This window comes from Carassius carassius, chromosome 25 (assembly GCF_963082965.1).
Source record: "Carassius carassius chromosome 25, fCarCar2.1, whole genome shotgun sequence".
NCBI classification, from domain to species: domain Eukaryota; kingdom Metazoa; phylum Chordata; class Actinopteri; order Cypriniformes; family Cyprinidae; genus Carassius; species Carassius carassius.
The window spans coordinates 3,606,502-3,750,680 of NC_081779.1; the positions used below are offsets into that span (position 1 = coordinate 3,606,502).

At 35.5% G+C, this 144,179-nt stretch overlaps 8 protein-coding genes and 2 long non-coding RNA genes across 13 annotated transcripts in view; 5 read left to right on the forward strand and 5 right to left on the reverse strand.

Moving 5' to 3' along the window:
• The window catches only part of LOC132104622 (uncharacterized), a 3,716-nt gene extending 1,022 nt beyond the window's left edge, over positions 1-2,694 (forward strand). Inside the window, exons 3-5 of the long non-coding RNA XR_009423560.1 lie at positions 1,320-1,486; positions 1,571-1,665; positions 2,152-2,694. This is a non-coding gene — a long non-coding RNA (uncharacterized LOC132104622). The remainder of the gene's footprint in view (positions 1-1,319; positions 1,487-1,570; positions 1,666-2,151) is intronic.
• Positions 2,695-6,546: 3,852 nt separating this feature from the next.
• Positions 6,547-8,527, forward strand: LOC132104623 (popy class I histocompatibility antigen, alpha chain E-like). Of its 3 annotated transcripts, XM_059510182.1 has the most exons (5): positions 6,547-6,685; positions 6,944-7,204; positions 7,621-7,881; positions 7,993-8,301; positions 8,384-8,527. In XM_059510182.1, the coding sequence occupies exons 1-4, from the start codon at positions 6,631-6,633 to the stop codon at positions 8,271-8,273; spliced, it is 858 nt and encodes a 285-aa protein (XP_059366165.1). In that variant the 5' UTR covers positions 6,547-6,630; the 3' UTR covers positions 8,274-8,301; positions 8,384-8,527. The 3 variants fall into 3 exon arrangements, with proteins under 3 accessions (XP_059366165.1, XP_059366164.1, XP_059366166.1); XM_059510181.1 differs by having other exon boundaries at positions 7,993-8,527; XM_059510183.1 differs by having other exon boundaries at positions 7,696-7,881; positions 7,993-8,527.
• A 12,648-nt stretch (positions 8,528-21,175) lies between these two features.
• On the forward strand, positions 21,176-28,502 carry LOC132104624 (E3 ubiquitin-protein ligase RNF5-like). Its single transcript, XM_059510184.1, has 6 exons — positions 21,176-21,457; positions 24,479-24,497; positions 25,144-25,256; positions 27,868-27,922; positions 28,019-28,130; positions 28,256-28,502. Exons 1-6 carry the CDS (start codon positions 21,258-21,260, stop codon positions 28,363-28,365), a joined length of 609 nt encoding a protein of 202 aa, XP_059366167.1. The 5' UTR covers positions 21,176-21,257; the 3' UTR covers positions 28,366-28,502.
• A 3,190-nt stretch (positions 28,503-31,692) lies between these two features.
• On the reverse strand, positions 31,693-56,598 carry LOC132103920 (choline transporter-like protein 4). The gene is made up of 22 exons (XM_059508997.1): positions 56,346-56,598; positions 49,353-49,401; positions 48,172-48,245; positions 46,898-46,976; positions 46,713-46,812; positions 45,898-46,029; positions 45,612-45,672; positions 45,391-45,514; positions 44,276-44,359; positions 43,472-43,584; positions 42,857-42,979; positions 41,869-41,968; positions 41,112-41,204; positions 40,839-40,941; positions 38,911-39,170; positions 36,403-36,497; positions 35,462-35,565; positions 35,304-35,377; positions 33,484-33,554; positions 33,303-33,397; positions 32,283-32,367; positions 31,693-32,210 (listed from the first exon to the last, which is right to left on the reverse strand). The coding sequence occupies exons 1-22, from the start codon at positions 56,389-56,391 to the stop codon at positions 32,104-32,106; spliced, it is 2,172 nt and encodes a 723-aa protein (XP_059364980.1). The 5' UTR covers positions 56,392-56,598; the 3' UTR covers positions 31,693-32,103.
• A 1,436-nt stretch (positions 56,599-58,034) lies between these two features.
• Positions 58,035-85,593, reverse strand: LOC132103921 (histone-lysine N-methyltransferase EHMT2-like). Its single transcript, XM_059508998.1, has 22 exons — positions 85,427-85,593; positions 85,299-85,349; positions 75,678-75,813; positions 75,521-75,625; positions 74,570-74,703; positions 72,996-73,139; positions 68,567-68,874; positions 67,538-67,777; positions 66,519-66,601; positions 65,715-65,821; positions 64,651-64,773; positions 63,707-63,808; positions 62,742-62,846; positions 62,518-62,672; positions 62,274-62,441; positions 61,277-61,421; positions 60,638-60,715; positions 60,441-60,556; positions 60,226-60,312; positions 60,078-60,156; positions 58,401-58,576; positions 58,035-58,215 (listed from the first exon to the last, which is right to left on the reverse strand). Exons 1-22 carry the CDS (start codon positions 85,583-85,585, stop codon positions 58,035-58,037), a joined length of 2,982 nt encoding a protein of 993 aa, XP_059364981.1. The 5' UTR covers positions 85,586-85,593.
• A 1,475-nt stretch (positions 85,594-87,068) lies between these two features.
• Positions 87,069-90,509, reverse strand: LOC132103922 (uncharacterized). The gene is made up of 4 exons (XR_009423491.1): positions 90,463-90,509; positions 90,013-90,052; positions 89,239-89,311; positions 87,069-87,145 (listed from the first exon to the last, which is right to left on the reverse strand). It is a non-coding gene; the product is annotated as an uncharacterized LOC132103922 (long non-coding RNA).
• Positions 90,510-91,251: 742 nt separating this feature from the next.
• LOC132103923 (palmitoyltransferase ZDHHC3-like) lies at positions 91,252-97,188 on the forward strand. Its single transcript, XM_059509000.1, has 7 exons — positions 91,252-91,497; positions 93,920-94,257; positions 95,482-95,606; positions 95,734-95,830; positions 95,994-96,075; positions 96,199-96,329; positions 96,949-97,188. Exons 2-7 carry the CDS (start codon positions 93,949-93,951, stop codon positions 97,105-97,107), a joined length of 903 nt encoding a protein of 300 aa, XP_059364983.1. The 5' UTR covers positions 91,252-91,497; positions 93,920-93,948; the 3' UTR covers positions 97,108-97,188.
• Positions 97,189-101,882: 4,694 nt separating this feature from the next.
• Positions 101,883-104,567, reverse strand: LOC132103924 (transmembrane protein 42-like). Its single transcript, XM_059509001.1, has 3 exons — positions 104,254-104,567; positions 103,797-103,943; positions 101,883-102,371 (listed from the first exon to the last, which is right to left on the reverse strand). The coding sequence occupies exons 1-3, from the start codon at positions 104,428-104,430 to the stop codon at positions 102,231-102,233; spliced, it is 465 nt and encodes a 154-aa protein (XP_059364984.1). The 5' UTR covers positions 104,431-104,567; the 3' UTR covers positions 101,883-102,230.
• Positions 104,568-109,837: 5,270 nt separating this feature from the next.
• On the forward strand, positions 109,838-135,646 carry LOC132103925 (oxysterol-binding protein-related protein 10-like). The gene is made up of 13 exons (XM_059509002.1): positions 109,838-110,234; positions 116,328-116,503; positions 117,991-118,070; positions 119,576-119,644; positions 121,922-122,113; positions 125,566-125,761; positions 127,827-127,957; positions 128,529-128,672; positions 128,753-129,224; positions 131,771-131,957; positions 134,158-134,340; positions 134,461-134,614; positions 134,825-135,646. The coding sequence occupies exons 1-13, from the start codon at positions 110,053-110,055 to the stop codon at positions 134,894-134,896; spliced, it is 2,238 nt and encodes a 745-aa protein (XP_059364985.1). The 5' UTR covers positions 109,838-110,052; the 3' UTR covers positions 134,897-135,646.
• A 659-nt stretch (positions 135,647-136,305) lies between these two features.
• The window catches only part of LOC132103926 (dolichyl-diphosphooligosaccharide--protein glycosyltransferase subunit STT3B-like), a 23,519-nt gene continuing 15,645 nt past the window's right edge, over positions 136,306-144,179 (reverse strand). For both annotated transcript variants that reach the window (XM_059509003.1, XM_059509004.1), the window contains exons 12-17: positions 143,222-143,397; positions 142,957-143,128; positions 142,708-142,881; positions 137,936-138,049; positions 137,656-137,859; positions 136,306-137,582 (exon numbers count right to left, since the gene is read on the reverse strand). In XM_059509003.1, the coding sequence (XP_059364986.1) occupies positions 137,487-137,582; positions 137,656-137,859; positions 137,936-138,049; positions 142,708-142,881; positions 142,957-143,128; positions 143,222-143,397 (936 nt within the window). In that variant the 3' untranslated portion in view covers positions 136,306-137,486. The remainder of the gene's footprint in view (positions 137,583-137,655; positions 137,860-137,935; positions 138,050-142,707; positions 142,882-142,956; positions 143,129-143,221; positions 143,398-144,179) is intronic.

The window sequence follows — 144,179 nt, forward strand, 5'->3', positions numbered from 1 at the left end:
CACAACAAATTTACTAAAAAAGAAAATACAACAATAAAAAGTAATTCAAAATAATAATAATTTTATTTTTATTTGTGAGTAGATCAGGGTTCAGTGGCTGTGTGAACTCTCATTCTTCATTTTCTTTCCCAAACAATAATGAATGGATGAAGTTCCTATTGAAAAATTAAGTTTTTATAAAAAATCTAAAGTGTTTTGTCTTTGTTTTATCACATGTTAAGCTATAAGTATAATATTTCCTTTAATAATGAACAATTGTGATCATGTTTTGTTTTTGTTTTGTTTTTTTAATGATATCATCCTCCTCAGATTTTGAAGGGGTGGAGGGGAACATGACCATGACCTCGACCACATGATAAACATGACCATGATGCTGAAGAGCAGCAGCAGAAACAGCCACAGTCATGGGGATGCTCATCGGACCATCAGTAGCTGGGACACGGTAAATATAAATAAAAATAAAATATACAAATAAAAAGAATATAATAAACAATATTTTTAATAATATGTTGTGTGAAGTAGCATTGTATGTATGCATAAGCGTTATTTTAGTATAATTGAGATGCTATTATAGTTTTATTAATAGTTTGAATTTGTTTATATTTGAATTTTAAAAAAAATGTAATTAAAATTTTTGTTTTTAAATGTCTATGAAGTTATTCATTTTTATTCCAGTTTTAGTTTTTTGTTTCTTTATTTCCTCATCTTTAAACAAATTAAAATTAATTTAAATTGAAATTTCAGCTAGCTGAAATTGAACAATTGTAATTTTTTTTAATACTTTATTTCAGTCAATGATAAGTAATGATATCATAATGAAATCATAATTGCATCTTTTTATTAGTACAATCCCTCCCAAATCATGAGAGGCACTGCCAAAACGCAGGTTCATCTATAACTGTGAATAACTCTGAAAGGGCATATATTTTATATTGCTGATATGTTGAATTTTGTATGCAGTGACCTAGCTGTGTTTTAGTGTTATCTTTCTGAATTTCCCTCTGATAACTCTTCGTTTTCGGCCGGGCATCTTCTCAAGCTCAGTTTTCTGGTTTAATGGGGCAGAATGGGTCTCGGCGGCAGGCCTGGCACCCGTTATTTCCCCCGAGCGCTCACAGTGCCCACGTTCCCTCATCCGTTTAGATCCGTGTCAACATAACTACAGCCCTGTCACACCATGTCATCGCCCTGAGTGGAAAATAACCAAATTGCTGAGTGAAACAGTCCTCGCTTATTGAGTGCAGACAGGAATCACTGCACAGCGCTGGTGGGAAATCAGAGTTTCTGATCGGCGTTAATGTGGTTTATTCTCTGTGCAGTTCTTAAGCCTCCACGTTCACGAGGACGGACACGATCACAACCATGCAGAGGAAAACTTGGACTATACAAACTGCTGGTGCTTATTGCAGGCATCTATTTCTACTACCTGATGGAAGGCATCTTCTCCATCATTACCAGCAGAGAATATCACCATAATCATGATGAAGTGAGTCTTTCGTGCTGTTTGAGAGGTCCGAGATGATTATAAATCCATTCCCAAACCACTAACATGATGCTGTGTTCGCAGGAGAAGTCTGACATTCATCACTGTGATCAGGGAAGATGTTCCTGCAGATGTTCCAGCGAGAGAAACAGAACAAACACTCCAACTCACAGGTCGATCTGGTGAGAAAATCACATAGAAATAGACTTAAATAGCGAGAAAAGCAGAAAACAGTCTTTGCTGGTGAAAAACTAATAATAATGGGGTCTAAATAAAAAGATTTGTGTTTATTTTATTTTTGGCATCATTGATATTTTGTTATTTTAAATAAATTGTTTAGTCATTTAGGTCAATTTTATATCTTGTTTTAATTTTTTAATTTTAGTAAAAAAAAATTGTACTTTTGTTCTGTTTCATTTGGGATTTTGTGATTTTTATTAATTATATATATATATCAATTGTGATTTTTTTTTCATTATTAATATTTACTCACATTTTTTCAATCACTTTTATGTTCAGGTGATTTTGCGATCCTGTTGCATTGTGGTTTGTCGATCAAGAGGGCTCTGCTGCTAAACGTGGTTGCTATCGAGTTTTTGACAGCTCTATGTGTTTTGACTCTCAGCGGAAGTTAAATTTCCCTTTTTTCCTCTGTTTTTCTCCTCTAGCTTCATTCTCTTGTTCACGTGGACAGTAAAAGACCGTGGCTGATATTTCTACTGCAGAATCTGACTTTTGAGCGGTTGGGGCATTTTGTTGCTCTTGTCCTTACACTATATGAAGACCAAATAGGGCTGTAAATAGGGAGCATTTGTTTTTATTTGTGCCTTGTTCCTATATATCTGCCGGTGTAACTACTAGAACATACTAGATGAAATATGTGCAATTAGTGCAGCCCTAGGCATTTTCATAAGGAATAATTTTATTGTTTTAAAATTACACTTGGATGAAAAAGCCTGCAGTTTAGGAATCAACTCTGTGCAAAATAAAACTTTTGTAAATTTTCCTAGATTTATCCTTTCTCATTCATCAATAATTCGGTTCACTCAAGATGAGCTGCAAGGCTTTCAAAGTAGCTATTGTCTTTTAATTGAAATGTTGTATTTGATGAGTAAATACATACAGGATATTTCTGTTCTGTATATTTGAAAAAAATATATATATATTTTAAGATAGCTCAAAACATAATATATAATGTTACACTTGATGTGAGGTAGTGATTAAATTCAGCTTTTTCACACAAAAAAAATATATCATTTTTGGCTAAACTATCCTTTTATGAACTTCTTATATTTTTTATCGAAATGAAATCTATAAATAAATATCATATATGTTTCCTAGAAGCCATCCACTTCTAGATATCACATATACAGCGTTCATACTGCACGAAGACTGTGATTTCATAAACGTTATGCAAACCGTAAAGAGTCTTAATATCAGGATTATGAGTGTGTGTGTAGAGAGTACCATTTAACTGTCTAGTACTCTGTTGCATGTCAACAGGAAAGAGGGAAAATTTATTTTGACTATTTCTAATTTGTTTATACTATTAATCAGTTCATTTACACCCACTAGTGTCTTTCAGAAGTGATTTTCTGAAAAAGCAAGCATAACCAGGTAATTAATATGTCAATCAAATGAAGGAAAAAGGAAGGATTATACAATGAAAATATAAAAATATATGCACAGATATATAGTTAAAACAGCATCCTTGTTATCTGTCAGTTATCTATCAGGTCATACTACTTTCACAGTCTTGGCACAATAATGTATGTAGACTAATTTATCTGATGGTTTTGCATTTGGTTTGTTGAAGTCTAATTAAGTCCTGACACATGAGAGGCCTGAGCAAATGCCCAAACTAAACCACAGTCACATGAAACATCTAATCAGATTAGACTGGCAGCAGTTAACTGCAGTAACTTCACATGACCAACTCGAATCTGGATTGAAGTGTTTGGGAATGTTTTAACTCAGAATGCATGTGGAAATTATGGTGGATAACACAATGCTGCCCTTTAGTGAGCAGGCAGTGTAAGTACACATGCTGTCTACACTCACACTTACTTAGATCTCGAGTCTTTTATATTCTGCGAATATCCAGGTATATTTATTTATTTTACACACACTGCAAAGGTGGCACAGAAGTGCTTCTGAAGTGGAATTTATGTGTCTTTCTTTACATGCTGCTGCTCAGATGTGCATAAATGCATTTACTCAGTAGTTCCAGCAGTTGGGTTCAGGTAGGTCCAAGAAGGCATAATCGGTCTTTGTCAATCACGTGTGTTTTTTATGTGTGACGTCACTGAAGTAACATTTTGAAAGTGTCATCGTACTGAGCAGTAGTGAAACTGAACTGAAAGTATACAGAGTGGTACAGTAAAGACCAATTTAATCATCATACTAGAGAAACAGAAGCAAACCAAGCAGTTAAGACAGCGAGATAATTTCAACAAAGATTTAAGGAACTGTAACCTATATAAACTGTCAATGATTAACACTGATCCATACTACCTGACCGCAAATAGAGTGCTGCTGGAATTGCTGCCTCCAACCTCGTACTTCAATAATACTATACTGTTTAGAGTATTTAGATATTTGAGTATATAATGTTTTTGTTTACCACTAATTTGCAAGTCATGTACCATCTCTACCATTCAACATTTGGCTTCCGTAGGCCTACTTCATTTGACTGTAACAAGTACTGATTACAAGGAGACAATCAAAAACACATTTATGAAAATACCATTGTACTTTATAATTAATGCAACACTGGGTTAAAAATTTGTTTTAAAATGCATAACATAAGTTGTGACGAGCATAAACCATCAACATATTGTTTTCTTAAGTGGACACAGTGTAAGTATGAAGAAAGTTGAAGATTTTATGATTCTGCTAAACATTAAAATTTATGCATTTAGCAGACGCTTTTATCCAAAGCAACTTACAGTGCATTCAGGCTATCAGTTTTTACTGATCATGTGTTCCCGGGGAATCGAACCCCCAACCTTGCACTTGATAGTGCAGTGCTCTACCAGTTGAGCTACAGGAACACTGTTGTTAGCCATTTCTACATGTATTCTTGGAAGTGCTAGAAGTGATCTGCCATATACTAAATACAGTAGGTAGACAGCCTAAATGGGCATTACCGCCGCCGCATTCAGTCGCGTGTTAAAATCATTCGTGAAACTACTGCCAGGTGGCGCAAAGGGACAGATTGCGAAATGAATGTAAGTGTAAAATGAGATAAAAGGAAGTAAAACAACAATAACATTATGATATAACATTGTAATGTCTTTAAAAAATATTAAAACATTTACAGTGAGTTAATTTCAAAATGTAAGATAGTCTTAGGCTACAGTCTACTCATCAAAAATTAAAAGAAGACATTTACACAAAGGATCATATGCATGCTATTGTTATTAAACAGTAAATAAATATAAGGGCTATTGTATATATATATATATATATATATATAAATTCATTCTTGGTTAAAAAAAAAATCTTCAGGTTCCATATGCAGTTATTTATTTCTAAATGTAAAAAAAATGCAATTTATACATGAATTATTTAATATATTAAAAATTTGGACGATTTAAAAATGTTTGAGAAAAAGGTTGCTGTCCCATTTTATACAGGAGTTGTTCATGTAAAAAATCTAATTATATTGTTAGTTCTAATTATATTGTTAACACAAGTTCATTTAGGCTATTTAACATGTACTGTGACATTTTATCCTCTTTAATTTATAAACTCCATGAGATTTTAAAGTTAGTTTAATAGTATTTAAATTCAAGTTCAAAAATAAGTTTTAACTGCTTAAATTATTTCTATGAATTAGTAATATGTTATCATGTTTATTTTTGTAGAAAATAAGTGTTTATTCTTTAAGAAAATAAGGGAAAAAATAAGGGATGATCCGAATATTTGTTTTGCTTCACCTATTTATGTAGGCGGTAAAAAGGGCCTTTAGGCTGTCTACGTACTGTAGTGCAATGATGCTTGTAGACATGAAACATGTGGGCACACACTTACACTAGTTTCTCTGTGAGAATCTCTAAACAGTAGATCACTGCTACAATGTGTCCAAATGACTCCACAAACTAGTGAGGCATAATATTGTGCCTGTGAGATGTTGTCTAAAACAGTGGTTGTGCAGGCGGATCTGAGATGTGCAAGGTTAACAGAAGTATTTTAAATGAAGTGAGAATTTTCACGAGGTCTGACATGAGAAGCAGCATGAGACCATAAAAACCTCAATGGCAGGAGGTATCAGTAAGGGCCAGAGTTGAGAACTTGCAATAAACATTCCCAGGTTTGGCATACCTGCACTTTACTTTATGATAACTGTCTCCAAAAAACTTTCAGACACCCTGAACTCATTCAGTTTACACCACAGCAGTCCGTTTACTTCTGTACTTCTGTGCACGCATAAGTTACTTTCAGTTTGTGGCACTCTTAGCGTCATCATCTTAGCTGACTTAATGTGTAGTCATACCTACCTACAGTATATGAAATGAAAATGTGCAAGTGTAGCCAGTACTTTTCAAAAGTGTAAGAATTAAAATTAATTTTGTGATAGAAACATTTATTTTAGTTTAAGTATTCAGTTTAAATTGCACATGAGTAAAGTACAAACTCAAAATCAAAATGTTATTTCAGTAGTGAAGTAAAATAACTGAAAAAAAGCTAAAAGAATGAAGGATTGTTGTTATAACAATTTTATTATCATAATTATTTAATAAATATTGAGACATTAATCTTATTTATTCAGTTATTCTTCAACGTGGCACAAAATTCTGCCTTATAGGCTAAGACGTTTATCCACATGTACATTTTCCAGATGCAAAGTAAAAAAATAAAAATAAATCCTCTCTTTGCTATGTCGTTGCAATGTTGTTGCGATTGACCGTGACATTTAACGTCTCATATCTTACGTCTGATGCCTGAATACTGTGGGATTTTGGCCAGACGGCTGGCAAGCGTATACACGTCAGTTCTCCTCTGTTTGCTTGGCAATCAGCAAAAAGTGCATAAATCACACCACATACACAGCAAAGTTTAAAGCATAACACTGAATAGCGCTTCACACGTGAGAGGCGAGCGGACATTGTGGTTTTATAGTTTCCTTCTGAAACATAAAAACAATGGCTTCAGACACAATTCTCTTACTGATTTCGTTTATTTTCACCTCTCAGAGTGGTAAGAAAACAGTTTTTTTAATCTGCTTGTTTCATATTCTAACTGTACATTCATTGTTTTCCCATATAGTGTGTAAGGATAGCATTCCTATGTGCAAAATGATCCAGGTTGAAAAAAATGCTGAGAAGTTTAGTAATGTTTCATGCTTTTACCTTTGAATTGCTCAGGTTTAGGTTTAAACTTTGGCCATATATTGGTTACACTGCTGCATTGTGATTTTTCTGCATGTTGAAACATGATTCTTTTTCCTCATTTCAGAAATATGTTCTCTGTACTACACCTATAGTACCGTATCGAAATCTCTGATTTCAGAATTTCACCGCTCAGTTGAAATCAATGACATAGAGATGAGCTTCTGTAAGAGTGTGAATAAAGCAGATTTCTTGACTCAGTTGTGTGAGGAATCTAAGAGACTCTTTAGAAATGAAACTGATTATTTGAATTATAAAAGAGACTGGCTTCAGATCAACTTAAACGCACTGATGGAAGTAGGAAATGAAAACGTGACGAACGATGCAGGTAATTATGTTTAGGTTACAGTGGGGTAAGCTGTGTCATGCCAAGTAATTTCAATGTCAATGACCTGATCTAAAAAAAGAAAAGGAAAAAAATGGAAAATGGACATAGGTACATCTTCTGACATGGTTGGTTAAGAAATGAAAAGCTACGCACTGCATCAGTTATAGTTAAAAGAATTGTTGGCAAACCTATAAAATGCCAGGAACATATTAATCAATTCAATAATGATCCAATCCTAGCCTCTTCAGAATTTGCTCATTTATATCCAAATGGCTGCTGTAAATCATTGTACCATCAGTATAATTTTGAAATTGATATTTCAAGTAAAAAACCAATGTACAGTACATACACTTGCTTTAAATGAATAATATCAGTCACATTTAGTGAATTTTATTTTCTGATGTGTATTTTTTCAGATCTTCATGTTCTTCAGTGGAGACACGGCTGTGCAGGTGAACGTCACTCTAATGGTTCAATAATATTTCTTCAAGGAAGTGATGAATACGCCTATGATGGAGAGACTTTGACCTTTAACCTCTCTGTGCACTGGAAACCTTTGTTCCTTGAGCATGGCATCATCTGGAACAGAGAATCAGTTTCCAGTCTTGAGAGGAAATGTGTGGAAACATTAACCAGCTTTACTGACCTTCAACGAGAGGGAAAGTTCATCACAGCATGTGAGTTTATCTCACTTATAGTTCACATAAGAATCTGTAGGATTATCATTTGAATGAGTTATTTTCAAGCTGGTTTATTATTTGAATGAATCATGTCTGTGTGTCGTGCAGCTCGTCCTGAGGTTTACTCTTCTGTAAAAGCATCTGGATCATCAGAGCAGCAGATTCTGGTGTGTTTGGCCACAGGCTTCTACCCTAAACATGTGCAGATGGAGATCAGGCGTGATCAGACGCTGGTACCTGAGGACCAGCTAAACTCACATGGACTCAGACCAAACGCAGACGGATCCTTTCAGCTAATGAAGACTCTGCAGATCCTGCCGTCTGAAAGATCTCACTATCAGTGTGTGGTGAAGCACCAGACTCTGACTGAACCACTCATTAGCAGCTGAGGTAACGATAATGAGGAGGATAATAAAGGTCTCTATTTCATAAGATCACTTCATAATTACTGTTACATTTGATTTTGCACCCTTATCAAACTCTTTGTTTTCTGTGTCAGATGAATCGAATGTCCTGCTGCCGGTGATCATTGGAGTTGAAGTTGCTTTAGTTGTTCTTGCTATCATTGTTCTTGTTTTGTATCTGTTGAGAAAATGTGTTAAATATCGAAGTGAGTATTATTCCTTTAAGTGTTTTAAAGTCCCAGTAGAATGATAGAAGAGAAGAATGACTGTTAATGTTTGTCATTTCAGAATCTCTGAAGACACAATCAAAGGATGATTTGCGATTGGGTGAGTCTGACTCTTCTCAAAATCATAACACAGTATAAACACACATCTGCAATCATCTCATGTAATCAGACATGCTGTCAGTCTGAGGACAGACTTGTAATCATTTAACATTAAACTGCATTATTTAGTCACGTCGCTGAGTTTATCCCAACCGAGTCTTTCAGGTGACTCCATTTCTATAAGATTTTGATCAAAGTGGAGAGATTTTTACAGATAACATTTGGTAATTATTAGTCATGTTGACAGATTTTCAGATCAACAACATTTGTTGGTTTTTCACTAAGATTCAGAACAATCAGAACATTTTTGAGTAATTGTTGCAAGTAAATGGTTTTTCAGCTGGAGTATACAGTATCTGATCATCTGCTCTGAAGTCCTGTTGCAGTAGTTTTTTATGAATCAAGACATTTATACTTTAGTACAGCTAACAGTGTAGTTAGCTGGGATATGGTTAGGATACCGCCAAGATTTTGATAACTTATTTGATTTACTTAGCAGATTTTTAATATTCAAATTTGGCTGAGTGGTTAAAAATAATTTTTTCTGTGGTGTGACACACTCAGAACGCATTTAATATTTCCTTTACAGGGACTTTAAATCTTTACACAGGTCCTTGTTTAAGTATTCAATTCAAGTTTATTTGTATAGTGCTTTTTACGATACTAATCATTACAAAGCAACTTTACAGAAAATTACATTTCTTCAATATTTAGTGGTAGCTTATAAGTGGTGACTGTCAGTTTGTGCACGTATGACAGGATTTTTCAGAAACAGCCAGACGATGAACATTATTAACAGCAGTTCCCTTTCGAGGGAATTTCAGACTGCGTCCTCTAGGGGTCGCTTTGGGGAACACCTCGTCGTGACCCGTGTCTGAAGCATACATTGAAAAAACACCAACTTGTTGGACGGCATCAGCCTCCGACGTCATTACCGGCGCGACTTCAAATAAGCACCTGGAGAGCACGTCATTATCGTCTTCATCTTCACTGACTGTTTTGTTTGAAGCGTGCATCTGAAAGAACCGGTAAGGGCAATCTTTCTCTGTTTATCATGGCGACAACTAGCAAGCGTTTAAACAATGTGTGCATCCGTGTCGGCGTTATTTGACACCCGATGACACACAAAATCTTTGCGTCATTTGTTTGGGAGAAGAACACGCACGCGATGTCTTTGAGGAGGCAATCTGAGTGCATTGTGAGCGTTTTTTCAATGGAAAAAGCTCTGCTCTCGTTCGTCTCTCTTCTGAAAGAAAAGGGAAAAAAAGACAGCCATCTGCTTCCCACGGTTCAGGGCCTGTCCGTGCTGAGACATGGAAGAGAATGAGCTCATGAGAATACAGGTGCATCTGTCTGAATGGTTTATAGAGGGACTTTCCCTTTCACGCTCGTAAAAAAAAAGGCGCCGGACGAGAGAGAGCATCGGGAGGATGATGATATATCTTTAACACTTTCTGATACTGAGGTTAGTGCTCTGCTGGGTTTTTACCCAGGAAAAGCAGGAGATATTTGAGGATGGTGAAGAAGCTGAGGCTGAGCCTTCTCAATTCTCCTGCCCTGCGTATGTAGAGCTGTTGGAGGTTATTGAGCGAAAATTACCTTTTTACCAGAGCCCTCCAGCTCAGGTGAGCCTTTCATTTCTGCATGATCTCCATACAGAGATTAAAAAGAAATGAAAAATGCCGTTTTATTCTCGCATCCATCGGTTTCGGCATCAAAGTAATCTGCCGACATCGAGGTGATGCGCGAAAGCGGCTATGAGGGAATGCCCCCTGTAGAAAGAGCTAACATTTTTATAAATAATTTATAAAAAAAATTTTATCTGTGGAAATGTTTTCTTTCTGCAGGGGAAACTTCCTCTCTTAATCTCCCTCCTTGCCATCTAGGCCCCTTCAGAAAATCATCTCGCTTAAATGGCAAGGCATACGCAGTAGCAGGTCAGGCTGTGGCTTTATTACACACAATGCTGGTGCTTCAAGCATATCAGGCTGATCTGCTAAGAGACCTAGATAGAGGCAGGGGCATTTTTCTGATCAGGTAGCTGAGCTGCGCCACACCACGGATCTCTCTCTGTGCTACCAAGCAGGCCGCTTCCACCATGGGCAGGACTATGGTGGCCATGGTGGCAGCGGAGAGACATCTGTGGATGAACCTGGCAGACATCGGGAGGAAAGAAAAGGCTTTCTTCTCGATGCTCAGGTTTCGCCTTCTGAACTTTTCGGTATTTCCATTGAGACGAATTTGAGAAGTTCAGGGAGACGAAGGCGCGCTCTGCTGTTCCACAAAGGTCCAGGCCTGAGCCCGAACAACATAGTGGTCCTGGCCTGTCTCGATCTAAGGATCAAAGATGGGCACAGAAGGCTAGAGTCGCAACTCGCACTCCTCCCCCACCTGCGGGCAGGGGTTAGAGGAATCGTGGGTCACAAGGAGGTAAGCAGAACCTAAGGGGTGTGATCTAGACAAGGCAGAGTTCTCGTCTGAATCGGAGTGATACCGAGGTATCTACTCGTTCCCTTTGGGGATTTTTAACCCTCTAGAGTCTAAGAGGTTATCAGGAGAAAATAGCCTCATAATGCATATATGCGTTAATCGACTTCAGAGGGTTAACTCCTGCTTTTATCCTCCCCTTTCTAATTCCCCTGTAACCACCAGCTCTCCACCTGATCGAGGTTAGGTGGAAACCTCTCGCATAACAGTCTCCTATGCTGGACCTATAATGTTTTTATGGTTCTATGTTCATAGCAACCACCTGACTGATGGTCCAGACTAAAAGGAGGCGCCCCTTGAGCGGGGCTCCAGGGCAGGAGGGTGGGTGAGTAAATGTAACCCTCTCTGTATATACTTATGTGTGTTAAATTGCTGGTGGTTACGTGTCTACTAATAAACTCTGTGAGTTTCCTTTGCAGTGCTCAGTTACAGTGTTTACTAAACATTCGCCAGCACCAGCCATCTGGCTTCATGTTCCGGTATTAGGCAGCTGAGATCACAGGTTTATGAGGAAGCCTCCTTGATCATCAGGCCTGGCACAGCACTGCAGGGAATTTCATGGATGTCCTGCCAGGTCACCCCGAGGGGTCTTCTTGCCCCTTAGTGGTGCTGTCGCATCTAGCAGGAAGTGGAGGTGGCAGTTACTTGGGCTCCATTCAGCCAGTGTGTATTTGTTTATACACCTCAAGCATCGCTTCCCTCAACATGAGGGGCTATTTGGGTGATATTCGTGGTAATTTAGCAGCGCTCCCCTTTTTCCAAAAAAGGGTTGCTTATGAGCGCGCTACTCTGAGCTCGGAGTTCTCCTGTCATATGAGACTGAGTTCTCTGTTTTTTGTATTGTTTCCATAGATTGAATTGATGACTCTCAATCATACTGTTTTGAGATGCAACATTCCATCTATGAGCAGCTCTATCAGAGTGCCATGAGAGCCCCTCCTTAGAACAGTATTTGAAAATCCATGCTGTGGTAATTGTGCACGTGAAGTCTTTGCACACTTTCTGAAATCCACACTGTGGAAAACCCTATATGGTGAGGGCTTTGCGCGGTTGCTTCATGCCCTTCCTTGAGTTGGTAAAAGCACCGTTCATCTTGGGCGCCACTCCACCTATGTATCCTCGGATACCTATCTAAACAGGGTGTTGCTACTAGAGAACTGTCGAGAGAGCTCTTTATGCAAGCTTATGCGTAAGCTAGCGATAGCCCCTGTGTGACAGGCAAGACTTGGTAGAAATGCTAGGTTCTTAGCCGTATCCCTTTAAAGTAATCTTTTCTGATTCCAAGCCTTCAGCTCTAGGTTTCGCCTTCTGAACTGTTTGGCCGAGGCCCTAACAATTAAGTTGGGTATGTAGCTTAGGCCTTTTGGCCGTAAGGGGTACTATCACAGACAGCCGTCTAAACGTCCCAGGGGCAACTCCGATGGAAATGGTAGAGTCGGTACTTAGTGCTCGCCATGATTCTGGCCTGCACTCCCCTCAGCATGGCGGTGTGGGTTTACTGTTCCCCAAAGCGACCCCTAGAGGACGCAGTTCGAAGTTCCATCAAAAGGGAACTGTCTCAGGTTACGAATGTAACCATAGTTCCCTGAGTAGGGAACGAGACACTGCGTCCTCTAGCTCCCTGCCATGCTTCGGACGCAAGCTTCAGACGAAGAAGTGAATGACGTGCTCTCCCGGTGCTTATTTATAGTCGTGCTGGTAGTGACGTCGGAGGCAGTCGCCGGCCAACAAGTTGGTGTTTTTTCAATGTATGCTTCAGACACGGGTCACGACGAGGTGTTCCCCAAAACGACCCCTAGAGTACGCAGTGTATCGTTCCCTACTCAGGGAACTATGGTTACATTCGTAACCTGAGAGAGTTATTATACAATATTTGTTAGTTCTGTTTGATGATCCAGACTGGAACTAGTGTAAATCCTAGTTACCACGAGATGTAAATCCCATGGCACAACAGAGAAACAAATAGAGACATCATTAGCATAGCTGCTGTTCCAACAAAGTAAAATTAATTAGTTTAACCCAAGCTAAAGAATGAAAATGCGCATTTGATCAGATGCAACTACAGTCACAATTTTAGAGATACATTATTCAAATGCTTGGCGAAAGAGATGCGTTTTTAATCTAGATTTAAACAGAGAGAGAGTGTCTGAACCCCCGAACATTATCAGGAAGGCTATTCCAGAGTTTGGGAGCCAAAAAAGCTCTACCTCCTTTAGTGGACTTTGCTATCCTAGGAACTACCAAAAGTCCAGAGATTTGTGACCTTAGGGAGCGTGATGGATTGTAAAATAGGTATAAGGCTAGTTAGGTACGCAGGAGCTAAACCATTTAGGGCCTTATAGTTAAGTAATGATAATTTTTTAACTGATACTTAATAGGTAGCCAGTGCAGAGACTGTAAAATTGAGGCAATATGATCATATTTTCTTGACCTGGTAAGGACTCTAGCTGCTGCATTTTGGACTACCTGTAGCTTGTTTATTGAAGATGCAGGACAACCACCTAGAAGTGCATTACAATAGTCCAGTCTAGAGGTCATAAATGCATGAACTAGCGTTTCTGCATCAGAAACAGGTACCATTTTTCACAGATTGGCAATGTTTCTAAGATGGAAGAATGCTGTTTTTGTAACATGGGAAATATGGTTTTCGAAAGACAAGTTGCTGTCTAATATAACACCCAGATTTTTGACTGTAGAGGAAGTAACAGTACATCCGTCTAGTTGCAAATTGTAATCTACTAGATTCTGCATACTGTTTTTTTGGTCCAATAATTAATATCTCTGTCTTATCCTAATTTAAAAGGATAGAATTATTGGTCATCCAATCTTTTAAATTTTTAACACATTCTGTTAGCTTAGATAATTTAGAAGTTTCATCTGGTCTTGTTGAGAGTATTATCATCAGCATAACAGTGGAAACTAATCCCATATTTTACCAAGGGGCAACATGTATATTGAAAATAGATGGGGACCTAGGACGGATCCTTGTGGCACTCCATATTTTACTGGTTATAAATGAGATGACCCCCCATTTAAATAAACAAAATTGTAGCGATCAGGCAGGTAGGATCTAAACCATCTAAGAGCCAGCCTTTGAATACCTGTATAGTTTTGTAATCTATCTAGGAGTATGTCATGATCTATGGTGTCGAACGCAGAACTAAGATCAAGTAAAACTAGCAATGAGATGCAGCCTTGATCTGACGCAAGAAGCAGGTCATTTGTAATTTTAACAAGTGCAGTTTCTGTGCTATGGTGGGGCCTGAAACCTGAAACCTGAAATTCATACAGATCATTTTTTTGCAGGAAAGAACTCAATTGAGCAGACACAACTTTTTCTAAAATTTTAGACATAAATGGAAGATTTGAAATAGGCCTTTATTTTGCAAGTTCACTAGGATCTAGTTTTGGTTTCTTAATAAGAGACTTAAAAACCGCCAGCTTGAATGGTTTTGGGACGTGACCTAAAGATAACGACGAGTTAATAATATTGAGAAGTGGTTCTTTTGCTACAGGTAACAACTCTTTCAGTAATTTAGTGGGTACAGGATCTAATAAACATGTTGTTGGTTTAGATACAGTGATAAGATTATTTAGCTCTTCCTGTCCTATATTTGTAAAGCACTGCAGTTTATCTTTTGGGTGCGCTGGATGAAACTGAAGTGTTAGACGCTGTAGAATCTACATTCGCTATTGTATTTCTAATGTTATCTATTTTATCAGTGAAGAAATTCATAAAGTCATTACTATTAAACGTTGATGGAATAATTGAATCGGGTGGCATCTGGTTTTTTGTTAATTTATCCACTGTGCTAAATAAAAAACCTTGGATTGTTTTGGTTATTTTTTATGACTTTGTGGATATGCTCTTCCCCGGGCAATTTTACTAAAGATTATTGTTAGTCTAACTCTTTCAAAATGTAACAGTTTGTTTTATTTTTCAAATTAACTTTAGTTTTTGGTTAAATTAGGTACATGAATGAGTGACATTATGATTTATAGCACTATTTAAGATTATCTAATGTAATAAATTATTATTTTCTATACTTTTACCCGGAGTGCTGACATGTTTTTATTTTAGAAAAATGCTAATCATTCAAAAGCAACAACAATGTCATTAAAGCCAAACATTGAAATGTATTAATACATTTATTAATACTTCAATGAACAACTTTTTAAAAAGCTCATCAGGTGTTTGTCTATGAGTAGAGGAGCCCAAAGTGAGGAGGAAAGCCCACTAGAATAGCCAGAACGCACAAGTTCTGAATAAAAATTAATATAAAAATTATTTTATAATAAAAATAACCTGCATTTAAAACCGTTTGATTTGATGTCACTGCACAGCCTCACTGTAAATGACTAAATGTATTAGCATGATTTATTACGTATGTTGCACAAGCTGTTTATGAGTCAAGATGTTTCATTAAATCTTTACAAAGATCATTCTGATTATAAACTGACATGAGATGTTTGTCACTGTTAATATTTATCATTTATGGTTGTTTGTGGGAGTAAATTTGAATCAACAAATTCATTGATCTCATTTACATTTATTCAGATGCTTTTATCCAAAGTGACTCTTTCAAAAGTTTCCAAAATTAAAGTACAAATCATGATAAATTAAGTGCATGAATTATGATTTGTAGTACCATAAAAAATAATTTGTTGTCTTTCATGATTTTTCTTTTAGGTAATCTCACATTTAATCAACCACAAAGTGAGTTTTATATGTACACTTATACATACATTTTCGCTGTTTAATTGATTTAGCTGGACAAAGCAAGGCATCAGTAATCAGCTGAGTAAATCCAAATGTTCAGTTCACACACAGCAGCGGTTCTGAGCTGCTTCTGTTTCAGGAATCAACAGCAAACTCAGACTAAATCATACTAATGTAACAAAAATTTATTTAAATGAAAATATTGAAAATTGTTAATTTATTTACTGTGCTCTGAAAACTCTGTAATGTATTTGACATCTACATTAAATTGATAATTCATTCTCTTCTGGACTTTCATCCACTGCTGACATGTTTTCTTCTTCTGCTTCTTTTAGGTCTATATCTCGGCTGCCTCCCCAGTAAGTTTAGCACATTCACTAATACATGCACTGTCTTTAATTGTAACTGTGTGTAATTGCAAATAGTTTTATGATGGACATGAAGTTGCTGCCCAACACAATGAAAATTATTTATTGTATAAATGTAACTAAAGAGTCCATAAAAAAACTCATCAGATGTGTATTTATTTTTTGGATGTTTGGTTTTATATACCTGTTGAATTTAGATGTTTTCTTACTCTTGACAGTTAGTAATTCACCACTTGAAACACACTGTGGTCATTTCCTGACATTAATACTAACATAAGTTAGAGATTGTCTCGATCTCTACACGGATCATCCTGATGATGAACTGATGTGAGATCAGACTGACTCTGTGTTAATATTTATTATTTCAGGTAGGCCTTTTGTTACAACACAAACAGAACTGGAATTTTTGGAAGGAATAAGTGAGTCTGAATTGCTTAGAAGTCCAATAATAATTGAAATTAAAAGCCTCTGCATTCACTGTACAACTTCACTATGTCCATGATGAAATGCATTAAAATGTTCAATAACCATCTGCACTAATCAACCACTTTATTTCTTCTGAACTCTCAATCTTCAGGACCAGAAACAGATGCAGATTTGGCTGCTGTTTTCAATGATTCTTCACATGATGAAAACTCCATAGATGACAGTCTGGAGGAGGTTCAGAGTAGGTCCTGAACAGACACTAATACACACACTAACAGTGTTTCTTCAGAAATGGACGTTGCTTCAAACACTTGTTCAGATGTTTTTCAGCTCTGTTTCATTAATGGTTCTTCTGTGTGTCTTTCAGCTGAGGAGCTTCAGGAAACTCAAAGTCTTTGTGATGCTAAAGAGACTCCAGCAGGAGCTCCTACAGCAGCTCGAGGTCAGAACTTCTGAATTCATTCATCTGTATCCATCTTCACTCACTCAGAGTCTTAAACGTGTGCTGTGATGATTTTTCTAGGTGCAATGGGTTCTAAAAACATCTCTATGCCTAATTTTGGTGAGTTCAGATACAGTTTCCTGAGTTTTAAAAAATAAAGTCATGCAGACAGTGTGAATGTAACATTTGTTGTTGCTTTTTTCAGCCATGGAGAGAGAAGACCCCGATCAGAACACTGTTACCCAGAATACACTGCTGTTACCACTGCCAAGTAACATTAATAGTTTCTCCTCAAATGACAACAACTTCATTGTTTCTTGAAACTTTATTTTCAAAGTATTTGTGTTGATTTTAAAGACATTATAATGCTGTTATTCTGTGTTTCAGGACGCTGCAGATCCAAGAACATTTCAATGCCAAACCTCAGTAATGTTTCCGTTTATTATAAATCATACTTTTCTTTTTCATTTACACAGTGTTTTGCTACTTGATTTTGGTCTTTTTTAGGAAAAGAAACTAATCAGTTTTAGATGGCTGTTAATTAAAATTAAATCCTTTTTTTTTTTCAGCTCTACAACGAAAGGACTCCAGCTAGAAGATCAAGCGATCAGTTACAAGTCTTGCAGGATTTTATGAAGAATCAGATCTAGAGCTTTACTTTCATCATCAGTGGCAAAAGAATGTGAAAACCTGAAAATCACATTCATACATGACTAATAATAGGGTGGTTTTTCACAACATCCAAAAAGCATTAGGTCAGACACTGAATCAATCTTCTGGACATTTGGACATGAAGCACAATCCGGCATCTTGTATCACAGTAAATTCACATTGCATTTATTCACATTATTTACATTTATTATATTTTACTTGCACGGAAAGCCCGGTGAAAACCAGATACCTTTGAAGTGTTTTGAAATGCATTGTTTGTTTTAAAGATGTATTACTGAAGTACTGATGTTACAACACAAAAAATATTGACATTTTTTATTTTATGCATTAATTTATTGTTTCAAATAGTTTTAAAATTATACAAATCTTCATTGCATTTTGAATAAGTTTAAACCGACTTTTGATAAAGTGACATCCCTTTTGGAAACTCAAGAAAATTAAATTTCAACCTGTGAAATTATGAGAAAATGACAAAACTAAAGAACAGAAATTCATTTTATCAGCAAATCCAGTAATTCAGATTGAAAATGTTTGTGTGTGTGTGTGTGTGTGTGTGTGTGTGTGTGTGTGTGTGTGTGTGTGTGTGTGTGTGTGTGTGTGTGTGTGTGTGTGTGTGTGTGTGTGTTGTTTCTTGGTCATCTGTTATTTGAGATCTTTAATCAAAGGCATGTCTTGATTCTGAATAGAGTTGTGATTGTAACCAGCAGAGGGCAGCATGAATCTGTGTGAGAGTCCAGAACCTTTACAAAACCCCTGAAACACATTTAGTCCGTGTCTGTAGTCTGTAGGTCATCTACACGACTGTGTGAACCATTGCTGTATGTATGCAGTGTTCGAATTGAGTCAAAGCTCTTGGGGGGTCCCCCAACCCCCCCCCCCCCCCCCCAAAAAAAAAACAACAACTAATAATATACATATTTGTATTTATTTATTTCATATAATAATATAATTTACTTTACTTTACTTGTGAATCTAATTTACTTTGTGTGTTTCATAACATGTTTTTGCAGCTGAGCATTTACTATGTAAAATTAAATAAAAATCTATGAAATAACAAGATGGCTCTTCTCTTCTTTCCCTTGTCCATATCTGAGAAAATAATGTAAGATGTAAGTTGTAATATTATATTTGTTGTCGTTACTGTGAATATATTTAAGAAAGCACTCCATGTTATTCATGCTACTTATTAAGGTTATTAATGGTGATATACTTTGAACAGTGCACATGTAGGCATTTTATTTCATTAAAAAAACTAATTTATCTTGAATGTAGTTACATAACCCTTTCATATTTTCAAGCAGAAGTTGTCATAGTTGGGTAAACTTCTATAGTGGTGAATGAGAGTATATGTTTAAATATATGTTTTGTCACAATAGTGTTTCTACAAGAGGGAAAAATAGAAATAATTTGATACGATTACGATGCTGATGACCATTAATCAATTTTGATCTCTTGATTCACTATCAATTCACATGAATAGGCCTACTGTACTTACTTTTCTTGGGTTAAACTCAGTATTTTCTTGCATTAATTAATATTCACTTGTGTGTGCTTATACGAGTATCTTTTTAAAATGTATAATCTAGTGTTTGATCATGTCTAAATATTTATTTAAATGCAAAACCTAAAAATAAGTAAGCAGTTATGACCTGCAATACTCTTTTGAGCAACTAGAGTATGTATATTTATTAGAGTGGGTAAACAATGGCATTGCAAATGGAAATTATTATTTTTCTGGCCACAAAATGACTTTAATTTGCCTCTTTGCATTGAATTTAAAATCCTTTTCTCCACTTAACCTTAAATACTACACTAATTGTATTAGGCTATACATAATAATGGAAAATAGGATACAATTCATAACAAAAACGGTTGATCTGCATGTTTGTCTTCGGCGTAATAATCAATGCATGTGTGTCTCACGCACAATTCGTGAGAGTTAGCAACCCTGCTTTATCATCGTTGACACAAAAAAAGCCTTCACCTGATGAACATTTTCATCAGTAATAATGTCCTTAATTAAATTAACACTGTTTTTGAGCAGTTAAGGTTACTAGATTTAAAATGATTTGTTTAATTCAGAATGGGTGCAATGCTAGCTCCAAACAAGATTCTATTTTTCTCAGAATTACGTTAGATGGCTAATTACAACTAACAAGCCGATAGTGAGCTAGCATCATAAGATAAAAAAAAACAACTATTGACAGACCAAGATTATAAGTGACTCTCTGATTCTAAGATAAACACTTATTCAGTAGCAATAAATTAGGTGTACCAAACAATCATAAAACAAAGAAATATTATCTTACCGTTATCGTGAGGTAAAATAATGACGAAGGATCACTCTGTCAGCCAATCACACAGCGACGTCGCGCCCGCATTCTGTAAATTCCTTCAGAAAACAGCGTGTGGCGCACTTGAGCGTATTTTCAGATGCACATCTAATTTGAAGTAGCTTTTTATGGGAGCGGCACTTTTTACAGTCTATGGAGCGGCAGCGCAATACTTTGGTAAAAAATAGATAGATAGGGCTATGTCAAATATTGTTTCTATTTTAGTTTTAATGAAAAACCAGGGGACCCCCCAAGGTCATTTTTTTGGGCCTTATGGGGGGTCCCTTGATGCTTATGGGGGGTCCCGGACCCCCCCAGCCCCCCCTCAATTCGAACACTGTATGTATGTGCCTCACTTTACGCACAGCTGTGTCATACTGGAAAAAAAGATTGAAGCACACTAGATAAAAACATCTGCTAAATGTAAATGTTTGATAATTCATAATACATTCCATACTCTCCTGTCAGCCAAGTGTACAGAGGAGAATGAACATTTTGAGGGTGTACTAGAATGCATTATTTTACTCATAATTTACATTATAACAACACCGCTCAAATAGTTCCAGTATCAAATGAAGGCCCGCCTCCTGAAATACGAAATGTGCTGTGATTGGTTAGCTGTGTTGGGATTGGCAGAAATGTCACTCCCCTTACCATAGCCGCCTGCCAGCTTCAGTTTAAATATTGAGTTAAAATCAAAGCAATTTGAGTGTGATTTAAACCGGGATGATTGTAAACACTCTAAGTTCGTCTGCCTTGGGAAAGCTTACATGTCTTTGACATAGTGATAACACTCGTTGCCTTCTCTAGTGCAGCTCAACCGGGTATCGTCCCATTGGTCGGTATTTGTGATATCACAAATCCAGGAAAAAATTTGTTTTAGTCCAAATGAGTCATTCGTTGTAGTTTTTGAAAAGTGATTTCTGCTAAAAAAAAATATCTCCTTTTGAATTGGACTTTGAGCTTTGTAACTTTGCAGATCTTAACAGCAACATTCCAGACTAAGTAACGTTGAAAAAAAGTGAAAAAGCATAATAGTACCCCTTTAAATCACGAATTCAGTCAACAACGTTCGCTCAAGACCCGCCCACTCGACTCAAAAGCGGAAGTGCGCTTTCGGAGTGGGAGGGACTGGCGTCACGTCCGCGCGAGAGCGATACGCAGGAAAGGCTACGCGCAGTGCGAGCGTGAGAGGATGGAGGCCGCAGAGCAGCAGCGGAGCTCGAGTGACGGCGCGCCCGCCAGAGGAGCGGGAGTCCCGGGCAGTGGGGGCGGAGCAGGTCCGGGAGGAAGCGCGGAAGGCGAGCGGGACAGAGATCGAGCTACTTTTGAGTGCAACATCTGCCTGGACACCGCCCGGGACGCGGTCATCAGCCTCTGTGGACATCTGTTCTGGTACAACCTATCAATAATCCTGTATCATAACAGTATGAGTGAGTGCAGACTGAGCGTTAAAACCATAAGACACACACAGCAGGACAGTGAGAAAACGACTGACCCTTTACCACACTAACCGAGGCTGGTTTCGCCTGTTAATAGTTATTTACTCGCGTCAAACTGCAGCAACACAAGCGCAACATCTCAGACAAAAACAGTGACTGATTGACAGCTTGACAGGGAAGAATGGGTCTCATTTTACAACCTTTATTCCACCATGATAACATAATAATACCATAGTTACTGTTTCGAGAGTCAAAATTAGACTCTTACGTCCAAGTAACGTTACTAAAAAATTATGTTCTTGCTTGTGTGACCATGGTATTACTGTGCTGCTGTGGTTATACAACGGTGCTTTTTGCAAATAAATTTATTTACTTCATTTACAGGTACTATAGTAAAACTGGTAAACGTGGACTCGTGGATTAGGGGTCAGAATGAGCATCAATTTACTGTAATTTTATAGTAGTAACATGTTGTGTTACCCTGCACTATCACAGTATTTGTTTCTACGGTTATAGTGTGGTATTTCCTGAAAATGCTGGTTAATATAAAAGTGATTTTTATGTTTTATTGTGCTGTTTATTTAACCTTTAGTCAAAATAATTTAAAATATTTACATGTTGTTGTTTCTATACTGTATATGATACATTCGACTTTTATCACTCATATATTATAACATGGTGAGAATATGCAAGAAAAAATCAGTTCAGTTTTATTCAGAGGCTCTGATTTGCTCTACTTTGGGCACAAAAAGTGAAGACATCCTTATAGCTTGTAATGTAAATCAGTGAGATCTTTATAGCAGATACTTACAGTACATAAAATTATGTAAATATCACTCGTCAGTCACTCTATATCTCTACCAGTATTTCTTTTAAGATGCGATTTAAATGCTTCGTTGTATAACCAAAGCATATAATGCAATGCAAAACAATGAGAGCTCGAGAGATGAACAAATAAACATTCCTCAAAAGCCTGATACTCACATTTGAACATGATTTTTCTAAAAATGATGTCTGGATAATCAGGTAAACTGATGTTGCTTTAGTCTAGTATGTGTTCTTCTTGAAATATCACTAACGATATATGTTATTCTTCTGTTTTCTTCATAAAAATCAGTAAAGTTTTCAAAGCGAAAACTAAGACACGTGAATGTCAGCCTTATGTGGATGTTTGTAAATTGATTCTAAAAGCCTTTTACTTTAAGTCAGAGGCAGAAGGCATGTAGTATATCGTCTGCAACAGGTTTGTCAGGAATGTTTTGATCATGTTGATCATTTAAAGGCTTTAGAAATGCACATATCAAATATGATACAGTAACAGTTAACTAAACTTGAAGGAAAATAAACTGATGTTTGTGTTGTGAAGTTTATCTGCTGTCTTGCAGGTTTACGCCTGAAATAATTACTACAAGGACAGACAGAAATCAGGCCGATCTGGTCAGATGAATGTGAAACTCACTGTATGTGCGTCTGAGCGATGTCTTGTTTGGGTTGTGATCTGCAGAGCTCTTACAGCATGTGTGACTGGAGTCGAGTGTGTGTTTCGTGCCATTAGTGTGTGATTATAGGGTTATAGAGAGATACGACTGCTGGAGGATCGAGGCTGTAGTGGAGCAGTAAGAACAGAAGCACACGTAATGCTGACCCTCTGTGTTTGTGATCGCAGCCTTCATTCATGTCAAACTTTTGGAGTGTGTTTGTGATTGTGTGCATGACAAACGTCTGATAGTTATTCAGTATTTGGGCAACAATCCCGTCATGATCTGCCTGGACAACTGCTTTCTGTCTTGGCTTATAAAATATTAGGTTAGAATGAGTTATGTGTTCTACGCTTTTATAGATCGCACTGTACACTTAGCATGAAAGTTCATGAGTTATTGAGTGAATCTCACTAAAACATGGCATATTTCACCTCGGAAACAACAACATAATATGTAAATAATAATCAATAGTAATATGTATTAGTACATTGATATGTAACCCTGGACCACAAAACCAGTCATAAGGGGTCAATTTTTTTTTTCATATGATGTATAAATTGAGATTTATACATCATATGAAATCTGAATAAATAAGCATTCCATTGATGTCTGGGTTGCTATGATAGGAATATATTGGCCGAGATACAACTATTTGAAAATCTGAAGTCCGAGGGTGCAAAAAAATCAAAATATGGAGAAAATTGCCTCCAAATGAATTCTTAGCAATGCATACTACTCATCAAAAATTAAGTTTTAATATATTTACGGTATGGAATTGACAAAGTATCTTCATGGATCTTCACTTAATATCCTAATGATTTTTGTCATAAAAGATCTATTTTATCCACATATACCCCAGAGACTTAAGACTGGTTTTGTGCTCCACGGTCACATTAATTTTAGTTTAAAAACATATAATGCAATGCTACACAATGACAATTGAGAGATGAAAAAATAAACGTTCCTCATAATTCTGATGATCATATTGTAGACTCACATTCTTATCATGATTTTCAAAAAAAATGTATTCTGTTTTATTACTGTAATAATATATCAAAATATTTTCGTTACAGTAATAAGAATTGGGTGGGTGTTTAATTAATGTACTAAATAAAAAATATCACAGAGCCTAAAATCTTAATATTTCTAAAAATAGGCATATTTTTCTTAATGCAACTTCTTTAGTGGTGAAATAGTTGTATTACGAATATATTTATATTATGTTGTCCTCAGGATTCACGACATTCCCCATATTTTATGTTCACACCTTTATGTATCATTTGATTTTCATGTCTGAGAAATATGCAGACAGATGTGATTTATGCTGATGGAATGGATTGGATGCATTTCTTTAGACAGGTTTAGACTCATGAAAGAGTTTTCTTGCTTTCCATAAATTCTGTTGGCTTTAAATAAATAATAAAGAAAGTAATTAACCTCATATTTCTCTCTCTCTCTCTGTGTTTTTCCTGGATCGCCTGCTCCTCGTGCAGTTGGCCGTGTCTTCATCAGGTCAGTTTCTCGGTGTCTAATATCATGACTGGCATTATGAATTATTTTATATCTGTTCATAATCATTTCATTTTACATGTAAAAAGCATGTCATTCCATTATTATGAGATTGTAATGTACAGTAGAAAGCTGGAGAACACTTAAATTATTTTAGAATCTGTGAAAGCAAGAAGAGATGAAGAAATATGTATTCAACAAACATACATTAAAATAATAAAAAGTAAAGACATTAATAATATTTCAAGGATTTCTGTTTCAAATAAACATGTGTTTTAACCCTTTAATTCATCAAAGATTCCTGAAAAATTTAATGTATGACCATTTCCTCAAAAATATGAAGCAGCACGACTGTTTTCAGCATTGATAATAATAAATGTTTCTCGAGCATTAAATCGTATTTGAATGATTTCTGAAGATCATATGAAGCTGAAGACTGGAGTAATGATGCTGAAAATACAGCTGCGCATCACAGAAATAGATTACTTTTTAATATATATATACAGTATATTCACATAGAAAACAGTTTCAGAAATTGTACTATTATTTCACAATATTCCAGTTTTTACTGTATTTTTGATTAAATAAATGCATCCTCAGTGAGCATGAGAGCCTTTTCTCATATTTGATGTTGTCCCGTGTGTTCCAGTGGCTGGAGACGCGTCCCAGCAGACAGCAGTGTCCCGTGTGTAAAGCAGGAATCAGTCGAGATAAAGTCATCCCTCTGTACGGCCGGGGCAGCACCAGTCAGGAAGACCCCAGGTACTGCTCAATGTACAGTATTACACATTAGGATAACATATTGAGAGTGAGGAGTCACGTGCCGATTTGGGTTGATTTGGGAGGGGTCTGAGCCGGTGGGCCTTGATGGTTGGACACTATCGGTTGCCAGGGGCAACGCCTTCAGAACTTCACAGAGGCGCGACTAGACATTCTAGAGCTCTTTAATTTGTGCGCATTTATTATGTCGGTGGAACAGAGACGGATCTATGAATATGAGAAAGAAATGAAGAAAGTAAAGCAATGCAGAAAGATAAGGCGAAAGAAAGGGGACCTTACAGGAACAAGCTCACACCAAGCGCAAAACAGCGGTATTTTGAGAAGCTCTCAGTCTCAGGCATCCAAAATATCGGCCCATACAAGCTTGAACATCTCGTTACAATCTAGTCTTTACGAAATAGTCGCAGTTATTGAAGTTACTTTGTCATTTTGGTCAAGAAGTGTGCTAAATGCAATGTGTAATTACAACACGCTAAATCGCATGTGAATAAACTTACTTTGGCCAGTACAACGCAGTTTTCACCACCTGGAGGCTTGTAGATGGACCCAGCCACAGCAGAAAGCCTCGTAACTTTCCAAAGACTTGTGGCTTTTAAACTCCTGCATTGTGTAGTAACTTACACCAAAACCAAGATAATTCACAATGACCATATGTGTGCATGGAGGTAAATGGTCCAGGTCTCTGTGCCATTCCGCTGCAGGGAGCTCGTATGGGTCGATATTTTGGATGCCTGAGAGCTTCTCCAAATACCGCTGTTTTGCGCTTGGTGTGACCTAGAAAAACTGTATTCCATTGTTCCTATGTTTTCCATATGTATCGTGTGAGGTACTGGAGTAGTTTTTAACGCAGCAGTAACTTCCAGACATGGTAAAACAGTCCAGAATTGTGAGAACCTCCTCTACTACCGAGTTAAAGGTGCACTAAGCGATGCCGGGAGTCGTAACTTCTTTGACGTTCAAATTGTTGTCAAACAAAACGCAGGCTAGCTAGACCCTCCCTCCTCCTCATCCGTGCACTAACCCCCCAAACCCCACCCCCAAATCTTTCTAGTCGGTTATTGGCTGGAGCAGTTTGTTATGTTTTGTGGTGCGGGTGAGCCCAGTTTGTTTTTCTTGTTGTTTGTGGAGCCTGTGGTGTCTAGAGAGACCCCGTTTTTTTACAGTGTGTTCAGGGGAAAAGCAGCTAGCGGATAGTGAGGAGATGTTTGCTGGATGTGACAAAAATTTTTGGCCTAAATAACATGTGACATCACTTAGAGCACCTTTAACAACACACGTAAACAATCCTGTTTCGCCGCCAGTGTCCTGCCAACATGGCGGAGACTGTGATATCGAGAGGAGGGGCTCTGTGCTATGTCGTCAACTCCTCACTCTCAATAGATTTAGTTAGTTACTTATTTACTAGCTAGCAAGCATGTTCAATTCAAATTTGTGAAAAATGATTTGGGGCCAATCAAATAACAAGGCAAGTAATAGATTTGTATAATTTGTCACTCTGTAAACAGGAGGTCAGGTCAAGTGCATTGCATTGTGGGTCACTCACAGGGTGTGTCATTATTTTCCTGGTAGAGTAGGTCGTCCATGTATTCCATGGAAACAGAAATTTTGCATACTGCAAAAATGACATCATTTTGAACCTGATCTGGAGTTTGAGTGTGGTTTGGGTAACATGTTCATGCTGGAGGCACAGAGAAATGACTGATATTAGTTACTAAACAACCATCAACGCCAAATATGTGCGAGTTAAACTGTGGCACATGAGATGAGGGCTGCACCATATTTGGGATTTTTATCAAATTTTGACATTTTAAAAAGCACCAAAACTGCACCAGGGTTATTATAGCTAACTAAAACTACTAAAAACTGTTTGTAATATTTGAAATAAAGCTGCTATAAAATAAAGTATTAGTATTAAATATAAAAACAAATCTGTAAATAAACAAAAATATTTAAAAGGTAAGCTAAATTTAAAATATTAAAATATTAAAATAGAATGTGATTTATAATACTGCTTAAAAACTAAAATAGTAAATAAATAATATCATAAAATAACACTGGGCTGCACAATTTGGCCAAAATGTAGAGATTATATATCAATATACATGAAATACATAATACATTTGTTGTTGTTGTTCTTATAATTTTTCAATATAAAATATAGGTAAAAAAAATGTAACAATGAATATAACTTGTAACATTTTACTGTAAAATAAAACAATAGTAATTATTCAATAAAATATAAAAGATATTAAATCAAAAATAAATAAATATAAATATATTGTGATGTTTCACCAAATCAAAATAGTAAGAAAAATATATTGTTAATAATAGTAGTAGTAATAATAATAATTATTATTATTTTATGTTACATTATTTTACATTTGTATTTCACACTTTACATTGTAAAATTCTAATACTAATATTTATAATTATAATTTTTCATTTTCAAATGTTCAAAACTATCAAAGCTTTATTTTAACAGGAAGCTGCAAGGAACATTAAAGACTTAAAATTGTATATTCAGCCTGATGATATTCATTTCATTATTATGAGAAATGTCTAATGTGTGTGTGTGTGTGTGTGTGTGTTACAGATTGAAAACACCACCACGACCTCAGGGTCAAAGGACCGAACCAGAGAGCAGAGGAGTGAGTGTGTGTTCTTCTGAATAACACATCGTCTGCTGCGGTGTTATGCTGTGATTATGAGTGTGTGTGTGTGTGTGTGTGTGTGTGTCTCTGCAGCCGTTTCAGGGGTTTGGTGACGCAGGGTTTCACATGTCTTTTGGAGTCGGGGCTTTTCCGTTTGGTTTTTTCACCACAGTCTTTAACACCAACGACAACTTTCACAGACGAGGTCAGTGCCGCTGTCTATCTTTGAGATGCTCACTATTAATATTTCACTATTCAGATGCTCCAGCGTTAAGATCATGCCAGGTCTTATGAATGTTTATTTTGAAAGCCGTGACTTGATCTCATCAGATCCTCATTACGGAGGCGATCATCAAGCCGACGGTAACGGCAACAACTGGCAGGACTCGCTCTTCCTCTTCCTGGCCGTCATCTTCTTCTTCTGGCTGCTGAGCGTGTGATGCCTTCTCGCTTCAGCCCGTCTGCGATGGAAGCGACAGAAACACATGCTTTCAGAAGATCAGCTGTCTGTGTCTCACTCACACACACATCCACACACACGCACATCAGTGTTGAGAGACAGTATTAACAAACACTACAGGAGTTGACAAATGCAATCAGAAATTACATTGTGCATAAAGAAAATTATGATTAAACACATTTAATTCCCAAATTCTCATCACTTTAATGTCTTAAGTAGTTAATTGTCATGAAAAGAATGTCACAGTGTATTTTATTAGTTATATAAAATAGCTATAGAAATAAGAAATGCAAACCAGAAATGGGTTTTTTTTTTTACTTCATTCTGAAAATATTTCCTGAAATTATTGCCTAAATTCTTATTTCTGTAAGTTGAGGTGTTCTAGTCTCTTTTATTACTCTAATAATATTTAAATCTTTTTTGCTGTTATAGTAAAATTAATTGGGTGGGGGCAAATGTTTTATTAATTAAGTAAATATCACAATGGATAAAATCTTAGTTAAAAAGTATTTCCTTTCTTGTGATTTTTGGGATGAAATATTACCCAGATACTTTTGCCACAGGTTTTGTGAGATTCACCGTATTTATATTCCCAACTTTCTGTAGCATTTCATTGTCATGCCAAAGAATTTGTGTAATGAAATGATATCCATCATGTATCACTGTTGCGCTAAGGGCTTTTCGACTTTGAATCCCGGCTTGTGGACCGATCCCGATCCCAGCCACCTCTTTCTCTCTCACTTCACTTTCTGTTTGCTCTACACTGTCCTATGAAAAGGTGTGATGTATGTAGGATTTATTTCATTACCCGTGAAAGAGGTTGGGGACGTCTCACTGTGTTTGGACTGAAGGACATTTCACTTATTGAGATCCTTAAATCTGACCGATGAACAAAAACTAGTCACTATCATACTTCTGTTATAAAAGGGTGAATCTCATGAGGCCTTTATGACCTGGACATTTCTTAATTTCATCCCAAAACCAAAAAAAAAAAAGTATATTGTGCAAAAAGACAAAAAACAAAAGGACATTTTTTGATTTTTAAGCCCAATTTCAACTAAGCACATTGATGCAAAAATTATCACATATATACAGGTATATGCAAAACCCATTGCTAAGATTTTAAAACCTCATAATTATAAGGCATATGTATATATCTCATTGCTATGATGCCAGTGTGTGTCTGTGTGTGTGTGTATATATATATATTACATCATAGCAATGATGTTTAATTGTTATTAAAATAATTGTTTTAAAAAGGTTGGAAAATGGGCTTACATTCATTCATTTATAATTTGTGTGTATAAATGTTGTTGTTTTATATATATATATATATATATATATATATATATATATATATAAAATAACAATTGTCACATTCATAAATTTCATAAATATTACAGAAATAAGAATTTAAGATTTTAATGTTAATTGTCCTAAAAATATCACAATTAGTTTTTTTTTTCCTTTTTGGTTTAGAGTGAACTATGAGCTGAATATGCTTTTGTGAGATCCACCCTTTATTTTCAATGTGAGATTTAATTTAAATCAATGTCCCAGAGATGCACACTAGTCATAAGCTAAAGGTGACCAGATGCTGACTACAGAGACGTTCAGACCAGGATGAGCTTCAGGTGTGTTCAGGAAGTGTTTCCACAACAGATTTATCTGCTGTGTGTTTGTTGTGTAAAGCATACGTCACAACTGTTAGTAATCAGCCGATTGGGTGTTCACACACATCGTTAACGAGTGAAGATTCATTCAAAATTCATTATGCATTCAGTAAATATATTATTTTCATGTCTGAAAGATTATAGATTATCGGAAACTTAGAACAATTTTACAAAAAGTGAGTTTAATTTTCATACACCCTTCAAAGTCCTCACAGTCGTGAGTGTTGGCAGTGTGAGCTGCTGGTGTGTATGTGGGTGTGTATATATGTGTGTGTATATATGGATATTGTACATGATGTTTTTAAGCGTCTCTCTGTCATTGGCTGTGACGTTTGATTGACAGCTGGGAGGTGATGGTTTGTAAGCCCGTCGGTTTTAACTCTTTGTCAATGTAACAAACTTCCTGTGAACAAGAACATTTCTGTTAACTTCCACTCTCTGCAAAGTGATTGGCCGGCTTTGGACCACGCCCACTTGTTTCATGTCACAGTGCTGGTTGTATTGATTGATATCTGCTGGGCATAAAGTGGGCAGGTTTATGATTTTGGGTGACTTTAGTTGAAAAAGCTCGTTTGTCTTTTTCCTTTTAGCATTATGCCGGTTAATTATGTTTGTAATATGTTTGTAATAATGTTTGTTTTTGTCATAAAAAGTCTTTTGGTAGCTAAATTGCATATAATTATTGTGCATATGGGGCAGAAACTAAAGTGGGTGTGGCCTGTTCTCTGGCACTTGAGAAATAAACATTTAATACAGTCGGTGGGATGTTTTTATTTGTATGAAATGTATATATTTATATAGTAAAATAGATTGAGACATTGTACCGTTTTGTGTAATTTGCTCAAAATAGTACTAATACATCATCTGAAACGCTATTGTACTGAAGCTGAAGTCAGAATCAGGTCATGTGATATATGTTAAAACTGCAGCGTTGAGCGATTATGAACCAGTTTTAACAGCTGGGTGACTTTAATGACCTCTCAAACCGGTTCTGCTGGTCTGGGTTCAGGACAAAACCACACTACATGATGCATTTTTAAGGCATTTAATTTTATTACACACTCACGGTCTTTGTTTTGAAATAAAACGACAAAATAAAAATGTTGAGACATTTTATTTGATTTAATGATGTCGTTGTCAGACCTGGTTATAATATTAGTACTATGTTTTTAGTTTTCATTTGACAGTCCATTTTATGTCAATACTTTTTAGTCCTTCTTTTTCTTTTCATTTGCCACTGCATGAGTACATGAACTTAAAAAATAAAGTACATTTGCATTTCCTGAAGGGTGAGTTTTAAGAAAAATGTTTGCAGTAAGTCTCATTTTCAGACATTTTAGCTAGTTAGAAAGGCAAAGTCCTCTGTTTCAGTTTTATTTCATTTGCTTATTTTAAGTTCCAATTTTTTTTTTTTTTAATGATGCTTTGCTTTAGTTTAGTCTATAAATTCAGCTTTTATTGTCCATCAGTTTTAGGATTGTCAATGTACTGAAAATAAGCACTCAATAATATGCAACATTTTTATTAAAGATATATATCTTTAAATAAATATTCTCGGTTTAGTCCCAGGTTACACTAAATCACACAGAACCAAATACAAATCATATAAAAAACTAAGGCTTTCATTCATGCTTATGGAGGATCAGATATTCTGTCATGTATTTTATTCTCTATTACAAAGTTTAAAAAGTGGCTTAAAAAATGTTCAGCAGTTTTGGAAGAACAGAACGTTAGTTATTAATCTGCACCAAAAGCAGTCAATTGAATCTTATATTAAAATCATAAACTGAATATATTAATATGTAAAGATAAAAATGGCTAATAATAAATGCTTTGGCTCACAGACATGTCAAGTTTGCCTTGAATAAAACACAACGAAAAAAATGCACTGGCACATTTTCAGTAAAACAGTTCCAGGATTGAATCTCAGGAACATGTCTAAGACAAAACGACTATCAATGTTTCAAAGGGTCTGTACATGGATTCACTTCGACTGAAAGTGACAGTGCTTGAGATTATGAAGTCAGAAACCCTCATCATCTTCATCAGCCCGTCTTGGCCGTTTTGTTCTTCTTGTTGAGGATCTTCATCAGGTTCTTGGACATGAAGTAAGGTTTCTGTGGACTGCCATCATTACGCTCCAGATCCTCCACTGCATGACAAACCACACGGTTAGACACATTACAACACCTCAAACATTAGATCTGTTGTGTGTGATACTCACAGAAACACAGGAAGAGTGTGTCCACACCCATGTTATACACACTGAAGAAGCCGTGGGCGATCAGATACGCACCGAACACCACCGTCTGTCACACACACACACACACACACTTAACAAAGCTAAACATGATCATTTGCAACTGGCTGATTCAACTTTACATCTCATTCCTTGCATGAAACCAAAATCTATGCAACTATATTGCTAATTATGGAATGAAAGTATAATAACTTATTTAAACAAGACAATACAGGAAACAGAAGTGAAAGAAGTTTTAAGAGAAAAATGTATGGTATTTTTATATTTTGAAAAAACTTCCATTTCACCCTAAAAATCAAAAATGATAAAAATAGAAATATATATGTTTCCATAAAAAAAGACAGACAAATATTAACTGTAATGCAAATATGTAAATAAAAAATCTTTTTAATGCAAAATATTTTTTTATATTTATAAAATATATTTATAAAAATATATTTTTATTTTATTAAGTCTATTTTGCATCTAGATGTTTTACTTTTAAGAACACTTAAGGAAAACGTTTGAGGCATATTTAGATTTTGATTGAACCATTTCACCTCAAAATTTATTAAATAATAATAAATATAAAATTATGCATATTCTACATTTGCATTAAAATATTTACTGTATTTACTTTTTGGGAAAATCTATTTTTTTATTTTATTAAGTGTAATAAAAAGTCTTAAGGACTTTTAAGCAAAGAGATTAAGGTATATTTAAATATTGACTAAAAAATGAAAACTCATAACAAATGAAATAATAATATATAAAATTGCATACAATTGTTGCATTAAAACTTATTTACTGTAATGCAAAAAAACTTTTATATATATATATATATATATATATATATATATATTTATATATATATATATATATATATAATTTTTGCATTGTAACATTGTTAATAAATTTTTTTTTTATACATTTTTCACATGATGTAATGCATTTAACTGGGCTTATTTAAGCAAACTATTTGCATTACAGTAACGTGAGTCTCACTATGATGGGCATCCAGTAGTAGTTGAGCGGCGCTGTTTCAAACGTGGTTCCTGGAGTCGGAATCCTGCCGGAGAAGAAGAAGAAGGCCAGCACACCTGAAAACAGAGCAGACGTCATCAGCTTCAGCTCACACATGAAGCTCCAGAGATCTGAGATGTGTCTGAACATCAGCATCTCTCACCCACTCCACCGACCACCAGCAGCTTCCCGAAGAACAGCAGCAGATCCGTCACTTTATCCAGCACCACCACCCTGACAACAACAACACACATCACATCTCTTCATGAGGAAGCACTTTTCTCTCTCGGGATCTTCAGGTGCTCTTCTTTGTAGCTTCATAACACTGATCCTATCCAGACGTGACTCGACAACACACAGTCAATCCACCTCTTGTCCAAACTATGAAAGCTTATATCCTTTTTCCCCTAATTGCAACCTTTATCTCACAATTCAGCCTTTTCATTTTTTTTTACATCGTGATGACTAAATGAAAGTACATGAAATTATTTAAATAATAAAAATAGGTGAGAGGATTTTAAGGAAAAGGTTTCAATTTAGAATTTGATTGAACTTCATGAAAACACCCATTTCATCTCAAAGTCAGATTAATAGATGCACATAAAAAATTGCAAATAAATTAAATTAAAAACGTTTCACATAAAAATTTGCATTAAGTTTAGATTTTGATTGATCTTCATGAAAACACTTAATTTCAACAAAAAAAATTATAAAAAATTAAATAAATATTTTTAACATAAATTTTTTTTTATTAAATGTATAATTTAGATTTTATTTGAACTTTTGAAAAACACCCATTTCACCTCAGTCAGATGAATAAATGCACATTTAAAAAAATGCAAATAAATTAAAATTAAAAACGTTTCACATAAAGTTTAGATTTTGATTGATCTTCATGAAAAAAATAATTTCACCTCAAAATTAAAAAATGCATTTTAAAAATAAATAGACATTTTTTGACATAAAAAACTGTATTAAATGTATAATTTATATTTTGTTTGAACTTTTTGAAAACAACCATTTCACCTCAAAGTCAGATGAATTAATGCACATAAAAAAATGCAAATAAATTAAAATTAAAAATGTTTCACATAAAATTTAGATTTTGATTGATCTTCGTGAAAACACTAAATTCACCTCTAAATCTAAATAAATAAAAAAGAAATACAGTTTAAAAATAATGCAAATATTTTTCAAATAATTATTTTTAAATGTATGTTTTGTTTGAAATTTTGGAAAACACCAATTTCACCTCAAATATCAAAGAAAATATATTTTTGCATAAAAATGTAATTATTTTGTAAACTTGTGAATATGAGTTTATAACTTGCGATCACAAGATATAAGCTTGAAAAAGTAAAGTGCAAATTCTGAGATTTAAACTCTCAATTATGTGGAAAAAAATTCAGAATTGTGAGATTAGAAGTCACTTTTACCTTTTTATTTTTTGATTCTGTAGCAGAAACAACAGAGCCGTGAGAGCGAATCTATAAGCGTTTCTATTTCTGTGACGTTTCAGATGGAACAACATACATGACATTGATAATCTCAGGTGCTGATTATCTTATTTATTTAATGTTAAAAGTATCAAATGTGAATCTGAATATCATTCTGCTTGACATTTGTAGCCACACTTTATCACACTGTATCAGTCACTCACTATGTATTGTTAATAATGTTAAGATGGTTTATATATTTTTTACTTTAGCGAGAGACTCCGCCCACCTGCTCTTCTGATTGGCTGTGAATTCTGACTGATTGGTCGTTTCTAGATTGTACATATAAATTGCTTGTGGCTGGAATCTTATTGCAATGCATCTCTTTAGTTCTTGATGTTTTTATATGATTTATAGTTTCTTCAGATCAGTGTTTTGGTTTCTAGCTTCTTTAGAGCACATGCAGATACTTGAATAAATCAACACCAATTTATTTTTTTATAACAACAGTTTATGTAAGCAATAAACACGCAGACTGTGGTCTCACCGTATGATGTTCCTCATGAGCAGAGAGAAAGCATTCTTAGCAGACACACAGAAATTCTTCCCGTATATGGCGATCTACAAATCAGAGAAAAGTTGATATTTATTCATTTCTTTATTGAGCTGATGACTTTATGTGGAAGTGTCAGAGAGTTTATGTACCATGATGTAAGCGTTCCTGTTGATGAACTTGATGAATTTCTCCAGACACCAGAAGCAGCATTTGAGGCAACACATGATGAAGCGCGTGCACGGGTTCTGAGCCTCTGAACACACACACACACACACACACACAGTACACTTGAATTAAACTTCAGATTAGGGTACATGGTATATCAGCTCATATTATAATAGACTGATTACAAATATTGCTGCTTTTAAGAACAAATAAATGGCAAGCCAAACTAGAGAAACACATTTTTGTTCAGTGTTTGAGAAACTAATTTATGTGTAGAGCAGGGCTATCTTTAACTAAAACTATTTCTTAAATATAAATGCATTTTTGTTACTTGAAATATAGCTGAAATAAAATTAAATGGAAATATTAGATGAAAAATAGAAATATTAGACTGGAAATAAATTATATTTATTACAATTAAAACTAAAACATTATAAATTAAACCTAAATAGTAATATAAAAAAATAATAAATAAAAAATAAAACTAAATAAATGATATAAGCACATAACAAAAATCACAATACAAATAAAACATAAAAATAAAAGCTGATTCATATTATTAATAAAAGCTACATTACTATATAAACAAATAGTAAACAGTGGTGCAGAATCGGAATAAAATTAATCAAATATCTGTTTTTACACTGATGTTTGATGACAGATGTCATTCAATACAAATCCACATCAAATTAATAAAATACATAACTACATAAACCTACAAAAAGTGTTGTTCCTCAGTATTTTTGTCTTGTTCTCCAGTACAAATATCTAAACATCCTTAAACCAAGATGCATTTACTTGACATTTTATCATGTTAAATACCTTTTATATTTTAATCATTTATCTTGATATAAGAAAATTACTTTTTCTTTTAACCAAATCTTGTAAAAGATGAAGACAAAAAGAGTGCAGAATGTTGTCTGACCTTTGAACTTGTGGTCCAGATACTCCAGAATGATCCGGACGAGCTGCACCAGCGTGAGAATCAGCGCGCCAAACGCCAGCGAGCCCACGTGATACCTGACACAAATCAAGAGCGTCATCACAGCCTCATTCATCACACAGCTGTAAGCATGAGCGCCATCTAGAGTCATAAAACACATCTATACTCTTATTATTGTGATAAATGCATCAATGCACTTTTTATTTTGTTTTTCTATTATAAGCTCATCAAAATTCAAAATCCACTTCTGAAATGTATTTTCTTACATCATCAAAAATTATAATATAATATTATGAATATATTATAATATAATTAAATAATATAAATCAGTAATATCACAGGCTAACAACCACAAATAAAAATATGGTAATATTTTAGTCATATAAACAAAATATTTTAAACATATTTTAGGACTCTTAAGTCATTGTATTTATTTTTTATATCAATATACTGTATAAGATCATATTAAATATTAAAAATGATTATATTAAATTATTATTATTATTATCTTCTCCAGGTTAAATAGATAAATTGATTTTTAAAAAATGGATAAAAAAAAATCGTTGAATATGATTACATTTATTTTATGAATTTTAAGTCATTTTATAGAATTTTTATCATAAGCAATTCATAAAAATATATTAAATATAAAATGTATTATTATTAATATTATTATCATTATCTTCATCTGCAGGTTAGATCCTGATGGATGAATATGAATAAATATTTGATGAATTATAAGTAGATTTTTTTATAAACAATGAAAAAAAATATATTAAATATCATATTTATTATTATAATTATTCCTAATACTACTATTATTATTATCATCATCATCATTATCGTCACCTGCAGGTTAGATCCTGATGGATAAATATTAATAAATATTTTATGAGTCTTAAGTCATTTTATTGCATTTGTTTATAAACGATGAATACAAATATAGTAAATATCATATTTATTATTATTATTATTATAACTACTACTACTATCATCATCATCATCATCATCATCATCTGCAGGTTAGATCCTGATGGATAAATACGAGTAAATTTTTTATGAATCTTAAAGGTCCCATGACATGGATTATTTCCTTTTCTTTAAATGCTTTTTAATGTTTCCTTAGGTGTACTTATATTGTTAGTATAATTTTTACATTTAAAATTTAGAAATAAAAAGCATTTTTTATATCCTGACATTAGCCCTCTGGCTTGAATGCTCTGTTTGAAGGGGCGTGTCTGCTGTGAGACTCCGAGGAAACGACAACTGATGTGATTGGCTGACATCTTTACATTTGAAATGCGTATTACATGTGGACCCCTCTAAAATATATATATATACTACAGCTGTCGAGATGAACGAATCGTGGATTTGTTGATTATATAATTATTTTTTCGATCTTGTCCCATCACATGAAAGGCTGCAGTGATGAGCAGCATTGAGTAGACAGAGTCTGTTTATCGCGTGAATGCAGTGATCTCGTCATTATTGCAACACGTTTTCTCTCACAAAATGCTTTCACCACAACTAACAGCAAACACATGAATACAGTAAGAGCTTTGTTGTGCAGCATAACAGCGTCATTCGTTGTAACGGCAGTTTAGGCAAGAGTGCAGATATACTCGCGATGTGTGACAGCTCCGAAAAAAAGAGAGTGTTCTTTGATCGCTCTCTGTAGTTAAATCACAATTTAAATAACAGATTTGTTTCATGCTACTAAGAGAAACAACGTGAAGTTGATCGTTTAGTCACTGGCTTGATTCACTGATGCATAAACAGTATTAAACGATTTAGAAAGAAAGTCTGTGTGAACTTGAATGATTAACTACACATCAGAAATCACTGATCACAGATCAGGCATTAATGAACACTGTTACTCACTGTGCCGGTGCTGTCGAATCCATATCATAAAAGTCTGTTTGTAACGCCTGTGCTGACATTGCGACTGAATTATATGTAAATATTTGGGCGGGCAAAGCAGAGAAAGGGGTGGTAACATTTCTCTTTACAGCGTCACAAAGAGGAGATTCCAGATCAGACCGTTTGAGCTTCCATTTTTTCAAAGGCAGAGAAAGATAGTAAAATCTCGATTTACACCGATTAAAATTTTTAGAAACTTGGGGACCACATACAAGTCATATTAATGTTAAAAAACCTCAGAAAGTGAAATTTTCATATCATGGGACCTTTAAGTCATTTTACATATATATTTTTTATTATAAACAATGAATAGAAATATATTACATATCATATTTATTATTATGATGATTATTATTATTACTACTATCATCATCATCATCTGCAGGTTGGATCCTGATGGATAAATATGAATAATTATTGTATGAATCTTAAGTAATTTTAAAGATTTTTTTTTATATAAAGTCATTTCATGTGAAAAAGTGACAGATGACAGACTCGTATGCTTGGAGGTTTCCACCACTACTCTACACTTTTCCAGCGGATGAGTTTGGTCAGTTTCATGGTTCTTACCGCAGCGCTCTCATGAAGGACTGGATCAGAGGGAATGTTGGGATATCTGCCGGTTTGCTGAAGGCCCAGTAATATGAGGCGAAGGTGCCGGCGAGCGTACAGTGACCCAGAGCGATGACAAAGTTCACACACCACAGGAACGCAATCACGTTATAGATCTGCAGGTTAAAGAGGTTCCTCTGGAACAAACCCTCCGTGTTATAGTTAATGAAGATGCAGCGTGCTGAAGGACACGTGGGATACTGCGTAGTGTTGAACGTCTGTGGAGAGAAACAGACACGAGATCCCGCTCAGATCTCAATGATCCCTCACAGATGAGATGAAATGAAGACTGAAGTCTCCTGCTCCTCAGACGAGAAAAGACTCCAGACTCCAGTAAGATCTCACTATCTCACTGTGAACACTCTCACTCGTACACCAGAGATAACCAAACCAGGGCTAAAGTGGCTTGATATGCCATTTAACAAGAAAAGTGAAAAATTGAAAAAAAAACATGCCATTGAAGCATATTTGTAGTTCTTATTTATATTTTGTTTTATTTTTGTAGAAAACAATAAAAGTGGATTTAAAAAAAAAAAAGTTAAATGTCACAAAATAATAAATTACCGTATTTTTTGGACTATAAGTCACACCTGAGTATAAGTCGTATCAGTCCAAAAATACGTCATGATGAGGAGAAAAACATATATAAGTCGCACTGGACTATAAGTCGCGTTTATTTAGAACCAAGAACCAAGAGAAAACATTACCGTTTACAACCACGAGAGGGCGCTCTATACTGCTCGGTGGTAGACTACAGAAGCACTGAGCAGCATAGAGCGCCCTCTTGCGGCTGGAGACGGTAATGTTTTCTCTTGGTTTATTTCTCTTGGTTCATGTCAAATAAATTTTGATAAATAAGTCGCACCTGACTATAAGTCGCAGGACCAGCCAAACTATGAAAAAAATTCAAGTGCGACTTATAGTCCAGAAAATACGGTATTTAAAATAATTATTATTTTTAACATTTCAATAAAATACAGCAGGATGTAATGCAACAATCAAGTTTTTCATTTGCATCATTTTATTTATTATTTATTACTCCTATGGAATTTTATAAGTTACACAACCATTCAAAAGTTTGGATCAGTAAGATTTGTTTTTTATTTTTATTTTTATTTTTTGGAAAGGAATTATTTTTTTTTCCATCAAGGATGCATTTAATGCATCAAAAGTGAAAATGAAAACATTTATAATGTTACAAACAATTTCCCTTTCAAATAAATGCTGTTCTTTTGAATTTAAACTTAAACGAGAAATTATTTTTACAAAAACAAATAAAAAATCTGTAGCAGCATAATTGTATTCAACATTGATAATAATCAGAAATGTTTCTCGAGCAGCAAATCAGCATATTAGAATATTAGAAATAGAATTTCTGAAGATCATGTGACAGAAGACTGACGTAATGATGGTGAAAATTCTCAGCAATAAAGAATCACAGCAATAAATTACAATTTATAATAGATTAAAATAGAAAACAGTTACTTTAAATTGTAATCATATTTCAGAATGTTACTGTTTTACTGTATTTTTGGTCAAACAAATGCAAACTTGGTGAGCAGAAGTGACATTCCCTAGTGTGTGTGTGTGTGTGTTTACGTGTGTGCGTGTGTGTGCGTGTGTGTGTGCATGCGTATGTGGGTGTGTGTGTGTGTGTTTATGTGTGTGTGTGTGTGCATGTGTGTGTGTGTGTGCATGTGTGTTTATGTGTGTGCGTGTGTGTGCGTGTGTGTGTGTGCATGTGTGTGTGTGTGTGCATGTGTGTTTATGTGTGTGCGTGTGTGTGTGTGTGTGTGTGTGTGTGTGTGTGTGTGTGTGTGTGTGTGTGCATATGTGTGCGTGTGTGCGTGTGTGTGTGTGTGTGTGTGTGTGTGTGTGTTTCTGACCTCCGGGACGCAGGTCTGGTTGGCTTGTATGACGCTGCAGCCGGCCTGTGCTGTGTTCATGGCCACCACCTTGTAGATGGGAGCGCCTGATGTGGCCAGATATCTGAACACAAGCTCAGCTAAAGTTTCACAACATATGAAACATGAAAACACACATTCATACACAAAATAACATAAACACAACACAATTACTTAACTTTAAAAACGTTTTAAAGATAAAGACTCATTTAGAACTATAACAGTATCTCAACGGTTTTAAAATGTGAAGGATACAGCGCTGTGATTCCCCAGTACGACACACACACCAGCAGCAGCACAAACGTGATGATGGGATAGAAGAGGGTCGTCATCATGTGACCCAACGCCCTGAAAACACACACACACACACATTTTTACTCTCTCCTCACGTGACATAATAAAGTGAAGTGACATTCAGCCAAGTATGGTGACCCATACTCAGAATTCTTGCTCTGTATTTAACCCATCCAAAGTGCACACACACACAGAGCAGTGAACACACACACACACACACACACACACACACACACACACACAGCAGTGGGCAGCCATTTATGCTGCGGCGCCCAGGAAGCAATTTGGGGTTCAGTGCCTTGCTCAAGGGCACCTAAGTCATGGTATTGAAGGTGGAGAGAGAACTGTACATGCACTCCCCCCACCTACAATTCCTGCCGGCCCGGGACTCGAACTCACAACCCTTCGATTGCGAGTCCGACTCTTTAACCATTAGGCCACGACTTCCCTGTAAAACTCTTTCGAAACAGAACAGACGTCAAACTCTTATAAACAGAAATCACTACTTCTTCATTTCAATTCAAACATCAACATGATTGTATGATTCATGTGATCAGCTTCAGATTCTGCTCTACATTCATGACTGCTGAAGAGAATATTTCACATGGGTGAGCAATGCAAAGGTGATTGAGTGTGTGTTTCTGGGCATGTTTTGGCTAAAACTATTATGAGACGTCCTCACTAATAAAGTAAACCCAGTGTGTGTGTGTTTATTTACTTGCTGGTCTCCTGAATAAGAGCGATGGCGATGAGAATACGAGTCCTCAGAAAGATCAACGCCAGCAGCAGAACGGCCTCGACGATACTCAGAATAATCACTACAACAGAGACAGAAAGAGCGTTACTACTTTATAAATAAAATAAAATAAAATAAAATAAAATAAAATAAAATAAAATAAAATAAAAAATTGGTGATCTGGTTGGTTTCACAATTGAAAAGGCTGGGGGGAAAAAATCACATAACTTTAATTTCCCAAATATTCAGAGGCAGCTGAAATGAGAGGAAAATGCATGTTTGAAAAAATAAGGGTAAAAACTAAAAGATGCATTAAAGATGCATAATCTACTTTGAAAAAAATTATTATAATAATTATAATTATTATAATATATAATTATATATATATATATATATATATATTTTTTTTTTTTTTTTTTTTTTTTTAATATATAATTTAAATATATAATTTAAAAGAAATAATTTGTGAATGAATCATGAAACAATTTTAAGGTGTTTATAAAGGTTAATAAATCTTGTCTTACATGTTTTTGTATCTTTAGTATAGGTTAAATAAGTAGTTTAAGTGACACTTATTAAGAAACAAAGGGTAAGTAAAATAATAAGCCTTCAAAATAAATAAGGCTTCAACTTTTTTTACTTTTTTCACTTTTTTTATTATTTTTTTAAATTTTAATATGAGGACTGAAAGTAAAAAAAAAACCTTGATTATGATCAAATGAACGTAAATTTAATTAAATATAACATTAAATTAAATGTTATTTGTTAATATTATTTCTTTATTCTGTCTCTCCCATTTTATTATGATTCATTTTTTCATTTCTCATTGTACTCAAATAAAATGTTTGGTCATGCACATGAAGCAGATTGAATTTAAAATAGAAACTAAACTGAACTGATATGGTTCTAGAATTCCACTGAAACACAAAAGTGCCAGCATTGATAAAAACCATAAAGAGCAGGGACTCACAGAAGGCCAGCCAGGTGTCCCGCACCTGCAGATAGACCTGCACATTAGTGGTTAAACCCACGTTATTGAAGGTCAGGCTAGAGTTGGCCAGAGACATGTACTCATTATAACAGTACCAGATACCTGACAGAAAACAAGAACACAAGAAAACCATCATCAGTGATTTTAGTATATCAATGATCCTAAATAACAGTGATTAGCACATCTCACACTGACTGAGATCATTCATTAATCATTCATTATTCTTCAGTTCAATCATGTGCAACTTGAGTCAACTTAATAAATGTACTGTTTAAAGGTAGGGTGGGCAGTTTTGGGGAGGCTAGCAATGGAGATCCCATGCTCTTCGCAAATCACTCTCCAAAGAGAACAGTTGTGGCTTAATGGTTAGAGAGTTAGACTTGTAACCAAAGGTTGTGGGTTCAGGTCTGACGTCCAGCAGGAATTGTCAGTCAAAAAAAAAAAACCTGACGGGAAATATGTCAGATTTTCATTGCTGGTTAGGACAAAACCATGAACACGTCAGATATGTGATTTATCACTTGATGTCCTGCCTGGTTAGAAAACAGGGAACAAGTTAAGAGAAGCATTTAAAAAACACACTGGTAAACTCACCGAAGGCGCCGACCGCTAGAACCCCAACGATGAGAACCCAGATGAGAACCGGAGCTGTGAAACGCAGCAGAATCAGGAAGAGAACGCTGACCACCATCGCAATCACCAGACCACTGACACACACACACACACACAGAGAAATCAATTAAACATGACACGGACATGATCACAGAACTTCATAATCAAAAATATAAAATCTCCAAGAAATAAATGTCAAAATGTGCATGCTATTACAAAATATTTTAATGTAGCTTAAATTGCAACAGTAATAGTAGTCTGATAATAGTTAATCAAAGAATGAAATAAAAAAGTCCAGAAAAAATAAGAATTTAATACAAATTAAATTGATTGGTTCTGAACAAATTATATATGATATCAATTTAAATATTGTTATATCATATATTTATAAATACATTTTACAATTGAAAATATTATATATACATATATCGATATATATACAAACACACACACACACACACACGCATTAATACTTTTTTTCATATATATTTAAAATACATTTTATTTATATATATATATATATATATATATATATATATATATATATATATATATATATATATATATACACACACACACACACACATGCATTAATAATTTAAATTTTATATATATATATATATATATATATATATATATATATATAATACAAAATGTAATTAAATAATGTTTAAGTTGAACTACTTTAACTACTAATGTTACTGTTATGTTAGATGTGTAACGTGTCTTTTAAAAAAAGTCTATTGAAATGTTTATTAAAATGTAACAAAAAAGAGCTGGACTCACGCTACGATCCACTGCCATGACTTGGCGAAGTCCTCGAAGATCCTCAGGCCGACGTCTTTGATGTTGAAGCTGTTGGTGACGTCGCTGTGAACAGAGAAACACTGTCAGAATCATCACCGTGTGCTCCTGCTCCGACAGACCCGTGCGCCCGGGGGGGGGAGAACAGCTCTGTCCCTGTGTAAAGCTGGAAAGACTACAAAGCGTTTGTCAAAGCTCACAAATGAAGCTCTGGAAGAAGCCACAGAGGGACTAGAAGCTCAAAAAACGACTACAGCTACAAGTCCTTCACCCTACAGACAGACAGAGAGCCAGACAGACAGACGTCTACTGCTACACATGGACACTATCTGTCACTCACTTTGTCACCCCTCCAGCACTGGCAACAACAGAGACACACATACAGACATGAATTAATAACTGTATTTTGGGGAATAATGTGTTCTCAGAAGTGAGCTAATTTTGACAAAACCCCCATTTGTGGACATCCTTGTTTGTAAAAACAACAAATCAAATCATATATTAGAATGCAATATAGAAAAGGTTTTCTAGTGGGGTTAGTGCGTGGTACAGAGCCCCGCACATGACATGCAAGAAAAAATTAATAAATTGTGCGCACGATTTACTAATTTGTTCCCTCAATTTACTAAAACATGCACACGATTACTATTGCGTTCCCTCGATTTGCTAAATTGTGCGCACAATTTATAAATCGGGTGAACGCGTGTCATGTGCGGGACTCCGTAGCATGAGATTGAGTCAGTCCCTAATATTTATAATTAGCTGTATTCAAAAAACAATAAACGTCTACAGCATGTACCCATTTAGATTTAATATAATAGATGAACAGAGTGTTTCTGATCAGCTGATATCTGATGGATTTCAAATGTATAAATTTCATCTAATATTTATACATTTTATTTTATTTCAGCTTTATTTCAATTAATGAAAACTACTTTTAGTAACAATAATCACTGTTGTCAATCATCTGATAATCTCAAAATGACCAAATATTGATGAATCAGTCGACTGCTAGTGTGTAAATCCGGATTTTTACTTCATATCAAGTATTAATATGTTAACTTTATTAGTGTGTGTGTGTGTGTGTGTGTATTTACCTTGTGGCATTCCTGATCGCTGCCAAAGTCTGATTCGCATTCAATCCAGGAAGAGTGAAGTTTGTGGGAATATTACTGGGATTATACGCATTCCCTCCCAAACTGGGCAAACACCGGCCCAGCACTAAACAGACAGACAGACAGAAGATTATAAAGACATTATAGAGAGGAGGAAATCACATGATGTTCTGTGACTCTATTCTTCATCTTCTCTCACTCACCAGAGGTTGTTGGCATGTAGAAAAGAGGACACAACTCTTTATTTACAATTTCCATAGCTGACTGAGAGAGAGAGAGAGAAATACAGAGACACCCAATAAAACAACCACAATTTTATATTTTTTTTCCTTATTAGATGACATGCTTCTAAGGCACAGATCATCAAAATAGGAATAATCAGTCATCATATACTCTGCATCTGCAGTGAAGGGAACGACTGTCAACAGATGATGGCTCAACAAAAGAAAGAAATGACAATCCTTTCATCATTTACACAAACACACTCACATATTGAGTGCCTTGCAGCTGGAAGGACGGGACGCAGTACTCCTGGTTGAAATAATTGGCTGGGTTTGCGCTCGGTGAGTAGGCGAGAGGAGACAACATCCAGAACTCTGACGGACACGACTTCACACACACCTACAGCAGACAAACACAAGCAACTACTATCACACACACATTCAACACTAACAGCACGAATGCTCAAATATTGCTGCTTTTCCACAGCTCTGGATTCTTTTTAAAGAGTTTTAAAAAAATAAAAAAATCGGAAAAATAAAACAGATACAAAACAGTCAATATCTGTCATGTGATAAGAATTTAGAGCTATAAAATGAATGTTGAAAAATTATTTTATTACATCAAGTTAATAGATATAATTGAGAAGTGAAAAACTTAAATCGTGTGTATGTGTATATATATATATATATGTACATTTAGAACTTTTTTGTATATATTTTTAATTAGTTTTGTGTGTGTATGTATTTATGTGTGTATATATATATATAAACACATTAAGATAGTTTTTTTGTGTATAAATATATCTTAATCACATTTCACATATATATATATATATATATATATATATATATATATAATTCTTATTTCATATGCTAATTTGTTCCGAATCAAAGCAGTGGTTGTTTACATTGAAGTCTTAAAGGAGACACGCCCCATTTAATGGAGTGTTCAAACCAAAGGGTCAAAAAGAACTTAGAAAACAGCCATTTGTTTCTAAATTATGTTTTTGGTATGATAATCTTATCAATATTATTAGTGGACCTCAGGGAAGTGATAAAAGAATTAAAATAACGATCTGGTACCTGTGTGGTGGGACACTGGAGACCCTGCAGAGCTGAAGCCATGACATTTGTCGCTGTGGCACATTTGAGGATGTCAAAGTACATGACGTTGGGCTTGTCCCTGAGAGACAGATGGACAAGAGCATCAAACGACTGCAAACACACTGATGTTTGACTTCTCTAAAACGACTGACGGCGAATCTCACTTGTTCTGTCCGACTCCACAGAACATTCCCGTGGAGTTTCTGGGATACAGCACATGTCGAGGATCTCCATACAGCCAGGCTTCACATGTAATACACACATCAGCTATGTTAATTAACATAAGAAACATATATTCTGCACTATTAAATGAGAACAGAACATGTTTAATTGTGTCATAATCTGAGCTGACCAGCTAAAATTTCATTTAATAAGTAAAATCACACAGATGTTAAGAGTAAATACTGTTTTAGACGATAAATTATTAACTGTCACATATGTGACCGAAAAGACATGACAAAACTTTTCATTCAGTCACATTATTTTAACATAATGCAAAAAAATATATAATATAATATAATGTAATATAATATAATATAATATAAAATAATATAATATAATATAATATAATATAATATAATATAATATAATATAATATAATATAATATAATATAATATAATATAATATAATATAATATAATATAATATAATATAATATGATCTTAATTGTGCATCTGTCTTTGAATATATTTGATCTGTTATAATGATTTTACTCCTTTTCAATAATATAATAAAGTAATATAATAATATAATTTGCTAATATTTGTGCATCTGTCTTTTGTTTATATTTTATCTAGTGCTAAATTCAGAAAATAATTTTGTCTCCCTATCATTTCATGGAATCAATTCTAAGAATACAAATACAGGTAATGCATTCTGGGAAATTAATTAGTCTTACATCTTGGTCCACAAAAGGTCACTTCAATACATTCAAATTCAAATGCAGTTCCGCATTCTGTTTTCAACTGAAAACTCAGTACTTTAAACTTAATTCAAAAATTAAAATTAAAATCCTACATTCCAAATGGAATTCTTATGGTTTTTATAGTTGAATTAAGAAATTAGTAAAAAGGTAAAAGGTCTACAATATTTTTTGTAGTTGTTGTTCGAGGGTTAATGTTACATTTTACATCAAAACATATACTAATTTTACATTAAGAGTCAAATAAACTTGTATCTGTGTGTTTTCTACTTTCAGTAGAAACAGTCACATTGAGTTACCCATAACCCTTTGCCCTCTCCAGTATTTACATATTGCCCATTATGGGAGGCAAACCGAGATCAATTTCCATATTGCTTTCAGGTCAAAGTAAACACAGCTACAATACACACAAGAGTTCACGGTATGTGTGTGCCTGAGCGCTGAACAGATAGAGACAGGATGACACAACAACAGATGATCAGACAGATAGACACAGAAATTGAGAAATGAACTTACCCAGAATTCCCACCACTATGTAACCCGCGATGACCAGCATGAACAGAACGCAGCATATGATGTCTGTACAGCTCCTACAGACACACAAGATGCAAGCACACACCTTACAAAAGCACTTCAGATCATAATGCACCACTAATTCAAAAGACAGACAAAGATGTGTTTTTTGAACCATTGAAAGAATAGTTCACCTAAAAATGTAAATATATTTGCTGAAAATGTACTCATCCTCTCCTGGTAAAAAAGTAATTCATTTAAAACATATTTGTTTCATACTGAGTATAGTTCAAATGTTTTAACATATTTACACAATATATTGCTCTGGACTTACTGATATAGAAATCCTTGAATAATATCAATATATTTAAAGTGTACCTAAAGTATGCCTGCAATAGTTCCACTTTAGCACAATCAAATATACTTCAGTATATCTTTACCTGGACTTCAGCACTACTTTTGCACATTTAGAGTGCATGAAGTACAAAATTAGTTGTTCCAGTTTAGCAGACTTTAAGTATACCAGTTTAGTACTATTGCAGAGTATTTTTAGTGAGTACATAAATGTGTGAATGTATTTGTAGTGTACATATCATTTCAAATACATTTTAATATATATCTCTTTCACTAGGATCAGGCCAACAAAGATTTTCAGAAATGTATCATTACAACACTTGCTCAAATGTCTAATGGATCATCTGCAGTGAATGGGTGCCGTCAGAATGAGAGTCCAAACAGCTGATAAAAACAATGTTTGAAAAATATCTATTGCTGAGCAAGAGATGTAATGCTAAATTTCTTCAAACCTGTTCTGATGAAGAAAAAAAACACTTCATTTTTCTATTTAAATTCTTCATTTTTGGGTGAACTAATCCTTTAAGATGTTTTTGCATTGTGACACTATTTTCATAACAGTTAAACATTAAATTACATGTCAGTCCAATTGTTTTTACATCATAATATTATGTTGTATTACCTCATTTATAGGCTACTGAGAAATCTGAAGGTAAAAAATAAAATGAGAATTATTATGAATATAGAATAATGACAAAACTCAGAGATAAAACATACTTTTATGAAACTAACATCACAATGCAAAAAACAGGCCCTTCGTCAAATACAATTTCTAAATGTTTCTTTTGATTTTGTGGACATACATTCATGAGATTGACACACACACACACCTGTTGTGAATGGGGCCGGTGAATGTGGGGTCAAACTGAGTTGGTTCACCTGAAAAACAAGCAGAGTTTAGATCGGTGGTCCGTGTGTTTATTAGTGGTGTTACACATCGTAGATTCACAGTCAGACACTCATAATGGATCTCTACAGAGTGTGACCTGCCATATTTGAATCCATATCATTGTTTTGGTTTGTTTGTTTAGATAAACCAGCTTAGCAGGAACTACAAACCAAAAGAAACCATTAATGAAAGTGAATTGTTTGGCTTCCTTCATAAATCATTTTGTTCTCACTGAATGGCAGTAATGCAGGTGCAGAAACTCCAGTGTTATTTGAATAGCATTGAGATATTGTTAGAGATTTAAATCAATAGTTTGAATAAATAATTTTTCATTGTCATTTTAGTTTTAGTTAAACTTTTAGAATTTTGTTCTGTGTTTTTGTCATTTTTATTAGTTTTAATATAGTGTTTTTAATTATTTTTAGTATATCCATTTTAGTTCATTTAGTACAGAAATCATTTGTACTAAAATGATTCATACTCAAATCATTTAAAAAAAATGAAGAACACTAAGGTCTCACTAAGTACTTGTCACATAAAGTTCAAATGTAAGTGATTGCATAAGCTAAAGTGTACATTTTATGTTATGCAATTAGTCATTATTTATTTGGACTTTTTCACCATTTGTAATCATTTTTAGCTTCTTTGTCCTTCATTTTAAATGGTCCTGCTGTGTGACAAATTAATTTGTACATTTATAAAATCCTGCTTCCAGACCACGTTTAGTCATTTTAAAAATGAATTTGAATGATTATTTCTACCGAGTATTTTAGATGGAGTTTGTGATGTCATGTGATCGCCCCACATGTGTCTGTTAGTCATCTGTGAGGGTTTGTTGCATGGCAGCTGTAGTGTTTCATGTTAGTTTAATGCTACACATGGGTGTTAAACCATCAAATACAAACACTGAAGCTTGTCTACCCTTTAAAGGGGTCATATGACTGCTAGAAATAACATTATATTTGGTATTTGGTGTAATGCAATGTGTTTATACGGTTTATGTTAAAAAAAAAAACATTATTTTTCACATAATGTTGTGTCCTCTATGCCCGGCCTTTCTGAAACGCGTAGATTTTTACAAAGCTCATCGTTGTGAAAAGTGAGGTGTCCGCTGATTGGCCAGCTATCCAGTGCATTGTGATTGGCTGAATGCCTCAAGTGTGTGTCAGAAATGTTACGTGTCTCCCGGGACGACAAAACAAAAAGAATAAAACCCATTACAAACGAGGCATTTGTTGCATCCAGTGGGGACATAATTACTGATTATAATGACGTATACTTATGCGTTTCTTAAACATAAAACCATGTCTGCATTTATGATCGGAGAAACAACAAACAACAAGCTCTACTCTACACTGCTCTAAACTTGCATTTGAATCGTCCTTTAAATATGAAAACTTAATTACAGGCTTTGAGTCAGAAGTGCCAGACTTTCCTTGCAAAGTTGAAACTGCCCCACTTTATAGAAACAGACACCAACACTAGCTGCCACTTTTCCACTGTCGGGCCAGTGTGAGCCAGGGCTTAAAACAGGCCAGGCGGCGCTAATAGCCTCGGGCCATGAAGCACCGAGGCCAGAATAGTGCTGCATTTCCACCGTCAGGTCTGAAGCTCCACTGCACTTCACTAAAACCCGGCCTTCACACGCCTCTCAGGAACAACGTCACACAACCCCTTTATTTCACCAACAAAGAGAAGTTATCAGAAAACTAATAAGAAATAAATCACTGGAACATGCGCAATCACAAAATGAACATGATAACAGCGGCCTTTTGTTTGCATGCTTTGTTAAATATTTAAATTCAAAAGCATCAATGTTTTACTATAAGTGATACATTGAGCATAATGAATTCATTTATCAGGCTTGAAAATTTGTCACAGAAATAAATGTATGTCTATTTTATTTATTTCTTTTTAATGCTGAAGCATTATGAAAGTAGCCTGAGTCTGTATCTGTTTATTTGTAGCCACAGTAGCCTATACGTCACATTTAGAATGAATGATCATTTCTCTATTTTTATAAAAGCTCCCAAACAATTTTTTTTTTGACAGGCTACGTGGAGCTAAACTGAGATGAGATGAGACTTATGACAGATAAAATATGTTACTAAATAAATACACGATTGTGATAGAGAATAAGAATCTGACATTTGATTTCCCCAGTGGTCATATTTACCATGTTTACTATGGTAATGTTAACGCTTAGCGTGCATAGTCTTTTACATCGCTTATAAATATTTCTGCCTTGTTTAGTGATTATAATCCACATCGGATCAAGTTATTTCAAACACTTGCTGCTGACTGAAAGTGAGTTTTGAGCTCAACTTATTTTAAAAAGTCTTTAATGCTGTTATGTTTCTGACGTGATCCGCGGCTGACGCTCTCCAGACACGGGGAAACCCCGCCTTTGTTCATAACCCCTCCTCTAGCCCCAGCTGGCCCGCTTTGGCCAAAGGTTTTCGTCGGGCCAAAAAACCCTGGCCGTTGGCCCCGAGGAAGCCCCGACGAGGCACGATCAAGCCCCGGAAGTGACAGTGGAAACGCGACTAGTCCTGGCTCGCACTAGCACGCCCAGTTTTAACCCGACAGTGGAAACACGGCTAATGTAGGCTACTCTCACAGGAAACAGTCCTCGTCCTCTGTAAAATGCGCTGCAAGCATCTGAATATTTGGTTTGGAACTGTTCTGGAACAGTGTTGTAAATACAACTTAACAACTGACTTCTAGTAGTGTCCTCTTTGGAAGAACAAACAAAGTAGATACACTTTCACAACCAAACACACAGCATCTCCACGACATGGCGGCAGCGGCAACAACGAGAATAAAAGTTACGCCTCCTTACTTTGTGTGAACATTTGGCTGGCATTATGCCAATCTTCCCACATAGTGACGTAAACATGTGGGGGCGTGTTAGACTGAGCCGTTTCAGGGGGGTGTGGATGAGCCTTAACTTTTATAAAGATCTCTTTGGGTTTGAAACTTTAGTATTTGCAACTTTACAGATCTTCTTTTTGCACCAAGAGCTTATAACACTCCAAAGAGAAAGGAAAAATTGAAATCGCATCATATGAGGAAAAAAGTGACAGATGGAATAAAAAAGGGGGTGATTTGAATATCATTTGAATTCAAAGATGGAGCCAAACTGCAGACACAAACTAATCATGAGTCTCTCTGTACACTTCATCTCATGAAACCTGCTGATCAGGACGGGCGCTTCCTATGACCGGATTTTCAGGATGTTCCTGAATGTGAACATTTATTGAGCATGACACTGATCATGATGCATATGAGCATTTGTGTTCATGTCCACGTGTTCACCTATGATCATTTACTTGAGACACTTTTAAGCCAAGCTCATAGTTAATGGTCAGTAATGTGAAGGGGCACTAATTATTTTGTAGATGTAATGGTTGTATTAAAATGAAAGCAGTACATCAGTCAAGCTCTATGGCTTCTTCAGTGTAAGTCTGTGGAAAACTGTATGTGAGTATAATACCTGGATGTCCATGCATCTAAACACAATACAACATAAAACATGTTCAAAATGTTGACATGTGCCAGAAATACTAGAGCTGAATGGTCTCAGGTCAAGTTTTAATCTTTGATATAAAACATTTATCTTTCATGTAATTACTTAATGAGTTGCTCTGTAAGCGTGTAAAAAAAATGACTTGCTAAGTAAACTTAAGGCACCCGATTATAAGTGATGCTGTAAATGAGTATGAATGGAAGAAGTTACAACAAAAAAGCAGGAAACTTTTTCTTTAAACTCTGTGACTCATTAGCCCACAGACATGTTTTAAACACCAGAATATACAGCACTAAATCAACCACAAACCCCTCGGCAAATATTAATAAACTCAGATGTCATAACCACAACAACTTGCAACTAGAATGTCAAACATTAATACATGTAATTTATTCCTTTTCTCAGTCAAAGCTGAATTTTCAGTATCATTACAGAAATCAAGAAGCTGATATGCTGCTCAAGAAACATTTCTGATTATTATCAATGTTTAAAACAGATGTGCTGCTTCTTATTTTTTGTGGAAACTGTCATACAAATTCTTTTTTTAGATTCTTTGATAAATAGAAAGTTCAAAAGGACAGCATTTATTTGAAATAGACATCTTTGTAACACTATATATTTGCGGTATTTACAATCACTTCTAAACAATTTAATGAATGCTTGTGTCAAAAAAAAAAATTTAATAGATAAAATAAATAAATGAAAACCTATAGTGACCTCAAACTTTTGAATGGTACTGTATGTTTAAAGGAATAAAAACCATGTGCCATGGGAAAAAAATAAAATAATGTCAGACAAACCTGTTTCCCAACCCTTCACGTACAATCCAGTGTCACATTACACTCAACACACACACACACACACACACACACACACAAATGGTTATTTGCCTTCAGGAATCAGAACATTTTCTCTGTCAGAGACATTTACATCATCTTGTAAAAAAAATAGCTACAGCAGTAGCAACAGATCTGTATGGCAACCTACATCTGTTTAAAATAGATTTAGAGGAAATTGTAGGGAGGAGAGTTGTTTCTATTTGTCGATTGTTGATTGGATATTGAGATGTGGGTGTGGCACTCCTAAAATATATGTGAGCTTGCAGATGTTTGTAAGAAAGAGCCGGGGTTTAGGAGAACAAAATGATTGGAGAAGTCCTGCATATGTCATCAGAGAGAGGTCTGTCATTTCACCGGAAGATTTAGTTAAAAAAAACATTAGGTAAAAAATTTAATACATTTAAAAAATGAAATGTGTGCATAGAGGAATCATTCAGAAGAAGATCAGTAACATGCATTTAGATAACAGTCATTTCACACTAACTTAAATATAAAGCAATAGAAGTCAAATCTCTCTTTGAAGACTTTTGGGGTGTAATTTGAAAATTGTTTAATAAATAAAGCAAATACTTTTTCTTTTTTTTTTAAGTCAAGACACTATAAGCAAAAACATAGTTTTTCCATGCACTGGTTAATTTTGAGATTTTGGGCTATGTTACTTTTCATAGTGGAAAGAAAACATGCAATAAACAAGTGCATGCTTATTTTAATATATGAAATACATATCTTTAAAGGCTGTTCGTTTTTTCTCCTCCTTTTCAGAGGTACTTAGATACTTTACAGTTTTATTTCCATCTATTTTCTGAAGGTTTTTACATTGGGTTTGTTAATATACATTTCCCCTGACTTTAAACAACATTTTTTCTGCTTGTTGACAGTTTTTTCTGATTTATGGAAAAAAAAGGAGACATCCAAAATCACCTCTAATATGTCAATAAAATGAAACAATTTTGAAAGATTGGTTTTATTTTAATATTTACATTTATGTTCTGGAATTTTATGTAAATAAGTACATATTGAATTAGATAATGCATCATTTGCTTATTAAACATATACATGCATTTTTACATGCATATTTAAAACTTGTAATGCAAACAATGTGATCAATGTGATCAATAAACTTGGTAAGTATGGTGAAAACGTTTATTAAAACGTTATTTATTTTTATTTTTTACTCTATCCGCCTTGGATGTCTTGCCTTAAAATGTTTAAATGTTTCCTTAAAGTAAGGGTCAATGACAGGGTGAAATTAAAACTAGCTTTATATACTATACAGTATAAACAATACAAGTGTTGTGGTGTGTGTGTTTGTGTCATCATATCTTTCAGAAATTATTTCCACACTTCAAAAAAAAAAAAAAATACAGCTATTAAATGTTAAAATGACATCAGCTGTTCTAAAATACACCATGCATGTGAGAATGTGCGTGTTTGTGAAAATTTGATTTTCTTCCTGGTTTAAATGTTGACCAACAGGCTTGTCATCCAGTGACTGAAACTCCAAGAAATGTCTTATCTCCAGCATTCTCCTGTACTGACGCACACTGGGTGACCAGGATGAAAACATCCCCATGATCGACTGACATAAACACAACAGATCAGAGAAAACAGAGGAAAACTAAACGAAAAAACTACATCTTAAACAACTCTTTTTCCTGTTTCTCAAACGAACACAGGAAGAAGAGCATTGAGAAATTTTTGTATGTTGAAACAACGATGAGAAGTCATACTCTAACGCTCAAGAATGACTGCTTTATCCATTATGGCATCGTATGGGCTTTTTAACTATCACAGCATCAAAAAGATTGACATCTGAGCTGATGCTTTGAGCATCTCAGACAGTGAATTCTCTGAACAGTCTGCAGATATTGTCCTGTCAGAATGAAGGGCGCAGAATGACCAGTTTTGGCAGGTTTGGGGTGTTCATGTCTGTTTAATAAAAGGGCTTGATCAGATTCACAAGCTCACCCTTTACAAAAGAAGCTATTGTTCGCAAGAGTCACTGTGAATACACACGTTGACTTAACTACTTAACCAAATGATATGCCATTGAAATTATTATTCACACTATTTTTAATTATAACAGATAGATCCAGACTTAATTTATGACCTTTACAGTTATAAACTGTCTAAAAACTCTCTCTCTATATGCATATATAGAGAAACATATAAAATATGTATATATATATATATATATATATATATATATATATATATATATATATATATATATATATATTAATATTATATATATATATATATATATATATATATATATATATATATATATAATATTATACACATAGAGCGCAGGAGAGCTATAGGCAAAATTATAAAATATACAGTATTCACTATAGAAATATTATCTTTTACGATTTTATTAATTTCCAGGCAAGTAATTCACAGTTGTTCATTTCCCTGATATTGCATGACCTGTTAACTTCTATCATACATTGATTATAGTCTATACTGTAAGAAACTATGAACTAATAGCTATTGTAGTATTGCAGATCCCTCTGAGAAATACTCTCACTGTACTCAGAAACACACTCAGAAACAGTCTTACCATACTCGGGGTTGTTTTGCTCTTCCTCCTGTTTATTACGGCCCATCGTTTCACTTCGCGATCATGTGTCTGAAGTAAAAACCGTGTGAAAAGTTCACTGCTCAGCAGCGTTCATCTCAATCGATCAAGTCCGGACCTTACTTTCTCTGCTGTTGTAATGTCGGTGAATCTTTGGTGGAGTATCTAAGCGCCGTGGTGACGTCATGGGGCACCTGCCGCTGGGCGCTGCACGAGCTCACCTGACGCGCGCAAACGCTCCCGTGCACCCACGGACACGCGCGCTCTACAGGTGCATGATTATTACAGCCTGAGAAACTTCACTTTGTTTTATTTACAGGATGGCGAGTTGTCAGGTTTTCGTTTCGAGCAACTCACAAATGATTTGTCAAAGTATTTCAACGACGTTTTAAATGTTTGACAGATTTTTAATAAAGTAGTACATAAATACAAACAAAAACAAACTAATAAATATAAAAGTGGCTTTTTTTTTTTGTAGTGATGCGCTGTGTCCTGTACAAGGCGAAATCATTTTGACACATAAAGAGAATTTCGCCTTAGATGATAGAATCGGTTGAGTTGTTCACATGAAACACAAAATTATTGCTTTCAAAAAATGACTTTTGCCTGTGAAAGATAGTTAAAGTTAAAAGATGATATTAATAGGCTAAGTGGCTTTGTTTGAAAAAAAAAGTCAAATATAGGTCTAATTAAACACCTTTTTAAAATATTATTTTAGTACTTATACATGAGTTTACACTGCACTTACAAACTGCATAAATAATGCTATGAGAATAATGTTTTAAATATAAAAACTGGAAAATAGAAATATGAAAAGAAGATAAAAAAATAGAATACTTTAAATATAAAATTACAATTACTGTAGATGGCGCCAATAAGTGAGTAGCTGAAACATTTTTCGTCATGAAACTGAAGGAGTTCAAACAAAGACGTATAAATAAAAAAATACAGATTCTGTTTACTATCTTCAGATTTCACTATTATCCTCATTCCACAACACAGTAAAGTTAAGACTGATAACACTGACCCTGAAATTATTGATTTTTCTGTACAGTAATCCAGACTCTTATCAGAAACGAGTACTACAATCCACTCAATGACACACTTAAGACTAATAATACAGGTCAACACATGAGGAAGAACGCGCAATGTGAAAAATATCATGTAAATTGTGTGGTGAATAAATATGATATTCATCAAAGTACCACAATATTACCATCCGAAACCATTACTGTATCCTACTACTATGATACCACCTCAGTATCACTTCTAATAGCAATTTATGATTCTACAGTAACAATATTGGAACGATTGCATTTGATTGCCATGATACATTGAGATTTATGAGGACGAAAAAAGGAAAAGAGATTTCTGTATAAAACTGTATTTATTAAAACAAGTACACATACAATACAAAAAAAGTTAATGCAAAAGAGGGTCTGTTTGTGATCTGATGACAGTTTGCATAAAATCACAGGTTTTGTAACAATTTTGTAACATGACAGCCTTGAATCTGAATGTCACATCCTGGTGGTGAACTTCAGGCCATTGTGTCATCTCATAGTTTCCTGTGTCCTGTCAGATGGAAGAAATGCAAAGCTGCAAACACCTCCTTCACTGTGATAACTGCAGGTAAGCACACATTTGAGAGCTGTACATGTGTGCGTCCCATCACGAGTGTCCTAACACAGGGAGACTGTGTTCTCCAGCCGTTTCGGGACAGACGTCCAGACGGGCCAGTCTGCTCTGCTCCAGTGCGATGGCCTCCGCCGAGTGTTTGCATTTCTCTGAGCCGCACTGACAAGTGAAGTACTTGCTCTTGATGTCCCAGAAACGATCGCCGTAATCAAACCTGTCGGAGATAAAAAAAAAAAGAAATAAGTAAAAATCAGTGAGCATAAAACAAACAGGATGAAAATGTATTAACAGGAACAGGATGCAAATACCACCGATTCCTTGGGATCGAGCCATGCCATAAAATCATAAAGCAATTAAATACAGCGTTCACCTGTGAGATTACAAACACTCATCTCTCACCCGAGCTCCTGTCCGGTGAAAATGTCTCTGGAGCTGAAGAAGGCGATGCGAGGGAAGCGCAGGTCCTGATGCAGCATGAACACACGCACCGGGATGATGTTGGGGTCACACAGGTGGTTTATAAAGCGGCTGATGTTACCGTAATAACGGGCGTCGATACAGTACACTTCACCATCCTGAGACAGACAGACAGGGCTATTATAGTTAACTAAAACTATTCAAAACATTTGTGTCAACTGAAATGTCAAAATCTTTTTGTTGAAGCATGAAAATCACTAACTAGAAATAAAAAATAAAACCGAAATAAAATGCATTTAAACCTAAATTGTAATTAAAGCATAATAAAAATATATAAAAGCAAAGATCAAAATTGCTAAAACTCTTAAAGTCAAAATTAAAATGAAACCAAAATTATAATATAATTGTATATAATGTAAATAATACAGAAACTAATAAAAATACGAGTTAAACACTAATTAATTATATTAATTTAAACTATAATATGTATTGTATATAGTAACAATAATAAACAAATTAGATGCATGTTGCTTTGGCAACGAACTCAGATATGTTTCAGTTGAAGCAGTAAAATTAATAACTGGAAATAAATAAGAACTGTAACTGAACTGAAATAAATGTAAATATTAATAGATAGTAATATAAAAAAACTAATTAGAATGAAAAACAGAGAATGTATATATGTACTATATGAATATATAATATTGTTCTGTATTTTACTTGTGAATTTTGGAGCATGTACTTATTAATGTTCAGATTTTTTTGTAACGGATTCAGATCATTTTTTTTTTCATTTTTGCTCATAATATTGAAACATGTTATATTGTCTTTCTTCTCTCTCTGATCAAAAAATAACAAGAAAAAGGAGTTATATGCTTAAAATGACAAACAGAGCAAAATTATAAAATTTTACTAAAGTGAAAATCAAAATGAAACTGAAATGATAAAAATAAAAGCTAATTCAATATATTAATAAAAACTAAAACAGCATATAATGTAAATAATAATATTAATAATAAAATAAAAATTATTTTGCATTGGCAACTGACTGAAATAAATTGGAAGCACTAGAATTAATAACTGAAAATAAATAAAACAAATCACTTTTAAATATAAATAGCAATATAAACACAAGCACAGAGCATAATTACTAATAAATAAACAAAAATTAAATGATTAAAATAAAATTAATCTAATATATTAATAAAAACGATAATAATAAGTAAGGTATACAATATATAAACAGTCTTATGGCTCAGTATTCCAGATAATAGATGCTGATAGTGTGGCTCTCAGAGTACAAAATATTCCTCACATTGCACACAGATGGGTGTTTAATACTGCACTGCATTTTACATCAAAGCACACTGATAACTAGCATGCATGCTGCTTTTGGGCAGGATATTTTTCAGTCGTTTTCAAATTTTCACAATGCACTTTGTTTAAAAGCAGATGCTAATGTTTAAAATATCTTAAGTCGCATTCATCAGATTAGAGCGGTGTGATATAATAGTCACATTTAGCTTGATTTGTGTGGCACTTGGTGTCAATAGTCTTGCTGCAAATGTGTGTCAACGATGTTTGTCTGCAATTTGCATGATTTTGTCACTCCTTTTGTAAACGTGTCTTCAATCTGGCCTGAAATCAGTGAGACGACACCTTGTTGTCCAGGTCAAAGAGGTACGAGTCATCCTCCCTCACGTCTGCTTCTGCGTCAGAGATCAGCTCGCCAACATACCTGCAGAAACACAGCAGAAATCACAGGCCTGCGCTGGTCTGTCCAGCTGGTCTGAACGCTTTGACTCACTCGCAGATGAAACTTCCTTGAGGAATGTCCTGAAGCGCTCGGACGCCCCATCCCATCTTCTCCGTCCGGTAGAGCTGCAGACGCACCCTGAAACACACCATCCAACTTCAACCTGCAGCTTATGCAAAAGCACTTTCTTTAAAAAACCTGAGGCTCATTTGAGATGCAAATCATCTCAATTCAGCAAATATATTATGAAAATAATCCCGGCTTACTTGATTCCAGCTTGAACCACTCGGTTCTTGCAGGTTTTATGGCAGGAGCAGGCCATGTTGCACTCGAAGATCAGAGGAGGCTCGATTTTATTAAACTGCTGAAGGAGGCGATGATCCTGTGATAACACATGGATGCTGTCACACAGCCTTCCTTCTCTCATTTCAGATGGTATGGTGGAGATTATGCAGTGTTTTACCTTGTCGTACCAGCAGCGGATGCTGAGCTGTCCGCAGAGACAGTTACTGGAGGAACAGTCGTCTGTACAGCTGCAGTGCTGAAACACACACCAGACAGCCGTCTATAAAATCAGCTCTGTGTTTCTGCTGTATACAGATGACTGCATATTTATTTATTTTTTTGGTTGGTTTAGTCATAAAAGTGTCTGAAAAACAGTATGAATCAAAATTACATTTCCATGAATCAGTTGTTTTAAAAGTCCATTTCGATGAATCAGTTCAAAGCAATGATTCAGTGATTTGTTTGCACCATATTTCACGTCTGGAAGTAACAGAAGAAAGCTTTTTTTGACAGAAAGTAATACTTTTATTCATCAAGGATACATTCAGCAATCAAACGTGAGAGTAAATGAATAAATCATCAGAAATGCATCAAATCAGCATATTAAAATGATTTCTGAAGATCTTGTGACACTGAAGACTGGAGTTATGATGCTGAAAATACAGCTTTGCATCACTGCAATAAATTACATTTTACAAAGTATTCATGTAGAAAACAGCTATTTTAAATGGTAATAATATTTTAAAAGATTACTGATTTTATTGAATCTTTGACCAAATAAATGCAGCCGTGGTGTGTTTTGTGTGTGGAGTGGCACCTGCAGGTGTGTGATGTTGCGGTCGATGTTCATGGTGGATGTTTCACAGTTCTCTGCGATGTATTTGTAGTCAGACGGACAGCCTTCATCGTCCACGCCGTTAACACACGGGATGGGAACGTTCTCATAACCCTGAGCCACGTCACTACACACACACACACACACACACACACACCAGTGTTATTAACTTAAACTAAAATACTAAAAGTAGTTTGCAATAATTAAAATCAAGCTAACAAAAAAATTATATTAATGATATTAGAAAAAAAATTAAGCTTAAACTTAAAATGAACAAAATAAAAATATTACTTTTGCAACTGCAAGTTGAAGTACTAAAATGGAAAAAAACAAAAACAAACAAAAAATATCAATATTAATACAAAATTATATATTCTATAATTTATTAAAAATAATAAAAATTGACTTTAGCACATAACAAAATGACTAAAACCTAAATTAAAATGTGAAATTTTGCCTTAGCAAATGACTGAAATAAGTAACAGTTGAAGTACTAAAATTACAACAAAAAAAAAAAAATAAAATAAATTATTATAAAATTGTATATAAATAAATATATATATATATATATATATATATATATATATATATATATATATATATATATAAAAATATGTTAAAGCTAAATATAGTTTTTAAGAAAAATAAAAACTGATAATAATGCAAAAGTACATACAATTTCTAAAACCTAAATAAAATGCAAAACTAATTAAATAAGTTGAATAAGTTGTAAGTAACTGAAAAAAGTTGAAGTACTAAAACTAAAAAATAAAGTTATTCTAAAATTATATTTTTGAATTCTATAAAACAAAATCTAACTAACATAAAAATGACAAAAGCATGACAAAACTCAAAATTAAAATGAAAACTGAAAAAAATTAAAAATAAAAGCTAATTCAAAATATTAAGATATAACAATAGTTCATAAATAAATACTAAAATGTATTCATGTTTCATACTCCATATTAAACACAATGACCTGCATATGATCCTCTCTGTCCGTACAATGCGATTGGCGATTCCTCTACGCAACTTCCTGTTAATCTGTAGTGCCACCCAGACGGGCGTGTCACAGCGGGCGAGAGAGAGCGGCGTGTCGCCCTCCTTATTCATAATGTCAAAGTCAGCGCCTCGAGAGAGAAACAGCCTGGAGTAAAGACGAACAGAAGACGTCAGATGAGCCTATGACACTGAGAACCGCTTTCAGGAGGTGTTTGACTCACGTGACACAGTCGATGAAGCCCTCGCGAGCGGCGATGTGCAGCGGTGTGTCTCCGTGCAGATTAACAGAGGTCAGAGGACAGCCAGCGTTCAGGATCAGCTCCGCTATCTCAGCGCTGCCCGAGAACGAGGCCCAGTGCAGACAAACATTCATCTCCTGCTCAGACAGACAGACTTTGTGAGAGCGCTGCTGAATTTCCCTCCAGACATGATTCATTAGACTCACTTTGTCTCGGAGTGTGACGTCGGCTCCTCTGTTGAGCAGAGCTCTGATCACGACTATATGTCTGTGTTCTGCCGCCCAGATGATGGGCGTCCAGCCGCCGCTATCCTGAAACACAGAGATGAGGAGAAAACTAGGAAAGCTTATTTCCATCACAGAATAAAAAAACAAGGCAAGTGCAACTTCCTATCTCACAACTGTGACTTTCTTCTCTTATCTTACAATTCAGACTTTTTTCTCAGATTTGCATGATATAAACTCAAAATTACAAAAATTTTAACTCACAATTGCAAAGTTTACAACTCACAATTCAGAGAAGAAAATGTGCAATTCTAAAAAAAAAAACTGAAAGAACTGAAAGCTATAAATATATTATGTATTCTGCCACATGATAAACAATTGGGACTTTTGAGAAATAAACAAGTCGAGTTGCAATTCTGAGAAGAGACAATTGCAAGAAAAATAATGTCTTGTGAGCTTGTTTCCGCCATGGAATACAAAAATAGATTTTTATCTCACAATTCAGATTTTTTTGCCAGTATAAAATATCACAATCTTACGACTTATTTGCAATTCTGAATTGAGAGACATAAAATCTGAATGTTGTAAGAAGTAAAGTCTTATTGCGAGTTCATAACTAGGTTGTGAGATACACAACTGCTATTATGAGAAGAAGAGTCTGAACTGTGAGTAAATTGTTTCCACCACATAATAAAATATAAAAAATTTAATTGTGGCTTTTTATCCCACAATTATCGCTATTTTTTATAGTGTTCTGAGAAAAAAGTCAGAAATGTGGGATATAAGCTCAGAACTGAGTTGTCAACTTGTGAAAGTTTGTCTCCCAATTCTGAATTCTAAGTCTGGATTATTTAAAGGCTGCAATTACCTTCTTACATTTTTTATTCCATTGTGGAAACCAGCTTCCATAGAAAACGTCTAAGGCTGCACCCTGAGAAGAAACACACCTGTGCGTTTATATCCACCTGTCCGGTGCTCAGTAACAGCAGCACCTCCTCCAGATTTCCCAGTTTGGCAGCGTGATGGAGGCCTGTGGATCCATCCTCTTCCTGGACAAACAAAACACACACGATTCAGCACTCACACACACTCACAACAACATGAAGGTCATGCTTCTGAATCGTGCATGGACTGATAAAATGCACACCTTGAATACAACACAAGACGCTTTGAATAAAAGTGTCTGCCAAAATGCATTAATGTAAAAGTAACTTCACACAAAACTAGAAGATTTAAGGTTATTGTTTACAGCAATTGTTTACACCAGACATGGTTTGGGCTATTTTCAAGTCAAGGGCTGCTGGTATATGAAGAAGAATTGACCCCAAACTGCTGAATTTTTAAAAATGAACCCAAACTCAGAATGTAACAGCTATTACACTTAACATGCATTATTGGCCCATTGGCCCACTGTCAGTTCTCATCAAGGGCTCTGGATCAGGAGTGTGTGTGAGTGTGTGTGTGAGTGTGTGTGTGAGTGTGTGTGTGTGTGTGTGTGTGTGTGTGTGTGTGTGTGTGTGTGTGTGTGTGTGTGTGTGTGCTCTTGTTTTTGTGACATATCAGGACACAACTCTGTATAATGACATGGGTATGACACAGGTATAACAAGGAGAGGGTGACTTATGAGGACATAACCCATGTCCCCATTTTTCAAAACGCTTATAAATCATACAGAATGAGTTTTTTTTTTGAGAAAGTAAAAATGCACAAAGTTTCCTGTGAGGGTTAAGGGTTAGGTGTAGGGTTGGTGAAGGGTGATAGAATATACAGTTTGTACAGTATAAAAACCATTACGCCTATGGGATGAACCCACTTTTCACAAAAACAAACGTGTGTGTGTGTGTGTGTGTGTGTGTGTTTGTGTGTGTGTGTGTGTGTGTGAGATTCTCACTGCATGATAGACACAGGCTCCACTCTGGATCAGGTATTTCACCACCTCCACATGATTGTTCACTATGGCCTCCAATAGAGGGGTCCTCAGGGTCTTATCTTGGGCGTCCAGCTTAGCACCTGCCTAAAATCAACCAGAGCACAAAAGTAGGAACTTTAATGGAAGCTTTCCTCTAATACAAACTGAAACAAAAGTGACATGTATTTTATTCTTATAATTTTTTAGTAAATGATCATTTTTATTATATTATTTTATGACTTAATTTATGTATTTTCATTTGCCATTTTTATGGTTTAACTGATAAAGTATTATACTTAAGTAATATCTATAATTTTCTTTTTTGGATAATTTAAAAATCAAATCAAAATAAAATAAAGTACTTAATAAATAAAAATTAAAACCCATCATTTCTTAAATAAAAATTATTTGGCATTTTTGTCTCTATTATTACTAAGTATTTTATTTTGATTGTCATTATATTATAATGATATATTTTGATTGTGCCTTTTTATTATTTAATTATTACTATGTATTTAATTATTGCTTTTTTATTGGAAAATTTAACTTTAGTATTTTAATTAATCAATTAATTATTACTATATAATTTACTATGATTGTTCTATTTTTAAATTATCTCCATTTTGCATTTTCATGATTAAAATAATTATTTTAATAATTAAAAAAAAAACTAAAACTAATAATCTAATAATCAATTAAATTAAAATGACAATTTTAAAATAACAACTTCACTCAAATTAAGTATAATTTTGCATTTTTATGACTTAACTATTACAAGGTATTTAATTTTGACTGTCTTTATTTTATAATTCTATATTTTAAGTTAGCATTTTTAAGACTTCATTATTACCAAGTATTTTATTTTGATACATTTTTATTTTAAAATTATGTTTTTTAATTTAGCAATTTTTGTAAGGGTTTTATTTTGATGGTTCATATTTTCCATTTAATGATTTAATTATTTTCTTTTTTCATCTCAAAGCCCAGTTTGGGAAACCCTGCTCTAGAGATCACCATGAACAGTGCAGCAGATGTTTAAAGCTCACCTGTATGAGCAGGTAACAGACCTCCAGCAGACCCCTCTGAGCGGCCGCATGCAGAGCACAGCGTCTGTTCTGAGAGTCCGACTGATACGACGGGTCGATGCCCTCCACTGAGACACACAGAGACGATATCAGCTCTGATGCTGAAGACTTCAACAGATGTGATAGATTTATAATATTGGGTTCAGGTCCGGTGACTGTGGAGGCCAGGTCATCTGGCGCAGCACCCCATCACTCTCCTTCTTGGTCAAATAGCCCTTGATGCCTTCAGTGTGACTCTACAATTTTCATAGTTTGGAAAATAAAGAAAACTCTTTGAATGAGAAGGTGTGTCCAAACTTTTGGTCTGTACTGTATATATGTAAGAAGGAGAGTGATGGGGTGCTGCGCCAGATGACCTGGCCTCCACAGTCACCGGACCTGAACCCAATCGAGATGGTTTAGGGGTGAGCTGGACCGCAGACAGATGGCAAAAGGGCCAACAAGTGCTAAGCATCTCTCGGGGAACTCCTTCAAGACTGTAGGAAGACTATTTCAGGTGACTACCTCTTGAAGCTCATCAAGAGAATGCCAAGAGTGTGCAAAGCAGTAATCAAAGCAAAAGGTGGCTACTTTGAAGAACCTAGAATATGACACATTTTCAGTTGTTTCACACTTTTTTGTTATGTATATAATTCCACATGTGTTAATTCATAGTTTTGATGCCTTCAGTGTGAATCTACAATTTTCATAGTCATGAAAATAAAGAAAACTCTTTGAATGAGAAGGTGTGTCCAAACTTTTGGTCTGTACTGTATATATACGTACTGAGCATGAGCAGAACTCGCTGAGCTTCACCCTGTTTGGCTGCAGGATAGAGCTGACGGGGATGAAAGCGCAGCTTCTTCCTCCTGACCAATCAGAAAGAGCCAAGCAGATCACATGACAATGCCATCATCTTTTGCCTGAGTATGTTCAGAATAGCACACTCCGTACTGTTTTTACCCCAATTCTGTTGTTTTTTATGCATGTATACAAGTGTTATTTTAGCATAACTGACATATTATTAGAGTTTTTGTTAATATTTTGAATTAGAATTTATTTTTATATTTTATGCATTCATTTTAATTTTAGTTAAACATTTAGTAATTTTGTTTTATTTTGTTTTGCAAATGTGTAATTTAAATATTAACCTAAAATCCCTGTATTAAAGCTAATAGTACAGATCACAAAAAAGTTAAAGTATAAATAAATATTATTCTGTCTTTATTTACTAACTGTTACACACCTTGGCGTCTTTATTTGTGGAAGTGTTATTTTAGTATCATCGATATTCTATGATTTGAATTAGAATTTATTCGATTTTTTGATTTTCTGTTTACACTTTAATTTTAGTTACAGTTTTAGTATTTTTTGTTTACACAACTTTAGTTATCTTAGTATTTCAAGCTAAACTAAAAGAAAATAAGAAATGGTCCTAGAAAACATGGATACTGGAGGAATTTTTAATATTGTGATTTATAAACCTGGAAAAATCATGGGAATGGATATGGATAAAATCTTAAAAAATATAATTTTTCTGATTTTGTCAAGTTATGTAAAATTTCTATTTGCAAGCAAAAATAAACTAAAGTTCAAGTTAAACTAAATTAAGTTAATATTTGTTTCCTTGGGAACTAGCCGGTTGGTTTTAGTTTTAGTTAACGAAAATAAGCCTGATGCAAACCCAGGTAACCAACTACAAAAATGTGCATAATGCAATGCACATCCAGGAATGATAGAATCTGTCATTCTGAACATCTATTTCTTCATTCATTATTTGTTTAAACTGATATTACTATATAAACCTCTCGGTGTCCTGTGTGAGAATGGCTCTCTGTAGCACCGCCCTCTTGTCTCCAGGTGGAAGTGCGCTGGGACACACGGGCTTCCCATTGGGCAGGACGAGCGATGGTCCCACACTGTCCACCCCACTGTCACCCAGGGCGACCACATCCACATCCTCTACCCCTCCTGGAGTGCCATTGGTTGGCTGAGTCTGCAGCTCCGCCCCCTTTCTAACATCTCCACGACAATGCATCCTTGCACTGTGTGAAAAAAAAAGATAGTTTTACATTTCAATCAAATATATTTATTCATTAGAAAATAGCAAAACCTGTTTTTTAGTTGCAAACTAAGATTAAAGAACACCCCCCCACACTTTTTATTTAAGCAAAAATGTATAATATTATAATATTTATAATATTAATAAATAAAAATGTATAAATACATTCAATAAATATTGTAATTTATTTAAACCCTTTCTAGAATGCGGGATATTTTTTAAGGTTTTTTGAAGCGATAAATATGCGCTAACTATTTTGCTATTAAGCAACCAGTGTTAATTTCGTTAACGAAGACAACGACGAAAAATATTTGTTAACAAATTTTTTTTCTGTAACTAAGACGAGACATTCAAAATGCATCCTATTGTCCTTCAAAATGTGCGTCCCTGTCATTGGATTGCGATCGGATAAGGGCTGTTCGCATATCTAGTCACTATAGCAGCCGCAGTGGATGGATAGGCTAATAAAACGCGAACTAGTGATCTGAAACAATGGCCTTAGCACCCGAAGGGGTAGGGATGAGGTACATGTTAAGTAAAACCCACAGTATCAAAATAAATTTTGGTAACAACAGTTTGGCTAAAACTATCGACTAAAAGTAATGACTAAAAGTTGACAAAAATGCAATGAATTTTCGTCGACTATAACTATGAAAGACTCAAATGACTAAAATGTGACGAAGACTATTAAGCATTTTAGTCTCAAGAATAAGACTAAATCAAAAATGCCTGCCAAAATTAACACCGTAAGCAACGCATTTATTTTGCTCACTTGATCGGCTCGCCCATCTTCTTCCCGTTGTTTAGCGCCAGTGATGTGGCTGCGAGCGCGGAGGGAAGTAGCGAGGGTGTGGTTGTGGTGGACGACGCACTTGCAGTGACCACGTTTGAGCCTGAAGAGGGCGCTGCAGGAGGGATGGTGACCTCACGTGCCTCTGATGCGTCCTCACCACAATGAGGGCAGAACAGCAGGCCGACGCCCACTCCTCCTCGACTCCGCCCACCACCCAGCACTGACACACAGCCCCGGTGAAAGCGGTGAGCAATGTGAACGTCCGGGCAACACTCAAGAAACGTTCCCTACATGTGAAGTGAAGAGGAGTATCTTTAAGCTTTCGGTTTGTGAAGTTAATAATCAATTAAATCAAGCAATGTACAATTTATATATTTATATATATTTATATTTAGTCATTTATCAGACACTCTTATCCAAAAAAAGATTTATCCAAAAAAACTACTATCAGATTCAAAACTAAAAGCTAAAACTGTATAAATACTATACACATTTTAAAAAACTAAAAAATGTAAAACAAATGACAAATGCAAAAAAAAAACTTAACATTTAAATGAAAAACTAAAAATAAAGCTAAAACAATTCAAAATAAAGTCCAGAAGGTAAAAGAGTATCAAACATAGGTATGAAAGCCTAAATTTAAATAATAAATAATTTAAAAATAAAAACCATCAAAATAAAACACTTACTAAAAAAGTGACATTTTTATATTTTTATTCCTTTTTAACTACATAAACTACATATTTTTTTAAATAAAAAATAATCGAAAATATACCACAATAGCACTGCCTCTTGCATATCATTTTGTTGTTTTAGTATAATTAAGAAACTATTAGTTTTTAATAACAGTTTTAATTAGTTTTTATTTATATATTTCCCGTTTTCATTATAGTTTTGAAGTTTTAATAATTTTGTTGCACATTGGTCTTTAAAAGTTTTATTAAAATGTCTATATAGTTTTTATTCATTTTTATTATATACTAGGGGTGTAACGGTACGTGTATTCATACCGGACCGTTTCGGTACAGGGCTTTCGGTACGGTGCACGTGTTTACCGAATGACGGAATGCAATATTTTGTATGCGGAACATAGGTACATTTTCATGTTTCCAAACGAACATATTAAGTGGCGGAAGTCTCCTCGTTCAGCGCAAATCCCGGCCTGCAGATGATTCTAAGGCCGGGGACACACTGTCTGCGTGGCGTGAGCGTGGCGTTTCTGCTGCGTGTCAGTTGCGTGATGGCTGCTTCGCGTTTTCTGTGTCTTTACATACCAGAATCGTGCCTGACTGCTACTGTAGGTGACATAGAGGGAGGCCACCGACAGACCAGGATCTTGTCTTCACGACAACAATATCTATACTTCATGTTGAGCATAAATATAAAGCCTACTGATAAAGGACACCGTCAACAGTATTGACGGCAAAATAGACTATGTTTGACAGGTGCAATATGCCAGTGTGTCACCAGCCTAAGGCTTTCAAAAGGCATCACGCGAGTGTGAACATCACTACAACTAGGAAAAAAACGATTGTAATTCAAACGCAACTCCCGTCGGCATTTAAACAGACCTTTGCTCTTAATTCCATTCGGTCCAACCCAATAATGAAATCTGAGCAGGTCTAAAAACTGAAACTGTTGATGCTGCATTTTTCACTTTGGAGAAGTTACATATATATATTTAAATATGAGCAGGCCTACACGCTGGGATTGGTAATGCTGCACTGTAATCATAGTTATTTATTTATATTTTTCATTATATTTTAGTATATGATATTGGTTTGAGACTGAGAGTATTTTATTTAGTGGAGAACTTTTCAGCAGTATTTTATTTCTTATTCTTTTTTTATTTTATATATATTTTATTAAAAAGTATTTAAAAAAAGTGTATAGTAATAAACAACCTGCAGTTTAATGTTTGCATTTCTTTCCCTTACTGTACCGAAAATGAACCGAACCGTGACTTTAAAACTGAGGTACATACCGAACCGTGATTTTTGCGTACCGTTACACCCCTAATATATACTACATCAAGTTGAACTAAAAGAAAATAAGAAATATTTTTTTATGGTCAAGCTCATACGTTTTTTATTTATTTATTTAGCTGTAATAAAACTGCTGTGTGAAACACTACAAATTGTTGTTGTATGGAAACCAGCTGTTTAGAAATACACTGGATGAAAAAATTTATTTAATTTAAAGGGATAGTTCACCTTTTACTCACCCTCATGTTGAGTATGTTCAGAATTAACTGAATATAAATTTCTGTTTTCTGTTGAAGACAAAAGAAGATATTTTGAAGAATGATAACCAACTGCTGGTAGCAACTGACTTCCACAGTATTTTCTTCAATATCAGTTGTTACCAGCAAACTCATACAGCTTTAGAACATCTTGAGGGTGAGTAAACAATGACAGAAATTTCATTTCTTGGTGAGCTATCCCTTTAACCCTCTGGAGTCTAAGGGTATTTTTGGGGCCTGGAGAAGTTTTGTCATTCCCTGACATTTGTGCTTTCTTCAGTTTCTTATAAATATCTAAATGGGTAAAGTCTAATCTCACTGTAATCAGCACATACTGGGCTATAATGATATGTGAGGAGCATGTATGTACATGATTGTATTTTTGAGAAAAAAAATATTATGCGTGGTTAGTGAAAAACTAAAAATGTTAAATCACTTGAATAAGGCAATAAAACATATACAGAACATTGGTTCCCGGGACTTTTGAGAACTGGAGCTTGTAGCCTAGAATTTAATCTAAATCTAAATTGTGTGAAAATCATCTTGTTTACTCACTTACAGAAAACAATATATTGATTTACATTTTCTAAGACACTTTTTGTTGGTAAGAGTCATATGCGAGTAGGCATCAACTATCATGAATATCATTGTGATTTACATCTGAGAAGACAAAGGCCTGCATAGTGAGCTGCATAATGAGCTGCATAATGAGCCTTTCAGTAAGCTGTGCCACTGTGAGGGAGGAGTTACAAGAAAGAATGTGAGGACAAAAAAATGTATATAATTTTATGTTTGTTGTTTATTAAGAATATATTTAATTAACCCATAACAGTTAAGCAGGGGAGCAGTTAAACAGTTTATCAGGAACAATCAAAGCTGACTTTCATACTAAATTGTTTGCCATTATTACTCCAGTCACACAATCCTTCAGAAATCCTTTTAACAAACATATTTTCTACAAAAAAAAACATTTATTGTTATTATTATTATCATTATTATTATTATTAATGTTGAAAAGACCTGAGAATATTTTTCAGGTTTTTTAGGGGGAATAAATTGAAAGAACAGCATTGTTTTTACTTTTTTTTTTCAATTCAATTCAAGTTTATTTGTATAGCGCTTTTTACAATACAAATCGTTACAAAGCAACTTTACAGAAAATTATGTTTCTACATTTGTTACCGTTATCTATTTGTTACGTTTATATTATTTACATCAAGCTTTTGAATGGTATAGTATTGTATATTGTTATTGAAACTTCATAATGTTTCACTTGATTATACATTTAGTCAGGAATTATAGTTTGGAAAAAGTCTTTGGAAAAAGTCTAACTAGTAAAATGTTTACACGTTATGTGAAAACTAGTACAAGTATATAAATAAATAAAAAGAGACTTACTCATGTTTATGATCTCTGCTGAATAAAGTGCTTCATTCTTTTTTTTCTGAGGAAATCCATTTCCCAAATCCTCAACCACATCACATCTTTTTGGGGTGAATTATGTCTTAATCCTCTCATCGCGAAGCAAACAGTAAAATAAAAAAACTTGAAGAACAGTCTGGCTGCTTTTTCTTCTGTGTGGGCGTATTCAAGCCGCGCGCTTCAGTTTGAATCTGAATAGCACGTTCAGCGCGGGGGCGTGGTCACATTAGATATAATGAAGGGAGACATGAAAAACAGACATCGCGTTGTTTTCATATGGATTACTTTATCACAGAATACCTATTTTCGGCAGCACTTGTTTAGTTTAAAAGTAGACATGACAGGCTTTCTATAGATATCTCTCTCATGTCTCTTCGTTGAGTATTCACGGAGTTACAATTCATTTTAATGACGTGTTTGTAAATGAAGATCAGCGCAGACGAAGGCTGCAGACAGCACACTTTGTTTGTTATCTTTATTTTATAAGTGCACAAAGTTTTGTTGTTATTATGTCTGTATCCAAAAAAAAGTAGACCCTTTACAGATTCGATTGATGTATTGCTCTTATCTGTACGATTAAAACTGAAAGTGTAATTCAAGTTCTTTTCGGGTTTATCAGGAGAAAATGACTCATAACGCGTATATGCGTTAATCGACTCAAGAGGGTTAAATTACAACATGAGGGTGAGTTTTCCTCTTTTTTTTTCTTCATATAACATGGTTGTTGTGGTCAGAGACACTCACAGAAAGACAGAAGTATCCGCAGCCCGGACAGCAGTGGTGTTTCACCATGTGTGAACGGTGCGTCTCACACAACAACATTAGAGACACGCGGCTGGACGGACGCATCGTCTCCCCCTTCATGATCACATTGGTGCAGCCCACCAGCTGAAACACACAGAGGACGGGAGGAACCACACGAGAGAGACAGGGGTGTGATCAGCCCCTCAACACACAAACATACTGTTCCAAACCACAGTGAGCTGCTTTTACTGGCTTCATTGCAACATTTGAACCCAGTCCTGTTCATATTAACTTATAAACCACTAAAGACAGACCAACTGTGAGCTACAAGGTTTTTAAATTATGGTATTTGCTCCTTTTGAAGCCATTTTTTAATTTTTTTTTTAAATTATCATATTTTTCAGCATATTTACCAGCAGAATTCCTGTTGGAAAACTACATTACCCATGATTCTGCAGAGAAATCTCCACCAATCAGAACTGTGATATAGCACTTCAAATACATATACATATTTTACCTATCAATATGCATTATAGAATTTTAAATTTTATCATAAAACGATACAATACCTTGAATAATATGCATCTTCAATACTATTTTCAACATATTACACATACTATTGTAACATACCATATAAAAAACAGTATTTATAAAATAAAAATAACTAATATTTCATGGGAAGTTTGGTTATTTTATTTTACACTATAGTAGTAAAATTACATTTCTTGTGTCCTAATATCATCAATTGCAAGAAGCTTTCAAAAACATATAAAAATAATTTATTCTTTTTATTTATTATTAGTTTCCGCATATTTTTACAAATTTATTGTAATATTTTCTCAAAAATCTTTTTCCATGCAAGATTATTGGAGAAGGATTTTTAAAAATACTATTTTACACCAATTCCTAAAAAATGAAATATTTTAGAGCTGAGCTAGAAAAAATATTTGCATTATAGAAAATTTCCATGACTTTTAAATAAAAAAAAATGTAAGACTTGATTTTAAATAAATAAATAATTTACACAACTTTTTAATATTTAATATAAAAAAAGTCCTTAAAATGTGTTGTTTCTATAAACACAAAGAACATATTTTAATTAGCAATTTTATATCTCTCCATTTTCTTACATTTACATTACATTTATTCATTTAGCTGACGCTTTTATCCAATGCGACCTACAATTGCTATATTTTAGAGGTCGCACGCCTCTGGAGCAACTAGGGGTTAAGTGTCTTGCTCAGGGACACATTGGCGTCTCACAGTGGATTCGAACCCGGGTCTCTCACACCAAAGACATGTGTCATATCCACTGCGCCAACACCACCACCATAATTCTCACCATAATTCTCACCATAATTCTTCTAATTCGATTAAGTCATTTGTAGTTTGTTACCTCAATTAAGTACAAAGTCCTGCATCTTTCTTTTTGTCCAACTGTCAGATTTGTAATGTTGTGACTCACTTCAAAGCTGGTGGTTTGGTTTATGGTCCACAACACTTGAAGAAGACTGTATAAAACTCCTATTTAAAAATCTTCTTTCAGAAACGAGTGTGCTCAACAGTAGACTTACCTCTTCATTGATGCTCTCTATGGCCATGCAGGTTCTGCTGGAGCGAGCACTGAATCCGTCCACACGAGGCGCCTCCATCCTGCAGCTGCACAGAGGAAGCTCCTCCAGACGCTCCGTTTCTGCATCGCTCCCATCTGAAAACATCATGTGACCTTAACACACAGGCTTTACATTGGGGTTATTTGGCCATAAAGACCAGGCAAATTTATCTACAGTATATAGCACATCTCATACATAATAATAATTCAAAGTGCCTTAAATAAAAAAGAAAAATAACCATAACAGATGTACTGAAAACAGTAAAAAGTAAAAAAATAAACATTGATTGAAAATGTTTTTAAAAAATAAAATAAAAACAAAGGCGGCATTTAAAATGACTTCAGAGTCAAAAAAGGTTATATTTATAATAAAATATAAACGATAATTTTAAAGAACGGTTTTCTATTTTAATATACTGTTGAAATGTCATTTTTTTCATTGCAGTCATGCAAAGCTGAATTTTCAGCATCATTCCTCCAGTCTTCAGTTTCACAAGATCTTCAGAAATCATTCTAACATGCTGATTTTCTGCTCGAGAAACATTTCTGATTATTATCAGTGTTGAAAACAGTTGTGCTGCTTTATATTTCTGTGGAAACCAGGATGGAATGCATCTTTCAGGAAGCGAAAGTTCAAAAGAACAGCATTTATTTGAAATAGAAATCTTTCATTAAATGCAATTTAATGACGCTGCGAATTCTGCTTTGCATCACAGGAATAAATTACATTTTACAATATATTACAATTGAAAACAGTGATTCTAAATCGCAATAATATTTCACAATATAACAGTTTTTACTGTATATTAGATCAAATAAATGTAGCCTCGGTGAGCAGATGAGGCTTCTATCAAAACCATTAGAAATCAGAACTATTCCAAACATCAGACTGCCAGTGTAGCTCATCACACACCTGCATGTGGAGACAGAGAGAGGCTGTCCGCTGCAGAGATGTCCAGCGAGTCCAGAGGGACCTCAGTGTAGTCAGTGCTGCCCACTGTGACTGCGACACACAGAGACAGCTGCTCACATCTGTTTACACACACACACACATCCTCAGGGGTCTGTCTCACCTTTATCTGTCTCCAGCCCTCCAGCAGGGGGTCTGTCTCTCCCTTTACCCTTCCCCTGATGTGTCCATGACACCTTGTCTCTCTCTGCAGATGTTTTCTTATAAGCAGTGAGGGGCCGATCGGAGCCAGAGCTCTGACAAACACAACACAGTCAGCATATTCACTGCCGCATCTCGTGTCAACAAATAATAAATCAATCAATAAAATAACAATAATTGAATTTAAGTCATAGAATGTCTGTATAATTTTAGAATTCCGGTAATAATAATATCGTTTTTAGAAAAATAGAATTTTAGTAACAAAGTTCTCTAACTTTGATACACAATATCATTATTTTCATTATCACAGGCAAAAATATACTACTTATTAATAAGTATATGAATGGATTTATTTTATGCTGCAGTAGTAAAATGACAATACTTATTACTTAATATCTTCAATTGCAAGTAAATATTGTGTTAAAAGTCTTTTTTATTATTTAGACTTCCCACAAATTAATTTTAGTGAGCTTCTCAAAAATCCCTAACTTTCTCAGTCCTTAAAGATCATTGGATATGGAATTCACTTAATATTTTACACCAATTACACTTTAAAGACGCAGGGAAATATTTAGAAATTTAGAAATGAAATTTAGAAATGAAACAGAATTGTTTTTTCACCAAGACTTTTCAAATTTACAAAAAAAAAACAATATTCTAAGATTTTGTTTTAAATGTAATTTAATTTTAAAAGAGTTTTAATATTATTTATTTAGAAAATGAATTTTTAAGACTTAACGTTTTTATACATTTTCTTTTGCTTTTAAAAAATAGCCTATTTATAAAAAATTTAAAAAGTATTTTATTAAGCTTTAGTTTTAGTTTGTTCAGTTTAGTTATTTTAGCATACTAAAAGTTTAGTATACTTTAGTATAATGTAGCCTATATAATAATAATAATATATATATTTTTTTTTTTTCAAGGAATTATCTTCTTTTTTAATTACTTTTAATTAGCTGTAATAAATCAAATACACTGCTGGACAATAATCAATCATTTGTAATCGATATTTTTTTCCTAATGGCAATTTTATGATTGTTTTATATACTAGGCTACATTTAATTAGCAATTATTTAAATTTTCTGCACAGAATAAGGTAGAAAATATACTTTATAGTTTCTGTACTGTAATAAATGTCAATTAGCATTGCATCATTCATAAATTGTTTGTGGGTTTCATCAGTTCATTCTGCTTTTATTCAGTTTAGCTGCAGATATAGCCTGGCACGTCTATGAGAGCGAGGTCGCTTCTCTTTCAGTGTGAAAACGTCTTCATCTCTATTTAACTTTTCCTCTCCATCAGCGAATGATTCTGAGAGAAAATGCGCCAGATGTCTGTTTGCTAATGAAACAAAAGCGCTCTTATTTCAAGGTCGTTGTTAATGCTGTGGTTAATTTTAAAAGTTTCCTTCGTATATTCGGTTCATCCGCATTGTTTAGACACATTTATAATTCAATGGAACTGTGCGTATGATTTAGACACTTACATTTCTGCTCCGTCCATGCAATAAATACAGCTGTCGACGGCTCCGGTAACTCCGTCGGTAAGATGCAGAGAGCCATTGACAAACTACAGAAAAGTAAAACTACTGGCCACGAGTCCTATAGATCAGTGGTTCCCAAACTTTTCCATTCCACGACCCACCTAGACAAGTGTAATCTATTTCATGACCCACCACAATATTTGAGGAAAAAAAAGGTTGATATTACTTTAAGCCTAATCTTACTTAAAAGTTTGATGACAGAAATGAAGTATTTAAGAAAAAAAAACTTTTTATTTTAGAGTAGGCCTACACCTGAAAAAAATCACTATTAATATTTAAGTTTTAATTTTTGTTTACAGACTTTAGAATATGTAGTGTCCATAAAAACGTTAAACAGGCTCACTCCAGTGAACTGTAATCTGCGCTGCTGTGTTTTGTTGCAGAAAATGCATTCACGATCCTTCCGTGTGTGTCGGTGAGAACGGAGCACAATCCAACACTTTTTTTAGAAAAAGCATAAGAAGCAAAGCAGAACTATCTAAAACTGTTTGGAGATTAAAATAATTGTGAAATAGGTAAAAAATAATAATAAACATGTGTCTCGTTTTAAATAAACAAAAAAAAAAAAAACTGGATGACATTAAGTTCAGGCAGAAATTTATTTTAGCAATGGTTAAATTAATGTTCAGCAATATCTTCAAAAGATTTCTGAACTTTGGCAAATTTTTCTCTAAAAAGAGATGATACGTCAAGGAGTATTGCATTATTTTTTTGTGCATTTTGTTATGTGGAAATGTTTAAATCTTGTAGTGTTACAATTAACCCTGCGTTTGTGCACTGCTCACCCTGTACATGTGAAATGCTTTTTACAAACCGTTTCCCGAACGAAAAAAGTGCACAGAGCTCAAACGGACGATAGAAATGAATGAACATGGCCTACCTGAAACCGTTTTCGTAACATTTGTTTTCTGGTGTATGCAATCTCATGCGGAATATAGTGTATTGAAGTGAGCAAGTTTTTCTCTTTTAATAATGCGGACCGATTGAACCTTTTAATGACATTGCTCTGAGACCTTCACTGTTATTACAACTCGTGCGCGCCCGCGCTTCAAAACACGCAAAGCACGCGGACTTAATTGCAATTCGAAAATCACACTAAGGATATTGCAGTCCTTATTAATGTTGGTGGGCTATATCATTGTGACGAGTGGGTTCCCGGTTCCCGCCTCCTCCTTCCCGTGATTGAGAAGTTTTTAATGTGTTAGACTGGTGCCGAAGCCTGGGAGGAAGGAGGGACGCGCTGCCGAAGATCCCTCGGCACTGAGGTGAATCCGCAGTGCCATCGAGTAGGGCGAAGGAGGATGCTCGAGGCGGTGGGCTGGAGTGAGTTGCCGGGGAGACGGACGCTCCTCTTTTGTATCCTTCCGATCTCCTCCGTGGTTCTCGAGACTGGTGAGTCGAGCAGGTGTCGCTCAATTCCAATCACTCCACCGGCCTCGCACCGTTCCCACTCGTCACTTTCGTGCAGCCCTAGACTGAACTGTGTGTGTGTGTGTCATTGAAACGCAAATTTAGCTGCAGCCAAGTGACTTTGTGCGACCCACCTTGTTCCATTCTGTGACCCACAAGTGGGTCGCGACCCACAGTTTGAAAACCCCTGCTATAGATCACACGTCAGCTACGTCAGCTGCGTCAGAGACGAACGGAGTGCGAGCGCAATCCTGTGACAGTCTCAGTCGGTAAACAGTGGAGCGCGTGAAGGACAGATACGAGGGGCACGATTCACGAACACTCTTCAAGGTCTCCATTAATTCGTGCGTGTAGTAATTTAATGTGTATACATTTTGAAAGCATTGAATCGCTATAGAAATCGCGATTCATTCGATTCATTCGATTCTTAGCATTTTGAATCGATTGCTGTCCAAGATCGGCGATTCACGATTCAAAAATCATGTTTCAAGATCGATGCATATGAATCGACAGGGTTTGTAGCATGGCTGGACTGGCCATTGGGCATACCGGGCATTCGCCCGGTGGGCCAACGTGCTTTTGGGCCGATATATCTCATACTCATACTTTTTTTTTTTTTTTTTTTTTTTAACGGCCCATAAAATTTGTACATCGGCGGCCTATTCGTTTTGTTTTGTTTTGCTTAATTGGCGGCGCTGGGTTTGTGCCGGTGTAATGCATTGGTCAAAGTTTTTTTTTCTGACAGACCAGCCCATGAAACACGTAGATCACGTAAATCAGCGGCCCATTGGCTCTTTTCTTGATTGACACTGGGCTGGCCCAATCACAACTTTAAACGAGTGAGCGAGCGGCAGCAGTGTCAGTGTGTATCTGTAAAAAAAGATTGAGAAGAAACGCAAGGAATGTGCATATAAATCGCGTAAAAAAATAGAACCAGGCCCTTAAAGCAGACACTGTAAACTGTGTCAAAATATATGTTTTCTGACCTTCATCAGCTCCTGTGGCAGATGATGATAGTGAGGACGGAGGATCAGGAGAGAGATGAGAAAGTGTAGAGCCTGCGGTAAGCATAACTACTTTCAAAACACTTAGGCCATGTCATGAGTGTAGATTATTTCCACATCTGCATAGTTGACGATTACCGCAATTCACTAGAAATTTAATAAGAGGCGTTTGTAAACCAAAATAAAATAAAAACTTGATGCAGTTTGCGTCAAAATAAAAGATCATGTGCTTATCTCTTTCAAGTATAGAAATTGGTACAACTAATTAAGAAAGTTTCCTTTATTTTTTTGTGCATTTGTTTTACAAAATATGGCTATTACTGTCATTGGATTAATATTATAACTATTTATAGGTGTAATGTAAATAGACACTGTAACTAAAAGAGGTTTGAATTTTTCTTTGTTTAATTTGCACACTGAATATTGGTTGGAGCTTTTAATTTTGAACTCTCAAAGTGCACCAGATTAATGAATTTAACATTATAATGCACAAAATTTTCTCACGGGGGGGAGGGGGGTGGGCATGCCCCCGAACCCCCCTAGAAGGACCGAGGACACTTACTTCATCTGTTAACTCTCACTCGTTCCTATACTCACTCATTACATGGCATTAGTGGTTTTAATGAATAGGAGTTGGTATGCATATAATTAAGGGCGTGCAAAGATGGGTGGTGTTTATGATCATATAGTGGGCCGGTCTGGGCAAAAATGCCCGGGCCGATTTTTTGTCCCAGTCCAGCCCTGGTTTGTAATCGATGCATCGAGAAAACGAGTGAATCGTTACACCCCTAGAGGTAACAGATGGTCTGTATCATTACCTTGACATCAGCTTTGGAGGCTTGATAATAAATAATACGGGGCCAATTTAGTTTTGTATCAGGTAGGACTGTGTGACTCTATCAGTGTACTTGTGTGTGTTTACTTAAGTTCTCATCACATGCCATCATGTTTATTTCCTGTCGGCGGTCATTTATTATTATTCTTTTTATTTTTTCTTTACCAAGTTTATTAGCTGCTGATTATTTAACTGAGTTTTGTTATCGGGGCCTGTTTCTAACAAGTCTTTTATCACCCAGGCTGCTGTAGCGGCCTGTAAAGCGTAAGAACCAATGGAGACTGATGATGATTGGACGTGGCATGTATTGAAACTTCATAAAAATAAGTTAAAATATCATGTGTAGAGTACTAATAGCAAGATAATTACGTTTTAGGCATGTAATTTAAATGAGAGCGATCTTATCTGTCTATGAACTATATTTCTTTATGTCAGGCGATGGTTTGTTGTGTTAGCTGATAGCTAACTTAACCGTATCTTTTTATGCGCTGGGACCTTGAAACGGTATTTGTGTGGTACTCCCAACGAGTGCCATGAAAGTACTTTTTTTTTTTACATGTTGAAAGGCATAACTATTGGTTTATATTATAAACTATCTCTCACTCGGCGATTCACGATTCAAAAATCATGTTTCAAGATCGATGCACATGAATCGACAGGGTTTGTAATCGATGCATCGAGAAAACGAGTGAATCGTTACACCCCTAATAGATACATACATAAAATGATTGTATTTGACATTTCTGTCACTTCTGAAATTATGGCTACGCCCCTGGTGTGACAAAATGTTAGCTTATACATAATACTCTTTAAGCTCTTTTTTAAAAACTTGGCTTACATACATTTTTACGTATGCCATGTCGCATCATTAAACTATCATTTAACAATGGACAAAAGTTTTTTTTTTTTTAACCTATGGTTCTCTAACCATAAATGCTACTGTAATTTGCCCCCTGACTAAGCATTTAAAGAATTTAGTAGAAGCATTTAAATAATCCCATGAATGCACTTAAAGAATGCAGAATCGAATCGTTATAATCGAATCGAATCGAATTTAATTGTGAATCGAATCGAATTGAATCGTTCTAAATTTGCAAAAATCGTTCTTGAATCGAATCGAAAACCTATGAATCGTAATCGAATCGAATCGCTGCCTTGCCAAAGATTCACAGCCCTAATAAATTAGAGCCCGACCGATATATCGGCCGGCCGATATTATCGGCCGATATAAGCTAATTGCATTTAAATCGGCATCGGCATTTATAACGGCCGATGAAACATGAGAAACAGAGTCTCATGCTTCACTCATGTTATGAGTGTTGCATAGTGTGCCCACCAGAGGGAGCTCTGCAGCTCCAGAGTTAACAACAGCGCCAGAAGTCCACTACAGAAGAAAGCGATCAGCCAAGCCACGGAGATGTAACTTACTGTTTTGACGGTGAGTCTGTCGTTCGTCATGTGAAATGATTGTAGATTTAGTTCATACCCTGTATATAAAAACTGTGTGGTAGTTCTAGCTAACGGTCCTATCATTATCACTTCTAAATATTCTGTAACATCACTTACAGCCGCTAATGCATTGCTATATTAGATTAGCCACAAAGCTAATACCATGTTTATCAGTGGAAGAGCGCGAACGTTTATAGGAGGTCAAACTATAACGTTAGCGTTTAACTTATTCTTATTCTATTGCGGTGTGTTTCCCACATAATGACCGCGTAATTGGGCCTTTCACACAGGACGCGGTATGCACGGCGCTTGCCGCTGGGTTCAGCGTTGCCCTTAAGATACAACGCGATTTGCGCTGCGCTATGGCGTAGGCGGGGTTTTAAGAACGTTTAGCGGGAGCTCTTTCATAGTCTGTTCCTCCTCCTTTCGGTCAGCAGCAAACATGTATCTGTCCCGTTGTAAGAAGCGAGCGATAGCGCTAGTCCTGCTGATGAGAATTAAGAGAGAAGCAAGGAAGAAGAGGCTACCGTCAGGTCCAGAGAACAATTTGGTGAATTCAGGCTGGTTACATTACTCTAACGCTAATAGCTTCCTTTTTAGCAGGCCCCTTAAATGCTTGCTATTAACTTGTTTGAAGGTGGTTCTTCTCAAAATTGACAGCGGTGTGTTCATGACACTAACGTTAACCATTCAACTTCGAATTGATTCCGTAATCTTCCGGTAATAGTAGGCAAGACGATGTTCTGTGAGAGCAAATATAGTGTAGTTACAGTAACTACTAGGGGTGTAACGATTCACTCGTTTTCTCGATGCATCGATTACAAACCCTGTCGATTCATATGCATCGATCTTGAAACATGATTTTTGACGGAGCAGAAATGTAAGTGTCTAAATCATACGCACAGTTCCACTGAATGATAAATGTGTTTAAACAATGCGGATGAACCGAATATACGAAGGAAACTTTTAAAATTAACCACAGCATTAACAACGACCTTGAAATAAGAGCACGAGATTTATCTGATAATATGCATGAAAGTAGCCTAGCGTTTGTTTCATTAGCAAACAGACATCTGGCGCGTTTTCTCTCAGAATCATTCGCTGATGGAGAGGAAAAGTTAAATAGAGATGAAGACGTTTTCACACTGAAAGAGAAGCGATCTCGCTCTCATAGACGTGCCAGGCTATATCTGCAGCTAAACTGAATAAAAGCAGAATGAATTGATGAAACCCACAAACAATTTATGAATGATGCAATGCTAATTGACATTTATTACAGTACAGAAACTATAAAGTATATTTTCTACCTTATTCTGTGCAGAAAATTTAAATAATTGCTAATTAAATGTAGCCTAGTATATAAAACAATCCTAAAATTGCCATTAGGAAAAAAATATCGATTACAAATGATTGATTATTGTCCAGCAGTGTATTTGATTTATTACAGCTAATTAAAAGTAATTAAAAAAGAAGATAACTCCTTGTAAAAAAAAAAAAATAATAATTATAATTATTATTATTATTATTATTATATAGGCTACATACATAAAATGATTGTATTTGACATTTCTGTCACTTCTGAAATTATGGCTACGCCCCTGGTGTGACAAAATGTTAGCTTATACATAATACTCTTTAAGCTCTTTTTTAAAAACTTGGCTTACATACATTTTTACGTATGCCATGTCACATCATTAAACTATCAATTAACAATGGACAAAAGTTTTTTTTTTTATAACCTATGGTTCTCTAACCATAAATGCTACTGTAATTTGCCTCCTGACTAAGCATTTAAAGAATTTAGTAGAAGCATTTAAATAATCCCATGAATGCACTTAAAGAATGCTGAATCAAATCGTTATAATCGAATCGAATCGAATTTAATTGTGAATCGAATCGAATTGAATCGTTCTAAATTTGCAAAAATCGTTCTTGAATCGAATCGAAAACCTATGAATCGTAATTCGAATCGAATCGCTGCCTTGCCAAAGATTCACAGCCCTAGACTACAGTAGGTGCGTCAGAAATGATTAAACCAGAGGGGACATGTAAATAAATGTGAGCTGAACAAGCGCTTTTTTTTTTTTTTTTACATATTGTTTCAAAGCAGCTTTACAGACATAACAGGAAAATGTTGAAATAATATTGTTAAATATAAGTAGGTAATACCTATTGCTTGACAAATAAAAAAAATATATATATTTCTCATTTTTAACTATGTAGGAGATCCCAGTTTATTATTATTATAATTCTAATGATGACATGAGTAATGATACATGGTGATATTATTAATACACATGCTTATTCTTTCTCTGTCTCTCTTTCTGCATACAGATGGCTGAAAAAGGTGAATGCTGTAGCAGCAAAGTGTGGGACTACTTCTGCAAATACTTTAACTTTAGTATTATAATTTATTTACAGTACACACACAGACTGTTAAAACCAGCTTCAACTGGAAGAAAGTAAAAGTGTTAAATGTTTAAAACCAGACTGTTTTTTGATCATTAAAAAATATATACTTTTGATGTGCAATTGTTTAGTCATTGAGACTGTAATCTAAGGCTTTTTTTTTTAACATAGTCCATTCTGGAAAATGGTTTATACAGCCCACATACATAGAACAGGCAGATATTTTGCTATTGAATGTTGTGTAAGTGCAGTTTATAGGAAATGGGTCTAATATCCAGATTATTTTTTAAATCAAAATATCGGCTTATAAATCGGCTCTTTTCGAGTTAATATCGGCATCGGCATCGGCCCCCAAAAATCCATATCGGTCGGGCTCTAGTATAAATTATTTTACTTAATGAAAATGAGAAGTATTGCCATGGCAAATAGCTGAAACAAAATAAGTTTTTTTAATATTTCATTCCAGTTAATATTTATAAGAAACTTTTGATACTGGTTTCGACCAATAAAAGAAATGTAGTGGTCAAACTCTCTTCCGAACATAAATAAATAGGGAAGTCGTGGCCTAATGGTTAGAGAGTCGGACTCCCAATCGAAAGGTTGTGAGTTCGAGTCCCGGGCCGGCAGGAATTGTGGGTGGGGGGAGTGCATGAACAGTTCTCTCTCGACCTTCAATACCACGACTTAGGTGCCCTTGAGCAAGGCACCGAACCCCCAACTGTTCCCCGGGCGCCGCAGCATAAATGGCTGCCCACTGCTCCGGGTGTGTGCTCAAAGTGTGTGTGTGTGTGTGTGTTCACTGCTCTGTGTGTGTGTGCATTTCGGATGGGTTAAACGCAGAGCACAAATTCTGAGTATGGGTCACCATACTTGGCTGAATGTCACGTCACTCACTCATAAGGAGCACCTCCACTGGTCAGAATCACTCACCTGATCAGAGAGATGCTCCGCCTCCAGCGTCTCTGCCATCCCATCATCTGACTGCAGAACAAAGGCATGAGACTCTCAGATCCGCGGCGGCCGTTAGACGTTATTGTTTCAGGTGTGTGTGAACTCACCTTGCAGTCAGAGTAAATCAGATCGTCTCCAGAGTAACTGTTGTAGAGCAGGTGGAAATCTTCCTCATCTGCCTCCTCATCCAGATCCTCCAGCCAACCACTGTGATGCTCTTTAGTCGCCGTGGCAACTGGCTCCGCCTTCCCCGTCGCTGGAGACATGGTCAGTGCAGGCTGGGAAGAACACACAGAGAAGAATTAACATATGCAAATTTGATCTAATTATAATGTGCAGTGAGATCTAAGCTGTTGCTGTTAATTATAAAACACACAGTTATTACTCTAAAGTCTGATCTGACACATGACTGTACATCAGTCAGCAAATTACACAAATTAACTATAATACTTAATGTCTATTCTTATTCATTTCTATCATTATTATTACTACTAATTCTTAGTAATTCTAATTCTTTTCTAATACTATTATTATTAACAATATTATTGACAACAATGACAATAAATAAAAGTTACAATTATAATTAATAATTGAATAATTAAAATAATCATATTTAACTGTATTTTAATGGTAATTCTTACTGCTATTACTATAAAAACACAAATAACAATAAATTAACAGTAATTTATTTTTGTACATTTATGTTTTATCATACTACTACAAATGTTAAACCAATATGAATAATAATATTTATTGAATATTAGTAATAATATTTAAATTAATTATTATTATTTTTAATTATGTTTATTTTTCACCACTGATGTTTAATCATATTGCTATAAGACAACAATAACAATTAAACATGAAAAATAATTTATTTATATATTGATAATTTGTATTTTTAACATATTGTTAAACTATAACAATAATAATTAATAATATTATTAATTTATTTATTGAACTCCAGGATCTTTTATCATATATTATTTACAATACTAATAATACAATTATTAATAATATTTATTATTATTATTAAGTATGATAAATATACCAATCTTCAATTAATGAATAATTGATCAAATCAATTTAGGTATTATCTAAATATATTTTGCTTTTTTTTTAGCTATTCCATGTGGAACAGTTTGAACAGTTAAAACTGCTTTACATTGCAAGTAAGTACATTTTATTTATAGCGTTCATTTAAATTCAACTTACACTGACCAAAGTTCTATTCAAAACAGAATGTTGTACTTCACTCAACCATGGTAAAAGTGTGACACAGGTTTATTGCTCTATTTGAATGCATTTGTGCTGATCATCTCACCTCTGTCTGTGGCCTCGGGATCTTCTCTGGTGTTCCTGAAGGATTTACTGCAGCATCAGTGTCCAAATCCACTTTACGCTTCTTCACAGCTAAACGCAGAGAAACACATTTAACAGCTTCAAACACACCTCAAAATACACTGGATATGAATGAGCAAGACTGATTTAAACACACCAGTGTCAGCGTCTGTTTTTGCGTCGCTGCCGGGTTTCTCAGATGTAGCTGCTGAGATCGACATCTGATCAGAAATACAGGAGAATTATGATTTGACCTGCCCGAGCTCATCGTGACTGAGTCTGCATTACAAATGAAAGAACCTGTGTGAACGGCGGTCTGTTCATGGTCTTGCGAGCGCGGTGGACTTTAGCAGGAGCTGAGGAGGAGGAGGAGAGTGATGAAGATGAGGATGGAGTCGTCTTACTGCCTGGACCGCAGACGCTCATTTTAGCTCTGAGAGACGCTGATGATGGAGATGAGAGAGACGAGCTTTTACCAGCGCTGCCTGTGAGGAGAGACAGACAACACAACATTACATAAAACTTAAGTAGTATTACTTTTTTAATTAATTAACACTGGCATCTTGATTTACTGTTTTGTGTTCTTTATGTTTTGGCATAAAACTGTCATGCCGATAAAAAAACAGGGCTTGACACTAGAAAAAATGTAGGCAGAAAGTAGGGCTGCACGATCATAACAAAAATCTGAATTGTTGATTATTCCCTTGAAATTATAATTGTGATCATTAATTACGAATATCACAATTTACATTGAACGATGTTTATACCATTGTTTGATGCAACTGCATGCTTCAGTGCTTTCACTTAGTGCTTTTCTATAGTATTAAGCCTCAAATGTCAACTATACATTGGTTTCTTTTTTAAATGATAAAAAAGTACAAATATGAATGGTATTATAATGTTATACTAAAACTAAAATTAAATAATGGCAAAAACTCTTAAGATAACATCTAGAAAGAAGTAAATGCATCTCAAGCACGCAGAATAACATAAGTGGACTTTGAAAGATTAATTGCTGCTTTGAACAATTACGTTTTTGTTTTAATCGCGATTAGAAATTTTATTAATTGTGCAGCCTTAGCAGAAATATTTAAGTTTTAAAACTTATCGTGTTCACGCGCAATGAAAATTGATCAAATAATGCATTTTTTCTTAATAAAGTGATACAAGGTGACATTTACAAGCAAATGATTTCATGTATTGGAATACAAAAAGTACAGTACTCTTCTGCTTCAAACTGTGTTTAATAATCATGTAAATATTAGGGATGCACCGAAACGAAAATTCTTGACCGAATAAGAACAAAATCAAACTAAAAAGCACTAAAAATTCTCTTTTTTCTGCTATTTTTGTCAGAATTATTTAGTTTGCCCAATCCTGGTGCATCTCTAGTAAATATTTATAGGTCTACTTTAAAACTGTATGGGTCAAAGAAGAGATGTCCCATTTTGGTGTCCACATCGAATTACATTTACAAAAGTAATTTTATATACATGGAAGGCATATTAAGTACAGGTAAAAATTTCTTCCTTATTGTTTCAAAAATCTTTTGTGAAAATAAAATAATGTCCCATCGTTATCAAGCATAACAGATATATGTACAAATAAAAAATAAATACTTATTCTGACTTGATTTTTTATATTTGTTTATATTAGAGCTGTCAAAAGAATTAGCGTGTTAACGGATGTGATTAAGCCAAAATGGCAATTAAAGGAACCTTAAAACTGTGTGCATGCATGTAAGGATTTGTTATATATGTAAAGAGTTGTTAGAAAATATGATGTGCGTCAGATCCACATCATGCAGCTCTTAAAGCAGCTAAAATAAGCTAATAACCTGCTGCTATGATGTCTATTAATCAAAGGACAAAGAAAAAAAAGACCTTTTTTAGCTCTAAGGATCCATCTATATTTAATTTAGAATTTTCAATTTCTGTTGAAGGGCACAGGTAAATATGACATTTTTATATGGGGTTTATGTGAAAATTGTCCACTTAAATTAAAATGGGATTTTTTTTTTTAAGTTTAATAAATGTTCAAATTGATAGTTCTCAATTATACTGTAAGGTAGAATGGCTATAGTCTGTTAAATATTAGGGGGATAAAACAGGTATCAGTGATACTCACCTTCAGTCATAAGAAGAGGCCATTAAACTAATATTTACTTATGTTGTTTCAACATTAATTTTAAGATTGAATGTGAAATTATTGCAATATAAAAGTATATTTAAAAATGTTTATGTTAGGTGGGATTAATAATCGCAATTAATTTTTGAAAAAAAAATGTGCGCTTAATTTAATTTTTTTGTATTTATTATTAATCGACAGCACTATAAAATATACATATCTAAAACTTTTTATGACCTTAACTTTTTTTTTTTTTTTTTTACTTTTTACAGACCCACTGGGACTTCTTCAAAATGCATTTTATATTTCACACACATACATTTTTTGCCACAAAAAAAACATTGTCGAGCCCCAAAAAACTTTGAATGTGAGCATGAAAAGTAAGAAAGTGAAGTAAGTTTTGTCTCCAAAGTTCAGAATCACAGACTGAACTGTAAAACGCATGACTCACCTGAGAAAGTTTTAGTGGATGTGGTGGGACGTCCCTTATCCAGACGTCCAGTCACGTCTTCCATCTGTTTACCCTTTACAGCCACAATCAGCTCCACTAACATGACCACAGCAACACAATTAGACAAAAAAACTAACTAGTAAAAATTAACAGAGAAGCACATCTACAGAAATTTAATTGTTTTAAAACCTTTGATTAAAAAAAACATTTAAAGATATTTTGATATGGGTTATCTCATGATATGATACTGCATTTAATATTTGCAGATATCATGTTTTATTTGCAATGAAATAATAACAGGGAAAACATTTCACATGCACAATATTTTTTAAATCACCAGTCAACAAACAACATAATGCATTTATTAATTTAAATAACAATTTTTTTTAATGCAAATGCTTCAATCTTTAATTTGACATGCTAAAATCATGCATAAAAAAATTGATAGATAATGTGCAATATAAATGAAAGAAAAATGTTATAGAAAATCAGGCTGACACCAACTTTTTTATATATATAAAATCTGTTATTGGTGGGAACATATAAAAATGTTCAATTGTATACATCTAAAAAATTTCACCTGTTTTAAATAAAAAAGTGGATTTTTAATAGAGTGTAGTAACATTGCTCATGTAAACTGTTCAAGTGAACTGCAGAACAGATCCAAAATGAATCTAAGAAATCTGTCTGAATGAGTAATAACAACCTTATACAGAACAATTATTGGCCAATACAAATATACAAGATGCACCTCTACTTATAAAACACCCTCACCTTCCTGTCTGGATTGATGAGAGCTCCCATCTGATGGGGTCTGGAGTAAATAATGTAATAAAAAATTATACTGTTAAATATGATTTATAATCCAGAAACAATGATATCACAGCAAAATATGATCTACATAGATTTTAAACAACTAAACTCACCTTTAAAGAGGAAACTTGGGTCATATAAAAGAAATATGTCCCGTTTAGTTTGCAATTTGCATATAGCAATATTATGAAATACAATGAAATACAATGAAAACATCTGTGCATATATTCACACACTGATGTCTCTTCTGCACAATACAACACACGCCGAACAGAAACAGCAATGATGAAAGCCGTATTTATAACCTCTACCGGGAACACACATTCATAACATGGCCTCAGACACGCAGATGCACTGAAATTAAGGCAGCCAAGTGTAAATGTGTGTTTTATTGTGTGCTGTGTTTCTCACCTCGAGCGCGCACTCAGCTGCCGACATGATAACGGATGAACCGCGGCGCGCGCACCCGGCACTATTGCTAAGACAAAAGTCATTAAGACATCTCATCTTTACACATCTTTTTGAATTACATTTTAAGTTTTTTTTTTTTTTTTTTTTTTTATAAGACGTGGGATATTATTTATGCTATCTATGGAAGCCCATTTCCTGCAACTGAATAAAAAAAAAGTTAATTGCGACTTTTATGTCACAATTATGTATTTTTTTCGCGCGGTTATATCTCACAGTTCAGAGGGGAGGAAAAAGACAGAACTGCAAAATTTAAACTTGCAACTGCGAGGGAAAAAAGTCAGAATTGTGAAATAAAAAGTCGCAATAACCTTTGTTATTTTTATTCAGTGGCGAAAACGGACTTCATAGTTGTCACATAATGTAAACAATTAATTAGAAATTAGTAATAATAAATAAATAAATATTTAATGTTAAAGCTGAAAAAAACTTAATGTAAACAATTGTTAAAAATTTAAAAAATTTAAACAAAACTGGTGTATTCTTCACCTTTGACACCTTTACACCCAAATGCACGCATACAACGACAAAAAAATCATAAACTTATCTAAGATTAATGTTAATTTTCCATATTTAAAATATCGGAATATATATATATATATATATATATATATATATATATATATATATATATATATAAATATTATTATTATTTGTATTATTTTTATTATTATTATTATTATTTTATTTATTTTTTTCAGAAAGCATCTGGACTTTTATTGTGTAATGCTCAGGAGCGGAAGTGCGGAGTCGGACGGTATTGGGTGTGTGACGCCAGTAACCTAAACTTCCTGGTTGCCGTGCTCCACCTGACGAAACTGGAGCAAAATTCACACGAAAACATAACTGTCTGCTCATATTATACAACAAACTGACATCCTATCACTACATCACATCATCTTTGTGAAAGCAGAGGGAGAATTCATTATTTAAAGTAGAGAAATCAGTCGAGCGCTGCTGGAGGATCCGAAGAAGACGGTGAGTGTGGATGGATTTGAAGACAAGGCATTTGTCCGAAAATATATCCTCCGTTTGTAAATTAAAGTAGTCTTTGAGAATTATTTTCTATAATATTTAAAAGTTCTGTCACAAAAAATAAATGATAAAATATGTCGGATTTAGTTGATAGTGTATTATGGTAACGTTATTTTATTTTGTTTATATCTCTGTGATAATTTTGTATTCATTTATATGGTTGGTTATTTCTTTGAGCATATTCTGATATTAGTTTTATTTTATTTATTTTTATTTAGCGCGGACACACAAACATCATATTAATTATTTTAGACAATTTGATAATAATACTTTTAATAATATTTTTAAGTAGTTTTGTGTTTTTGTATTTTCTATTCATATTATAATTTCTGTTTTTCATTTAAATTTGAGTAATTTAGTAGTTTATTTATGTATTTAATTTTATTTATTTTGTCAATGGAGCTTTTATTCGATTTATTTTTGATATCAGATTAATAATTTTAGTACATCATCTTAAACTAAAGGAAAATGTGAAATACCATCTTGGCAAATAGCTGAAATAAAATAAGTTTAAGGTTTTTTTTATGCTTTGTTTTATTTCAGTTAAAGTTTCTTTCAAGTAACGTGTTTTTTTTTCAGTTATCTGTTATAACCCTGCTTCTTAATGGTCATTATCTATATTAAATTTGCTGACAGTGCATCCTCTGCTTTTAAATGTCTGACAACAGTCACATGATCGAAATTTTGTTATAAAAACTCTGCTTTTTAAAGCTGATTGCAGAAGCATTCCTAACTGAAACAGCAGAGCAAGGCTTGCAACACCATGATCATGAGTTTGATTCTCTGGGAATGCATGAACTTATAGATCTATACCTTGATAGATAGACAGATAGATATACTAAAATACAGTCATGGCCAAAAATATTGTCACCCTTGGTAAATATGATCAAAGAAGGCTGTAAAATTGTAAGATAATAAGAATTTAAAATGGGGAGAAATATCTCAAATACACATTGGCCACAATTAACAGAACCCTTTTATTCAATACTTTTTGAAACCTCCATTTGTCAGTTTAACAGGTCAAAATTTTCTCCTATAATGCCTGATGAGGTTAGAGAACACCTGACAAGAGATCAGAGACCATTCCTTCATCCAGAACCACTCCAGACCCTTTAGATTCCCAGCTTCTCTTCTTCAGTTCACTCCTCTCATTTTCTGTAGGGTTCAGGTCAGAGGACTGGAATAGCCTTAGCAGAAGCTTGGTTTTGTGCCCAGTGACCCATTTTTGTGTTGTTTTGAGGTTTTTGTTTGGATTATTGTATGGTTGGAAGATCTAAACATGGTCCCATTATAAGATTTCTAACAGACTCAGTCACTTAATGATTTTTGACCTGTTGGTATTTGATAGAATCAAAGATGCCATTTGTCTGAACAAGACGTCCAGGACCTCCAGCAGAAATATAGGCCCACGATATACAGCTGTATATTTCATTGTACACATGGGGTACTTTTTATCTCTGTGTTCACCAAACCCATCTTGCGTGTTTGCAGCTAAAAAGCTCATCTTTTAGTTTCATCTGACCATAGAAGCCAGTCCCATCTAAAGATCCAGTCATGGCTGATAAATGAATATGCTGGAGTTTGTTTTTGCATGAGCTAGGAGAATTTTTCTTGAAACCCCCCTAAACAACATATGGTGATGTAGGTGCTGTTTGACCATTTTTTTAAGGTTTTCTGACCCCGAGACTCAAGTATATTCTGCAGTTCTCCAGCTGTGGTCCTTGGAGAGTCTTTAGTCACTCAAACTCTCCTCCTCACCGTGCATTAGGACGATATAGACACACGTCATCTTTCAGGCAGTGCGTAACATTTTCTGTTGATTGGAAATTGATTAAAGCCACTTCACTAATTTGTGAAGCTCAATTATCTTTTGCTGAACATCAGAAATATATACTTTGGTTTTTCTCATTGTGATGGATGATTAAGGGAATTTGGGCTTTGTTTACCCTCGTATTTATATTAATTTTATCCATGGCTGGATAATTTAATGTTCATAATCACCCTGGAGTGCTCAAAATTGTGAATATGAATGGGAATATACTTCAGATATATTTTACTCATAAGAATTTCTAGGGGTGCCAATAATTGTGTCCAACGTGTATTTGAGAAAAACATTTATTTCACAACTATATCCCCCCCCCCCAATTTTAAATTCTAATTATCCAATGAAAGGTTAGCTTTTTGTCTTGCAGATTAATTTCCACAGCCTTCTTTGATCATATTTACCAAGGGTGCCAATATGTTTGGCCATGACTGTAACACTGGTGTAAGTTACTTTAGGAGATAAAAGCATCTTTAAAATGCATGAATGTAAATGACCTGACTGGCTGATGTGTGACCCGCAGGTCTTTCTGTCTCTCTGTAGGAGGATGAGGGTGTTTGCCTGTGGGAAGGATGAAGAGTTCCCCAGCTAACCGCAGTCGGGACATCGAGCGTCAGGCAGGATATCTGCGCCCAGAGCACTGCGCACCGCCCCCTCCGCGGACACACTCGGCCGACGACATGTGGTTCATCCGGGACGGCTGCGGCATTGTGTGCGGCGTGATCACATGGCTGCTGGTCTTCTACGCCGAGTTTGTGGTCGTCTTCGTTATGCTCCTGCCGGCGAAGAATGTGGTGTACAGCTTCATTAACGGTGCTGTGTTTAACGGACTGGCCTTCCTTGCCCTGGCATCACACTTCAGAGCCATGTGCACCGACCCGGTGAGACAAACACACACACACACACACACACACACACACACACAGCAGTCCTAATCAGGCACGATGTGACACATATCCAGACCTGGTAACACCAAGAAAGATGACTATTTTGATAACTATAGCATAAAGTTTTAATAATTGCTCTAACTCCTAGAGGAGAGCAGAGTTCACACTAAATTAAACGATAACAACTTTTAACATAGATTTACATATAATTGTTTAAATGAATTCGTTTTTAAGTATATTTAAATATTTAATTATTATTATTGAAATGTATATACTTATTGATATATATATATATGTGTGTGTGTGTGTGTATGTGTGTGTGTGTGTGTGTGTGTGTGTGTGTGTGTGTGACCCTGGAGCACAAAACCATTCTAAGTCGCTGGGGTATATTTGTAGCAATATAAATATGGGTCAAAATTATTGATTTTTCTTTTATGCCAAAAATCATATGGATATTAAAAAAGATCATGTTCCATGAAGATATTTAGTACATTTCCTACTGTAAATATATTAAAACTTAATTTTAGATTAGTAATATGCATCACTAAGGACTTCATCTGGACTTTAAAGGTAACTTTAAAGGTACTTTTCTCCATATTTTGATTTTTTTTTGCTCCCTCAGATTCCAGATTTTCAAATAGTTGTATCTCAGCCAAATTTTGTCCCATCATAACAAACCATACATCAATGGAAATATTATTTAATCCGCTATCAGATTATGGATAAATCAAAATTGTGAAAAATTTACACTAAAGACTGGTTTTGTGGTCCGTGGTCACGTATATACTGTATATTAAAATATATATTATATATGTCGTTCTTGGTGAAAATGGGCCTTTGAACTCATATTTCAGTTATAGAATTGCAGCCAATTGGATCATACTTGATGTTTATAGGTGAAGTATGGAATTTCTTTGCCTTTTGTGTCACTAAATTTAATTGGCAAAAATAATGACTATTTTCATACAGAATTAAAACAGTCCCTTTTCTGTGATTAGTCAATCATACAGATAGCCCCGCCCCAAACTCATGTGATTGGTCGAATCAGAAGTTGATATGTCGCCGGGTGACTCAAACAAACAAGCATCAAACTACCAATGACTGACTTATACAGACTCTGAACATGAAACTGAATTATTTGATGCTAAATGGCTAGGAAACACTCATGCACCTCGGGAGCTGGCGTTTTGACTCTCTCTCCTCTTCCTCTCGCCACAGGGAGCCGTTCCAAAGGGAAACGCCACTAAAGAGTTTATAGAGAGTCTACAGCTCAAGCCTGGACAGGTGGTGTATAAATGTCCTAAATGCTGCAGCATCAAACCTGATAGAGCTCATCACTGCAGGTAACAACAAACATACACACACACACGCACACACTGCATCAAGAACTGAATCATCACTGTGTGATCTTAAATACAGAAGCAGGTTTCCGGAAGTGTCTCATTGTAAGTGTGTGTTTTCTCTGTCTAGTGTGTGTAAGCGCTGTATCAAGAAGATGGACCATCACTGCCCTTGGGTCAACAACTGTGTGGGAGAGAACAACCAAAAATACTTTGTGCTCTTCACTGTTGAGTTTCATGTTATTTCACTATCATTGAGATACTTCATTTAAAATTGTTCTTATTTTTATATTTTCAGTTTTCATTTAAATATTACTAATATAATTGTAATATTTATTTAATTCTGTTTAATTGATTAAAGAGACATACTGTTTCATGTGTCTTTTACAGATGTACATTGCTTTGATTTCTCTTCATGCTCTCATCATGGTTGTTCTCCATTTTGTCTTCTGTTTTGAAGAAGACTGGGCAAGTAAGTGTTTGTTTCTGTTTTAATTACCTCAGTTTGCTGCTAAATGATTGGCTGCTTGTGTTGTAACAGAGTGCTTTGATTGGTTGGTTAGTTTTTTAAAAGCTTTCAGTTTTTTCTCTTCAGAGTGCAGTTCATTTTCTCCTCCGGCGACTGTCATCCTCCTCATCTTCCTGTGCTTTGAGGGTCTCCTCTTCCTCATTTTCACCGCTGTGATGTTCGGGACGCAGATTCACTCCATCTGTAATGATGAGACTGTAAGTCTTCTGAATATGAAAAAAGACCTATCAAAATATTGATAAAAACTATAATAGTATATCAAACGCAACCACTGCATATTAATCATGATCCAAACAAAGGTGCTGCATACATGCAACATGAGCAGTTTTCAATCTAAATTAGATCGTATAATTTCTCAATTTGAAACAAAAACAGAATGGTTTGACTTCAGTTTTGTGAAACCATACTTAAAAAATATCTGCATGAAACCGAAACAGCTGAAGAGCTGAAGGAGATGCAGATTCACTCTCTGCCAGCAGGTGGCGCTTAAAGCGTTTCCTTAGTTTCAGCTGTAAACAAAGCAGCGCTGCACTTATTAACTTTAATATGCATTATACAGCGGCAAGATAAAATGAAAATAGACCTACATTTTTTTAAAGACCGTAATAACTCCTACCGCTAAATGAATCGTGATTTGTTTAGCATCTCAACTGATTTGAATCGTCACATGTTTGGATGAATTTTCAACCGGCTCGCAGTTAATCATTACAACCCTACTTCAACATTACCCGAAGAAAACGTTTAGATGGATTCAATTAAAACTGAATACAGAAATCATTCTTCATTATCTGAGAGTGTGAGTCTCTCTGTTCGCAGGGAATCGAGCAGCTGAAGAAAGAAGAGAAACGATGGGCCAAAAAGTCCAAGTGGATGAACATGAAGGTTGTGTTCGGTCACCCGTTCTCTCTGGCCTGGCTGAGCCCGTTTGCCACACCGGATCACGGGAAGGCCAATCTCTACCAGTATGTGGTCTGAGACGGCCGAGCCAACAACCTCACCTCCTCTGTCTCTACACAAACATCTCTTTGCTTTTTAACTCTGTCTGCTCTGAAAGACCTGACTGCACAGAACACCACGCTACGCTGCTCTAGTGGGCTCTTTCCGCTCATCGAGACACTGACAGTCTCAGAGAGTGACACTGATGCACTGTTGTAATGAATCCCACACTGTGAATGCTGGCATCTACAAATGACGCTAGTGATGAACTGGATCTAGTCACCCGGTGAGATTCTAGAGGCCTTGACCATGAAACCTACTAGCCATCACCAGCCGTGGCAAATAACTAGTGTTTCTTGTTGGTGTGATTTGATTTAGTTTTTTTTGATTGACGGATGCCTTTACATTTGCTGGATAATTTCTTTTTGCGCTCACGCTGTTCATTCTCTGCTCAAGCCTTAGCACAGAATGGCTGCTGTACCGTGTGAGGAATCTTTCATTGCCAAATTTGATTCTGTTATGAAAAGTTAAATGACACAAAATCTCCTTTTTTCCTTTCTTGATCAAAAAGAATCCATAACTTGCATAACACTAATGGTTGAACATCATGAAAACATGTCTGGGTCATATTCCATACCAAAATCTTTTTCTTTTCTTTATTGTCATTGTGACATTATATTCATGACAATTAAATACGTTATACTATCTAATTTTCATTATTGTAATTTTCATTGTATTATTATTATTTAAATTTTTGTGTAATTCTCACATGCTGATTCTCAATACTGTAATAGTCATTTTTTACTGAATTACATTAAAAATACACACAATTTTTGCATTACAATAATTATAGATTTTCATTCAATACTGTCTTCAATACTATTTTGTGAATGTTGGCTAACTATACTAATAAAAGTAGTTTTTACATAAAAAAGTCATCAAACGTTAACATATTACATGTATATATAGTATTACAATTTTAAAAGTTTTTCATTAGTATTAATACCTGTGCATTTTGCTTGAAACTTCTTTTTTTTCCCCCGTGGATTTTGGGATGAAATATGGTGTTTTTGACATGTTTTATGAGATTAATCTAATTCATCTATGAATGCAGTAGCTTGTTACAGGCTTAGAAATACATTTGAGACTGTAATACGAGGTTTGCAATACTTTCAGCCGTTCTCCAGATGGTTTCCAGTGTCTCTCGGCGGTGCCACTCAAGGGTTTCTTGTTTTGTGGTTTAGTAACTGTGTCACTACAGTATTTGAGCATGAGCTCGGTCTTCCTGGATCCAGACGGCTGCTGTCTTCGTCCTGTGCCTCCTCAGGTTCACATCATGTTCTTATCAATCCTGCTTCTCTTCCAAATTCAGCTCAGACCATCAGATATTCACCGTCTGCACTCTCGAAAGCTTTGAAACTGTGGAGACTGACAGCTGTTGAAGTCCCTGAGAGGTTTTCAGGGTGTTCTCTGTCTTATTTTATCCTTCAGCACAATTCTGTCCGCTCTTGTGGTTTGGTGGCCCCACTTTGCTGCTTATGACTGAAAGTTTGTCGGTTGGATTTCAATGCATTGAAGTGTTCACCCGGCTCTGCTATTGGACCAGTATTTCCCTTGGTCTGTATGGGTCGCTCATAATCACTGTCTTTTTAATCGATGCTTTATGTTGTGCATGTATTTTAAATATATCAATATCTTAATGCAGTTGTGGGTGTTTCGGGTTACTTTCACTTTGAAAGTCAATTCAATAAATTTCTCTTTCTGTTGTTTTTCCATTGTGGTGTTTTTTTCTCTTCTTTGTTGTGTTTTGATTGTTTATGAGCAATACAATCTCCACGAGTCTACTTTGGATGTTTTTGCCAGAGATTAAAAAAAAATTAATAATTGTTTTTTTATCAAACAATTCAGACTTTTTCCCTGCAGTTCCAAGGAAAAATTCAGAATTCTGAGAAACAAATGCAAATTGTGAGATATAAAATCAAAGTTGCAATTTATTTATTTTTATTCCATTGGGGTAAAAAAAAAATAATAAAAATTACCTTTTTTTTATTATTCTTTAGAGGAAACGATCTTCCATACTGTACAGATTCAAACATCTTAAATGATTTTATACCAGTTTGAGTTTCATCTAATATAATTTCAATTAAGAAATTGTTTGTATTTTGCTCATTTCCCTTCAGTAATTGATAACAATAATTTTAACAAATAATTTTATTTGGATGAGTTCATAGAGTGCTAAATAATAAAACTATTTACACATGTATAAATGTGGCCTGTTATTTATACAGTGACATTTGCTTCTGTACATGAATGAGACAGATATTATTATAACATGGTGGTTGAATTTCTTTTATTGATCTTTTCATTTACTTTGAGTAACAAATCATAGCAATTTGAAATCCAAGTCAAAAATGTACACACTGGCCCCCAATGCACAATTTTTACTTATTTGGTGCTAAATAGAAATAAATGCATTAGTTCTAGTAATAGTTCAGACAAAAATGACAATTCCTGAAAATCTACTCACCCTCAGGCCATTGAGTTTGTTTCTTTATCAGATCAGATTTGTAGAAATGTAGCATTGCATCATTTGCTCAGCAGTGGATGTTCTGCGGTGAATGGGTGCCGTCAGAATGAGAGTCCAAACAGCTGATAAAAACATCACAATAATCCCCAGCACTCCAGTTCATCAATGTAAATTAAAAATGGTGTGTTTCTAAGAAACAAATCCATCGAGACATTTTAACTTCAGCTAATTGCTAAAATACAAGTCTTCTATCCATAATAATTGGTTTTCCAGAGGAAAAGCTATTATAATTGAATTATATCTATGTTAAGCACTGTTTACAACCAAAACAGTTCTGAACCAATATGTGGGTGGATTTTGATGTGAGAAACAACAGAATGGACTATATGAACACTGGAGGAAGTGCTATTATGGATTATGGACTCATAATTTAACAAGAAGCAATGGTTAAAATTTCTTGATGGACATGTTTCTTACAAACACGTCGCTTTTGGCTTCAGAAGTCATTGCTGGACTTGAGTGGTGTGGATTACTTGTGGATTATTGTGATGTTTTTATCAGCTGTGACGGCACCCATTCACTGCAGAGGATCCATTGGTGAACAAATGATGCAATGCTGCATTTCTCCAAATCTTTGACCATGAAGAAACAAACAATCAGCATCTCGGATGGCCTGTACATTTTTAGCAAATTTCTATTTTGGGCTTAACTGTTCCTTTTAATCATAATGACACAAAAGGAATGCTCAAATAAAAGGCAAATAATTCATACTTTAATAATTTACATTTCAGCATACTACATTCTATGGTAACAGCAGTTATTAAGTGTAAATTTAGTTTCATTGTTCAGAGGTTTGTTGACAGAAAGTTAATGTATATTCTTTAACAGATTAATTCTGACAAACTCAAACATTATTTGCAAATGATTATATTTCTAAATAAACACAGCGGGATGCAGGTTCTCAACATTAAACACAGACGGCATCACATTGCCAGGGACTCTGGAAGCATGGACGAGTGGACATGTGTAATGCATTTGGTCCATTTTTATTTTATTAATATCTACCATATTTAGCTGCTCTGAGTCTGCGCTCAATCGAGACCCATAACACAGGAAGAACTAGAATAATTCACAGGAAGTACAAGACCTTGACCTCGCCCTTGAGCCCCTTCCAATAATGACCCCTTCCAGTGTCCTGGAAGATCCAGATAAACCAGGTGCTTTAACGGGGTTTCTACCTGGTCCAGGTGGTTTGGAAAAGAGCTACAATGTTGCAGAAAGTCAACATGAAATCAAAACCGACTCCATGTGCTTTCTTTCTTCATACATGCTACTGATCTTATAGTGCACATTTTTACAAACAAGCTAAATGATCTTTCTTCACTAGGAAACACAAGTTAAATACGGAGTACCAACTGTTGTTTTCCAGCATTGCATCATCCTGGAAAGTTTCCGTGTGTCAGCAGAAGGGGCTGAAGAACAGGTTTCGGTTTGTGTTCATTCGTACAGCTACAGAAAGTGTCTTTGCTCTCACATCACTGTATGTTTGCATGCATAAGTCATGTGTCATATTTGGGAAAAGCAGCTTCTGGTAGAGAACGTACAATGCCAACATTTGGAGAGGTTTGGTGTTATTACTGCACGTCGTGCTCACAGTGCTGCAGGAGGAGGGAGGAAATGCATGCGGGAACCACAGCTTTAATCAATATCTGACCCTCTGGAGATGGAAGGAAGTGATGTCATAGTGGGCATGAAACATAACAATAGTCAGATTGAAGGATCAGTTGCTGCAACTGGAATTGAAAAAAAAACCTACTTTATTTAAATCAATTTATGTATTTGTTTGATTATTTATGTATTTATTATTGATTTAAGTATTTATTGGTTTGTTTATTTATTTGTTTGTTAGTCAAACATGGTTAGCTAACTAAAACCATTAACCAACATAAGCTTATTTTATTTCAGCTAGTTGCCAACGCAACATTTTCCATTTTCATTTAGTTTAATTTGAAGTAGCAAACTAACTAAAAATAAATATATTAAAACAAATAAATAAAAATGAATAAAAAGTATACATATTTAAAATAATTTCAACTTTAACTAAAATTAAAATGGAAACAGAAAATATGAAAATAAACTCTTAATTTCAAAATATTAACAAAAACTACTAAACAGTTTGAACAGCGATGATATTAATGCTTTTCTGATATGTAATCCTGGAGCACAAAACCAGTCTGAAGTCTTAAGGGGTATATTTGTAGCAATAGCCAAAAATGCATTGTGTGTGTCAAAATTATAGATTTATCATTAGAATATTAAGTGAAGATCATGTTCCATGAATATATTTTGTAAATTTCCTACTGTCAAACTATCAAAAGATAATTTTTGATTAGTAATATGCATGGCTTAGAACTTTATTTGGAGAACTTTAAAGGTGATTATCTTATTTATTTATTTATTTTGCACCCTCAGATTCCAGATTTTCAAATAGTTTTATCTCAGCTAAATATTGTCATAAAAAAACCATACATCATTGGAAAATTGACCCTTATGACTATAATGCTTTTGTGGTCCAGGCTCACATATGCTTATTAAACACACTGAACTCATCTAATAATATAAACGCGCTGTGACTTCATTCTCTCTTGCTGTCGTGTGATTGGGTGAGGTTGGGCGACGTGTGATGAAGCACCAGAAGACCAGAGAGAGTAAGAGAGATGCCCACCCACCACAGGGCCATGTGCGTCTCCCCGAATATTAGCTGCCCCAGAAATGCCTGTTCAGCAAACACAAAATGTACAGGTCGTCATCATGACATAAGACATCAGTATAGACTTTAACAACAAGCAGAAGAGTTGGAACTCAAGACCTCTATCAGATTTAAACAAGATATAATAATAATTATTATTATTATTAATTCCTATGCTGAAATTGACTGTTTTAGGTTTAGCTGAAGTAAAATAACAACATCATTTTAAATCAAATCAATATTTCCTATCAATTAAATTCATTTTGCATGTCTTTGTGCAACCTGAATTGACTTTTTCCATTAGTTTAATTCCACAATTAGTCATCAAACTTTCAAACAAAATAATAAGGTTTTTGAAATTGTAAACCATGACTATTCTAAAACAAACTATTCTAAACCATGTCAGAAATTTAGGATTTTATTGTCTGCCGCGAAACGCTTGCTGTATTGCTCATTTTTAAGTCATTTTGGATAAAAGAGTTTGCTAAATGACTAAATGTAAATATGCAATGATGATCTATAATAAAGTGATAAATTATAACATTTCTGAATTTTTTAATTTAAGATGACTAGCTAAGGATTTTTTTAATTATGAATAATTTTTTTTATAATATATATATATATATATATATATTTCATTGTACTATTTTGATTACATTAAAAATTTTGGATGTGCCGTTTTTAGCTGCAATAAAGTGATGAATAATCACTTTTCAGTTTCTTTCAGTTGTCCAAATTGCTTTGGATTTTTAAAATGAGAAATGTTTAAAGATAATGTTTTTTAAATAATTATTTTAAATAATTCCTCATCTAGAAATCACTCTATTATTATTTTTTTTTTCATATTTGCAATTTTTTTCTACAATAAAGTGATAATCACTCTTCAGTTTTGTTCAAGATTACAAGATAAGGATTAAGAATATTTTTTTATATAATATTTTTTTAAATATTTCAAATATTTTATAAGCTAGAAATCACTATTATTTAGATGTGAGTGCATTTTTGTGAGTGCAATTTTTATCTAATAAAGTGATAAATAATCACTTATATATTTATTTCTATAAAAAACTTTTAAAGGTAAGGATTTTTTATTCTTATAATTTTTTTTTAAGAATGCATTCATTAAAATAAATATTTTTTTAATTCATCAGCTAGAAATCACTTTATTATCTGATATATTATATGAGTGCATCTATAATAAAGTAATAACTACTTTTAGAGTACTTTTATAGATAGATAGATAGATAGATAGATAGATAGATAGATAGATAGATAGATAGATAGATAGATAGATAAAATAATTCATCAGCTAAATTCATCATTTGCATAATTAATCACTGCACTATTTTTAATAATGAGAGAAGTCAGACCTTCCCAATCCACCAGCAGTTTGCGCACTGACCTACTGCTTATCAGTCATCTCTCTTCAGGTGAAGCGGTGCTGATACTCACAGAGGAGATGAAGTTGGAGGCGGTGGTGGTCACAGTGGTGCGGGTTGACGAGCACGAGCTGCGGAGAGCTTTGGCCAGGAACGTCCACATCACAGCGTTGCAGGTGAACAGCAGACCTCCACACAGCAGTCGGAGAGGGATGTGCAGCTACAACACAAAGTGGGCCAGTTACAAACCACTTAGCCAACCATATACAGCAATATTCACAAGTCATACATGTCTAATGTGGTTCAGATAAATGCACACTAGCTGCGTAAATGTAAATGCTCAGATCATCAAAAGAGCGATTAGAACACGTGCGCACGCTCTGGTGAAGGTCACGCGAGTCTGTCACGTAGCAGCAGCATCATCCTCCTCCTCATCTTCATCATCATCCCAGCAGATATGCTATAGATGTGTGTGCTATGTGAATCCTAATGAGACCCTGATTGTGTTTTCATTAGTGTCTCACTCTCACCCAGTCGCAGGCGCTCGTGTCGTGGTGGTGCGTGAATCTCCTCTGCTCGCCCCAGGTGCGCAGTCCCGTCTCACAGACGCCCTTCAGGTAGTCTGTGCCGAGGGACAGTTTGGCGGAGGAGGACGCGACCGCGCCGAGAAAACCCGCCAGCAGCGAGTAAAGGACCCCGGGAAGCATGACGATCAGAGACGAACTCCAGAAGACCCATCACAACTCCAGCACCGCAAGCGAAAACACTCCATCATCAGCATCACCGCTGCGAGGAAGCGAGCGGGCCAGGTGCATGCTGGGAAATGTAGTCCACGCCGCATTTTACGCATTGTGTAAGTGAAATTAAAACACACTCGCTATTTAATTTGACATACACACATTGGACATGTGTATATATGTGTATATATATATATATATATACAGTACAGACCAAAAGTTTGGACACACCTTCTCATTCAAAGAGTTTTCTTTATTTTCATGACTATGAAAATTGTAGATTCACACTGAAGGCATCAAAACTATGAATTAACATGTGGAATTATATACATGACAAAAAAGTGTGAAACAACTGAAAATATGTCATATTCTAGGTTCTTCAAAGTAGCCACCTTTTGCTTTGATTACTGCTTTGCACACTCTTGGCATTCTCTTGATGAGCTTCAAGAGGTAGTCACCTGAAATGGTCTTCCAACAGTCTTGAAGGAGTTCCCCGAGAGATGCTTGGCACATGTTGGCCCTTTTGCCTTCTGTCTGCGGTCCAGCTCACCCCTAAACCATCTCGATTGGGTTCAGGTCCAGTGACTGTGGAGGCCAGGTCATCTGGCGCAGCACCCCATCGCTCTCCTTCTTGGTCAAATAGCCCTTGATGCCTTCAGTGTGACTCTACAATTTTCATAGTCATGAAAATAAATAATTCTTTGAATGAGAAGGTGTGTCCAAACTTTTGGTCTGTACTGTATATATATATATATATATATATATATATATATATATATATATATATATATATATATATATATATATATATATATATATATATATTAAAAAGCACAATATCATGATGGCAGACAGACATCACAAGTCCATGATCCTCCAGCCGGGGACAGGAGTCAAAATCTGTTAAATAGTGCATGCGTCAGGTGTCAGACTCAGACATAATGTCTTGATTGATTACAGGTGCATCTCAATAAATTAGAATGTCGTGGAAAGGTTTCTTTATTTCAGTAATTCAACTCAAATTGTGAAACTGGCTGTCAGGAGAAACGGGCTGGATTCAGTTGCAGGTTTACACTGAGCTTTATTGAACGCAGATAAGACAAGGCAGATGAGTATCATTCCACAGTTTAGCTCATTCGACAGCCGAATACCAGAGACATGAGCGCTGGAATCTTCTTGGAGTACTGCATTCGTGAGAACAAGAGGAAGAGCAAAACAGCAAAAGACACTGGAGCCTGAAGACAAGGTGCGTACACAGACCAGCTCAAGCTATTGGTAAGATTTACAACAGTCTGGCAACGAACAGAGAAACACAGGGAATTATAAAGGGAAAAAATCAGAAGAGCATTGACAACAGGTGGCGAACAATTAAGGTTAACAAGGAGGGCGGGGAAAACTGTACATCAAACAGGTAGACGCAGTGAGCTGTCAAACCATCCAAACACACATTCACAACCCTCAAAAACAAACAAATATGCATTCATGCATATATGAATTGGTTCAAAGATGGTGCAGTGAATTTCTGAGAATTCTTTTTCTGTGGAAGGAGAGAATCAGAGCTAATGAGATGATTCTCTATTCTCAGATAGATACAGAAATCATGAACTTAGACACATCATAGAGAGACGCTCTCAGATGACTCATAATTCCCATTAAAGATCTCCAACGACATTTAAAGAGCATTTGCACTTTTGCACAATTCCACCCAAGAACTATGACTATAATAAGTGATGTGCGGCGACTTAATGGAGATCAGATTCTAAACTAAAGGGCATTATAGACCTCTCAGTGGGCTGTTCTGATCTTACTGATCATATATATATATAAAAGTTTTTGCAAAACTCCTTTAGGATCTTCTAGCAACTTCTCTGAAATCAAGCAAACTGGAAGACAAGCTGCTTGAGGTCATGAGCTGCATATTTTCATCTTTAGCAAAGTCTGAAGTTTCTCTCAGAGTCCACGCATATCCCCCCAGAGATCATCTAAAGCTGAGACTCTCTCATTAGCACAATAACATTCAGAAGAATGAGCAGTCTAAGAGCACAGAGCGAACTCCTGAGGGACAGAAAATCCACCAGCAAGACCGCATGAACAACAGACAGAATCAATTAAAGGTCGTCACAGGTCGCTGTCTCTGCCGGACCACAAGGATAATTAGTCTCTTATGTGCAATATTTCTTTCCTGAAAGTGCAAAGAACATGAGGAGTTAATTAGCAGAGATAATGATAGAAAGACAGACAGACAGACGGACTGACAGACACTCCTCGTGTAAAGCTTGCTGGAGTTTTTGGGAGTGTAACAGGCTTCAGTCGAGGCTCTACTGTCATGCCTCTCTGTTCAGCAGCTCTAAGAGATTCAGTGCTGGATGGGGGACCTAATTTGATGGGAACTTCTCACCTAGAACGACTTTCATTGTGAGCATGTCAAGGCCAAATATAGCCTACATCACAGGCGCTTGCACAGGCAGCACAGCAAGTGAATGACAGCACGCATCAGCAGACACGCCAAAACACTGCAACATCTCACCACACACAATCAGTGCGGCTGTTGATTCAAAAGATCATGAATGTCATCTGAAAGCAGAATCTGATCTGATGTGTCTTTTGGGCTCATTATCATCAAAACATCTGCTGCAGCTGTACAGTAAATCACAGCTCATCACGTTCTTCAGGACGAGACTCTTCATCTATGCATAGATTAGCTGAAATTGCAGCAGGCAATTGTTGCAACAAGCTTCTTTGGCATAAGGCTGCTCTATTTAGAAAAATAATAATAATAATTTTTCTGATGAAATAGCAAAATATTGCAATAATAATAATAATCCAGTTTGCTGTGCTTGTTTAAAGGGCTGCACAATTCGGCCAAAATCTTGCAATTATTTATCATTATGGGTATTTAAAATAACAACAATAAAAATATAGTAGTAATAACAATATAGTAACTACAATAACAACAGAAATATAAATATTATTAATAATAATACAATTATTAGTATTATTAAATTAAATTTACTGAGTAAAAACATAATAGGAACTATTACTGTTGTGATATTTCACTGTAAAATATAAAAAAGAGTTTTTAAGAAAAAAAAACAATCAAAATAATGCTTTTTACATTAAAACTTTAAAATTAGAATACTACTATGACTGACTTTATTTCTTCATTTTCAAATATTAATCAATTAACATTTTATTTTGACAGAAAACTGTGGGAAAGCATGTTAAAAATAAGTGTTTTCTATGGAATGTTATTCCACCATGAAATAAAGGAATAAAAAAAACAAATGCTTTATTTCACAATTCCTGCTTTTCTTAAAATGTATATCCCATAGTTGAGAATTTTCTTCTGATCAAATCTTAGAAATAAAATTGCTATTGCAAGAAAAAAAGGCAGAACTGTGAGATAGAATGTTGGAAATAACTTTTTCCTTGGCAGAAATAATCTTCCATAGAAAACAGTATAATGAGCTGCTCGTGTGCAAATGAACATAGTGCCATGCTTCACTCGGAAACACAGTGCCTATAAATCTAATTAAATTGCAGCCTTTACTATTTGTTAGTCGCACTAAGCCCTATCACGATTTCGGTTTTATTTCAATAAATCATGCAGCACTACTTCAAGCGTTTTGCAGTAATGCAGTTGATCAGAGCCTGACTTCAGTCAAAAACGCTGCTCTCTCTGCTCAAATTGATCTGCAGTGTGTTTGCTTGTGTCGAGATGTCAGAAGGAAATCGATCTCTGGCCTCTTGTAGTGAAACCTGATGTGGAGGGTTTGGTAAATACACAGAACAGATCCGTCAGTAACTCCACTTCTCAGCATGACTCAGATTGAGTTAGTGACTCTCAAGATATACAGCCATGGATGCATTTATATCATACTAATGGACGCAAAGAAACAGCAAGAGGAGGAAGTGCTGTTTTAAACAGTTTCTCTCTGTGGGACACCGGCAGGTAAAGCTTTTTCTAAGTGAACAGGCCTTGAGCAAACAAACAGCTTTAAATAATTGTGGCTTAGTCATATCCAAGTAGAAATGTTGCCATGTGTAAGCCATATAGCATTCCATCTCTTGCTCAGCAATGGATCCTCTGCAGTGAATGGGTGCCGTCAGAATGAGAGTCCAAACAGCTGATAAAAACATCACAACATAATTCAGAATGTTCTTTTATGCTAAAAAATCATTAGGATATTAATCAAAGATCATGCTGCTTGAATATATTCTGTAAATTTCCTACTGATAATATATCAAAACTTAATTTTTGATTAGTAATATGCATTGCTAAGAATTTATTTGGACAACTTCAAAGGCGATTTTCTCAGTATTTAGATTTTTTTTGCACCCTCAGATTCCAGATTTTTAAATAGATGTATCTCAGTCAAATATTGTCTGATCCCAAACCATACATCAATGGAAAGGTTTATGATATTAAAAAGATTTTTTTTTCCTGAAACATTTTATTTTGACATTCTTTCTTTTTTTAATGATACTTGTTTCAAGAAAGTTCAGAAAACATTCAAAAGTAACATTTGCATGTTCACAAAATGATAAAATGAAATTTTCAATTCACATAACCCAGAAAAAATATAGATGTTTTGAATGCTGAATCTGAAATAACGTTTTTATAACATTTTGTTAGCTGGGAGCCTCTTTGGCCTGAAAAAAACATTTTTAGTATCTGAAAAAATATTTTTTTCTGATGGTTCGAACCGTGGATGGTAGAAAAAAAAAAGTTAAATGAAACTAATAATAATCAGTGTAATTGTGCATATAGTAAAATAAATGTAAAATTAAATGAAGACCAAAAAACTTCCCATACGTTTTGTTGTTGACGTCAAAGGCAGTGTTTCAATCAAACCAATACTTTAGAGTACATTCATCTAAACAAGGCATAAATGCACAGTTTGCATGACATACAAATCCTAAAAGAATATATGACAAGATATGTTAAATACAAGTTCACTTGCAACAAAGAAGTTGCTGTAAATTATGTCTGCCAAGAGCATGAACTCTTAAAAAAAAAGAACTCTATAAATCACCTCTGCCAATGTTTATCAATCTAGAAAATTGCATTTTATTATGCAGTTCATGGCCAAATTGAATAGGCTACAGTGACTGTTCAGAAAACAGGTCCAGCTGAGAACCTACGGATGTTCATACAGGCAAAATTACACAAATGTGATGATGATCAGAACCATCTTCACTAGAATATTATAGTCCAAGCAGATGATGCATCGAGAGAGAGAGAGAGAGAGAGAGAGAGAGAGAGAGAGAGAGAGAGAGAGAGAGAGAGAGAGAGAGAGAGAGAGAGAGAGAGAGAGAGACAGACAGAGAATGATTTAAGATTCAGTGAATCAGCGTTTGGTCGAGAGGCTGCGCGTCACGCACGCACCCGAGATATAGACACGTCCACATGCGTTTGTAATATCCGGGTTGGAAGGAGGGATTGTCTCAGATTCCCAACAGAAACACGCTGGAAAGATCAGCGAGAGAGACGTGCTCCCCAGAACATGGCATCGGTCAGAGGGAAGCGGAAGCGAAGCGCGATGGAAACGGGTTCCAGCTCCTCGGTCAGGATTTAGATCGGGATCCGCGATGGAGAAGCCGCTCCTCCCCGCGGAGAGGAGGCTGCCGGCTCGGACGGGCTCGGGATCGGCCTCGCTTGGGCTCGGCGCGTCTCCGGCGGGGAACATCGCGCCGCTGCAGCCCGGACGCGCGCGCAGGATCGAGGGAGTGCTCAGCAAATACACCAACCTCATCCAGGGCTGGCAGAACAGGTACCGACTCCGAACCGCATCCGGTCAAGTCCGTGATGAAGTTTAACTCCTGGCACAACATACGTGTCATATTTCCTAATATGATTTATGTTTTTTAGTTTAGTTTAGATATTCAGTTATGACAGGATTTATTAGCTACATGTTATATTCTCACATACTGTATAGCTACACTGTTATGTGTAGCCTACATTACAGATAAGTAATAGCCTACTGTACAAATACACACACACACACACACACACACACACACACACACACACATGCTATATGAACACACACGCGCGCGCGCGCACACACACACACACACACTGTTTTTATAATTGATATTTTGTTTTAGATCAATTAAAGCCAGAAATAAGTTTCCTAATCTGGCTTTTGAACCCATGTTCATATTTTGTGGTGCATTCTTGCATAATGTGACTAAATGTCCTCAAGTCCATCACTGAAGTGTTGCATCTGAACAAAACCAAATGATTGTTTTAGTGTTTTTAGATTTAAAGTGAAGCATTCATATGCAAAAGAAAAAAAACTTTTTGTATTCGTTGAGTTAAAGTTAAAGTCATCCTGAGATCTTGTGTTAGTCACTGAACAAACACTCGACATCAGTTCAGACTTGTTGCTTGTTTCACTTTTTTTCAGACTTGTTGATTCTGAGATGAACTGATATTCAGGAATAATTACACGAGATCAGGAAACATTTTAATAAACACACACACACACACACACGTTATCTAGATGGGAATGTGATCTTTGTACTTTAAACACAGTCTGTCTTTAAGTTGTAAAACAGCGCAGGCGGAAATAAGTTTCTTCACACACAAGGTCTATTTCAGGCTAATTTCATGATGAAGGATTGCGCAAATGTGTGTTTCAGGACGTTCTGACCTGTGTGCACGCATGAGACAAGCTTTGAGACTCTGATCAGATTCACACACCTGCATGTCAGATTCACTGCTGATGGTGACACGAGATTCTGTTGACATCCAGACTCAATAGAGTCTATCTGCAGGAGACTGCAGCGTCTGTTATGATACTGTGAGATTATAAAATTATTATGATCCTATGAACCTAGAGGAAAAATGATATTACTTAGATGTTACTCTTTCAAAGCTCAGGATCTCAGTTATGAATAATGTAAGCACATCATATTTGTAGCGCCCTTAAAATCCATGTTATTTGATTTTTTTTTTTTTTTTATTCTGTGTTTTCAGTTTTAATTTCTCTGGATTCTGTTTTAATGCTTTAATTCCTTTTTCATTCAATAAACAGCATACCTAATTACTTTAATTCTTAAAACCTAATTTAATTGATCTTTTAAAATGTAATCAAATGAAAATATAGTGATTTAATTTACAATAAAACATAGAACTTATATTTCAAATTTTACAAATACAAAAGAACTTTATTGTATAAATTTAAACTTGGATGTTAAAATATCTGGAATATGGTATTCCTTAATAAATTGTTATAATATTAACGCCAACAGTAATAATAGTAATAACAATATATTCTTATTAATAATTATTTATGATTATTATAAATATATTATTATTATCTAAAATCAATGTTATTATTAATGTATCACTTCGAGGAGTACATTTTAATGTTAACTAGTAATATATTGCTATCAATTTCTTCAAGTTAATTAAACTTTTATTTTGGCGTACTCTCAATGATTTTTGAGTTTCAGTGAGTTTTTAATATGCAGATCATTTTTCCCCGAATGAAATGGTGAAATGTTTCTTAAATGCTTTCAGAGCAGAAATCCCACTTGTGATTTTTCAGTCCTGTGTGGAGATATTCTGACCACAGCTCAGGAGATGACAACATATGTTGACATTTGGGAGATGACTGAATGTAATGTTTCTGAGTTTATCCTGACACCCACACGCACACACACACACAGACACACACACACACACACACACACGTCAGCGCTCATTCTCTGTGTTCAGCAGGACTGTCAGGCTCTGAGCTGGGGGATGTGACTCAACCAGCTTTTCTCCTTGTTGTCAGGATAGTGAAAAATGTAAATATAGTATGAATATGTCAGAGATGTGTTATTCATCCAGTGTGTTTTCTGTCCTTGATCTCGGTGGCTGTTTAAAACATTTAATTCAGTTGTATCTTTCATATCATAAATACCCCATCTGGAGTGAAACACCTCTTACATGCAGTATTATTTTAGCTCCATTGAGATACTATTATAGTTTGTATTATTTTTTAATTAGTATTAATTTTTATATTTCCCATTTTAAGTTTGTTTTTGTCTTTTAGTACTTTGTAACATGTGTATATAGTTTTTATAAATTTTTATTTCAGTTTCAGTTTTCCTTTTTTTTAGTAAGTTAAATAAAATTCAAAAACAAAATGTTGCCTTTGCAAATAGCTGGAATGAAAAAAAAAGTTTTTTCTTTTTAGTTAATGTTTATTTTCTAATACTTTAATAATAATTTTATAATATGTTAACTATAATAACATACATATATATATATAATTCATAAATTAATAAATAAAATCAAACATTTTTTAAATTGTTAAGATGCATAAAGCTAATTTCCACATGTATATATTATAATATGATATTCTATAATGTTTTTATTTTATTTATTAAACTATGTATTACAGGGGCTATGTACAGAAACATCTGTTATTATGTATACACAAATATTTTAAAATATATTCAAGCAGTTTATTTCTTTTGCATCACAGTAATGATAATTTGGCATTTAAATGTGTTTAACTCTCATGAAAATAATGTGATAATGTAAGTCCAACAATCACAACGTTCCAAAAACATTTTGTTTTATTCAAAATAGAATGTATTTTTTGGGCTTTTGGAATGAAATCTGACCTGCACATGTCCTGGAGTGGTTTTCATTGTTGTTGGTTTACTGAGATGCAAGCGTGTTTCTTAGGAATGAACTAGAGTGGATTAATCGAAAGAACAGAGAAAATCGATGATAGCACAAATCCTTTCTTCTTGATCAGTCACACGATGCACCATAAATATATCCAGCTCACACACTTATAAAAGGCATATATGCTTTATGGAAATTACTAGATTAAATATTTAATTTGATGTGAATGAAAATTGTAGAGGCTGCTCAATATGTTGTACTATTGTTTTCCTTGGTGTCAGTCATGCAGTTTGTTTCATTAATTTTATATTGCAGCAGCAGTACAGTATACAGTAACAGTATTGTTTTTATTAGGTGAACTGAAAAAAAAACAGGCTGAAGAATAGAAATGTAACTCTGGAATTATGACCTTTGTCAGATTACCAGCACACGACTGAATTCTTCTCGACACAGATCTCAGTGAACAGATGTTTCAAGCATATCAAATTTGAGTATATAAATGTATATTTAAAGGGCCAGAGTTTGTTGGAGAGTGAAACAGAAACAGAAGTGCATCTGTAGTTTTATTTCTGTGTTATTTGAGCTGATTGAGGAATGGTCAAACTCAGGTGAATCTGTGCCGTGGGTCACATCCTGACATGTTTGTGTGACAGTGCTTCTTCTGCAGTACTGACTCACTTCACTGTTGGCAAAAGTGTTTCCTGCAGAATTCTAAACAACAGAATGTTTTTTTTTTACATTCTATTTTTTTATTTAAACAGTTGAAATATTACATAGCACAACAGAGCCCTTGACTGAAAGTGTCTCTTTAACTAATAAGCATCCAGTAGACGAGTCAGTATTTGTTAATCCATGCTTTCCACTTTTTCATTAGATTGATTTAAAGCCATAAATCATCTGTTTGTGAGTCTTTCTGTTCACAAGATTCATTTGTTAGTGCATTTGTTTTTTACCCTGTTAGTTTGCTTCGCCGACGGTGAATCCTCCTCTATTCTAGAATCAGAGCTCTTCGTGAACATGGTTGCATGGTCTTGAAGGGGTCTGATTTGGGGTCACAGCACATTTTAAAGCGTTTGATGCCTGAAGGCTGGAGTCTATGAGATAAAGAGCAGCATCTAGGCCAGAAACCTCAGAAAGAATGAACTCAAATGTTTGCACTAATTTCTTAATCTGTATAATGAAGTGTAATTCTTTTCTGTGCCTTTATTAAAAAAAAATAATATAAAACTAATATCATGTACAAATATCATTTATGCATTAAAAACTACAGAATATACAAATTACTTAAGTTTTATTTCAAATCTAACAAATGTGTTACACATAAACAGTATATTTTCAGTTTATAACAAACAATTCAGAATATACAGAGAACAAATTAATGAAGAATTTAATTTGGCATTTTAAAAGAAATAGTGGCACTCACATTGACTTGTGGCTTTCGGAGAAGATTGAATGTTTATATGTTGTTTTCTGTATGGAGAAAATGATGTGAAATGAATGTGTTTCTTGTACGACAAAAACTGGATCAGCAGGTAGTGCACGTTTTGGAGTTGTGATTATTTTGCATGTTGCAAAGTGCAGTTTGTTTTGTTTTTATTATTATTTCCACACCTTTATGATTGTTTTAAAGCAATCAGTGCTCCAGATAGTTTTATTGAGGAAACACCTGCCTATGTGGATTATGTGTACTAAGCACATTAGAGTTGCACATGGTTAATATACAATAGAAACACATTCATAATGCATGTGAAAAATTGTCAAGTGTGTGTGTGGTTTAGTGGTCATTGAAGCTCTCGCTGTGAGTGAAGCTTGTTTCTGGTCCTGTGATCAGACAGAGAGTCAGCGATCCGCTTCAGATGAGAAACACAGACACACTTATCCATTAAATATGTGCTAATTGTGCATGCTAAACGAAAAAAATCTACTTTTGGAAATATTGAATTTTTAATTTTAACAATGTTTGGAACTGCCTTTCTATAGATTACTGACACGGTTTAATATTATATTTATTACATTTTAAAGATTACATGGGTTGAGAATACACATTTTAAAAACAATGTTCAAAGTTTGTATATTGATATGCAATTGGAACACTTATTAAAAATCTGCAGATTTTTTTCATGCATTCTAAAACCAAATCGACTACTCTTTGGTAATATTGCACTTTAATTGTATTTTAATTCAACCGCACATGAGAGATTGAAGTTTTCTACAGAAAACTATTGTTTCTCTTTTTTTCTTCCTTTTTTATTTTTTTTCCCCCCAAAATGCAATGTTTCCATTAATATGCAATTTTAGACACCTACTCATTAAATATGTGCTTATTGTGTTAATATTGCACTCTATTTTAATTGTAATAGTATGGGAGGAATTGAAAATGTCTAAAGAACAGATTGCTAATATGGTTTTAATTGTTTATTAAATTTATAGGGTACTATGGATATATGAGATCTATTATAACTATTATACAATACTATAATACTATTTTCTTTCTTTCTCTTTTTTCATTTATTTATTTTTCTTTATTACTTTTTAGAAATAATGCACTTTAATTTTATGTTTATTTTTAACAGCATGTGAATAAATGTAACAGATTGTTGATAAGATTGATATACTCCTATTTTTATAAAATCAGAAAGTGCAGCTAGTTCAAATACAAATACAAAATCTCTAACGCAATTACTTTATAGGATAAAAAAAAGAACTTTTCCAGGTTTGGTTGGTTTTGTCTGTCTTTAAGAAGCTGCTGGAGCTGTGAATCAGTTCTTCAGGTGCGGTTGTGTGCTTTTCTGTGGTGCACTTTGTCATACGGAGAGCTGAGCTGTGACTTCCACTCTCATTTACACTCTCTAATTGTCAGAGCTGTAGCCTCTGGCCAGAAGGATTGTGGGATTGAATGAGTGTCACTGTGTCTAGACCATAATTTGAGCTCAGCAGATCGATGCATTTGAAACTCTTTCTGTCTGCTTCTCTGTCATCGTTCCTTTGTTAATCTTGGACTAATGATGCCATTATCAATTTGCATGTTCTGTCCAAGTATTTCAAGTCAAATATCCATATGTTTATTTAGAAAAAATAATCATATAATGTCAAACAATCGTGCAATGCAACAAAAATAGAAACAGGGCATCTGTGAACTGAAGACGCAACACACTGAGTCACTCTAATGCGCTCACTTCTCTCAAGTTGATGGATCACTGCATGATGCATGTATTGTGATCTGTCTGTGCAGGTATTTCGTGTTGGACCCTAATGTGGGTCAGCTGCAGTATTTTGTGAGCGAGCATGGACGGAGTCAGAAGCCCCGCGGATCCCTGCCTCTGATTGGTGCGTCTGTGATGTCGAGCGACGAGGCGCCTCACATGTTCATCGTCAGCTCAGCCAATGGGGAGCTCTTCAAACTCAGAGGTATTTTTACACTCGTAACCACGAAAGTCATGTTTCATGCAGGAGTTTGTGTATTTGCTCTCTGTAGTGCTGAGGATTCTTCAGTCTGTTTCTCAGTCTGTCCAGCCATATGGAGAAAAACTGTGAAATAAACAGATGATTCACTTCCATTATGATGTCAGTTCTAGACACAAAAAATATGTTATTTTAAATGCTTTTATTCAATAATGTTGCATTAAATTGATCAAAAGTGACATCAAACACATTTCTAATGTTACAAAATATTTATGGCACATAAAATTGGGTTTCGGGAGGTTTGGTAGCTGGTTTCTTCTGGTCCCTGGTGGTTCTCAGTAGTGAGGATTTGGCTAAGCTATTAAACCATCTTGATTAAGGGCCTTTATGGTAAAAATCAGGCCATTTTATCTTAAATCCAGCATGAAATCAACGCTTACCATCTAAAAAAAATATTTCTATTTGATATTGATTTTATATTTATTATTAAAATATAATCATTATGTAAGCTATTTTATTTGATATTTATTTATTTAGAAAAAAAAATATTTACATCTATTTACTTAGATTGATGACATTTTATATTGATTTTATTTTATGAATGACATATGTTATGTATTTTTGTTAATTTATTTTTGGCACATTTACTTAAAGGCTTAGTTAAGAAAGACTGGGTAAAAAGATTAGAAGCAGCCAATATTATAAAAGGGATCCAAGCCTAACTGTATTGTATGGATAGGATTTTTAATGAAAAATAAAATAAATAAAATGTAAAAATTTGTATACATTAAAAAAAAAAAAAAAAAAAAAAGTTTCCTGATGCATTAGTTTTGTTTTGGTCTGAAATATTTCCATGTAAAATTTTAGCACACCACATCTTATGTAATTTTTTGTATTAGCATGCTTTTTAAACCAAATTAATAATTCATTTAAAATTCCAAAGATCGCGTTTCATTCATCAATGCAGAACTGTTTGAGAAAGCGTCATGATGCATTAATTTTTTAATACAGTAAGCACACACTGTTGTTCTCGGATGTATGTGCATGTGTGTGTGTATTATATATAGTCTGACTTCCTGTTGAATGTGGAAGTGATGCGGTGTTGACATGCTCAGGGTCGTTATTGTGAAAGATCAAAAGGATGTTTTATCTACTGTGTCAGTGTTTTCTTTTAGTATTAGTGAGATACTGTTATACTGTAGTTATTGTTGAGAGTTTGAATTTACTAAATTTTTTACAATTTATTTTTATAGTAATTTTTTGTCGTTGTTGTTGTTTTTGCCATTTTTATTTTTATTTTTTAAACGTGTATATATATATTCATTTTATTTCAGTTTTAGTTAATTATATCAGGTTAAACTAAATAAATGAAAATGTTGCCTTGGGAACTAGCTGAACTATAACTATAATAACCCTGGTAACTAATACATGAATACTTGGCATATTTCCTCTCTGTCTCTCTCATGATTCCTCCTGTAATTCCTCTGTCCCAGCGGTGGACGCCACAGAACAGCAGCTTTGGATGACACAGCTACAGGCCTGTACCAGACGCCACTCTGACAGTAGTGCCAAGGTGTGTGTGAACACACACACTCACACACATACACACAGAGGTTTCTTCTAGTGGGCGGAACTAATGCAATCTCATTGGCTGGCTCTCACCTATTACCATCACTGCAGAGCTGTTGAGAAACAGAGTTGCGACACTTCCATAGACTTCCATAGGAGCTGAGGAATGCAGAAGTAGAGCGTGCCCTGGAGCAGCAAGTAGTTCAAACATTGAAGCCCATTCATTTCAGTGCTTCTCAAGCACACTCGTCAAAAACTGAAGAAATTACATATAAAAGCAATGCATATTCTTCACTGTGTAAATTAAATGTGTTTTTAACACATTTAACATAAAAGGGTTATTTCAGCCAAAAAAATAAAATAAAGTCATAAATTACTTTACCCTGAAGTCATCCTAGGTGTATATGACTTTCTTCTTTCAGACGAATTCAGTTGGAGTTATTAAAAAAAAAAGTATTTGATCTTTCATGAGAAGTTAAATAAAAAGCTCATCCATTAATTGATTATTACATTTTGAATGTGGATATTTTTCTTACAAAAACACATCGACTCGATGGAGTGCAACACCCGCTTGAGTGTTGCACAAACAGCTTGAAAGATCAAATAATTAAAAAAAAAAAAATAACTCGTATGAAAGAAGAAAGTCATATACGCCTAGGATGACTTACTCAAGGTGAGTAATTTATGGGCTAATTTTCATTTTAGGATGACCTAACCCTTGAATGGCATTTTAAGAGCTGCTACACCTTTTCTTTCTCAGCTGTTTGCTTTCACTTAAGACCTAAACTACTGTGTTCATGGGGATACTTGCAAAGACTGGCATTTTGACACATACAAGTGTGTATTTAACCATTCAAGGCCTATAAATCAGCAAATAACTGTTCAATACTCCCGCGCTCTATGCCACAAAGTCTTGAAATTCTCTTCCTCTCAGACATCGCTTATAAACAGTCTCTCAAGGGGAAGTCGTGGCCTAATGGTTAGAGAGTCGGACTCCCAATCGAAAGGTTGTGGGTTCGAGTCTCGGGCCGGCAGGAATTGTGGGTGGGGGGAGTGCATGTACAGTTCTCTCTCCACCTTCAATACCACGACTTAGGTGCCCTTGAGCAAGGCATCGAACCCCCAACTGCTCCCCGGGCGCCGCAGCATAAATGGCTGCCCACTGCTCTGGGTGTGTGCTCACAGTGTGTGTGTGTGTTCACTGCTCTGTGTGTGTGCACTTTGGATGGGTTAAATGCAGAGCACAAATTCTGAGTATGGGTCACCATACTTGGCTGAATGTCACTTCACTTTCAAACAGCGCAAACATATAGCGAAATGAGTTCTTTTTCCCTGCTGATTGAGTCTAAACAGCTTAAAAATCATGTAGACAATTTTTTTAAAGTGAATTAAAATAAGATCTTGATAAAATTTGTTTTAATGCTTATTTGAAATCGATCCAAGTCATCTTGAGGGCCTTTTGGAGGTTTGCATAATCAAAGGCATAATCTGATCTGTTGTCATTGACAGATGAGGAAACTGAAGGATTGGGATGAGCCTCTGTGTGTGGAACAAACTCAGAACACACTGGATGCACAGGTAACACACACACACACACACTCCCTCTTTCACTTGTCTTATGTGTGTTTGTTATATGATCTGTCTCATAATGTCCTGATGTGTGTGATTGATTGTTGGTCTGTGTCTGTCTCTGGTCTGTTAATGCTGTGCTGTAGTAACTGCTTGTCAGCCCATGATCACAGAGCTTCATTCAGTGGAGAACAGATGCTTCATTGAAACACTAAGCCTTTCTTTCTCTTCCACATTCCTCTGTAAATGATATCCAGGCGGATCTAGAGTCACTGCTGAGAGCATTAGCACACACATATTACTTTTGTTTTTCATCTGACAAGGTTGTTTCTGAATCTTTAAATAACCATATTCTCCCACTTCAGTCCCAAAGTTTGAGGATAGAGATATGATATGATATTACACCCCAATATTCACATCAGCACTCAAAAAAATGTTTTTTTCAATGACTGCTTCTTAAAATCTTATCCACAATCCTAAATAAGTTACCAGCACGCTGTGAAAAATGCTTCAAGCTTCGAATGACTTTTCCAGTTAAAACATCCTTGAACGTCTTTGAAACATGATAAATGTACTGGAGAAACAGCACTGCATGAGAAATGATGATGTGTTTTAATAGACTATCTTAAATATGACTGTGTTTTTTCTTCCTGCACAGTTTGTTACTTATTTAGAATGACTGACTCAAAGCCTAAAGCACTGAAAAAAGATCGGAAGAACATCTTATTAAAGATGAGAGATTTATTTGTTGTGTTGTTTATTAATTAATTAATTAATTAATTATAAATAAAATAGATTCATACATTTAATTTACTTTACTTACGGCACTTATATTAATAAGCAACATTACAAAATGATTAATCTAACCAAACAGCATTTATGAGAAATTGTGCGTAATTCCTGCAATACAATTCAGTGCATAGTTAAATACATTAAATAAGAATTAAGATCACTTATAACATGCCTAATAACGTCCTTAGAAATATCATTGCACCACACACTGCAGTAAATAAAATGAATGTTTTATTTTAAAAATGATTTCAGGCCTGTGGGATGATGGCATTTGGCTTCGGCTGCTATGTGCCCACATTCACTGTCAGATTGTGTTCGGCCCACACACACGCGCACACACACACACACACACACACACACGTGTTCACCTGGGAGATGGAGCGCTATTGTGTTAAACAGAGAGAGAAAGATAGCGAGAGAACTGTCTGTGTGAATATCTCATCTGCGTCTACTCTTGTGTTTCACTTCATTTAAAGGCTCATAAAATGATATATTGAAGGCTGTTAATCATTTAAATATTTAACCGTGATTAATTGCATCATTTTCTTCTTCTAATTAACAGATTGAAGTCAGAGTTGACTCAATAACAGGTGCATGTGTGATTGTGAAGAATATCCTCAAATGGCATCAAAACACAGGAATAGACATACACTAATATAATCTTACTTTAAAGATGCTGTTCTTTTCTTCATATTTCTATGAATCTCTCGTGGGTTTTATTTCACTTCACTTAATCAATGCCACACAAACACGCCAATGACTTTTGCTAAACATCACATCTAAATGTGTAAATATTTGAATCAGCTGAAAATATTCAGATCAAACTTTAGAAATCTTTAGTCATAACAATTATTAAGTTATTACGCTTGCATGCATCAGCAGCATTAAAACAGTTTAATACAGTGTTAATTTAGTATCATGGAGATTTAAAACGATTGTAATTTTACTAATAGTTTTTTTTTCTGTTTTCAGTTTATTTCATTTAAAGTGTTAGTAAACTTGTGTTTTTCTAAATTTTTCTCTTTTTTCAACTTTATTTTCAGTCATTTGAAAATGAGAAATGTTGCCTTGGCAACTAGTTGAAGTAAAATACATTTTTTTAATGTTTTATTTTATTTCAAGGATTTATTTTATTTTTGAATTTAATCAGCATTTATAGTTAGTCATAATTCGTTGCATGTGTTTTTGCATTAACATTAAATAAACTGACCACACTAGGATGTTTAAAGTTGGTTTCAGTATGTTTATATAACATGTATAACATATAAGGCTTTTTTATCTCTAAAGATATAATTCTGTCTGTAACGTTCTGATGCTTCAGTGTATTTAGCACATGAAGTCTGGCAAAGGGGAGTTTGATAGTGAAATCTGTCCTGGTTGTGACGTGTGTTTCACTGTATGGAGTGTGAAGGTGGTGTGAATGCATCTGTCATTATGTATTATGCGTCTGTGAATGGGAAAAGGTTTTTTACTGTCTCTCTGTGTGTGTCTCAGGGTTCATCACGCCGGATGCGAAGTGTCTCTCTACTTCCTCAACTTCCTCCGTCTTCCTCTCCTGTATCTCAGAGACATGTGTCTCTCCACGGGCCTCCATGCAACATCGTTACCATCACGCACCATAAGTCGCCTGCAGCTGCCGGCTGTGCCAAAAAAAATTACCCAGAGCGCCTTCTGGAGGTCAAAGAGGTCAGACACACACCTCAAACACTGGACTGACATTTATAGAACATCATGATGCTCCTCATTTAAGCTCCCGTCTGATCTAGTTTAGAATTAAAGAATACTCAAAACATATTTAGGCCTAAATCTAAGATTTATGTATTTAAATTGCAAATAGAGTCTCCATCCATTAAGATTATATACATGAACTAATAAACTTAATCTGATGCATATTTGTCAGTCCTACAATTTCTAATTTGTTTCAGTCTTATTCTAAACAACGGAAATAAATTCATTTTGAAAATATGCTTATTTAAATCAAATCAAATAGGTAATAATAAACTATGACATGTTTTTTTCTTTTTTTTGCTAAGTGCAGAAATCTGACCCGTTTTACTTATGTATGACTGAAAAAGCCTCTTCTTTCCCATCATTCATAAATCAGATATGTATAATTAATCAAACAGTGCTAGATCAAGCTTTAATCTGTGCAAACCGAACTGTCACCGGAGAGATGCTTTATATAAATCATTATATAATACTAATGAAAAGCAACACTGACACTGTAATTTTTTTTAAGTAATTCTGTAAATCTGCTTGCTTTAATGTAATCTATTGTATAAAGCACTATATAAATAGACATGACGAATTGCAGAGCTGGTGCAAATATCCACATTTCTATGATCAGATGCTTTCTTAACTGCTGTTTTTTCACCGTTGTCATTTTTGCTGATTTATTTCAAGTTTGCGAGTTTATTTCAACCTGTCCTCCAACCAATACGCTTGTATAGGTCGTTTGTCCAAATCCCTGAAATACGACCCATCAGAGCGTATACTACAATTGCGCCCCAATTGGCAAAAGGTCGTTTTCATATTAATGTTTTGTACTCTTTTATTTGCCCTTTGGTTTGTGTTTCGTGTAGCTCAGTGAGTAGATTATTGCGTTATACCTTGATATGTAATCATGCTATCATGGGTTCGATCCCAGGGAACGGATGTGCACGAAAATGTATAGGCTCAATAAATCATAATATAGCATGATTTTTGTGAGGGTTAGGTTTAGGGGTGGGGTTAGATGTGGTCATTCGAACGAATAAGCCACCTAGTAAAATATGTAAATACTATGGAAATACTGTGAGATCGGTGTAAAACGCCCACACATTACATTTAAATAAATGTGCGTTTTGATTGGTAATGACGTTATACGTCAATTCATGATGACAGACGCAACGCGATACTGTCATTATTTTTATGCCCGCTAGAGGGCGCTTAACTTTAAAACTTAAATATAGGTCGTAATAAATGCTTGCACAAACTACCTATATGGTCGTTTTTTGTTGGACGACAGGCTCGTTTATTTTGTTATTGAGAGAAAAGCATGCAACTCATATTAGAGTCCTTGGGGTACCCGCGGATACCCGCATAAAAGTGGCTGAAACGGGTGGATTGTAACATTTCTAAAATTCAGGGGCGGGGATGCGGGCGGATAATTATCTCCTTGCGGGTGGGTAGTAGCGTGGATAAAAAAATATGTGCAATATTTGTATGTCTAAATTACCATTACACAAACGCAATAATGATATGACATTTGACCCATCATGTCACCACCACATCGACAGTGCAACTTTTGTTGATGCTTCTCGAGTGCCGCGAGTAAGAGAGACTTTTCCACAGCTGGATTTGTAATTTATGAACGGAGAACATAACTTGAACCTGGGACTGTGGACGATATCCTTTTCCTGCACATTAAGCTTAAGGGAAAGTAAAAGCATAGTTTGTGAGCGACAGGCTCAGGATGTATTTTTTCTTATTCTTTTTTTTTTTCATTAATAGGTCTATTTGCATATAGTTATCAGGTTCCATAGCCTATTTAGGTGGCCATGGTAGGCTACTTGAATGGCGCAAAACAAAGCACACTTTCATTTCATTAGCACATTAATGACACTGTTGTGATGTGGAATGATTTTAGCGTGTGTGATTTATTGCGGGCACGGGTCGGGTAACGGGCCAAATATTAACGGGTCTTGGCGGGTGCAGATTTAATTTTTATATTATCACGGGTGACGGGTCGGATCTGGTGCTGAACTTTGCGGGTACGGGTGGGCGTGGGTCTCCAAAAATGGACCCGTGCAGGACTCTAACTCACATTTCCATATTCTGGATGTTAGCTAACGGTAAAGCGCTGCTTGCTTATACTGTATCAAACTTATTTTTACCTCAACGCAAAGAATGGAAACAAGCTTCATCATGAGTATATCGGAGCCGTCACGCACAGCAGAAATTTATTTGTAGTTTTTTTTTTTTAAACTTCCCCACTCGTGTCTTCTTCTATTGGACAGTCTTGTGCTACAGCGCCACTCAGGTCAAACCATGTTATTGCAGGTCCTTACATTAGGTCATTTGAGATCAAACATCTACTCGACAGCAAATATTTGTCGACAGTTTTTATTGTCTGCATCGTCGATAATGTCGACTAATTGGTTCAGCCCTCACTTCAATATAGTGGAAATTACTTTGGATAAAATCATCTGCCTAATTGATAAATGCAAATAACACACATCCTGTCCACTGCATGTTTCTCCTCATATAAACTGTGTCAGTTTGAGCTGTGCTAGGTTTTATTTCTGTGCCAGAACATCATTTAAAGAATTAAATAAGCCCTGCATCAGCTGATTATTACCTCATCTATCACAGCTCATGTGATCATCTACATCAACTACAGCTGAACCTGTAGCGCTTTGATTTCAGGCCCTCGATTACATCAGCATTAAAGTCAATCATTTCAGAGGTGGAGATAGTTTTGATGAAAGATTCTGAAGATGGTTAACAAGTTTTATGTTTTTTTTTTACAATAATAAAGTATTTTCTGCTCTCCAAGCCTGCATTTATTTGATTATAAAGACAGTAAAAACAGTAGAACTGTGAAATATTATTATAATATATTAATATTATTCCTGTTTCAGTTTATTGGAAAATGTAACTTAGTCCTGTGACGCAAAGCTGGTTTTTCAGCATCATTACTCCAGTCTTCAGTGTCACATGATCCTTCAGAAATCATTATCATATGCTGATTTGCTACTCAAGCAACATTTTTGATCATAAGCATTGTTGAAAACAGCTGTGCTGATTCATATTTTTGTGGAGACCATGCTACATTTAAGTTTTAAGGGGTCTTTGATGAATAGGAAGCTCAAAAGAACAGCATTTATTTGAAATAACTTTTGTAACATCATGAAACCCACTTGCATTCTATGCATCCTTCATTAACTCACTATGCATTCTTCATAAATAAATTAATTATTTTCTTAAATATATATATATAAGAAGTCTAGCATCAGAATCCGTGTATTATAGTAAAAACAGACTTGAGAGTTTTCTGATGAAATCCCAGTTTAATCCCAAGGGTTGTGTTCTATTTAGTCGTGAAACTGAATGGCGCCCCCTGCTGGTTCAGTAAAGCTCCTTCCTCATTTCTTCAGGTTATGAACCAGGTCGAGGGGCAGCAGAAGAGTCTTATCCAGTCCATCGAATCTCTGCCGATGCATGGATCCCTGTCCTGTCTGGATCAGGACCTGCTGCTGCTGAAAGCCACCTCTTCTGCCACCTTGAGCTGCCTCGGCGAGTGCCTGACTATATTACAGCAGAGCGCCGGACACAACCACGGGCCGCCCTCTGGTGAGTCCAGTACGGACACCATACAGATGCCCGTGGCTCCTCCAGACCCAGAGCTGGCCAAAGATCAGGGCGACGTCGACTGCGGCTCCTGTCCGTATGTAACGGACCCCATGCAGCTAAACGTTTGAAATAAATGTTGTTGAAGGGCTGTTCATTGTTCATGCTGCATGCTCAGTGTTTGTGTGAGTTCATCTGTATTTTGGTTCTTGATTTTATTGTTTGTTCATTCAGTTCTGTGCCTGATTATATAATTTGTATTCGTGTTTGGGTGTGTAACACTTTAAGGGATGACACTGTCTCTTAATGCATGATTCATTTGAGTGTTTGGAATCTGATTCCTGTTGCTTTTCAATGCTGGATGAACCACATGCCAAAGAAACACATACACACACACACACACACACACACAGGTGCCTGAAAACTGGGAACGACCCGGTGGATCCAATAAAACATTTCAGATCGACCCTGACATGGACTCAGGTGCTTCCCTCTGGGCGTCAAAATCCATCGCTGTGATTTTAGATTTGATTTTGTTTTATGTTTTGCATTTTTATTCATTTTTTTTACGTTGATTCACTCTGCCGAAAACAACTAAAAGAACAAAACGGGAGCTCCTTAAAATCAGTGGACACCTTTGATGTCTTTCTTTCTCCGAGGAGAAACACTTGAGAGCTGAATGACTCTGTACCTGATCTCAGGATTGTATTTTCGTTTTGTATTTTAATTTTCGAATGTTAATCTTCAGATCTCAGGTTCTGTTCCTTGTGTTTGAAGAGAACAAAATACATTTTGTTTCAGCGGAATGCTGTTTTTCTTCAGTTTTGTAAAACATATTTTTGAAAATATGAGAGCGAAAATGCTTGTTCCTCTCTCGCCCTGAATGCTTCAGATGAGTTCAGACTGAGGTTGATATGAACCCATATTGATGTAATGAATGGACAGAATCCAAACTGATCGCTTAGAATGTTTCTGATGTTACAGAAATGAATTAAAGGAATGAGTTCAGATGACACCACTGATCTCTGACTGAGGTGTATTTTGGATTAGTTATATACATTGAGGGGGCGGGGCCTGCAGTTCCAAACAGAAGGGAACCACCAATCAGGTAAATACATCTTGTGTGTCTTGTTTGCATGATCCGTTTGCTTTTCATCGCAATAATGATCAGCCGGAACATTTCAGATGTTCTGCTCTGTGCATGGATGTTTCTCAGCATGGTCTGTGTGAGGAGGTTTCTTTCCAGCTTATTCCGAAATGAATGAATTAATCTGAAGTGATGCTTGTTGCTGTCAGATGTAGTGTTTTCAAGGAGAATCACAGTCTTTTCATTTTCTGACATTTTAATTATGCAATTTCTAGCTTCTATAAGCGTTTAAATGTTTGGTTAACAGTTTTCAATTTTGAAGTCTTTTAGATTCACTAAGGCTGCATTTATCGATCACAAATACAGTAAAAATAAATTGGGTATATTATTACAATTTAAAATAGCTATCTATCTATTATCAAAATGCAAACAATCTACAGCTTAATGGGCCACAATGTCGCAAAGACAAAGTGCTTTTAGTTCTGTGAGAAACTGTATATGGCTGAATGAAAAGAAAACTCAAGATCTCAGAAATCTGAGAGCAGATGCCAAGTTCATGCTGCCCTGATAATACTTTGATCATGAGAATTTGAGATGTTTTAAGAGACATCTTTTCACAACACACCGGACTGCTGCAGGACCCTCTGAAGTTTTGAATTCATATACAATTAATTGATTGTATTTATATATATTAAAAAATAATACAGTGGTAAAACTGCCATTCTGTGATATGTGCAGTGTTTTTCACGTGGAGGTCAAAGCAAAATATGATAGATAAAACCGCTATGGTGGTTTGCCGTTTTAGCTGGTTTCCACTGTTCAGGAAGTTTTAGTTTGATGGGCTTTTGTTAGCCAGCTAAACTACATAAACCATCTTAGGCTGGTCTTTCAGCAGTGTCATTAGCGTGACGGACTGATTGATTTGGTTTTGAGTTTTGGCGTGATGTGTAACTGCTGGCCGCTCGTCATGTGTTTCTGCAGATAGTGTTCCCGTGTGGACCGTCCCAAGGTCTCCCTCAGGAGAACGTCTGAGGAGCGGCGTTGCTGCTACCCTGAGCTCCACGGAGCCCTCGCCCACCCTTATGAAAACAACCCTGCTGCAGAACACTGAGGTAAGATCACTTACTGTCTGACACTGGAGGAAGATTAAGCATCATATTACCGGTCAAACGTTTGGGGTCGGTAGGATTTTGAAATGTTTTTGAAAGAAGTCTCTTATGTTCACTGAAGGTACATTTATTTGACCAACAATACAGTAAAAACAGTAATATTGTCAAATATTATTACAATTCAAAATAACTTTACTATATTTAAATATAATGTATTTCTGTGATCAAAGCTGTATTTTCAGCATCATTCCTCCAGTCTTCAGTGTCACATGATCTTCAGAAATCATTCTTATATGATGATTTGCTGCTCAAGAAACATTTCTGATTATTATCAATGTTGAAAACAGTTGCGCTTCTCAACATTTTTGTGGAAACCATTAATACATTTTATTTTATTTTTTTATAGATTTTGTTTTTTTACATCATAAATGTTTTATCTGTCACTTTTGGTCAATTTAATTCATCCTTACTGAATAAAAGTAAATTTCTTTAAAAAAGGACCCAAAACCTAAACCATAGTGTGTGTGTGTGTGTGTGTGTGTGTTGTGTGTTATGATGTGTGTGTGTGCTGAAGGATGGGAGGGAGGTGATATCTCCTGAGGAGGAGGTGATGGATTCGGATGATGACACTGAAGAAGATCTGGGTGTGTTGGACGACCAGAGGAGTGTCATTCTGCATCTGCTGTCTCAGCTCAAACTGGGCATGGATCTCACACGCGTACGGATCACCTCACCACCACATTAATGTCAGCTAAAGTTAGTGTTTAATTTGACATTACAGTGTCTCTCTGTGTGCAGGTTGTTCTTCCCACCTTCATCCTGGAGAAGCGTTCATTATTGGAGATGTATGCTAACTTCATGGCGCACCCAGACCTGTTCCTGTCCATCTCCGCTGGAAGCACCCCGGAGGAGCGTATGGTGCGTTTCGTCGAATATTACATGACCGCCTTCCATGAAGGACGTAAGGGCGCCGTCGCCAAGAAGCCCTACAACCCTATGTTGGGCGAGACCTTCCACTGCTCATGGGAGGTTCCACCAGATCACGTCCGCCCTCTGAGGACTGAGACATGCTCCAGGACCAATCAGGAGGCAGCAGGGGCGGAGTCAGACTCTTACAGGGTGCGTTTTGTGGCGGAACAGGTTTCCCATCATCCTCCGGTGTCAGGGTTTTACTGCGAATGTGCGGAGAGAGGCATGTGCGTCAACGCACACATCTGGACTAAGAGCAAGTTCATGGGCATGTCGGTTGGCGTCTCTATGGTGGGAGAAGGTCGGTGGCGCTCTCTTCATCTACACTGAAAACATTTGGTGAAAATTTTCACTTAGTAAGAAATAGTAACTAGGAAGGAATAGCTCACACAAAAATTTAAATTTGCTAAAATTTACTTACTCAGGTCATCCAAGATGTAGGCGTGTTTGTTTCTTAATCAAAACAGATTTTGAGTAATGTAGGATTACATCACTGCAGTGAATGGGTGCCGTCAGAATGAGAGTCCAAACAGCTGATAAAAGCATTAGAAGTAATCCACACCACTCCAGTCCACCAATAAATGTCTTGTGAAGAGAAAAGCTGAGTGTTTGTAAGAAACAAATCCATCATTAAGATGTTTAAAAAGTCTTCTCTTCTGAATACGGAAAGAAATATGCACATATTAGACATCATTTACATTTATCTAAACAAATATGTGGGTGGATTTTGATGTGAGAGGCTTTATCAGTGGAGGAAGTGTAATTATGGATTACGGACTCATATTTAACTTTTGTGGATTATTTTATTGATTTTCGGGTAAACTGTTTCTTTAATTACAAAGAAACGGCAAGTAACACATTGCATTATATGTGCAATTTTGAAGGTGAAAGACTGAAATAAAAAAAAATTGTCTTTTAAAACATACTGTAACATTCTTTGTTTTATTTACAACTTAGAAAAATAATTTGCTACAGTGTACACACTAAATACAAGAATCTAGTTTACTATTTATTAAGATTAATTTTCCTGTATATTATAATGCTAGCATTACATTATCTGTTAAAAACATCACAGTACATAGTATAGTACAGTCATGGCCAAAAGTTTTGAGAATTACATAAATATTGGAAATTGGAAAAGTTGCTGCTTAAGTTTTTATAATAGCAATTTGCATATACTCCAGAATGTTATGAAGAGTGATCAGATGAATTGCATAGTCCTTCTTTGCCATGAAAATTAACTTAATCCCAAAAAAACCTTTCCACTGCATTTCCTTGCTGTCATTAAAGGACCTGCTGAGATCATTTCAGTAATCGTCTTGTTAACTCAGGTGAGAATGTTGACGAGCACAAGGCTGGAGATCATTATGTCAGGCTGATTGGGTTAGAATGGCAGACTTGACATGTTAAAAGGAGGGTGATGCTTGAAATCATTGTTCTTCCATTGTTAACCATGGTGACCTGCAAAGAAACGCGTGCAGCCATCATTGCGTTGCATAAAAATGGCTTCACAGGCAAGGATGTTGTGGCTACTAAGATTGCACCTAAATCAAAAATGTATAGGATCATCAAGAACTTCAAGGAAAGAGGATCAATTCTTGTAAAGAAGGCTTCAGGGTGTCCAAGAAAGTCCAGCAAGCGCCAGGATGGTCTCCTAAAGACGATTCAGCTGCGGGATCGGAGTGCCACCAGTGCAGAGTTTGCTCAGGAATGGCAGCAGGCAGGTGTGAGCGCATCTGCACGCACAGTGAGGCCAAGACTTTTGGAAGATGGCCTGGTGTCAAGAAGGGCAGCAAAGAAGCCACTTCTCTCCAAAAAAAAAAACATCAGGGACAGATTGATCTTCTGCAGAAAGCATAGTGAATGGACTGCTGAGGACTGGGGCAAAGTCATATTCTCCAATGAAGCCCCTTCTGATTGTTTGGGGCATCTGGAAAAAGGCTTGTCCGGAGAAGAAAAGGTGAGCGCTACCATCAGTCCTGTGTCATGCCAACAGTAAAGCATCCTGACACCATTCATGTGTGGGGTTGCTTCTCATCCAAGGGAGTGGGCTCACTCACAATTCTGCCCAAAAACACAGCCATGAATAAAGAATGGTACCAAAACACCCTCCAACAGCAACTTCTTCCAACAATCCAACAACAGTTTGGTGAAGAACAATGCATTTTCCAGCACGATGGAGCACCGTGCCATAAGGCAAAAGTGATAACTAAGTGGCTCGGGGACCAGAATGTTGAAATGGGTCCATGGCCTGGAAACTCCCCAGATCTTAATCCCATTGAGAACTTGTGGTCAATCCTCAAGAGGCGGGTGGACAAACAAAAACCCACTAATTCTGACAAATTCCAAGAAGTGGTTATGAAAGAATGGGTTGCTATCAGTCAGGATTTGGCCCAGAAGTTGATTGAGAGCATGCCCAGTCGAATTGCAGAGGTCCTGAAAAAGAAGGGCCAACACTGCAAATACTGACTCTTTGCATAAATGTCATGTAATTGTCGATAAAAGCCTTTGAAACGTATGAAGTGCTTGTAATTATATTTCAGTACATCACAGAAACAACTGAAACAAAGATCTAAAAGCAGTTTAGCAGCAAACTTTTTGAAAACTAATATTTATGTAATTCCCAAACTTTTGGCCACGACTGTACATCCTCTTGACCATGTTACTAAATCTCAACACAGTTATATTATTATTATTATTTTTCAAACAACTGTTTCATTGAGTTTTCATTGGAGTTATGATCTTACTATATATATATGTGTGTGTGTGTGTGTGTGTGTGTGTACAGTATGTATATAGGTGCTTGATGTATTCGGTCCTTCTTTAGGATTGCTCTTTGCTCTTCAGGTGTGTTGTACCTGCGAGATCACGTAGAGGAGTACGTGTTTACTTTGCCGAGTGCATACGCTCGATCCATCCTCACCGTGCCGTGGGTGGAGCTCGGAGGAAAGGTCACCATCAGCTGCGCCAAGACCGGATACTCGGCCAACGTCACATTCCACACCAAACCCTTCTATGGGGGCAAACTTCACAGGTCAGCCACACTGATACTTAAATGAGACGTACAAACCCGATTCCAAAAACATTGGGACACTGTACAAATTGTGAATAAAAACAGAATGCTATGACGTGGAATTTACAAATTTCAATATTTTATTCAGAATACAACACAGATGACATCTAATGTTTAAACTGAGAAAATGTATAATTTTAAGGGAAAAATAAGTTGATTTTAAATTTCATGGCATCAACACATCTCAAAAAAGTTGGGACAAGGCCATGTTTATCACTGTGAAACATCCCCTCTTCTTTTTATAACAGTCTTCAAACGTCTGGGGACTGAGGAGACAAGTTGCTCAAGTTTAGGAATAGGAATGTTGTCCCATTCTTGTCTAATACAGGCTTCTAGTTGCTCAACTGTCTTAGGTCTTCTTTGTCGCATCTTCCTCTTTATGAAGCGCCAAATGTTTTCTATGGGTGAAAGATCTGGACTGCAGGCTGGCCACTTCAGTACCCGGATCCTTCTTCTACGCATGATGTTATAATTTATGCAGTATGTGGTCTGGCATTGTCATGTTGAAAAATTCAAGGTCTTCCTTGAAAGAGACGACATCTGGATGGGAGCATATGTTGTTCTAGAACTTGGATATACAGTACAGACCAAAAGTTTGGACACACCTTCTCATTCAAAGAGTTTTCTTTATTTTCATGACTATGAAAATTGTAGAGTCACACTGAAGGCATCAAGGGCTATTTGACCAAGAAGGAGAGTGATGGGGTGCTGCGCCAGATGACCTGGCCTCCACAGTCACTGGACCTGAACCCAATCGAGATGGTTTAGGGGTGAGCTGGACCGCAGACAGAAGGCAAAAGGGCCAACAAGTGCTAAGCATCTCTCGGGGAACTCCTTCAAGACTGTTGGAAGACCATTTCAGGTGACTACCTCTTGAAGCTCATCAAGAGAATGCCAAGAGAGTGCAAAGCTGTAATCAAAGCAAAAGGTGGCTACTTTGAAGAACCTAGAATATGACATATTTTCAGTTGTTTCACACTTTTTTGTTATGTATATAATTTTATATATGTTAATTCATAGTTTTGATGCCTTCAGTGTGAATCTACAATTTTCATAGTCATGAAAATAAAGAAAACTCTTTGAATGAGAAGGTGTGTCCAAACTTTTGGTCTGTACTGTACTTTTCAGCATTGATGGTGCCTTTCCAGATGTGTAAGCTGGCCATGCCACACACACTCATGCAACCCTATACCATCAGAGATGCAGGCTTCTGAACTGAGCGCGGATAACAACTTGGGTTGTCCTTGTCCTCTTTAGTCCAATTGACATGATGTCCCAGTTTTCCACAAAGAACTTCAAATTTTGATTTGTCTGACCACAGAACAGTTTTCCACTTTGCCACAGTCCATTTTAAATCAGCCTTGTCCCAGAGAAAACGCCTGTGCTTCTGGATCATGTTTAGATATGGCTTCTTTTTGACCTATAGATTTTTAGTCGGCAACGGCGAATGGCACGGTGGATTGTGTTCACGACAATGTTTTCTGGAAGTATTCCTGAGCCCATGTTGTGATTTCCATTACAGTAGCATTCCTGTATGTGATGCAGTGCCGTCTAAGGGCCCAAAGATCACAGGCATCCAGTATGGTTTTCCGGCCTTGACCCTTACACAGAGATTGTTCCAAATTCTCTCAGTCTTTGGATGATGATAACTTCAAACTCTTTGCAATTTTTCTCTGAGATACTCCTTTCTGATACTGCTCCACTATTTTTCGCTGCAACATTGGGGTAATTGGTGATCCTCTGCCCATCTTGACTTCTGATAGACACTGTCACTCTGAGAGGCTCTTTTTATACCCAATCATGTTGCCAATTGACCTAATAAGTTGCAAATTGGTCCTCCAGCTGTTCTTTATATGTACATTTAACTTTTCTGGCCTCTTATTGCTACATGTCCCAACTTTTTTGCAATGTGTAGCTCTCATGAAATCCAACATGAGCCAATATTTGGCATGACATTTCAAAATGTCTCACTTTCAACATGTGATATGTCATCTATATTCTATTGTGAATAAAATATATGTTTATGAGATTTGTAAATTATTCCATTACTTTTTTACTCACAATTTCTACAGTGTCCCAACTTTTTTGGAATCGGGTTTGTAATTGAGAGTGGTGTTGATGATAAATGATGATGATGATGATGATAAATGCATGTGTTCAGGGTCAGCGCAGAGGTGAAGCAGAACTCCAGCGGGATGGTGGTGTGTAAAGCTCAGGGTGAGTGGAACGGGACGCTTGAGTTCATCTACAGTGGAGGAGAGACCAAAGTCATCGACACCAACAAACTCCCCGTCATCAGGAAGATGATTCGCCCTGTGGAGAAACAGGGCCAGAGCGAGTCCAGGTCAAATTTTGTATTATATATATACAGTATACATATATATATATATTTATATGTATCTATCTAGTTTTTTATTTATGTGGTCATTTCTATAGTGTAGTGATATTCTGTTGTTGATCTCAGGCGTCTCTGGCAGCATGTGACTGTGGCACTGAAGGAAGGGAATGTAGATCTGGCCACTGAACACAAGCATGTGTTAGAAGAAGACCAGCGATCAGACGAGAGACAGAGAGCCGCCAACAACATGCCCTGGAAACCCAAATACTTTAGCAAAGAGGTGCGTTGATGACTGAAACATCTACAGCAGCCTCTGCAGTTCAACCGGGTTTGAAATCTGACAAACTACAAATCTGAAGTAAAACTTTGGGGATAAAATGAACCCTGTGCGAAGTCGATCTCTCTTCTGCAGCTCAAGATAAAACCATTTAACCATTGTTGTGGTGCTTCTGTGGTGTGAAGCTGATGAAGGTGTTTTGTCTGTGTGCAGGGTGACGGATGGGTCTACAGAAACCCCTTATGGAAAACACATGGAAGAAAGGAAGTCGAACACAGGGACTGAAAACAAACAGCAAAAATCAAAGCCAGGAGAATAATGATGCATTATAATGCAGCACACTGTAGGCTGCACTGAAAACAATGTGTATATATGAAAACATGGACACACAGAATAGACCTTTTATACACTGTTTAAGTGATACATTATTTTCATGATTATCTAGCCAAGCCTTTGTGAATATGCACATGTAAACAGTATTTAAGTCAGCTGCCATCAGATGATGTGTTAACAGAGTATGAGAGTTATGGATTTAACATCCAACATGCATTTAATAAAGTGAACAAGACATTCAGAGACAAGTTTTAAACGGTCAATATTTCAGCTCATATTTCACCCCAAAATAAAAAATAAAATACATAACACACACACATATAATATTTTAATTATATCATATAATAAATAATAACATCATATAATACGTAATATATTAGTTATATTTTTTTGCACTTCAATTTTTATTACTGTAATGTAGCCTAGTATTTTTATTCCATTACAAAAACAAATGTCAAATAATATTTTTTATTTAAATCATACTAACTTAAAAGTTGTACAACAAATCCAATCACAATGTAGAAATACTTAATAGTATAAATCTTGGTGGTCCTAAAATAAGCATCGGTTTCTTATTTTTATAGTTAAGATAAATAAAACAGTATTTTGCAGTGAAATATGACCCACATGTGTTTTTTGACAGATTTCTCCAGATGACTGATAACTGTGATCTGATGTTTGAGATGAAACAGCAGACATTAAAGGGATTAGGGATTAGGGATTGAGCTGATGATGGTTTAGAGCTGAGCTCAGTCCTGTGGAAAATAGCTTTTTTCCTTGTTGCAAAATAAGGTGGATATGATATGCTACTTAAGGAAGCTTGTATCCACCATGGATTAAAAAGAATAAACAAAAGGTAGCCTAATTGCACTTGGAAGCCCTGAACCGCAACATGATATCAGTGAATCAATGAATAAAATAAAAATAAAAAATCAATGTGGGGGGAAAAAAGAAAGTCTAAAATAGTCTATTACACCCTTCCTCAAGTTTTTCAGTATGCAAAAAAAAAAAGAAAAACTTTTTTCTCTCATCAAAAACTTTTCTCACATACAATAACGTTCTCTCATTCAAACTTTTCCTCTTCAAAAAACTTTTCACTAACTTTTTTTTTCTTCTCAATGCGTCAGTAAAAGCCCTGCTATTGAATGTGCAAGACTTCCGATTCATTTGGGAAATGATTACAAGCATAACAAAGTGCGTTAAATACTCAAACCAGTGTTTATGATTATGATAACGAATTAAAATGACATAAGAAATAACAGATTGCAATATCAAGCAGCATAATGGTCTGGTTTTGTAAATGACACCAGACGTCTTGCACGCTGTTTTTTTTTTTTTTTTTACCAAATTCTGGTCATTTTTATTGTGGTCTTTATGTGCAAAAGAAAAACATAAATGAGAACAGCAAGATGATGTTTTACAAGAGGATATGCACATTCTGTTCAGTGTTCGCTGTCAAGCATGCCATCTTTAAGACATCCATTCACAGCCTCATTTCTACAGGACACAAAAGAATACAAACAGAGATAGAAGCATTTATAAAGAAATAAAAGGAATCAGTACAGAGTTATAGACTATAAAAATCCACCCAGAGTTGAAGTCTGAGGACTGAAGCAGCATCTGATCAGTGACGGTGAGATCTCCATCTGTTTTTGCATACAAAACTCTACTATAAAATCTGAGTTCTACATCACATGGAAAACATTCTTGTACAATTATCACAAAAAGAAAATCAATTCACAGTTACAGGAAAAAGTCCCGATAATTACTGCATCGATTTATTGCATACTAAAACGAAACAAAACACATTCACAAAGTATAAAATATCAGTATTTGATTGCATATAAAATGTCAATTTATTTGGATTACACAGTATTAACAAAAACTAATAAACTTAATGTGATGCATTTTTGTCAGTCATAATAAATGAAACCGGTCAAGATTTCTGTAATTGTACTAATGAACTGAATGTGTTTTACATACACAATGCCAGGTTTATATAATTATCATAAACCAATCTGATCTGTTTGAACTAATGGAATATTGTTTCATATTTGAACCATGTACATATTTTGTTTTTAAATAAATTAAATTGTTTTCACAATACACTTTGAAAATGATTATTTAAATAAAATCAATAGATGCAATTATACAGTAAGAAATCTGAGATTTCATTTATGTATGACTGACAAATATGAATCACTATATTTATCCTGTTTTGTTTAAACGGTGTACTCCATTTTTATATGCAATTCAAATACAGAAATCTTACATTTTAGGCCCCAATATTTTGTCACTTTCAAGTGTAAATGCTTCATGTGAGGAGAACATGAGATCTTTGGTTTAATATCTTCATTCTCCTTCAGATTTCATCTTAAATGTCTAAAAAGTTGTTGTTAATCTTCCCCTCTGTCATTCTCAGTCATATCAAACACATATTCAAGCATGAAGCAGTGAAATAAAGATAATAACCAGCATTAGAGCATCAGAGCACCAGCTGAAATCAAACAGTCGGTCTTCATCTTCATTGATCCGGTTCTGTTCAGTCTAGTCCAGTTCGCTTCAGTTTCCGGCTCAATCTTCGGCCTTTCTTCAGAACAAGTTTGTTTTTAATGAATCCTCGTTTCCTCCTGGAGCCCTGCACAGATCAACAATGTTAAAACAACATCAGGTCAAGAAAACAACCGTAAATGACACTAGGAGACATGTACCTTCCTGGAGTGTGTGTGTGTGTGATTGGTGACCCGAGGTTTGTGCTCCAGTGGCTGCCGGTTCTCCAGATCTTTGACTTTATAGATCCGGACGAGCCAGTGCTCGGAGGTAAAGGCTTCCTCCAGGTGCCTCAGCCTCACGTCCTTGTTTCCGATCTCTGCGTTTCGTGTTCGGTCGAATCCTGGAGGAGTTCTGAAGTCCAGCTGAACAGAGAGGAAATGTTTGACACACGAGAGACGCCAAACACGCTTCAGGATGAGATCATGTGACCAGCATCACCTGCATCTCTCCGAAGCGATAGTAGGACATCTTGTACATCAGAGAGTTGAGCAGCGCTGGAGACGCGGCTTTATCCACTCTGAACTCTCCCAGCGGCGTGAAGAAATCACTCTCCTGAACACACAACACAAACACTTCCTGTTCAAGAGGAAGATGATCTTTGCTTTCAGTCTGTATGAGGTGGCAGTGATATTTTGTTACTATTTATATACTATTATTGTATTTATTTCATTTTTTGAATTATCTTTTTATATATTTTTTTATTTATTTATTTCATTTTTTTCTTTTTTTGTTAGATTTTTTTTATCTTAGTTTTAGTAAATTATGTGCTTTCATCATTTTATTAGTTTTCTAATATTTCTATTTATTTTCTATGTAATTATTATTATTATTTTAGTATTAGTAATTTTGTTAATATAAATATATATATATATATATATATATATACAGTCAAAATTTTTGAGAATTACATAAATATTGGAAATTGGAAAAGTTGCTGCTTAAGTTTTTATAATAGCAATTTGCATATACTCCAGAACGTTATGAAAGTGATCAGATGAATTGCATAGTCCTTCTTTGCCATGAAAATTAACTTATTCCCAAAAAAACCTTTCCACTGCATTTCCTTGCTGTCATTAAAGGACCTGCTGAGATCATTTCAGTAATCGTCTTGTTAACTCAGGTGAGATTGTTGACGAGCACAAGGCTGGAGATCATTATGTCAGGCTGATTGGGTTAGAATGGCAGACTTGACATGTTAAAAGGAGGGTGATGCTTGAAATGAAGGTGAAGGTGAAGTGACATTCGGCCAAGTATGGTGACCCATACTCAGAATTTGTGCTCTGCATTTAACCCATCCGAAGTGCACACACACAGAGCAGTGAACACACACACACACTGTGAGCACACACCCGGAGCAGTGGGCAGCCATTTATGCTGCGGCGCCCGGGGAGCAGTTGGGGGTTCGATGCCTTGCTCAAGGGCACCTAAGTCGTGGTATTGAAGGTGGAGAAGGTGGAAATCATTGTTCTTCCATTGTTAACCATGGTGACCTGCAAAGAAACACTTGCAGCCATCATTGTGTGGCATAAAAATGGCTTCACAGGCAAGGATATTGTGGCTACTAAGATTGCACCTAAATCAACAATTTATAGGATCATCAAGAACTTCAAGGAAAGAGGTTCAATTCTTGTAAAGAAGGCTTCAGGGAGTCCAAGAAAGTCCAGCAAGCGCCAGGATGGTCTCCTAAAGAGGATTCAGCTGCAGGATCGGAGTGCCACCAGTGCAGAGCTTGCTCAGGAATGGCAGCAGGCAGGTGTGAGCGCATCTGCACGCACAGTGAGGCCAAGATTTTGGAAGATGGCCTGGTGTCAAGAAGGGCAGCAAAGAAGCCACTTCTCTCCAAAAAAAACATCAGGGACAGATTGATCTTCTGCAGAAAGTATCGTGAATGGACTGCTGAGGACTGGGGCAAAGTCATATTCTCCGATGAAGCCCCTTTCTGATTGTTTGGGGCATCTGGAAAAAGGCTTGTCCGGAGAAGAAAAGGTGAGCGCTACCATCAGTCCTGTGTCATGCCAACAGTAAAGCATCCTGACACCATTCATGTGTGGGGTTGCTTCTCATTCAAGGGAGTGGGCTCACTCACAATTCTGCCCAAAAACACAGCCATGAATAAAGAATGGTACCAAAACACCCTCCAACAGCAACTTCTTCCAACAATCCAACAACAGTTTGGTGAAGAACAATGCATTTTCCAGCACGATGGAGCACCGTGCCATAAGGCAAAAGTGATAACTAAGTGGCTCGGGGACCAGAATGTTGAAATTTTGGGTCCATGGCCTGGAAACTCCCCAGATCTTAATCCCATTGAGAACTTGTGGTCAATCCTCAAGAGGCGGGTGGAAAAACAAAAACCCACTAATTCTGACAAACCCCAAGATATGATTATGAAAGAATGGGTTGCTATCAGTCAGGATTTGGCCCAGAAGTTGATTGAGAGCATGCCCAGTCGAATTGCAGAGGTCCTGAAAAAGAAGGGCCAACACTGCAAATACTGACTCTTTGCATAAATGTCATGTAATTGTCGATAAAAGCCTTTGAAACGTATGAAGTGCTTGTAATTATATTTCAGTACATCACAGAAACAACTGAAACAAAGATCTAAAAGCAGTTTAGCAGCAAACTTTTTGAAAACTAATATTTATGTAATTCTCAAAACTTTTGGCCACGACTGTACACAGTACAGACCAAAAGTTTGGACACACCTTCTCATTCAAAGAGTTTTCTTTATTTTCATGACTATGAAAATTGTAGAGTCACACTGAGGCATCAAGGGCTATTTGACCAAGAAGGAGAGTGATGGGGTGCTGCGCCAGATGACCTGGCCTCCACAGTCACCGGACCTGAACCCAATCGAGATGGTTTAGGGGTGAGCTGGACCGCAGACAGAAGGCAAAAGGGCCAACAAGTGCTAAGCATCTCTCGGGGAACTCCTTCAAGACTGTTGGAAGACCATTTCAGGTGACTACCTCTTGAAGCTCATCAAGAGAATGCCAAGAGTGTGCAAAGCAGTAATCAAAGCAAAAGGTGGCTACTTTGAAGAACCTAGAATACGACATATTTTCAGTTGTTTCACACTTTTTTGTTATGTATATAATTCCACATGTGTTAATTCATAGTTTTGATGCCTTCAGTGTGAATCTACAATTTTCATAGTCATGAAAATAAAGAAAACTCTTTGAATGAGAAGGTGTGTCCAAACTTTTGGCATGTACTGTATATATATATGTGTATATATATATGTGTGTGTATATATATATATGTGTGTGTATATATATATATATATATATATATATACATACACACACTGTATATATAATTTTTTATTTTTCTATTTATTTTCTATGCAATTCATTTTATTTTAATATTAGTAATTATATATATATATATATATATATATATATATATATATATATATACACACACACAAACCCGATTTCTAAAAAGTTGGGACACTGTACAAATTGTAGGTATAAAAGAAATGGAATAATTTACAAATCTCATAAACATATATTTTATTCACAATAGAAGATAGATAACATATCAAATGTTGAAAGTGAGACATTTTGAAATGTCATGCCAAATATTGGCTCATTTTGGATTTCTCTGTGGAGCTACACATTGCAAAAAAGTTGGGACATGTAGCAATAAGAGGCCAGAAAAGTTAAATGTACATATAAAGAACAGCTGGAGGACCAATTTGCAGAAAAATTGCAAAGAGTTTGAATTTATCATCATCTACAGTGCATAATATCATCCAAAGATTCACAGAATCTGGAACAATCTCTGTGTAAGGGTCAAGGACAGAAAACCATACTGGATGCCTGTGATCCTCAGCCCTTAGACGGCACTGCATCACATACAGGAATGCTACTGTAATGGAAATCACAACATAGGCTCAGGAATACTTCCAGAAAACATTGTCTGTGAACACAATCCACCACAACCCAAGATGTTATCAGCGCTCAGTTCAGAAGCCTGCATCTCTGATGGTATGGGGTTGCAACATATGCTCCCATACCTTGCATTTTTCAACATACACATAACATAACATTGACAATGCCAGACCACATACTGCATCAATTACAACATCATGTGTAGAAGAAGGATCCGGGTACTGAAGTGGCCAGCCTGCAGTCCAGATCTTTCACCCATAGAAAACATTTGGCGCTTCATAAAGAGGAAGATGCGACAAAGAAGACCTAAGACAGTTGAGCAACTAGAAGCCTGTATTAGACAAGAATGGGACAACATTCCTATTCCTAAACTTGAGCGGCTTGTCTCCTCAGTCCCCAGACGTTTGCAGACTGTTATAAAAAGAAGAGGGGATGCCACACAGTGGTAAACATGGCCTTGTCCCAACTTTTTTGAGATGTGTTGATGCCATGAAATTTAAAATCAATTAAATGATACATTTTCTCAGTTTTTTTCAAATTTGAAACTTCCACATCATTGCATTCTGTTTTTATTCACAATGTTTACAGTGTCCTAACTTTTTTGGAATCGAGTTATAAAGAATAAAATCGAGTTAAAGTGAAAGTGACGTGACATACAGCCAAGTATGGTGACCCATACTCAGAATTTGTGCTCTGCATTTAACCCATCCAAAGTGCACACACACACACAGCAGTGAACACACACACACACACACACACACTGTGAACACACACCCGGAGCACTGGGCAGCCATTTATGCTGCAGCACCCGGGGAGCAGTTGGGGGTTCGATGCCTTGCTCAAGGGCACCTAAGTCGTGTTATTGCCTGCCCAAGACTCGAACCCACAACCCTAGGGTTAGGAGTCAAACTCTCTAACCACTAGGCCACGACTTCCCAAAAATAATATTATTTAATATTTTAAAAAATTATATTTCTATTTAGCTTGCCAAGATTTTTTAGTGGTTATTAATATCTTATTTTAGCTTTATTTCAATTAATGAACAAGATTTGTTGCAGCTTTAGTAATTATATTTGCATTTCTATTTTTTATGTACATCTATATAATATATACAATTATTTCAGTTAATTATTTCATCTTAAACTTATTTTAGTTAGTTGCATAGGCAACATTCCTAATTTTCATTTAGGTTTTTTATCTAATATGTATATTTTATTTAGGCTTTATTTCAGTTATCGTATTCGATGTGCAATAGCTGTAGTTTCAGTTAGTTATATTTTACTGTTGGCTCTTTGGTATGGTATGATGACTAACCCGCACGTCTCTGGGATGTTCTCCCTCGGCGATCCTCACCATCCACAGGAACTTGTTGATGTCATCGCCTGAATATCCGATCACCCCTCCGAAGATGATCAGCACATAGTCCACGTCCAGCAGCCTCATGATGTCATACGCCACGCTCTCATTGGACGCCATGGCTTTGCCCACCTGAGAGAGCCAATCAGAGAGAGGCAGTCAGACTTCCTGTCAAGCATCTCTTCCTGTGGCCAGCGCGTGTCTCACCAGTGCGATGTGGCTGTTGTTCCAGGTGTTGTTATCCACTAGCGTGGTTCTGTTGGCCATGCCTGCGATCTGATACCCATAATCCCACCAGCTCATGACACGTGCGTGTTGGTCCGTGTTGAGCCGCAGCCAATAGTACGCCTCTCTGAAATCATCCAGGATGCGACGTGATCTGAAACAAACAGGAGGACGGATGAGCCGCTGTATATGTGTTCAAGTGTATTTGTGTGTGTGTGTGTGTGTGTGTGTGTGTGTGTGTCAGTACCCATCGTGGTTGTAAGACGCCAGCACGACACTGGGACTGGAATAAGCGTTACTGGTGACCCATGTGCAGTGAACGGTGAACATCAGCAGCAGCAGCAGCAGGAGGACGATCACCAGACTCCTGATGTTTGAACCCAAACCCTCTTCACACACGTGATGCTTGCGCAGCTTACCAGCCTGACACACACACACACACACACACACCAGCAGGGGGCGACACACATCAGTTTAACACACATGATCACTAGACTGCCTAAAGTCAATATTAAAATTACATTACTCTAAACCTCTCAAACATTATTTATGATCCTTATATGTGACCCTGGAACACAAAACTAGTCTTAAGTGTAAATATTTAAAAATTGAGATTTATAAAAATTCTAAAAGCTGAACAAATAAGCTTTCCATTGATGTATGGTTTATTAGGATCGGACAATATTTGGAGGAGATACAACTATTTGAAAATCTGGAATCTGAGGGTGTAAAAAAAATCTAAATATTGAGAAAATCATCCTTTAAAGTTGTCCAAATGAATTCTTAGCAATGCATATTACAAATCAAAAATTATGTTTTGATATATAATTACAGAAGGAAATTTTCAAAATATCTTCATGGAACATGATCTTTATTGAATATCCTAATGATTTTTGGCATAAAATAAAAATTAGTATTTAGTATTTATGGCTATTGCTACAAATATACCCCAGAGACTTAAGACTGTTTTTGTGCTCCAGGGTTTGTCCAGCCATATATATATATATATATATTAGAAACAATTATATATGTATTAAAAATAGCTGAGAAAATCTGCTTTAATTTTCTGTCCTCTCACAAAATTCACATCAAGTACAAAATTCATGTTAAAGTTGTTTTCCTGATCTGAAGTGTATCAGATGTTCTAAAATCTCTCTTCTGTGGTGAATCATTGATCTTCTGTAGATTCATGCAGGTTCTTGTCG

Bases quoted from the DNA above. Each gene is read 5' to 3' on its own strand.
- LOC132104624 (XM_059510184.1), top strand. From the start codon at position 21,258: ATGGAGGCCGCAGAGCAGCAGCGGAGCTCGAGTGACGGCGCGCCCGCC. The intron at 25,257-27,867 runs GTACTGCTCAAT...TGTGTGTTACAG, and splicing joins ACCAGTCAGGAAGACCCCAG to ATTGAAAACACCACCACGAC. The intron at 27,923-28,018 runs GTGAGTGTGTGT...GTGTCTCTGCAG, and splicing joins CCGAACCAGAGAGCAGAGGA to CCGTTTCAGGGGTTTGGTGA.
- LOC132103923 (XM_059509000.1), top strand. From the start codon at position 93,949: ATGAAGAGTTCCCCAGCTAACCGCAGTCGGGACATCGAGCGTCAGGCA. The intron at 96,076-96,198 runs GTAAGTGTTTGT...TTTTCTCTTCAG, and splicing joins TTTTGAAGAAGACTGGGCAA to AGTGCAGTTCATTTTCTCCT. The intron at 96,330-96,948 runs GTAAGTCTTCTG...CTCTGTTCGCAG, and splicing joins CCATCTGTAATGATGAGACT to GGAATCGAGCAGCTGAAGAA.
- LOC132103921 (XM_059508998.1), bottom strand. From the start codon at position 85,585: ATGTCTCCAGCGACGGGGAAGGCGGAGCCAGTTGCCACGGCGACTAAA. The intron at 74,704-75,520 runs GTGTGTGATGAG...TGATGTTTTCAG, and splicing joins CTCTCTGTCTCCACATGCAG to ATGGGAGCGATGCAGAAACG. The intron at 58,216-58,400 runs GTGAGAGATGAG...TATCTCCGACAG, and splicing joins TTCACCGGACAGGAGCTCGG to GTTTGATTACGGCGATCGTT.
- LOC132103925 (XM_059509002.1), top strand. From the start codon at position 110,053: ATGGAGAAGCCGCTCCTCCCCGCGGAGAGGAGGCTGCCGGCTCGGACG. The intron at 128,673-128,752 runs GTACGGATCACC...CTCTGTGTGCAG, and splicing joins TGGGCATGGATCTCACACGC to GTTGTTCTTCCCACCTTCAT. The intron at 134,341-134,460 runs GTCAAATTTTGT...TGTTGATCTCAG, and splicing joins CAGGGCCAGAGCGAGTCCAG to GCGTCTCTGGCAGCATGTGA.
- LOC132103920 (XM_059508997.1), bottom strand. From the start codon at position 56,391: ATGGGCCGTAATAAACAGGAGGAAGAGCAAAACAACCCCGAGTATG. The intron at 44,360-45,390 runs GTAAATACACAC...CTCTGTTCACAG, and splicing joins GCGATCAGGAATGCCACAAG to CGACGTCACCAACAGCTTCA. The intron at 33,398-33,483 runs GTGAGAGATGCT...CTCTGTTTTCAG, and splicing joins GCTGGTGGTCGGTGGAGTGG to GTGTGCTGGCCTTCTTCTTC.
- LOC132103924 (XM_059509001.1), bottom strand. From the start codon at position 104,430: ATGCTTCCCGGGGTCCTTTACTCGCTGCTGGCGGGTTTTCTCGGCGCG. The intron at 103,944-104,253 runs GTGAGAGTGAGA...TTTGTGTTGTAG, and splicing joins ACACGAGCGCCTGCGACTGG to CTGCACATCCCTCTCCGACT. The intron at 102,372-103,796 runs GTGAGTATCAGC...TTTGCTGAACAG, and splicing joins CCTCCAACTTCATCTCCTCT to GCATTTCTGGGGCAGCTAAT.
- LOC132104623 (XM_059510181.1), top strand. From the start codon at position 6,631: ATGGCTTCAGACACAATTCTCTTACTGATTTCGTTTATTTTCACCTCT. The intron at 7,205-7,620 runs GTAATTATGTTT...GTATTTTTTCAG, and splicing joins AAACGTGACGAACGATGCAG to ATCTTCATGTTCTTCAGTGG. The intron at 7,882-7,992 runs GTGAGTTTATCT...TGTGTCGTGCAG, and splicing joins GGGAAAGTTCATCACAGCAT to CTCGTCCTGAGGTTTACTCT.